The sequence below is a fragment of the Rhinopithecus roxellana genome, chromosome 21 (assembly GCF_007565055.1).
Source record: "Rhinopithecus roxellana isolate Shanxi Qingling chromosome 21, ASM756505v1, whole genome shotgun sequence".
Classification (NCBI taxonomy): domain Eukaryota; kingdom Metazoa; phylum Chordata; class Mammalia; order Primates; family Cercopithecidae; genus Rhinopithecus; species Rhinopithecus roxellana.
In genome coordinates, this window is record NC_044569.1 from 23,190,997 (window position 1) to 23,335,175 (window position 144,179).

The following is a 144,179-nucleotide window of genomic DNA, read 5'->3' on the forward strand; positions in this document are numbered from 1 at the left end:
GCCTGTAGTCCCAGCTACTCGGGAGGCTGAGGCAGGAGAATGGCGTGAACCCGGGAGGCAGAGCTTGCAGTGAGCTGAGATCCGGCCACTGCACTCCAGCCTGGGCGACAGAGCGAGACTCCGTCTCAAAAAAAATAAAAATAAAAATAAAAAAACATTCCATGCTCATGGATAGGAAGAATCAATATTGTGAAAATTGTCATACTGCCCAAAGCAATTTGTAGATTCAATGCTATTCCCATCAGACTGCCATTGACATTCTTCACAGTACTAGAAAAAACTATTTTAAAGTTCATATGAAACCAAAAAAGAGCTTGCATAGCCAAGACAATCCTAAGCAAAATGAACAAAGCTGGAGCTCATGGTACCTGACTTCAAGCTGCACTACAAGGCCACAGTAACCAAACAGCATAGTACTGGTACAAAAACAGACACATAGACCAATGGAACAAAATAGAGAACTCAGAAATAAAACTGCACATCTGCAACCATCTGATCTTCAATAAACCCAACAAAAACAAGCAATGTAGAAAAGATTCCCTGTTTAATAAATGGTACTGGGAGAACTGGTTAGCTATATGCAGAAAACTGAAACTGGATCCCTTTCTTACACCTTATACAAAAATTAACTCAAGACAGATTAAAGATTTAAATGTAAAACCCAAAACTATAAAACCCTGGAATAAAATCTAGGCAATGCTATTCAGGACATAGGCATGGGTGAAGACTTTATGATGAAATCAGCAAAAGCAATAGCAACAAAAGCAAAACGTGACAAATGGGATCTAATCAAATGAAAGAGCTTCTGCACAGCGAACAAAACAATCAGCAGAATGAACAGACAACCTGAGTGGGGAGAAGATTTTTGCCACCTGTCCATCTGACAAAGGTCTGATATCTAGAATCAATGAGGAACTTAAGCAAATTTACAAGAAAAAAACAAACAACCCCATTAAAAAGTGGGCAAAGCATATGAACAGACACTTCTCAAAAAAAAAAAAAAAAAAAAAAAAAAAAAAAAAAAAAAAGACATACATGTGGTCAGCAAACACAAAAATAGCTCAACATCAGTGATCATTAGAGAAATGCAAATCAAAATCACAATTAGAAACCATTTCACATCAGTCAGAATGGCAATTATTAAAAAGTCAGAAAACAACAGATGCTGGCAAGGTTGTGGAGAAATAGGAACGCTTTTACACTGTTGGTGTTAATGTAAATTAGTTCAACCATTGTGGAAGACAGGGTGGTGATTCCTCAAAGATTTAGAACCATAAATACTATTTGACCCAGAAATCCCATTACTGGGTATATATCCAAATGAATATAAATCATTCTATTGTGAAGATACATGCACACGTATGTTCATTGCAGCACTACTCACAATAGCAAAGACTTGGAATCAACCCAAATGCCCATCAATGATAGACTGGATAAAGAAAATGTGGTGCATATACACCATGGGATACTACGCAACCATAAAAAGGAATAAGATCATTTCCTTTTCAGGGACGTGGTTGAAGCTGGAAGCCATTATCCTCAGCAAATTAATGCAGGAACAGAAAACCAAAGACCTCATGTTTTCACTTATAAGTAGGAGCTGAACAATGAGAACACAGTAACACCGGGAGGGGAACAACACTTACTGGGGCCTGTTGGGGGAAGGCAGGAGTGGGAGAGCATTAGAGAAAAAAGCTGATGCATGTTGGGCTTAATACCTAGCTGATAGGTTGATAGGTTTAGCAAACGGTATGGCACATGTTTACCTATGTAACAAACCTGCACTTCCTGCACATATAGCTCAGAACTAAAAGCCAATAAAAAATATAAAAAATTACGTAAAAACCTAATAAAATATAAAAAACCAATAAACATAAAAAATCCATTAAAAACCAATAAAATGTCAAGAAAACAATAAAAAAAGAGATAGCCAAACTGTCTTTCAAAGTGGCAATATTATTTTGCATCCTTCCCAATAACGCCCCAATAACAAGTGAGAGTTCATGTTGCTCTGTATCCTCAGCAGCATTTGGGATTGTCAGAGCTTTGGATTTTAGCCATTCAAACAGACATAATGGTATCTCAGTGTTGTCTTAATTTGAAACTCCCTAAGGATATATAATGTTTAACACCTTTTCATATGCTTATTTTCCATTCATATGTCTTTTTTGGTGAGGTGTCTCTTCAGATGTTTTGCTTACTTTTTTTTTATTGGGTTGTTTGATTTCTTATTGTTGAATTTTGAGAGTTTCTTGCTTGTTTTGGATACAAATCCTCTATGTGATGTGTATTGTGCAAATATTTTCTCCTGGTCTGTGGCATTGTCTTTTCATTCTCTTAACAGTGTCTTTTGTAGCATAGAAGTTTGCAATTTTAATTAAGTCTAACATCAACTTTTTCTTTCTTGGATCATTCTTTGGGTATTGTATCTAAAAACTCATCAAGAAACCTAAAGTCACCTAGATGTTTTCACGGATCGTTTTCTAGAAATTTTATAGCTTTGGATTTGACATTCAAGTCCATGGTCATTTTTGAATTAATTTTTGTAAAAGGTATAAGGTTAGTGCCTAGATTGATTTTTTTTTTTTGTATGTGGTTGTCCAGTTGTTCCAGAATTATTTGTTGAAAAGACTATCCTTTCTTCAGCGAGTTTGCTCTTTGTCAACGATCGGCTGTCTATACTTGTTAAGGTCTTGTATTAGTTTGTTCTCACACTGCTGTAAAGAACTACCTGAGACTGGTAATTTATGAAGAAAAAAAGGTTTAATTGGCTCACAATCCTGTGGACTGTACAGGAAATATGATTGGGAGGCCTCAGGAAACTTCCGATCATGGTGGAAGGTGAAGGGGAAGTAAGCATGTCTTATCATGGCACAGCAGGAGCGACAGTGAGAAGTCAGAAGTGATACACACTAAAAAACAAAACAAAACAAAACAGATTTCATGAGAATTCTATCACGAGATGGTGCTAGAGGAATGGTGCTAAGCCATTAGAAAACACCCCCACGATCCAATCACCTCCCTCTAGGCTTCACTTCTAATAATGAAGGATTACAGTTCAACATGAGATTTGGGTGGGGACACAAGCCAAACCATATCAGGTCTGTTTCTGGGATTTTTTTTTTTCTATTCTATTGATCCACTTGTCCATTCCTTCACCGATAACACACGTCTTGATTAATATAGCTTTATAGTACGTTTTGAAGTCAGGTAGTATCTGCCCTCTACCAAAAAATACTTTTCTTTTTTCTATAATATTATATCGGTTAATCCGAGTTTTTTGCTCTTCTATATAAATTTTAGAATGAGCTCTCAGATATCCATGAAGCAATTTGCTGGGACTCTGAGTGGGAATATGTTGAATCTACAAACCAAGCTGGAAAGAAATGACAACGTAACATGATTGAATGTTCTTATCCATGAACATAAAACATGATTCCATTTATTTAGATCTTTGATTTCTTTGATCAAAATTTTGCGATTTTCTTCATCTAGGTCTTATACATACTTTGTTAGATTTATATCTAAGTATTTCTTTTTGGGGATACTGATATAAACAATGCTATGTTTTCAATTTCAAATTCTAATTGTACCTTGCTAGTATATAGGAAAGCAATTGACTTTTGTATATTGACAAAACATCATTCTATCATTCTAGTGTTTCAAACAGGTAAGGACACTGCACAAGGTGTAAATATTCAGAGGTTCATTGGGATCAACAAATGTAGGAGACCACCACATTGGAGAGGTAATTTATACACACAAAACTATTAAAGAACCACAAGAACCTCCTTCCATTCATTGTCTAACTGTGTGGTGCTGACCTCAGTCCTAGAAGAAATATTTTAAGTAACTTTTAGTGTGAGCAGAGGGAGACTTTGTGGATGAAATCTAAAAAGACTAGTGCCAACCTCCAAATCCTCCCTGTGCTCAGAGAGCTAAGACTTGCAAGCTTTTCCCCAGGAGCTTCTTGACTGTGTATCTTGACTTTGTTAATGTCAATATCCTGGTAGTGACTATGTACTATAGTTTTGCAGTATGTTACCATTGTGAGAAGTTGACTAAACAGTACACAGCATCTCTGTATTGATTTTCACAATGGCACCAGAGTGCATCTTCAATTTTACCTCAAAATAAAAAGCTTAATTTAAAATAAAACACCTTTCTCCATAAGATCCTCTGGAAAAAAAGGACAAAAACCCCACCATATTGACATATAATTGATTGAAATGCTCAAATCAATCAGTTCAGTCAATTTTGACACTGATACATGCATGCATGTAACCCATTCCCCTACCAGAAAATGAAATATTTCTATTGCTACAGAAAGCTTCTTCTAACCATTTCCAGTCAACCCTCCCCCAGGAGCAACTACCACCAATCTGGTTTTCATATTCATGTATTATTTTTGCTAAAAAGTGTCTACTTCTTTGTGTCCTGGCTTCTTTCACTCAGCATGATGCTTTTTATATTTGTCTATGCTGTTGTGTGTATCAGTAGTTTGGGGCTTTTTAATGTTCTGTATGTTCCATTGTATGGATGTGATGGAGTTTATTCATGCTTTTTCCTCTTGGTGGATATCCAATGTGTGGCCCTTACGTCTATCATCATTCTTGTAGAAGGCTTATTGTGGACACATGCCATTTCTCTTAGCCTGTAACTTGCTTAGTTTCTTAACTGCATCTCTTGATGAGTTTTACAGTTTTTTAAAAAATAAATAGCCCTTTTTCTTTTAGTTTGTTTCAACTAGCAGATTCCTCTTGACTTATTTGAGGAAAATTCTCCAAGTGTGTAGACGAAAGTAATGAGGGCTATGCAAGTCTTGAAGCACCCACGCTTCCTGTACTTAGAAATGTTCATCATAGTTGAAAGACTCTTTGAAGGAAATGTTAGTTCATAGGGTAGATGTATATTTCACTTTTTTAAATAATCTGGCAGTTTTCCAAAGTGGTTAAACACTGCAGTAGTATTCTCGTTGCTCCATATCTTTGTCTACATTTGGTGTAGTCAGTCTTTCTTCTTTCCTCATTCTAATTGGGGTGAAGTGGAAAGTGTGTGTGTTTTTAATTCGTACTTCTCTGCTTACTAATGATGTTGGACACATTGTTATGTGCTTATTGACTATTCACATGTATCCTTTTTTTTTTTTTTTTTTTTTTTTTGAAACGGAGTCTCGCTCTGTCGCCCAGGCTGGAGTGCAGTGGCTGGATCTCAGCTCACTGCAAGCTCCGCCTCCCGGGTTCACGCCATTCTCCTGCCTCAGCCTCCTGGGACTACAGGCGCCCACCACCTCGCCCAGCTAGTTTTTTTGTATTTTTTTTAGTAGAGACGGGGTTTCACCGTGTTAGCCAGGATGGTCTCGATCTCCTGACCTCGTGATCCGCCTGTCTCAGCCTCCCAAAGTGCTGGGATTACAGGCTTGAGCCACCGCGCCCGGCCTCACATGTATTCTTTAGTGAAGTGCCTATACAAATATTTTGCCTACTTATATTTAACTTTTCAAGTTGTAATTTTTGTGTATTCTGTATACAAATACGTTTTTTAGGCCTGCATTGTGAATATTTTCTCCCAGCCTGTGGCTTGCTTAGTTTCTTAACTGCATCTCTTGATGACTTTTATAGTTTTTTTAAAAAATAAATAGCCCTTTTTCTTTTAGTTTGTTTCAAGTAGCAGATTCCTCTTGACTTACCTGAGGAAAATTTTCCAAGTGTATAGACTAAAGTAAAGAGGCCTATGCAAGACTTGGAGCATCCACGCTTCCTGTACTTAGAATTGTTCATTGTAGTTGAAAGGCTCTCTCTCTACGTCCTGAAAAGTAAAAGAGAATCATTGTTGATGGTTTTTCTTGGGTCTGTGCTTCACGTTTTCCATTTCATTGCATATCTGGGTCTCTATCAAGAGCTAGTCTGACCAATGGAAAGTGCTCTGGGTGTTGTTTGAAAAATTCTTGGTATTCACACGACATGACTGCTTTTGGAAGAATTGCTTTATGTCTGGGAAAGTAAGAATTACGGCTTCTTATTGAAAATGCTGTGTTTTTGAAAATGTGCTGTCAGAAAATTGTGAAAGTTTTGCAAAAAATGGAAGTTGGTTGTAGCGACCACATTCCAAGGATCTGAGAATCCTGGTAGGTGGGAATGTTGCAAATCACAGCAAAATGCAGTTGCTAGCGTATCCTTCTCACTTTACATTACTGATAATGCGTGGCTCCAGCCTTTGCAGGTAGTCAGTGAGGAAGCCTTTTGTCTGTTCTTGATCAGTTCCTTTTGAATTTTCCAAATTGCCATTCTAAATCTTCATCTCTTGCCTCATTCCAACCTAAAACACAACCCCAACCTCATAAAAAGATGCTCAGTTCAGTTTAGCAAATGGCAATTGAGTGCCTACTAAATGCCAGAAACTTAGCAAAAAGCACAATACTTGTCCATGAGAAATTGATTATCCAGGCAAAACTTCGAAGTCTCCTATATAAAAATGTATTTAAATATGTATCCAAACTTCTCTACTCTTATGTTTGGAAAGAGTTATCTTTCATTTTGGGGAAAGTTGGTTCTTCCACCTGCATTGTTCTTGCTCCCTTAATCTCGTAGGGAAACTTTTCTCCATCAATTGTCCCATTTCTTACCTATAACACCAGGCACCTGTGGTCCATTTTCTTCCTTTCCGCATATAAATTTAGCATACAGCTTAATGTTGAGCTGCCTTATAGACTTTTCTTAATTCTTGTGTTTGGATCAAAGAAATGTAAGCAAATATAAGTATTTACCACAATCTCTCAAGAAAATGCCAAAGAGGTAAGGTTGTCAGATAAAATACAGAACACCCAGTTAAATTTGAATTTCAGATAAACAATGAATACTTTCTTCATATAAATATGCCCCTTATACAGTATAAATCTGTCTCATACAATATTTGGGATATATTTATAAAAATATTCATCATTTGTCTGAAATTCAAATTTAACTGCTCATCCTGTATTTTTATTTGCTAAATTTTGCAATCCTACAAAGAAGGATGACATCCATAATGCCAGTAAAAACTCCTGAAAGTCATCATTCTCTACCCTTTTCAATCTCCCACTCATAGGGCAGATGCTCCCAGAGTCTTCTTTATCCCCACTCCCACCCCAAGCTCCAAGAACAGCTAATGCTGTCTAAACAGATTTCTCTTTGTCCAATTCTATTCTTAAAAAATCTGCTATAATATCTTGATTCTACAGTAAATTTTTTTCTTTTCCCTTTTGTACGCACACCTTCCCTTTACCCATCACCCCTAATTGTATTAGTTCATTTTCACACTGCCATAAAGAATACTACCTGAGACTTGGTAATTTATAAAGGAAAGAAGTTTAATTGACTCACATTTCCACATGGCTGGGGAGACCTCAGGAAACACAATCATGGCAGAAAGGGAAGCAGGAACATCTCACATGGAGGCAGATTAGAAAGAGAGAGAGAGTGAAGCAGGAAGAGCCCCTTATAAAACCATCAGAACTCACTCACTATCGTGATAACAGCACAGGGGAAACCATCCCCGTGATCCAATCACCTCCCACCTGGTCCCTTCCTCAACATATGGGGATTATGGGGATTACAATTCGAGAGGAGAGTTGGGTGGGGACACAGTGCTAAACAATATCACTAATGAAACCACAGAGGTGGTCTTGGATCTTCAGCTCTTGTGATCTCCTTCCTCTGAGAGGGCAGGGGAAGTGGTCACACTGTGAATACACTTTGTCCATTGCTTTTCCCTGTAAGAGTAAAGTCATGCTTAACAGGATTCTTCAACTTGGCTTCCTCTAACATCATCTATGTCACGACTTTACTGGCAAACTCTGGGAAAGGGCGTGTTCTTCTGTAGTGTGTTCTGTGATGCACTGTAGTCTAGATTTTTCCCTCAGTACCCCACTAAAGCAACTTCTGCTAAGATTACTTATTCGCCCAGATTGCCTCCAGGTTCTTCCTTGAAATCCTCCTCCTCCTCTAACTTGTGACAAGGGCCATCAGTTACAGGTGATGTAAGTGTCCTACCCAAGGCAAGGTGGGTGGCTGGGGGCAGTAATTAGTCCATCCTCTGCTCTCCAGCCCATGATCACTGTCCTAGGTTATGAAGTCCCTAATTAATAACTCCCCTCACCTCACCTGAGTCCTGAACAAATGAAGATAAAATCAAATAAATCAGGCAGATAGAGAATAAAAATATATATTACATAATGATAGATTGGAGTCTGGGGATTAGGCATGAGCAAATAATAGGCTTTCTAATTCTTTGATGTACAACCTAGTCACAGGGATTACTGGAGTTTCAAAATCAGGCTTGGCCCTGGGAAAACTTAGGGCAGAAGGAACAGATGAGAATCCATACTTCCTTTGGACGCTTGGCTGCCTATAAAAACAAAACAAGACAAGACAAGACAAAACAAAACAAAACTTGAGGGCATTTCTTCTCCAAACCCACCAACACAGGTTAGATGTGTTAGATGCCTTTTGTTAGTCACTTCATGTTTTGCCACCCTACCTCTTAATCTAGCTGCTGCTGAGGCCACCACCAGTTCTGCATAGACTTTAAATAACTTTGTGCATTGCAATCTGGCAGCACTTCCTCTCACACCTTGCTTCCAGCTCCAGGGCTTTGTGATGATGCTTTGGTGTGAATGTGCATACTTGACACTCAAGTGCGATCTGAGTTAACACCCATGGGACCTTCCTTGACTAATGGGGATACAAGACTGTAGATATATGCTTCCCCTCTTCTTCCTCTGGGTGGACAGCTCTGAGGCACATTTTGTAAGATTCCTCCAAAAGTCCATGGATTCAGGTACCAGTGGCCAATTTTGTAAGAATCGTGTTAACTTTCTTTCCATCTCTGTTCCACCCCTCTGTCTCTTCTGCTTTTTATCCCTGATACCACTTCCTGAATAAACTACATGCATGCGAACCTTTATCCAGGGCTCTGCTTTCAGGGAATCCAGGCTAAAACACTGGGGAGCAGGAGGCTAAGACACTGGGGAGCAGGAGTAAATTCAACGGTAAAGAGAAGCAGAGTGTTATGCTAACGGATGTCCTTCCAACTGGAAGGAAACATCAGAAATAAGTACTTCCTCTCCGACAGGGAAAATAACAGGAATACAATCTAGATCAAAGGCATAAAAATACCTTCTTTGATTACCCCAATGCTTAGACAGAAAAAAAAAAAAAAGCTAAGAAATTCAGCTCCCTTTTTACAGAATCTAAAGAGAGATGAAAACAAAGTTGAAAGGTGGAAGATCAGCCCTCATGGTAGATATGAGGTTTTTAAGCCCTGAAAGCCCCCACCTGGAATTGATTCATGTCAGAAAACGTGCTCTGAGCAGAAAAAGACTGGACAGATTTGGGATCCCTTTTAGTTCTGTGTGATTGGTTGTGTACAGTTATTTTTATGAGAACCTTGTGGACAAAATGGGTATTAGGACTATAATTTTAGAACCATGTTTTTTGGTTCTCTTGTCTTGTAGAACGGTTTAGTCTGAAATAAGAGAAGAAATATTCTGTGCTGAAAATGAGGAGAAAATCACTGGCCATAAAGGAATTTCTTCTATCATAAGTGTGGTGCAGTCTGCCATCATTGATTGGCAGGGGTATCAACCTGGGGAGGCTGGGCTGTGGATTGCACGGTCAAGACTGGTCTTTGGGAAGCTGGGCTTTTCTCAGAATACTGATTCTGCCTACTACACACCCCAAACATGATCTGTCTCTAACTCTCATTCCTATCGCTAATCTGTAATTTTTCTTCCCCACTCCTGAATTATAATTCAGCCTCTGAATTCACTTTGGGTAGGGCTGGCTTGTTGCTCCCACCAAGCTTTTAAACTGAAACCACAGAATAACTCTTGCTTGAGTTATTACTAACTCAATAACTCTTGTGTTTTTTTATGGGACAGGAGTTACCTGTTAGTAGATTGCTGAAGCTCCACATAAAAACATATGCTCCATGCAAGAGAGCCCAGAAGATCTTAGGATGAGTCTTCCTCAGGCCAGGAAGCATCTGCCACAGCTGGGATCTTTCCTATTGAGTAGCTTTGCACCATGTGCACGGACACTGGAGATCCTTGGAATTTTGCATATGGCACTGCCAACTTGTTGGGTTGATGGCAATCTCTTTGATAGACAGCTTGTTCTTCTTGAATAGAGGCCAGGCTTGTCAATATTTTCCCTTAGTAAAACAGAAGGAGGTTAAGAACTGGGTGCAGGGTCGGGCATGGTGGTTAACGCCTGTAATCCCAGCACTTTGGGAGGTTGAGGCAGGGAGATCACGAGGTCAGGAGTTCGAGACCAGCCTGACCAACATGGTGAAACCCTGTCTCCACTATAAATACAAAAATTGCCTGGGTGTGGTGGTGCTCGCCTATAATCCTAGCTACTCAGGAGGCGGAGGTTGCTGTGAGCCAAGATAGTGCCACTGCACTCCAGCCTGTGAGACTCCATCTCAAGATAAATAAATAAATAAATAAATAGAAAAAGAACTGGGAGCTTCTCTAAAAAGCACTGGTCATCTTGGGAGTTTCTGGGGGATCTCATTAAAAATTTTATTTTTATTTTTTAATTTTTAAAATAGAGATCAGGGTCTCACTATGTTGCCCAGGCTGGCCTCAAACTCCTAGACTCAAGAAACCCTCCCACCTCAGCCTTCCAAAGTGCTGGGATTACAGGAATGAGCCACCATGCTGGGCTCTGGGGATTTAAAGAAGCTCTTGATGGACTTCCTTTTCAGGGCTGTACTTTCCAACCAGCAGGTGAAGAGCTGAATCACTAAGGACACAAATGAAAAGGGAGGGGCAAAATATGAAGGCTTTATATTTCCTTTTGAGGGACGCAGCTCCAGTCTAACTTGCCACACTGTGAACTTCACCACTGGAAAGTAACAAAGGTAAGAGAAATGTTTCTGTACTTTATTATCTCAACTGTGCTTGTTGTCAAAGGGGACAATAAATAAGAGTAAACCATAGCATTTGGACAGGTTGCATAATGAACCAAATGAAGGGGCAACTAACTTATTATTTAATTGAGTATGACTTTTGCTGATCCCTTGATAGATACATTAGCATATTTTGATGTCATTGATAGTGTGCATTTAAAAATCTTGAGGCAGGCTGACTTGATTTCAGATCTTTGTTTAGTAAAATGGAACTCCGTTGATATTTTCTACTTACTAATCTTCATTCAAAACACAAGCTAGTCATGCATGATGTGGCCTCTGTGTATTGAAACACTTCTTAGCTCCTTAGAAGATTTTTTTTTTTTTTTGAGATGGAGTCTCACTCTGTTGCCCAGGCTGGAGTGCAGTGGCGCGATCTCAGCTCACTGCAAGCTCCACCTCCCGGGTTCACGCCATTCTCCTGCCTCAGCCTCCCGAGTAGCTGGGACTGCAGGCGCCCGCCACCACGCCCGGCTAGCTTTTTTTTTTTGTATTTTTAGTAGAGACGGGGTTTCACCGTGTTAACCAGGATGGTCTCGATTGCCTGACCTCTTGATCTGCCCGCCTCGGCCTCCTAAAGTGCTGGGATTACAGGCGTGAGCCACCACCCCTGGCCAGAAGATCTTAACTTACTATGCTAGCCTTATTAATCACTATGTGTTGGAGACAATTTCTTTCTTTTCCTGCCTCTCAGTTTCCTCTTATAGCTTTAAAATTAGTCTCCTAAGTAATATGTGTATTCTGTACATGCAGGTGAAATATCATGGTTTATGTTTATGTGAACACTCTAAAATTTCTATTTTTAGGAATGAGCATATGTGAAATTCACAAAGTTGTAGGGCAGAGAGTGAGACTAAAAGAATAGCTCTGATTTAGGGAAGGAGAGGTAGGTGCTACATAAGTGGTCATAAGAGAAGAGTCTTGCCAGAGGGGAAGAATGTACCTAGGGTATGGTACAGATCGTAAGATGCTGGTGCCTCAGCCACCCTTGGAGATTATTTCCCCCAAGAGGACAGAACCAGACCCTCTGTCTGTTGCAGTCCTTTAGTGTTAGTAACCCCTTCAGATAAGATAAGATGTGTTCCCTTCCACGCATATCCCAAATAGAGTTCTCTTCTGGAAATCCCTCTTCTCAACCTTGAAGGGCTACAGCGACAGATATCCTTCTTTTCTTCATTTCTGTCATAACAACTTCCAGATGGCACACCTCATTTGCTTGAAGAAGATTTTTTTTCTTCCCAAGACACAGCCAACTTGCCCTTATCACGTGAGTGGGCTGTTTTGGGGGTCCATATAGATCTTTGATAAAATTCTGGGAGACTTGGGACTTCTGCCTTCCATGAGTTCTCCTTCCCTGAAATGGACTAGGCAACATTAATTAGACTTGAAGTTGTAAAATATCCAGAATATTGGTTTCCCTAACAAGTATTGATTCCTGGGTGAATGTGGAAGACACTGACAATTTCGCAGATGATTTTTCAATGTAATTCAATTACACTGAATAAGAATATTCAATGTAGTGAGGAAGACCAACATATTAAATGAACCAAAATCTGTCAATCCTTCCATATACACCTCTGCATGTGCAAAGACAGTCACCCAGATGTAGAGGGAATTGTCAATAAAACTAGTTAAATATATGATTAACATAGAAATTCCATTGTGAAAGATCTCTGCAAACAGCTAGAAAGGTAGAATTTTGGAAAATGAATGAGGAAAGCCCATTCACTTTGGCACTACATTAATAATACAGTTAAAACTCTGTCTTGCCAATAAACAAAGTTCATTTGATATTTAGTATGTCTATTGGCAAGACAGAGTTTTAATATTATTGATTAGAATTTGAATTATTCTAATTCAAACTATAACTAATACAAAGTTCGTTTGAATTAATTATAATTATGTATTGCCAATGATTTTTGAGAAAAACTTGAACCTGAAGTATTCCTTCTTGGTACTATGAGCTCAATGCTTGAAGAGCTGTAAGATCTAACTGTGAAGTGAGGCGAACATTATCACTCACCCTGAAAGACTCAAGATTCTGAATAATACACACGTAGTACCTGGCACATACATGAACCCTGTAAGTTAGCCATTTCCTTTACAAAGAAATTCTCACACAGCTGTGTGAGGCAGTAGATGTGCTGATGTTCATCATGGCACTGTTAGTGGTGGCATGAAGAAGGAAACCATTTGGGTATCTGTCATTGGCAAATGAATGGGCAAATGAATATGGTGGAAGCGAAAGAATGGAGCAGTTAGAAGGTATGGACTATATTCCCAGAATAACATGGATGAATCTTAAAAATATAGTACTAAGTGAAAAGTGTGTGAAAACTTGTATTTTTTTTTTTTTTTTTTTTGCTTTGTTTTGTTTTGAGACAGTGTCTTACTCTGTCTCCCAGGCTGGAGTACAGTGGTGCAATCACTGCTCATAGCAGCCTTGACTTCCTGGGCTGAAGCAATCCTCCCACCTTAGCCTCCTAAGTAGCTGGGACTGCAGGCATGTGCCACCATGACTGGCTATTTTTAAAATTTTTTGGTAGAGACGGAGTTTTTGCCACATTGCCCAGGCTGGCTTCAGACTCCTGGGCTCAAGGGATCCACCTGCCTCGGCCTCCCGAAGCTTATGTTAAGTATTATCTAACATAACTTCATTTATGAAAATTTAAAAATGCATAAGATGAGGAAATCAATGTTTTACAGAAGCACATATAAATAAAAGAATATGCTTTAAACAAATTATAAGTGGTGTCTGTGGTGGTGGAGAAGAAAGGAAATGAACTGGGTCAAAGGCCATAAGTAAAGAAGAGAATGGCCTTGTAATCCAGTGATGGCTTTTGCCAAGAACCAGAGTATGTGATGACCTCAACCTTGTGTACTTGTGGTTATAAAAGAAGGAACAAACAAATAAACAGACTAATAATAGTGTCTGCCACACAGTAAGTGGCCTATCAGCATATTCCAAACTCTTTTCTTAGGTGCTCTAGTAACTGCAGGGCTATAATAGCTATGATATGTGAATAGGCGATTTTATAACAACAACATGATATAAATTTAAGATAAATACATTTACATTACATTCCAGAATACAACTCCACTAGCTTACTTAATTCACTAAAATGCAGAACACAGTGTGAAAAGCAATTGACTTGGATATACTTCACGGTTGGAAGTGCTTTCATTATTAAAGTAACTAAACGGAGGGCTGTCAAAGACACTGTCATTACCACATGTAATCCAGAGAGCTGTATTAAAATCACCATGAAGGAAAACATTCTGCCAGAGGTACATAGTTGTATTTTAGGAAAATAATATTAGTAAAACCCTTCTGTCATATTTTTAAAAAACTGTCAAGTGCAAAGAAAAGTGTGGTCCAGGCTGGGTCCTATTACACTGTGGGTCCTATTGCAACTGCTGGCTCCTATTACACTGTGTTGGGCTGTCTGAGAACTGAAATGCACAGCATCTACTCCTTAAGGATTATTTTAGGGCAACTGGTTTTGATTACAGGATTTGTGAATTTTCCTATGTAAATATCATGGGCCATTATTTTGAAAGTCCACAAGTGACATATATTCAGTCCCTTTTAGTCTCTCTCTGCCTGATAAAGGATGAAAAGCATGATGTAAATGTCTAAATTGATGGCAAACAAGGACATATCCCAGAGAACACATCTCCAGAAACCTCAGCCCGGATATGTACTGACTGGAAATAACATCATTAGTAACTGGGATAAATACGTATTGGCCGGGAAATGTATTGGCTTTGTCATAGTGTCCTATAGCATATATGCTTAGACTTGGATTCCAAAAGAGGTCAAAGCTGTAGTCTAGAAGATGGAAGGTAAAAGAACCAAATATTTCTGTATCCCAGGTGGACTAAACAAGGGAATAATGCAACTATGCTACAGAACGGTGAATGTGGAATAAGTGGGCTAATTGGCCCTAGTGAATTAAGGTGTATAGAAAAACCCTTGAAGTGAGTTAGAATTCTTTTAGCTGCAAGTAACAGAAGACTCAACTAAAATGACTCAAACAATAAGAAAAAATTATTATTTCACATGAAAAGAAATCTCAAGCTAGGGTAGATCCAGGATTGGGTAATCCATTCACTTAATGATGTGTCATCGAGAACGCAAGTTCTGTCCATCCTTCCTCTCTGAAATCCTGGCTTATCCTCTTAAACTACCTTTCTTGTGGTCACAAAATAGCAGCTGCAGTAGTAGACACATGCAGATAACCCAACTGTGAGAGGAAGAAGAGGGATGGTTTCCTCTTGTGGATCTCTTCTTATCGGAAGTCTTTTCCAGAAGCCCTCCAGCAACCTCTCCCGTCTTGTACGAATTATGGCACCTTCTGACTCCTACACTAGAAACTTGGGACATAGAATTCCCTCAATTGGCTTAGACTAATCCAGGCTTGCTCTTGGGGCCTGAGGAAGGGTGAAGCCTCCTCTGAAGCACATGGCTGCATGAAATCTGCATCAAAGGAAGTTCTCTTAGCACAAAACAAAGGAGTGAAAGGGAAGGGCTGAATGGTGGGCAGCCAACCTGTTTTTTTTTAATATGCTGTCCAGGGAGAGAGAAGAAGAGAAGGAAAGAGATTTATAAATTGATGATCAGAAAGATGATATGAACTTCTGACTAGGTGACATAAAGACCCAACTCCATCATGAGCTATGTGGGGTGTGATCTCTGATTTCTCATCAAGGGGCATGCCAGGCTTCTAAGGCCATAGTCCTGCCTATATTTGGCCCTACTGCCCACCACTTTTGGACTCTTATTTCATGCACTTATAATATAAAATTTATCTTTCAGGTGTTTGAGTCTCTGCTTATGCTATTCCTTCTGACAGGAGTGCTCTTCTTACATGTATATACATGGGTGATGCTTATTTCATTCTTCTAGAAGCAGCAGGGATATTATCTCCTCCAGGAAGGCTAACTATAACTCTCAGTTTGGTTCTGTGTCTCTCCTCTCTACTTGATTATGTGCATACCAGCATATCACAGAGTACTTATTGGATTGAAATTCTCTTCTTCATTTCTTCCTTCTGCAAACATGTACTGGGTCACTGTTCTATGGATAGGACTTGTCTGGATGCTGGAATAAAACATAAAACCAAAACGAAGTCCTTGCTCTAATGTACTATAGAGCAAAGGGAATCAGAAAATAAATACATATGTAGTAAGCCAGGTGGTGGTATGTGCTACGGTAATGGAATGGTGGGATGTGGGCTGAGATTTCAAACAGAATGAATGGTCAGGGACAGCCTTAGTAACGAGATGCTATCTGAACAGATATGATTAAACTGCTGGAATGAACCATTCAAATATCTTCGGGAAGAACATCATGGAAGAGGAATAGAAAGTGCAAATGCCCTGAGGTTGAATGTGCTTGTTATGTTGAAGGTATGCAAGGAGGTGACATGGCAAAATTGGAGTGAGCTGGTGGAAGAGTGGTAGGAGATGAGGTCTGACAGATCACAGAGGGCCTGTTGGTCACAGTAAGGACTTTGACTTCCTCCCTGAGTAAAAGGGAAGACAGTGGAGTTTTTGAGCAGAGGAGTACCTAACTAACTGATACTTAAAAAGTACTAGTCTATCAAAGATATCATGGAGGAGGATAAAGACTGGAGTAGAAAGAAGATAGGAGATTATTTAAGTAATTCAGGAGCACCTTTATGCTGTTAAAACTGGGAAGCATGAGAAATGTGCAGATGGGGAATATTTCCAAAGATGGGGAAAACAGGATTTTTTTCACTGATTGAACAAGAATGAGAAAGTACTTAAGGATGATCCCAAGGTTTTTAGCTTGAGAAACTGGAAGAATAGAATTGCCATTTACAGAGGTAAAGAAGGCTGTGAGGGACACAGGCTGGAGAGAGGAGTTAGAAAACCAAGGATTTGCTTTTGGACATGTTCAGTTTGAGATATATATTAGACATCCAAGTGGGGATGTTGAGTAGGCAGTTGGATATATGGGCTTGGAATTCAAGGCAAGCATAAATGCAGGAGCTAATAGCATATTAGTGATATTAGGACATTCCTCCTAATTAGATTCCTAATATCTAATTAGGAGGAATGAGGTTGGATGAGATCACCTGGAGTATGAGTGTTCATAGAGAAGAGGTTCAAGATCTGAATTCTGCTTTATTGTGATGTCTAGAGGTTCAAAATTGAGAACGATTCTGCAAAAGAGACTGAGAAGGAGCAGTCAAGGAGGCAGGCTGTGGACCAAGAGAGAATGGCGACTCCGAAGTTAAAAGAAGGAAGTGTTTGATGGCAATGAGGCTCCTGAAGAATGAAGTCTCCCTGAGAGCAGAAACTATTCTTGGTCATTCTTATATCCATAGCCCTCTACAGTGAGCGATGCTCAATTAATGTTTGTGGAACTGAATAGAATGAACTCTTCTTTCCTGACATGTTTTTGTCCTGAGATAACACATATTCCAGCATCATCTTTTCTTCTCTTGGATTTTCCTTTTCCATTTCTATTTTCATAAACATGATGGCTGTGGCCTCCAGGCTGAGAGCTCTGACCACTTTCTTATGGTAAGACCTACTTGTTAGTATTGTCTTACATTCATGGAGGGATACAGGGAATGAGGTCCCACTGAGGAGATAAAAACATGCTGGAAATTCTGCAAGTGCTGTCAACTTGTTTGCACAAAAATGACTGAGATGGAGATGTTCTCCTCCTGTGACACTGCAAAAGTGGGTAGTCTAGTGGGAAAATATCCTGATTGGCTGATCGTGTGTAGCTCAAGATTTTTTTCTGCACAAATTCCAGGGTGAGGAATGTCTTAAAGCATGGAAATTCAAAATGCAAAGACCCAATTCCTTTTAATCTTTCACTCCAGAACAATTATAGATTATTTAAAAATGTACACAAATGATAGTAAGATAGATTTTAACCATTGGCTGAAGGAATAGTAAATCTTCTGTTCATTGGAATGTAAAACTAATGTGAATTCCCCTCTCTAGCATTTATGAATTTCTCAGAATTGTGATAAAGGTATGTAATTTTTCATGAAGCAGTGTGCCCTGATACTTAAACTCATGAAATGCAATAACTGAACTCCAGATACTATCTGTAACTTCAAGTGATGTTCTGAGAATTTTTTTCCTTCTGTTCTCAGGCAGTCATTGGCATAAAAATGGATTCTCTCAGCACAGCTAACGTTGAATTTTGCCTTGATGTGTTCAAAGAGCTGAACAGTAACAACATAGGAGATAACATCTTCTTTTCTCCGCTAAGTCTGCTTTATGCTCTAAGCATGGTCCTCCTTGGTGCCAGGGGAGAGAGTGCAGAGCAATTGGAGAAGGTATGGAATTCCACAGAGATTTGCCCAGGGCCCAGAAGTCTTTCATGCACCCGCTCTGGGTCAGCCAAATTAATTCTATCTTTATACCAATAAAATTGCCATCTAGAGAGAGAGAAAAAAAAACACACACACATTGAGTAAATCGTATTTCTTAAAATTTGATAATGGTTTGATTAATGGAGTATGCTGTAGTGCAAGTAATGTAATACAAGCAACACGTGGTCTCTTTTTTACTATCAGTGGTATCACAAATAAATCTCTGCAGTTTACTTTTAGGGTCTCTTCATTCAGTGATTTAAACGTGACAGAGTTACTATTATTGTCCTGTAGAAGGTTAAATTTACAATAAATGTAATGCTATTTTAGACATTACCAAGTTAAAAAAAATTTCATGATTATGTTTCAAATTCGTAACAGTTAGGAATTGTTATCCACACTTTACAGATCGAAAACCGAGACTCAGAAAGGAAAGGTGACTTTTCAGGTTATATAGGCTAACATTAGAGATTTTCCCATTACATATATTTTTAGTGCAGTGGAAAGTCTAGAACAATATCACTTAACAACTCTTAGGATACTTGCAAATCTTATTATTGTTTGTGCTGTGTACTGTCTTAGTTATTAGCCTAAGAACAGTAGGGACAGAAGGGTCTAGCGGATAAGAGATTAGTCCCTGGAGCCTGACAGTGGTCTGAGGCAAGCTGCTTGATCTCTCTTAAACTTATAGTTTCCCTAACATAAAATGAGGGTAATCGTATCTACTTATAAAGTTTTTGGGAAGGTTAAATAAGATATGTAAAGACTTAGTTCAGGATTTGGAATGCAACATTATTAAATTTAGCTATCACTATTGGTCTTGATCTAAAATAGAAAAATAGATCCTTACAACTGTCAACCTTTATAGACTGTACATTGCTTCTGATGCCAATGGATGCTTTTTTTTTCTTTTTTCTAGGTGCTTCATTTTCATCCTACTGTAGACTCATTAAAACCAGCGTTCAAGGACTCACCTAAGGTATGATAATATTGCTGAGTTGTCAAATGCTCTTTAACCTAAGAGAAGGATGAAATAATTGTCTGAGTGTTGAGTAGAAGAGCTCCTTCTTTTGTCCATGAGGGAACCAGCTATGTGTCCCCCTTTAACCTTCCTGATGGTAACTACAGCCTGTAGAGTTTAATATAATAATGATAATGATAATAACAATAGTAAAGTTTCTTAGATTTTATTACCTGATTTATTGCCATCCTTACTCAAGCTTTTTTGTTCCTTTATGGAGGGTGCCCTACGTTGAGTCTGCCAGGCCTTGTCTATGTGGTGTTAGATTTTTCTGTCTAGAGTGGGGACTGAGAAAGGACCTGATGCTTGGCCATATAATTATGTGCTGGGAAAACATGGCCTGATGTTTCTCAGTCCACACACTGTGGGACTATGGTCTCTAGTTTTTTCCAGTAGAAGGATTCATTTTGACATCACAATTATATAGAACTCCTACACGAAAATAGTTCTAGTTGATTGTGATTGGTTGAGAAAATACACAAATGCATATAGACTCACAGAACACCAACTTCACGGAACCCAGCTGACTATTAAAAGTTCAAAGTCCATAGTTTAGGAACATTTGCTTTAGGGAACGCTTTAGGGAATATAGGCATATTACCTATAATGTCCATACATTCTTAGCCATCTTTCAAATGCAACAAAGCTGCAGCTTAGCAGAATTGCTACCACTGAGAAGCAAATTAGTGTGTGAACTAAGTTCAGTGAAGGGCTGAGGTATTTGATCAACTGACCACATGAAAAATGGAGACGTAGAAAAAAGTGTGAAAGAGAAGAGAAACGATTCTGTAAGTACAAGGGCAGCAATAACACTGGAATTATTGCCCTGAATACCCCACTAGGATCTGTTTATTTATGAAAACTGCCTTTGAATTAAATCGTTAGGACCACAAGTACACATGTATTATGCAGTAACTTACAATTCTGCACACGGACTGCAACTAAAGTTACAGAGTGGTGAAATTAATGTGCTAGCGAAAATCCAAAGAAGAAAATGCTTTAAACTAATTTCCTTGTATTCACAGCCCTTTTATTCAGAGGCAAACACCTTGCTCTCTGGATAGTTATCATTCTCCAATGGCAAAAATCAAGCAATTTAATACACCATTCTTTGTTTACTAATGCTTCAGTGCAGCCAAGCCGGAAGAATTCATTCCGAGTTCGGTGTCTTATTCTCTCAAATCAACCAGCCAGACTCTAACTATACCCTCAGCATTGCCAACAGTCTCTACGGAACAAAGACAATGGCATTCCATCAGGTAAGTCCATTTGGAAGAATGGTCAACAACTTTCTTGGCATCCTCTGAATTTCATACCACAAAATTGATGAAGAGTGAGAACAGTCACATGATGTTTATCATTAAGAGATTGAATTTAAGCTGACTTACAGTTTCAGTGAAATGGATTTATTGAAACTCTCATGTAAAGTTATAAAATATTACATAAAAATGGCTTCTTCAAGATCGCTAATGCTGTCCAAGAACCAAGGTCAGGGATGAAGTACAAAACAAAGTAGGTAAGAATCATCCCTGTGGACCAGAAGAAAAACAAAACAAATTTTTCATATCATTTTCAGAGGTTCTTAATAGTGGAGTATCAAGAAGTAGTCAAAATTACATTGGACTGTGAGCCAAGAGACAGGAGTTCTGTTTCCATTTAGAATACATAACTTTGGGCAAGTCACTTCTATCTTTAAAATGAGAAGATTAGGCTTAGTTCTTTGTAGCTCCAATATTCTAACACCATTTATGCCCTTTCCCAACACCATGATCCTATGTAGTTTTATTGAGTATTTACTCTGTGCCAGTCATTCTGCTTAGCTCATTACAGGCATTATCTCCTATAATCCTCACATTGTGCTAAGATATGGGTATAAAATTTCCATTAATTCTGCAGACAGTGAAGCAGATTCTGAAAAGTCAGGCTGACAAGAGTCACAGAGATATTTGAATGGCAAAACCTGGATTTGACCCCTATCCAAATCCATCTTCCTGTTTTTAATTGCTACAACATCCTGCTGTGATTGAGGTGAAATGCAAGCTTTTGTCTGACTAGGGTTATTTAAATGCCGTCTGCGTGAAGCTGGATGAAACCATGAGTTTCTAATGTTCTTCCCTGGCCTGGTAGATCAGGTTATGTCTTGGATGTGACGAGCTTCTGATAGTCAGAATATTTGCAACTTGTGGTAGGTATTATAGACATTTAGAGGGTATTTTCTTTTACTGCCCTGAAAGCATATAAGGAATGATGTATGGAGAGTGTCTAGAGTGGCAGGGATTAATAATCATGGTCCTTCGAGTTGGGATGCCCACTCTTGTGACTTTGCCTTCTCAAAACAGTGACCCAGACATAACAGTAGATAAATGTGGATTTGGGATGATCATTATGGCATCTGTTCCTGAAGTGAGAAGGTCCTCATTAGCATCATGAAGATTGTCTTGAACTATGTCATGAGAGGGACCTTGTTATTTCAGGATTCTGGCTGGAAAAACATTCATCTCCTGGGCTATGGAGAGTTACTTAAGGTTGTTTCAACCACAATTGGATCCAGCTCAGGACAAGATTCATTCTGAGGCCCAGATTTTGCTCGTAGTTTATCAGAGGAACGTACCCCCGATAATTCAACATAGGTTCTTTTCTGTTTTCCCTAAGTGTTGAGTGGTCTGAGAAATAAAGGGAAAGAGGACAAAAGAGAGAAATTTTAAAGCTGGGTGTCTGGAGGAGACATCACATGTTGGTAGGTCTGTGAAGCCCCCAAAGCTGCAAAACCAGCAATTTTTTATTAGTGATTTTCAAAGGGGAGGGAATGTACGAGTAGGGTGTGGGTCACAGAGATCACATGCTTCACAAGGCAATAAAATATCACAAGGTAAATGAGGGCAGAGCACCGGGGCGGAATTAAAATTGCTAATGAAGTTTCAGGGACTCATTGCCGTTGACAACATCTTATCAGGAGACAGAGTTTGAGAGCAGACGACCGGTCTGACTAAAATTTACTAGGCGGGAATTTCCTCATCCTGATAGGCCTGGGAGCACTATGGGGGACTGAGGCTTATTTCATCTCTTATCTGCAACCATATAAGACAGACATTCCCAGAGCGGCCATTTCAGAGACCTCCCCCTAGGAATACATTCTCTTTCTCAGGGCTGTTCCTTGCCAAGAAAGAGAATTCAGCAATATTTCTCCTATTTGGTTTTGAAAGAAGAGAAATATGACTCTGTTCCTCCCGGCTTTCAGGCAGCCAGACCTAATGGTTATCTCCCTTGTTCCCTGAACATCGCTGTTATCCCGTTCTTTTTTCAAGGTGCCCAGATTTCATATTGTTTAAACACACACGCTTTATGAACAATTTGTGCAGTTAAATCAATCATCACAGGGTCCTGAGGCGACATACATCCTCAGCTCACGAAGATGATGGGATTAAGAGATTAAAGTAAAGACAGGCACAGGAAATCACAAGAGTATTGATCAGGGAAGTGATAAATGTCCATGAAATCTTCACAATTTATGTTCAGAGATTGCAGTAAAGACAGGCATAAGATATTATAGAAGTATTAATTTGGGGAACTAATAAATGTTCATGAAATCTTCACAATTTATGTTCTTCTGTCACAGTTTCAGCAGGTCCCTCCATTAGGGGTCCCTGCCTTCCCACAACATTAGTTAAGCTTTGTTTTTCTTCTATGCTAGGCACATCTTCCATATTTCGAAGTCTTGTATCATTCTATTCAGTTCATGTTGGGGCATCGGGTCCCACTGGGCTGTGGAGGTATGCTCCTAAGGTCTCAGGAATTGCATCATGGTAAACTCATTTGGGTCCATGTAGATATCACTGTGGTCTTGACAGAAAGACAACAGAAAGTCTCCAGTTCTATAGAAATCTAGGGCCATGGGTGGTCATCAATAGTTGCTCCAGAATGCTACATAGGAGGGGCTTGGGAGTAAGGATTTTTGGTTAAAAGAAAGGGTAAGTTCTTTATACTGAGTTTGCACACCACTTTCACTTGGATAATATGTTATAGGTGAACGAAATAATAAATTCCTTAAGATATTTTTGCTCACACTTCATATAAATTTGACAGAAATGCCAACTATTTATATCAGAGAATGTTTTTATTATTAATTATATTTATGGCAGCTTGTGAGGAGATTGATACATATCATGGGAACAACCTTCTGTTAGACCTCAGGAAAGCAAGTCCCTTAACCACTCTTCTTCTCAGTTTTCCTGTCTATAATCTGAGAGCAGTAGCTTCCATGTCTACTTTGAAGAGGAAAGAGTAGGAATAGAGTCAGAAGGTGCTCATTGTATTGCAATTTGTCATTTTGCTTCGAACACTTTAAAACTAAGACAGCCAATCATATGACAGAAGTAACAACAAAACATCTCTGAACATTCTTTGTGGAAGGGCTTCAGATTTTGTTCAATTTGTTTATCTCATTAAAAATAAGTGCATACGCATCCTGCTTCCTCTCAGACTTATTGATAGGAACTGCTTTTTTCTCTGCATTCGAATTTTAGAATACATTGAGCTATAGATTTTGTTTTCCTTACACTGCTTTTGAATTGTTGTTCAATTATCATGTCTTTTATAGCAATATTTAAGCTGTTCTGAGAAATGGTATCAAGCCAGGTTGCAAACTGTGGATTTTGAACAGTCTACAGAAGAAACGAGGAAAACAATTAATGCTTGGGTTGAAAACAAAACTAATGGTAAGGATAAGTCAATAGGTGTCTCTAAATTCTGTGTTGTATTGATAAGCAATCCGAGTCCACTTGCTAACGAGGAAGCTGGCTGAAGTCCGCACCTGACATAGGCAGATCAGTAAGAAAGGCATGGGGCCATATTTTGGAATACCCTTTACAATCAGTTGTTCTAGAATATATACAAAGTGACTCTGAATGAGCACCATTTCTATTTCATAAATGTATGGTGCATTCTGCAATTAAAATTAATTAAATTTAAATTTACTTTTCACAATTAAAAACCCATATATATTGCTAAATATTTCTTTTTTTTTTTTTTTTTTTTTTTTTTTTTTTTTTTTTTTTTTTTTTTTGAGACGGAGTCTTGCTCTGCCGCCCAGGCTGGAGTGCAGTGGCCAGCTCTCAGCTCACTGCAAGCTCCGCCTCCCGGGTTCACGCCATTCTCCTGTCTCAGCCTCCCCAGTAGCTGGGACTACAGGCGCCTGCCTCATCGCCCGGCTAGTTTTTTGTATTTTTTAGTAGAGACGGGGTTTCACCATATTAGCCAGGATGGTCTCGATCTCCTGACCTCGTGATCCGCCCGTCTCGGCCTCCCAAAGTGCTGGGATTACAGGCTTGAGCCACCGCGCCCGGCCGGATGCTAAATATTTCTTAAATGGCACATTTAATATTTGGTACCAAGGATATATTCATTTTTATTTAGAAACATTTGGTTAAAGAAAAATTTAAGGATATACAAAAGTAGAGAGAATATATAGTGAACCCTATATACCCATCACTCAATTGCAACATTTCTCACTAATGGCTGGCCTTATTCATGTAATCTTTCACCCTTTCTCCAACACGTCTTTAAGATTATATTGCAGCAAATTCTAGATATTATATCATTTTCCTACACATATTTCACTTTGGTTTTCTAAAAAAATATGGACAATTTTAATACAACCCCTACAGTATTATTACATCTGAAAAATTAAAAATAATCATTTCATGTTAAATATTCAGTGTGTTTTCATTTTTCCCCAGCTGGCTCTTTTTTTTTCTTGTTTGAATCAGGAACCAAATAACATTGACATATCACAATTAGTTAATACATCCCTTAAATCTTGATTTTAAAAATGAACTTTATGATTTAAATATACATACATATAGAAAAGTAAATTATTGTATGTGTGCTGTTTGATAAATTATCACAAAGTGAATATACTCATGATTCACTACTCAGGTCAGTAAAATAGGACATTAGTTATCAGAAAGAGGCACTGCAAGGGCCCCCTTAAATCCTCTTCTAGAAATAAGACCTTTTTCCCCCAAACGTTAAGGTTTCTCTGACTTCTGTTACCACTTATTAGTTCTGCCTGTTTTTAAATCTCATGTAATTGGAATCATAAATTATGTGGGTTTTTTAAGGCCAATATATGTTTGTGAGATTCATCCACATAGTTACACATTGCATGATTTGTTCATTTTTATTAGTATGTATTTCATTCTCAGAATATTCTAAATATACTTACCCATTTTACTGTTAGTAAATACTTAGGACATTTTTAGTTTGGATCCCTTATCAATAGTGCTGCTGTGAATATTTTTGATACATATCTCTGATACACATATGTATGCACTTTTATTGGGTGTATACCTTGGAATGGAATTGCTGGTCATAAGGCTTATATACATTCAATTGTAGTAGATGCCAAGTAACTTTCTTAAGTGATTGTGTCAATTTATTTGCCCAAACAAGAAATGAGAATTTCAATTGTTCCTCCTCCTTGCCAACACTTGGTAGTGTAAGGCTTGTTAACTTTAGCCACTGTAGTTATTTTAATTTTAATTTGCATTTCCTTTATGAATTACATGGTTGAATAATTTTTCATATGCTACATATCCTCCTTTGTGAAGTTTCTGTTTAAATCTTTTGCCCACCTGTAAGAATGGTTTGTTTGTATTTCTTTTTTTCTGATACATTTTTAGGAGTTCTTTGCACATACTGGATACCTATGTTGTAAGTAACTTCTACTATTTTGCATCTTATCTTTCCCATCTCTTAGTGATGTCTTAGATGAATGGAAGTTTCTAATTTCAAAGGAATAAAATTTATGATCTTTTCCTTTGTAGTTAGTGTCTTTGCACACATTTTTGGATGATTTTAAAGAAATCTTGTCATGAAAATATTTTCTAGTTCATGAAAATATTTTCATATGTTATTTTCTAGAAGTTTTATTGTTTTATTAAAGTCAGGATTCATTTTAAAATTAGTTTCATTCCACGTGGATGTCTAATTTATATGGCATTATTTATTGAATAAAGAATCCTTTCATTATTACACTGCAATGTAAATTTTATCATAAATTAGATGACCATATCTGTGTGAATCTATCTGCTCCTGGGTTTTCCATTCTCTTTCATTCGTCAATTTGTTTATTCTCATGATGATGCCACAATTATAGTAGCTTTATAAGTCTTGGAAGCTGGAAGTATAATCCCTCCAATGTTGATCCTCTTCTAGGGTTGCCTTGCCAAATCTTGATCCTTCGTATTTCCATATACATTTTAAAATTAGCTTGTTAACTTCCATAGAATGTATCAGTTGAAATTTTAATAGGATTTACATAGAATCTATAGATTTGGAGAGAAAATACATCTTTATTCAAACTCTAATCCATGACCATGAAATTTACCTCTACACAGGTCTTCTTTAATTTTTTCTTTTGGTAACATTTTGTATTTTCCTATGTTGAAGTTTTGTGCATTTTTTGATAAACCGATTCTAGGTGGTATTTGAGGTGTTTGGTGAATTTTAGCTGGTATCTATTATTTTGGTTTATTTGTTGTTGATGTATAAGTATATACTTTACTTTTGTATATTAACACTGCTGAATTCACTTAGTAATTCTAGTTTAGCTTTATATTATTTTAGATTTCTTTTAGCATAAAGAAAATGTTTTCTAATATATTTGTCTCCCATTATATCATTTAACAGTGATGAGCTCTCAATAGTATCTTTTTGATTGAGGAACTGACAGATGTCAAGTTTAGTAACAGGTGACCAGATTAACATATGTATCTATTCTATTATTCGTATTAAGTCAGAAAATGCTTTAAAAGGTGTATGTATTTTTTCATATCTGTCAATTTACTTAGCACAGTGGTGTAAAAATATGCCTCATCTCTTGTGCTAACTCTAATCCACTGGTAGTCGCTGCTTGGAAAATCTGTATTGAGAGTCTGAGGCTTAAACTTAGGTTACTTGAAAAAGCCCACAATTGAGGTGGTAGACACTAACTCTGTGACAGTAGAGATTTTTGTCTGTTTAGTTTTGTGTTATAGTTTGAGTTTAGTGCTACAGTGTCTAGAACAGTGCCCAGAATCTAGAAAATGCCTAAATTCTTTTGGCATGAATGAAAAGATGATTAGTGTTGTCTGCCATGGGTGTGCATTAGGGATTCACATGTTATATATTTATGTAGAATATTAATGCTATTTCATCATTTGTTTATATCTTTATTGATTGTTTCAACCAAAAATATACATTGTACACTTAAGGTTAGGTATTGCTATCACATGCTAGGATTGTGTTAGGCCTGGAAGTTCAATGAAAATTAAAACTTTCATGAAGCTTAAAGCTGATGTTCAGATATTCCTGTGTTTCATATTGTATAACAGATTACATTTCTAAAAGGTTTTATAAATTGCAATATACCAAAATGCACCAAGAGGGCTGGATGTTTAATTTTGATTAGTTTTATTTACCAAGCAATTCCTGGCATAATTTTATGAATCTTGATTTTCAGATATGTGTTTACTTCAAGTGCTTTTGTATACATATTTGTAATACACTAATTGTAGTGCATTGAATGAATAAGTATTTTAAAATACTTAACATATTTGCATGTAGTGAAGTGCTGGTAAGCATAAAGTCTTGTAAATATTAGAAGTAAGCCACAATAAATTATTACATAATATTTAAATAAGCAGTAATATATAAGAAATCACTCGATATAATGAGGCGTAAGACAAATTGATCCATCATGAATATACTGGCTACTTCCTGGATGCCGTCTTCTGGTTAAATAACAAAGCATTAAATATTCCCTGAAATAAATTTCATTTGACAAAGAAGGCTCCATGGCCAGGAGATGAAAGGAGTTCTGGTATCTCAAATTTAAAAGTAGTCTTAAAAAAAGAAATGACTCTAAATTTCTCATGACTCTTCACCTCTCTATCATCAGGAAGTTCAAATCCAAATACAATTATCTTATTTTTTATACAAGGAAAAGTCACAAATCTCTTTGGAAAGGGCACAATTGACCCTTCATCTGTAATGGTCCTGGTGAATGCCATATATTTCAAAGGACAATGGCAAAATAAATTTCAAGAAAGAGAGACAGTTAAAAGTCCTTTTCAGCTAAGTGAGGTAAGTATTTTATTTTCAGACTGATGACAAATGTTGGAGAATACAGTAATCATGTAAGGACAACTTAGAAAGATTTAGTGATTTAGTGAAAATATTGGTCTAGGTTTCTGCTGGTTCTTTTATTGTATTTTCTACACATTTTAATTTTTCCTCTATTAAGTGACAATAACTTTTATCACAGAGCACCCAACTGGAGACTTGGGATACTAAGATTCTCTGGCAGAGAAGAAAACCCATTCTTTTCTTAATGTTCTATTGGTTTATTCTTTCCATGTACACTGTGGTTATTTTCTCCAGCAGCACACTAAAGTTATCTGTGTTATTTTTTTTTTTCTAGAGAGTTTCTTGAGGAAAGATTAAAAAGAAAATGATTTAATGATGTATCCTTTTTTTTCCCACTCAAGTCATGTTAGCTAGAAATCCTGACTTTGCTTTTGGTAGACCAAGCTATCTATATATATTATTAGAACAATTCAGTCTCTAACCATGACTTATTTTACATTTAAAAAATGGATAATTTTTGCAAAGGGAAGCAATAAGGAATCTACTTTGTAGTTTCTATTTTACCCATGCCTTTAGAGTGTTCATGCAGATATTCATGTTATGCAAGGTAATCAGTATACACACATGTACGCTCACATAGGTAACTATATATACTACCTAATTATAATCCTTTTCTTCTTCACAGGATAAAAATGTAACTGTGGAAATGATGTATCAGATTGGAACATTTAAACTGGCCTTCCTAAAGGAGCCGCATATGCAAGTTCTTGAGCTGCCCTACGTTAACAACAAATTAAGCATGATCATTCTGCTTCCAGTAGGCACAGCTAATGTGAAACAGGTAAAATTATAAGAATGCTAGAATGCAGTTAAAGCATGTGTGCATGTTCACACACACACACACACACTGTATCTCATGACATTAGTGTAGTCATTGATTCACAATCTAAGCCTCAGTAGGATTGCCCCAGGGGCTGTGAAAGTAGCAGGGAGACACATGGCCTCTGCCTTTCAGGACAATGTGTTTATGGAGAACAAGCTATCCTTGCATGAGAAAGGCACATGGAGGCAGAAGTGATGTTTTGTTCAAAAACACACAAGTACTGGGTGGTTGATGGTTGGGGGACATCTTTCTACAGTAATGAAGTTATAATGCTATTTGGGCTTCTAGTGTGCAGAAATCTGATTCAGCCAGTTTACCCTCGGGGACACTATTTCTGAGCCAATTGTAATGTACTTTCATGGACTAGCCATTATTAACATCTCAGTTTTGTGGAGAAATGTACACCACACCCATTAAGAAGTGATCATGGCAGTGAAAGGAGTTTGGATCCATCCCCCTGTCCCCAGCTGCAGCCAAAGCTGCCCAGGACAGAGCAGGCTGTGCTTCTGACAGCTGAACTTCTGGGAGCTTGCAAAGCTGACACACATATGGATGATATGGCCCAACAATTAGGGGCTTCTAAGCCAGGGAGTGCTGGCTTGAGACGAAAACACTGTGGCACAGATGAGCAAGGTGTGGGTGTGTGTCGGGTGGTAGGGAAGGCTTCTGGAAAGAGCAGGGTCAGGATGTACTCATTTGGCTTCAGAAGTGAGACAGGTGCCAGTTGAGAGGGCTGCTGTAGTAACAGAAGTGCAGCTGTGGCCATGAGAACAGGTATGCTTATGGTTGTGGCCAAGTCAGAGGGAATCAGGTCCCTGAGGGCCTGTGGTTGACTGGAGTGAAAGACATTTGGAGGCATAAAGCAGTTTGGGAGCGGTTTAGACTCTGAAGAGTTTTCTGGAAGTAGACTTTGGGATTAGAATGAAGGGGTCAGAAAGGATTTCCTAGTAGAGCAATTTCAGTCTGAGCCTTGCTGGTTGAACAGGAGAATCACAGGGGCCCTGCTAAACTGAGCAGAGCAAAGAGCAGTACAAATGCCTTAGAAGAAGGGCAACGTGAGCTGTGGCATGAAGTCGTGGTCTCTTGGATACGGGCAGAAAAGGACAAAAGGAAAAGACACTTTGGAAGAAAAACCACATTTATTTTATGGTGGATTATATATTGTCATGGTAGGCAGCGGTTGTCAAAACTGTTTTAAATGATCAGATTAAAAAGATGGGATGTGACACAGCATGGTGTTTTGGAGCTGTGGACAGGGCTGGCTGGAGAGTTCAATGCCCAAGGGAGGCATTTGAAAGATTGAGAAACAAATGATGAAACTGGATGGAGAAAATGAGAAGTCAGCGTGCTGAGGCTGCTTTGGGAAACCTGAGCATTGATGTGGGAGCTGACATGCTGGGCAGAGGCACAGGTAGCCCAGAGTTCAGCTTCAGGAGCAGCTACCAGAGACAGTGACAGAGAAGGGCACGAGAAGATGAAAGCTATCAGAATTCACGGGGATCCTGGCATCAGGGATGCCAAACGAGAATCACACTCATAAAGGAGGGTGTCGTGAAATGTTTCAGATATGAGAACCAAGAAGAAATAAATGGTTGAGTCCATCCACGAAACAGGACCATGACAACTTCACAGGCGATAGTGGGAGAAGTGCAGTGAAGCATGTGTGCTGAGGGAATTGAGGGAAAAGACTGTAGGATACCTACTTGAGAAGCTTAATTATGAAATTTAGAGGAGAAAAAGATGACAGAAAAGGGAAAATGTGGCTAATGGTATAATTTTGTTCCCAGGTAAGTAGACTGTATTAAAGGTAGAAAAAGTGATGAAGTTGAAACACTCACACTGAGAATTATAAAAACATATGACATTTAACGTAGAGGTCATGTGTTTGACTCGTGGGCTTGTCTGTGTTTTGTCTCTTAGATAGAAAAGCAGCTGAATTCGAGCACATTTCATGAGTGGACCAGCTCTTCTAACATGATGGAAAGAGAGGTTGAAGTACATCTCCCCCGATTCAAACTCGAAATTAAGTATGAGCTAAATTCCCTGTTAAAATCTCTAGGGGTGACAGATCTCTTCAATCAGGTCAAAGCTGATCTTTCTGGAATGTCACCAGCCAAGGGTCTATATTTATCAAAAGCCATCCACAAGTCATACCTGGATGTCGGCGAAGAGGGCACGGAGGCAGCAGCAGCCACTGGGGACAGCATCGCTGTAAAAAGCCTACCCATGCGAGCTCAGTTCAAGGCGAACCACCCCTTCTTGTTCTTTATAAGGCACACTCATACCAATGTAATTCTATTCTGTGGCAAGCTTGCCTCTCCCTGATCAGATGGGGGTGAGCAAGTGTCAGAGTTGTAGATGAGGTGCAGAGACAATCCTGTGACTTTCCCATGGCCAAAAAGCTCACATCTCACACACCTCTGTGCCTCAGTTTGCTCATCTGCAAAACAGGTGTAGGATCTCTTCCAATAATTTCAGGAGTTGTGAAGCTAAGGCTTTGTTAATCATAGAATAAGGTGGATTTATGCAGAAAGCTTTCTGGCTTTCTTATCTGTGGTGTCTCGTTTGATTGCTGTCCAGTGACATGATCAAGTCAATGAGTAGACTTTTAAGGGATTAGATTTTCTTGACTTGTATATATTTGTGAGATCTTGAATAAGTGACCTGACATCTCTGCTTAAAGAAAACCAGCTGAAGGGCTTCAACTTTGCTTGGATTTTTAAATATTTTCCTTACATGTGTAAATAGAATGTGGTGAGTTTTAGTTCAAAATTCTGTGTTGAGAATAATAAATGCATGGAATACCTTAAAGCTCTGTGAAGACTTGTAACATATGGCAGCAATCAAATGGCTTATTAAAAGATACTTTGAACGTGGAGAAGTCTAATTCAGTCAATATTTCTGTGGAATTTTTGGCCAATTGCTTGAATTGAATTGAATTGAATTATACTACTGAATTGAACAATAGATTTTCTCCTCCTCCTTCTCCTCCTCTTCCTTCTTCCTTCTCCTCCTCCTCATCCTTTACCCTTCTTTCCCTTTTTCCCCCTCTTCCCCCTCTTCATCCTCTTCTCCCTCCTTCTCCTCCTCCTCCTTTTTCCTCTTCCTCCTCCTCCTCTTCTTCTTCTTCTTCTTCTCCCTCCTCCTCCTCTTCTTCCTCCTCCTCCTCTTCTCTCCAATCCTCCTCATCCTTCTGCTCCTCCTTCTCTCCCTCCTTTTCCTACCCACCTTCGTCTTCAGCAAGTAAAAGTTCACAACAGAAAAAGGCATAAGTCAATCAGAAGATTTTTGTTTTAAAGGAAGCCTCCTTTTATACTCAGGATAACATGGAGCAATAATCAGATAAAAAGTGTCTATAAAGCATTTACTGCCTTCTCAGTGACTTCTTGGTGAATATTTTCTCCTGGAACTTCCTCAGAAGTCTTAGTAGAGCAGGAGTCCCCTCCCACTTCTAACTTCCCTAGCCCCATCTTAGAAGAGGTGGCTGGAGGTCAGCCATTGCTTCCCTCCTAGGTGATAGGCAATATTCTTTTAGGATAGACAGTGCTGGCAGCTAATGAAATCTTTTCCCTTCTCCTTGGGGCATTGAAGAATATGGTTTACTTTAATCTTCAATATAGATATTATAAAATTGCAAACAAGCAACAATCTCAGCAAAGTGTAAGACTGAAGAATGTCTACTTATAATAGCATGCGACTTCTTTGCTGTGCTGAATGGCTGTCTTGTTGCACGTGGTTGTCCCAGTGATTGTCTACCAGGCCCATCTGTCACATGGCATAAAGACAAGAAGTTGCCTTGGCTAATGTCACAGGATAATCCAAGAGTCCACAGGCACAGTGGGTTTAACTGTGGTAACATGGAGAGACACGAAACAACAATGATGGGTGTAGGAAAAATAAGAATGGTTTTTTGGTATCTATTTTTCACCCTAAACATTGTGAGGTTGTTACCTGGAAGTGTGGGGGTCCTCTGTTTCTGTCATTTTTGAGAGAAAGAATTTGGCCAAGAGACAATTTAGCTAAGAGAGCAGAGAGTTTATTGAATGAGAGTACACGCCAAGAGAGATATGGGTTGTCCTGACTGGAAAACAGCCCATAGAGTCCTGTGTTGTGGTTTTTATTATGTTAGACTTTTTCTTAATGTTCCCACTATATATATGTTCACCACTGTCAATTATAAAACATACATATATCTATCTTTATATAATCTATCTATCTATCTAATCTATCTATCTATCTATCTATCTATCTATCTATCTATCTATCTATCTATGTCTCTCCATATATTAGGGGTGAGGGGAGAGAGAGAGAGACAGAGAGAGAGAGAGACAGATAGAGAGTTTAATTAAAGGATTTGGCTCATGCAATTGTGGAGGTTGGCAAGTGCAAAATCTGCAGGGCAAGCCTGAGACCCAGGGAAGAATTGATACTGCAGCTTGAGTCTGAAGGCAGTCTGGAGGCAGAGTGCCCTCTTCCTCATGAGACCTTGATCTATCTTCTCTTAAGGCTTTTAACTGATTGCATGAGGTCTACCCACACTATGGAGGGTAATCTGCTTTACTCAAAGTGTACTGATTTAAATGTTAATTTTATCTAAAATTGCCTTCACAGCAACATCCAGACTGGTGTTTGACCAAATACCTGTGGGCCTAGCCAAGTGGACACATGGAATTAACCATCACAGGCACCGAGGGGGCAGGGAGGTGAATTTTCACCCTTCAAAGAGCTAACAGAAACTCTGCCTCTGCCAGTATGAACAATGTGACAAACCAGCAAGACTCATGGAAATAAGCCACAAAAGCAGCCTTGTATTCCCCTCCTATATTGTCCCTGTAGAGCTGCTTAGAGGGAGATCCATCCCTAGCCCCAGCATGAAAACTCTGGCAGTCCTCATGGCTTTCTGGTTACACCTAAAATCTAGAAAATCTGTGATTGTTCCACATCACAAACATAATCAGATTCAGGAATTAAAAGATCTGGGCCCAGATAGTAATCTAAACCCTTACCATTCCTCGGGTGGTCTGGGGACCACAATACTGGTCTCATGGGAGCTTGTTAGAAATGGAAACGCAAAGTCTCTGGCTCCAACCCAAACCCACGGAAGGAATCAGAGCCTGCAGTTTAATAAGCTCCCCAGTTGATTTGTGTGCACGTGACAGTTTGAGAAGCACTGATCCTAACTACAAGCCTAATTTAATAGTATATCTTCTTCCCGCCCACCAGCTGCAACAGGTGCAGGGAGAAGCCTGGGATCCAGAAGAGAGGGGTGGCTGTTCCCTCACCCACCTGCTATTTCTGACTCCTAAGGAGAAGCAGTAAGGGAGAAATTGACAAGGGAACGAGACAGTCCTGCAGATTTGCAAGCTGGTGTCATGCTCTGGACCTGACATTTTGCCAGTAGGAGCTGTTGTGGGTTCCCTGGACAGAGGGCCCCTCTGCTTCCTCCCATGGGCAGTGCTCTTCCTGCTGGTGAGCTGCTGGCCCCAGTAACATTCCCCATGACCATAATGATTAAATTCCCTTCCCTTTTTGTCAGGATCTCTTCCTCTTGCTTGAGATTTTTTCAATTTCTTGGCATTACTGGTTAATATTTTTTATTGGATTTTAGAGTGTTCAGTCATTATTTCTTTAAATATATTCATGTGTGTGTATGTACGTATGTTTCTGCTAAAGGCAAAAACCGCAATTACTTTTGCACCAAACTAAATATATTTTTCTTTTTAAAAATATTTTACTGGCGACAGAGCCTGATCCCATGGAAGTATGGTTCTGGGGCTTTGCTACGGTGGATCTAGATTAGCTCTTATTCGAGGGCCGTGGCCAGCACACTGCAACCTGAGGGCCAAGTCCTGCCTTCCACCTAGTTTTGTATGGTTTTGAAGCTACCACTGGTTTTGTGTGGCCAGTGGTCAGCACTTGGAAGGAGTAGCACTGTGAGCTGCTAAGACACACTCTGGTGTTCCCTCCACTCTCAGTTCTCCTCTCTGCTTCCCGTCCTCAGTGCCTGCTTCCTCAGGCACCACATCAGGTGGCAGAATCTCAGTCCATGAATCAGTGACTTAGCAGAGACAGCCACACCCTCCAGGAGGAGAAAAAATCTGAGTGTTGTTGGGGCTGAGAGAGAAACTGACCCAGGTGGTCGCACCCCTTCCCACCTGCCTACCTGGCCCACCTGGTCCCTCCTCCTTGGGCAGGTCATTCTTCATTCCAAAAATGTTTCCAGCTGGTGGCAGCTAGGCACAAAGTGGGTCACCTCCCAAGATGGCCTATTGGCAAACGGGGAGGGACAAGGTAAGAGTTTATTGAAGTATGTTTTGCCTTATGACCTGCACAAGTTTTAAAGAGTCTCCTACCCAGTGTTGTTAGATCATCTACATATAGTCTAATATCTCATTTGGAAGGCAGCACCTAATTTATTTTGATGCCTCGCTTAAACTTAATTTGGCATCACGTTAGACTTGGCATTAGGTTGCATACTGCTGTTTACTTTTGTGGCAGACATATCAAAATTGTTAGTAACAATGATATCTCATGCTGATTGGAATCTCTGACCAGAAGTTATAGATATCTTTGATGAAGCAAATCTGTGAAACAAAGGCAGTTTTGTGGATAAAATATTTTAAAATATGAAAGAAAAATGATAGAAATGGGGAAAAATTAAGAAATCAGTCATGCATCTAGATGCCACTGGCCTGAGTTCATGACAAGAGAAGTGGAGGACTGAGAAAAGAGACTCCTAAATATCCTCACTTGTGTTATTGAGTTAAAGGGAAGCTGAGAAAGATTCAGAATAGCCCACACAATATTGAAGAAGAAGAAGAAAGTCAGAGGATGTCTACCACCTGATTGCAAGACTTACATAAAGCCACAGTAATCAAGACAGTGTCATATTGTTGAAAGAATAACAAATAGATCAGTGGAACAGAATAAAGAGCCCAGAAAGAGACCCACACAAATAAAATCAATTGGTGTTTGGTAAAGGTGCAAAGCCAATTCAATGGAGAAGGAATACTCTTTTCAACAAATGGTGGTAGAACAACTGGATATCCACATGACAAAAATAATCTAGAATCTGATTTTACATGCTTCACAAAAAATATCTCAAAATTGATCATTCACCTAAGTATAACATGCAAAGTTACAAAATTTCTAGAAGATGACATGGGAGAAAATCTAGGTGACCTTTGGTTTAGCAATGCCTTTTTAGATACAATACCAAAGGTATGATCCATTAAAAAATGGATAATTTGGACTTAATTAAAATTAAAAACTTCTACTCTCAAAAGACACAGGATAAAAACACAAGCCACAGAGTGGAAAAAATATTTACAAAACATATGTCTGATAAAAACAAAGCTGGTATCAAAATATACAAAGAATTCCTAAAATTCAACAATAAGAGGCCAGGCATGGTGGCTTATGCCTATAATCTCAGCACTTTGGGAGGTTAAGGCAGGCAAATTGCTGGAGCTCGGGAGTTTGAGACCATCCTGGGCAAGCAGAAAAACACTGTCTCCCATCCCCCGCCCCCCACCAAAAAAAATTAGCCACGCAGTGGTGGCACCTGCCGTTAGTCCTAGCTGCTTGGGGGACTGAGGCGGGAGGATGAGTTGAGCCCAGGAAGTAGGGGCTGCAGTGAACTAAGATCACAGCACTGCACTTCAGCCCAGAAGACAGAGAAAGACTCTGTTCACCCTAACCTCCCCCGCCCACACACACACAATTAACAATAAGAAAACAGCTAGTTAAAACTGGGCAAAATATATGCACACCATATCAGAGAAGGTACATAGATGGCAAATAAACAAATGAAAATGTGCTGTACATTATCTGTCATTAGAGAATTGCAAATTAAAACCTATTAGGATGGCTAAAATCCAAAGCACTGACAACATCAAATGCCGTTGAGGATGTGGAGCAACCGAAACTATGTCGCTCATTGCTTATGGGTATAAAAAGTGGTATTTTGGGGCAGTCTTATAAAACTAAACATTCTATTGCTATACAATCCAGCAGTTGCACTCTTTGGTATTTACCCAAATGACCTGAAAATTTATATCTATACAAAAACCTGCACACAAATGTTTATAGCAGCTTTATTCATTATTGCCAAAAACTTGGAAGCAACCAAATGTCCTTCAATGCATTAATGATTAAAAAACTGTAGTACATTTATGCAATGGAATATTATTCAGCAGTAAAAAGAAATGAACTATCCAGACATGAAAAGACATGGAGGAACTTAAATGCATATTACTAAGTAAAAGAAGCCAGTCTGAAAAGCTGCATACTATATGATCCCAATTTAGAATATTCTGGGAAGGACAAAACTATGGAAACAATATAAAGATTAGTGGTTGTCAGGGGACTGGAGAGAGGAAGGGCGGGATGAATAGGTGAAGCACAGAGGATTTCTAGGGCAGTGAAACTATTTTCTATGATACTGTAATGGAAAATGCATGCCATTGTACATTTGTTAAAACCCATAGGATATACAACAGAAAGATTGAACTCTAATGTAAACTACAGAATTTAGTCAACAATACTCTATTTAGTTAATAACTATCTAAATTAATAATAATATTAGCTCATCAATTATAACAAATGTACAACACTAATGCAAAATGTTAATAGCAGGAAATACTGGGAGGGAGGGACTAAGGGAGTATATGGGAGCCCTATATTCTCTGCTCTGTTTTTCTTTAAAACTAAAACTTCTTCAAAAAAATTAAGAATGCTAATTTTTTCTTTTCTTTTTTTTTTTTTTGAGATGGAGTCTCACTCTGTCACCCAGTCTGGAGTGCAGTGGCGTGATTCTTGGCTCACTGCAAGCTCCGCCTCCCAGGTTCAAGTGATTCTCCTGCCTCAGCCTCCAAGTAGCTGGGATCACAGGAGTGTTCCACCGTGCCTGGCTAATTTTTCTGTATTTTTAGTAGAGACACGGTTTCACCATGTTGGTCAGATTGGTCTCAAACTCCTGACCTCAAATGATCCACTCTCCTCGGCCTCCCAAAGTGCTGGGATTACAGGCGTGAGCCACCATGCCTGGCCAAGAATATTGATTTTTAAAGAAGGAAATTGGGAGTTTTGTGTGGGCAGAGCAAGATGGCAGAATAGAAGCCTATACCACTTGCTTCCCCTGCTGGAACACCACATTCTAATAACTATCTGCATATAGAAAAGCACTGTCATGGCTGGGCGTGGTGGCTCACAACTGTAATCCCAGTACTTTGGGAGGCTGAGGCAGGTGGATCACCTGAGGTCAGGAGTTCGAGACCAGCCTGGCCAGTATGGTAAAACCCCGTCTCTACTAAAAATACACAAAATTAGTTGGGTATAGTAGTGGGCACCTGTAATCCCAGCTACTCGGGAGGCTGAGGCAGGAGAATCTCTTGAATCCAGGAGGTGGAGGTTGCCGTTAGCCAAGATTGTGCCACTGCACTCCAGCCTGGGTGACATGAGTGAAACTTGGTCTAAAAAAATAAAAATAAAAAAGCACTGTCACAAGAACCAAAAATCAGGTGAGCAATCACAGGTAACTGGTTTTAACTTCATATCTTGGAAAGGGGAAATGAGGGGGGCAGGAGAGACAATCTTGAATCGCTGATGCCACGCTTTCCCCATCTCTTCCGCAGTGGCCATGCAACATGGAGAAAGAGTCTATGCCCTTAAGAGAGGGAGAGTGCAGCAACTTGGGATTTTACATTGAATTCAGTACTGCTCTATCACAGTAGAGAATAAAGTTTAGCAGAGAATAGGGCCATGCTGGGCTCAGCCAGCTCACCCTTGCACGAAGTGAGCATTTGGACCAGCCCTAGCCAGAGGGGATTCACCCATCCCAGTGGTTGGAACTAGAGTTTCTTGGCAAAACCTTGCCACCACAGGCTAAAGTGCTTTGGGGTTTTAGGTAAGCTTGAAACACAATGTGGGACACAAGGACTTCAATTCCTAGGAAATTCCTAGTGCTAGGCTGGGCTCAGAGCCAGAGGTCTAGGGTGGCATGTGACCTAGGGAGACACTTGCTTCTAAGGGAGAGCTGGTGTCACTCCTCCCCCGACCCCAGGCAGAGCAGCAACACAAGTGATTCTTTCCTTCTATTTAACAAGAGGAGAACCAAAGAGCAAAGAGGACTTTGTCTTGCATCTTGGATACCAGGTCAGCCACAGTAAGATAGGGCACCAGGCAGAGTTGTGAGGCCCCCATTCCAGGGACCTGGCTCCTGGACATTTCTAGAGACAACCTGAGCCAAAAGGAAACCTGCTACCTTGAAGAGAAGGACCCACTCCTGGCAGAATTCATCATCTGCTGACGAAGGAGCCCTTGGTTCCTGAATAACCAGCAGCAATACTCAGGTAGTACGCTGTGGGCCCTGGGCTCTGAAATGTGCTGACTTCAGGTGAGCCCAAGCACGTCCAACTGTGGTGGCTATAGTGAAAGGCTCCATCTGTTTGAGAAGCAGAGGGAAAAGTAAAGGGGGACTTTGTCTTGCACCTTAGGTACCAACCTGGCCACAGTAGAGTAGAACAACGAATAGGCTCTTGGGGTCCCTGAGTCCAGACCTAAGCTCTTGGACACTATTTCTGGATCCGCCCTAAGACAGACAGGAGCTGACTGCCCTGAAAGGTGAGTCCCAGGCTTGGCAGCATTTATCACAAGTGGACAAATGAGCCCTTGGGCTTTAAGTAAAACATCAACAGTGGCCTGGCAGAACCTGTGTGGATCAGCGTGGTGGTGACCACAGGGAGAGGCTCCTCCTCTGCCTGTGGAAAGGGGAGGGAAGAGCAAGAAAGTCTTTGTATTGTAATTTGAATGACAGCTTAGCAGCAGTAGAATATCAAGTAAGTTGGTAAGGTTTTTCACTCTAATCTCTGGCTCTAAGACAGCGTCTATGGACATGCCTGCAGCTTGGAGGAACTTGTTGCTGTGAAGGAAAGGGCCTTGGGTAATATCCAGTGCTATGTTGGCTTCAGGTGCTGACCCACCACAGTCTCAGTGGTGGTGGCCACAGGGATGCTTGCATCACCACACCCTCAGTTTAAGATGGCTCAGTACAAAGAGAGAGAAAGAGAGAGAGAGAAAGAGAGACACACAGAGAGAGACAGATAGATAGAGAAACAGAGAGAGAGAGAGACAGAGAGACACACACAGACAGAGACTCTGTTTGTTTGGGACTATGTAAGGGAAAAGAACAAAAGCCTCTGTCTGGTAATTCAGAGAATTCTTCTAGGTCTTATCCAAGACTGCCAGAGTGGTACCTCTATGAGTCTGCAAAACTGACAGCATTATGGGGCTTCAGGTCCAATCCCTTCAAGTACTCTGAAAGCCTTCTCAAGGATAGCCACAAATAAGTTCAGACTGTAAAGAATACAGTAAATACCTAGCTTTTCATTGCTTAGACACTGACAAATATCTATAAATATCAAGACCATCCAGGAAAGTATAACCTCACCAAATGAACTCAATAATGAACCAGGGACCAATGCTAGAGAAAGAGACATATGTGAACTCTCAGAGAGATAATTCAAAATAGTTGTTTTGAGGAAACTCAAAGCAATTCAAGATAGCCTACAAAATGAATTAAGAATTCTATCCAATAAATGTAACAGAGATTGAAATAATGAAAAAGAATCGAGCAGAAATTCTTAAGTTGAAAAATGCAATTGCCATCATGAAGAATGCATCAGAGCCTTTTAAGAGAATTGATCAATTTAATAGAAGAAAGAATTGGTGAGCTTGAAGAGAGGCTGCTTGAAAATACACCGTCGTAGGAGACAAAAGTAAAAAAGAATAAAAAAGAATGAAGCATGCATAGCAATCTAGAAAATAGCCTCAAACGGGCAATTCTAAGAGTTATTAACCTTAAAGAACAGGTAGAGAAAGAGATAGGGGTTTATTCAAAGGGATAATATCAGAAAACGTTCCAAATCTGTAGAAAGATATCAACATTCAAGTCCAAAGCTATAGAGCACCAAGCAGATTTAACCCAAAGGAAACTATCTCAAAGCGTTTAATAATCAAACTTCCAAATGTCAAGGATAAAGAAAGCGTCTTAAAAGCAGCAAGAGTAAAGAAACAAATAACATACAATAGAGCTCCAAAATATCTGGCAGCAGAGTTTTCAGTGGAAACATTACAGGCCAGGAGAGAGTGGCATGACATATTTAAAGTGCTGGAAGAAAAAAATCTTTTATTCTAGAATAATAGATCCAATGAAAATGTCCTTCAGGCACGAAGGAGAAATAAAGACCTACCCAGACAAACAAAAGCTGAGGGATTTCATCAAGACCCAACCTGTTCTACAAGAAATACTAAAGGGAGTTCTTCAATGTGAAAGAAATGGATGTTAATGAGCAAGAAGAAATCATCCGAAGGCACAAAACTTACTGGTGATAGTAACCACAGGGAAAAACAGAATAGTGCCCTGCATAGTGGCTCACACCTGTAATCCCAGCACTTTGGGAGGCTGAGGTGGGAGGATCATGAGGTCAGGAGATCGAGACCATCCTGGCTAACACAGTGAAACCCTGTCTCTACAAAAAATACAAAAAAATCAGCCGGGCGTGGAGGCACATACCTGTAGTCCCAGCTACTTGGTAAGCTGAGGCAAAAAAATCGCTTGAACCTGGGAGGCGGAGGTTGCAGTGAGCTGAGATTGTGCCACTGCACTCCAGCCTGGACAACAGAGCAAGACTCTGTCTCAAAAAAAAAAAAAAAAAAAAAGAGAAAAAGTAAAAACAGACTAGTAAAGCACGGTAATTGCGGTGTGTATACCACTCTTCTCTTAAGTAGAAAGATCAAATGATGAAAAAATCAAAAATAGTAACTACTTTTCAAGACATAGATGGTACAAAATAAGACATAAATAGAAACAACAAGAAGTTAAAAAGCAGGAGGACAAAGTGAAAGTATAGAGTTTTATTAGTTTTTTTTATGGGTGTTTGTTTATGCAACCAGTGTTGACTTGTCATCAATTTAAAATAATGAGTTATAAGATATTTGCAAGCCTAATGGTAACCTTAAAAAAAAACAACATCAGATACACAAAAACTAAAAATCAGGAAATTAAAGCATATCACAAGAGAAAATCATCTTCACGAAAAGAAGACAGGAAGGAAGGAAAGAAGGAAGAGAAGAGCACAAAACAACCAGAAAAGAAGTAACAAAATGGTGGGAGTTAAGTCTCTACTTATCAATAATAACATTGAATGTAAAAGAACCAAACTCTTCAATCAAAAAACATAGAGTGGATGAATGGATGAAAAACAAGACCCAATGATCTGTCACCTACAAGAAACACATTTCACCTATAAAGATACATATATACCGAAAGCAAAGGGATGGAAAAAGGTATTGCATGCCAATGAAAACCAAGAAACAGTAGCAGCTAGCTCTACTTATATCAGACAAAATAGACTTCAAGATAAAAACTGTAAGAAGAGACAAAGAAGCTTATTATAAATGGTAAAGGGGTCAATTCAGCAAGAAGATATAAAAACTATATATATATATGCATCCAACACTGGAGCACCCAGATATATAAAGCTGAAGAGAAAGATAGACTCCAATACAATAATAGCTGGAGACTTCAACACCTCACTTTCAGCGCTGGACAGACTATCAGACAGAAAATCAACAAAGAAATATCGGACTTAATCTGCACTACAGACCACATGAACCTAATAAATATTTAGAGAACACTTTTTCCAATGGCTTCAGGACATTCTTCTTCTTCTCAGCACATGGATTATTCTCAAGGACAGACCATATGTTAGGTCACAAAACAAATCTTAAAACATTCAAAAAGATTGAAATAATATTAAACATCTCCTCCGACCACAATGGAATAAAACTAGAAATCAATAATAAGAGAAATTTTGGAAACTATTCAAACACATGGAAGTTAAACAATACACTCCTATGAAACTACTACAAGAAAACATTGGGGAAATGTTCCAGGACATTTGTGTGGGCAAAAATTTCTTGAGTAATACTCCACAACTACAGGCAACCAAAGCAAAAATGGACAAATGGGATCATATCAACTTAAAACAACCACTGCACAGCAAGGGAAACAATCAACAAAGTGAAGAGATAACCGACAGAATGGGAGAAAATGTTTGCAAACTACCCGCCTGACAAGGGATTAATACCAGAATATATAAGAAGCTCCAACAGCTCTATAGGAAAAAATCTAATACTCTGATTAAAATTGGGTAAAAGAATTGAACAGATATTTCTCAAAAGAAGACATACCAATGGCAAACAGACATATGAAAAGGTGCTCAACATCCCTGATCATCAGGGAAATGCAAATCAAATCTCATTCCTGTTAAAATGGCTTTTATTAAAAATTCAGGCAATAACAAATACTGGCAAGGATATGGAGAAAAGGGAATCCTCATACATGCTGGTGGGAATGTAAGTTAGTACAACAATGGAGAGTAGTTTGGAGTTTCCTCAAAAAACTAAAAATTGAGCTACCATATGACTCAACAATTCCACTACTGGGTATTTACCCAAAAGAAAGGAGATCAATATATCTAAGAGATATCTGCACTCTCATGTTTGTTGCAGTACTGTTCACAATAGCCAAGATTTGGAAGCTACCTAAGCATTCATCAACAGATAAATGAATAAAGCAAATGTAATGCTTATACATAATGGAATACCATTCACCTATAAAAAAGAATGAGATTCTGTCACTTGCAACAAGATGAATGTAACAAGAGGTTACTATGTTAAGTGAAATAAGCCAGGCACAGAAAGACAAACACTGCATGTGGTCAATTATTTGTGGAATCTAAGAGTCAAGACAAGTGAACTTATGGAGAGAGAGAATAGAAGGATGGTGACCAGAGGTTGGGAAGGGTAGTGGGGGGTTGGGGAGGAGGTGGAATGGTTGATAGGTACAAAAATATATAGTTAGAAGAGACAGATAGGACCTAGTATTTGAAACCATGACAGGAAGACTATAGTCAATAATAATTAAATTGTATATTTTATAATAACTAAAAGAATATAACTGGATTTTTGTAAAGCATTTATCCATTATGCATTGAGGGGATAAATGCTTGAAGGAACAGATACCCAATTTTTCATGTTGTGATTTTTACACACTGCATGCTTGCACCAAAATATCACATGCACCCTATAAATACATATGCCTACTGTGTATCCACAATTCTTTTTTTAAATTTAAAACAGGAAGTTGGACAGAAAGTGGAAAGAAGTTCTCCTTGACCTGGATTTCAAAAAACAAAAGACAAGTGTTTATTTTTTTCCTCATTTGTTCATGAATAGTATTTGTTTATTATCTCTATTGTTCTCATTTCTTCTGACACCTAAAGTTTTTGAGTTTATTAATAAATTTTTTCCTTCTTACTGGACAAATACTGAGCCCCCAAATCCATGTTTGGTACCTATGATATCATAGTGACTCAGGAAAATTGCTGCATCCCTGTGACAGCACTCACACCCACACCTCTAATGGACAGGAAGCACGGTGCTCCCCCACAGGCGGTCAGTAGCATCAAACCAGATTCTTAGTCAGAGGGCACCAGTGGGGCATGGAAAGGGCATAGTGCACACGAAAGACAACTTAAAGACAACTTCAATGAGGTGTTTCTGCTCAGAGGCTCCTCCAGGGGTAACCTGATGTAAATTTAAAAGACAAAGTGAAAAGAAGTCACCATTTGGGCAGTGGCACAGTAAGTGTCTGTGTACTTACTGCTCAGTCTAGTTTTTCCTTCTACTTCTTCTAGATCTGTCATCTTTTTTTTTTTCTCAGAAATTTTCAGGAAAAGAATGGAATGGCAAAAGTGAGGACTTAATGGGGAGCACTTTCTGGGAACAAAAACCTCAGAAACTCCTGCCTTTGGAAAATCTAGTTCCTTCCCCACATGCTGTCCCTTGAAATATCTGAATTAACAGGTGAATATACACCTGGGATTCCTGCCTCGGTCTTGGTCTACTCTTGTTGTGCTGGTGTAATGATCAATAGCTTCGCTGAAATGCCAAAACTCTCAAAAGTGTCTTGATTTGGAGGATAAATGATATGGTCACCTTACCTAAATACTACTGGATATTATGCCATGGTTGGAGACTGCTGTATCTATTGGTCATTGGTTACAAAAGGCAGCAGGAAAAAGGGCTGCTAGTAAGAAGCCCTAGTTATCTTGGCAACGGCAACCCCCTGACACTCTACTAGTCACCCAATTCTGCGCCAGTGTTTATAAGGAAGCTTTATAGTAAGTTTGAAATCAGGTTGTGGCATCCTCTGACTTTGCTCTTCTTCAATATTATCTTGGCTATTCTGAATCTTTCCCAACTTCTCTTTAACTCCACAACACAAGTGAGGATATTCAGGAGTCTTTATTTTCTCAGTTCTCCACTTCATTTTGTCATAAACTCAGGCCAGTAGCATCTATACATGAGTGATTTTCTAAATTTTTTCCACTTCTATGATATTCTTCCATGTTTTGAAACATTTTATGCAGAAAACTGGTGTAGTTTTACAGATCACACTCTCTTGCCCTCTGTCTTCTTCCTGTGGTACCTTAGTTTTGCAGAGGAAGCTTCCCCTTTTATCCTCTCCACTGATGGCACTTGTTCCTTCTTTGTGTCAACAGAAAAAGCAGAGATCAATGAGGTACCCAGCTTGGCCTCAACAGGACCCAAAAAGGAACATACACCTCTAGCCAACAATCGATTTACTGACAAGAGTAAATGACCTTAAAAGATTTTCATTTTAAACATTCATTGACACCCTTATTCAATTTCATTTATTTTTTGAGACAAGATCTAACAATTTTGTTAAGGCTGGTCTTAAACTGCTGGACTCAAGCTATCCCCCTGCTTCATTCTCCCAAGTAGCTGGGATTACAGGTGTGCACCAACCTACCCAGCAGATTAATTTCTTCAACAAACATTTATGGAGCACCAATTATGGCCCAGATACCATGTTAAGTCACAGAGATATACACTGAATAACACAAAACGTCAGTCCTTGTCTTCATAAGGCAGAGCAGACAGCTTTAGGGTAGTAATGACAATTGGGTAATTGGTGTCATGAGAAGACTGTTATAAGCAGGGTCCTTTTAGTGGACCCAGTTTCAAAGAGTGAGGGCTGTCTTCCTAAGATAGGGACTTGGTGGTTTATTTTGGTTATGTGTATATAGCATCTCTGACAATTTGGGTGTCACAGTGACAGGCACCATTAGGTGCTTAACTGGGTGATGGAATTGTCCAGTAACTTGGACATGAGTCATAGTCACCCACAATAACCATGACATGAACATGCCAAGAATTTCCCAGCACAGTCTCCAAGCATCTTTGACCATCATTGTTGAAAAGTCTCTTTGTTAAGAGGTAATAAGACTGTTGGGGGGCCGGGTGCGGTGGCTCACGCCTGTAATCCCAGCACTTTGGGAGGCCGAGGCAGGCGGATCACGAGGTCCAGAGATCGAGACCATCCTGGTTAACAGGGTGAAACCCCGTCTCTACTAAAAATACAAAATATTAGCTGGGGTGGTGGTGGGTGCCTGTAGTCCCAGCTACTCGGGAGGCTGAGGCAGGAAAATGGCGTGAACCTGGGAGGCGGAGCTTGCAGTAAGCCGAGATCCTGCCACTGTACTCCAGCCTGGGCGACAGAGCGAGACTCCATCTCAAAAAAAAAAACACAAAACAAAACAAAACAAAAAACTGTTGATTGGGAATTTACCAGACTGGGATTTGGCAGGGTTTCCAGGTTTTTTCTCTGTTAAACATTTATTTTAGATCCAGGGGTTAAAAGAGTATATTGTCAATTGTTGGGGATTGGGCTCCAGTGTACCCATGACCCATATAGTGAACATTGTACCTGATAGGTAATGTTTCAATCATTGCCCTCTTACCCTCCCCCCTTTCTGGAGTCCCCAGTGTCTATTATTTCCATCTTTACATTCACGTGGACCCATTGCTTAGTTCCCATTTATAAGAGAACATGCAGTATTTAGAGACTCCAGGTTCTATATCTGAGCCAGAGATTTGTTTTTGTAAATTCTGCTTTTTGTTAATTAAATCTTTGTATCACCCTTATAGCCTGTGTCTTCCAGACAACAACAAACTAATAGTCTGGATTAAATCCCACTGATAACTGTATTCTTCTGAATCCCACTCCTCCTTCTCCTGGTTCCCCCAAACCCTCTCTGAGACTGACCCCTCTTCCCGAACTCCTCATGCTTTACTCAGTGAAAAATCTGCTCCCATGTCCTGGGCTCACAGAACAATGGTGAAGCCTATGACTTAGCTGACAGGTCCATGAATGTCAGACCCTCCTGATGTTGCCATGTCTAGAACTGCTTCTGGCCAGGTGTCCCTGAGTTCCTGGAGCTGCTGCTCCTGCCCAGAAGGCTTGAGAATTTGATGTTGTCAGGTATTTCTGGGCTCGTTGTAGAAGCTGGGGTGGGAAGACTCTCACCATCTGTTGGCTGTATTCCCATTCTGTCATTCCAACTGGGGCTGACTTGACCTCCCAGTCTTGTTCAGATGGTGCAGAAGTTCTTTGAACTGTTCCATGGTGCCTTTTCTTCCTGAGATTCAGACTGTGGTCTGGGGAGGAACTTGACCTGAGCAGAGAGAGGGCTGCTTACCTAATCACCCCTCATCTCCCAGCCTGAACCACTGTCCTTTGGTCATGGACATCCTGACTCTGACTCTTCACTTGAGCTTAAATTCTTTCCAGGATGTTTCTTGTTTCCTCATGCAAATGATCTCCATTAGGCTCCCTCACCACTTCTTCCTGTGTTCCCACGCCACCTGAATTCCTGCATAATCCCAGGGGTCCATCTGGGACCCTGGCCATGCTCCTAATTCCCACTTAGAGATATCAGGCTCTGAGCTTGAGCTTCTATCTAAATTGCAACCTCAGTACACACTCTCAATCCCTCTTTGCTGTTTTACTTTTCTCATCAGCATTTACTTCTCTCTTGATATATACTTTATTTATTTATCTTGTTTATTGGTAATCTCTCCCCACTAGAGTGTAAGTTTCATGAGGGCAGGGGTTTTACATTTTTGTGTTGTCTCAGCAACAACAATTCCAGGAGCATGGTAGATCTTTGATAAATATCAGTTGAATGAATGACAGAATTCATTCTTTAACTGTTTTGATGCTTTTAGTGCCTGCCTACTGTGTTCTAGAATTGCAAAGTGAGGAGCAATGGCCTGAATGAGATAAGCTGGGTGGGGTTAGTGCACTGAACTTGGCCCATGACAGAGCTCCACTGACAATTCTAATAAGATTGTTCTATAAGCAAGTTAAGGTGCAGTGTAGAAAAAAATGTTTTATTTCTACATACACGTTCTCTTCTTAGAAAGGAGATGAAAGAGTCTGCGTACTACATATATCAGATGGTTTAAAATACAACTTGTGTTGAGCTGGGTTCCCAGAAGATCTAAGCTACAGTTTAGAAAGGGGAAGCCCAGACTGTCTAACTGAATTCAAGGTGTTGATAACAGAGAGCTTATCATTTAGTGGTTGCTGATTTGTTAGGATACGATTCAAATCTTGTGAAATTGTTAGGGATGACTGGTCAAGCATTGTGGCTCATGCCTGTAATCTCAGCACTTTGGGAGGCCGAGGAAGGCGGATCATGAGGTCAGGAGATTGAGACCAGCCTGTCCAACATGGTGAAACCCTGTCTCTACTAAAAATACAAAAATTAGCTGGGTGTGGTGGCGAGTGCCTGTAATCCCAGCTATTCGGGAGGCTGAGGCAGGAGAATCGCTTGAACCCGGGAGGCAGAGGTTACAGTGACCTGAGATCCCACCACTGCATTCCAGCCTGGGTGACACAGCAAGACTCTGTCTCAAAAAAAAGAAAAAAAAAATTGTTAGGGATGATCAAGAATCTTCTGACATCTCTAAAATAAAGTTTCCTAATGTTAAATAAGGTAATCAGTTTTGCCAACTATTCATTGAAATTTTATTCAGCTTTTACATTAAAGTTATAATCCTTTTGTCAACCAGTGTGTATTGAGCTCCTCCTTGTGGATGAGGCAATAACACGGAATGAATAAAAGATGTAATCTGTCCTTGTGAAAGTCCATGATGACAACAGAAACAAGAGCTAACATTTATTGCAGTATTATAACTTCATGCCAGGCACCATTTTACATATATCACTAATATGGTCCCATAACTCTATGTGGCATGTATTATTGCTATTTTCAGTCCAAGATGAGAAGACGGAGACTTGGACAGTGTCATTGGTTTGCCTGGATCACAGTGTTAGTTGCAGAGCTAAGATTTGAGCCTAGCAAGTCCGGGTTTCAGAGTCAATGTCCTGTCCTCTGTGCTGTTGCTATAGTAACAGTCAGAACATTTGTGGATGGGGTTAAATTTGCAGTTTAGAGACCTGAGTTCTAATTTTGATTCTCTATAGCTTCTCTTTCAGTCCCATAACTAAGTCTTTGAGATGAACAACACTAGTTTAGTTGGAGCACTGCACTGCTCACTGCAGAAATCAGCTCCTCCCTGTGGCTAAGCTTTTTCCTAGAACCTTTGACTTTTACAAACTTTCTCACCCACCATACAGATGCATCCTCTGTTTCAGCTTTTGTGTCTGATAGTACTGCTCTAGCCTTTGTACTGGGAGGTCATCATTGACTTAGTGCTTATCTCTTTTTTTCTTTTCTCTCTCTCTCTCTCTTTTTTTTTTTTTTTTTTTTTTTTTTTTTTTTTTTTTGAGACGGAGTCTCGCTGTCACCCAGGCTGGAGTGATCTCAGGTCACTGCAATCTTTGCCTCCTGGGTTCAAGGGATTCTCGTGCCTCAGCCTCCTGAATAGCTGGGATTATAGGCACCGACCACCACACCTGGCTAATTTGTGTATTTTTAGTAGAGATGGGGTTTCACTATGTTGACCAGGCTGGTCTTGAACTCCTGACCTCAAGCGATCTGCCCATCCTGCCCTTCTAAAGTGTTGGGATTACAGGTGTGAGCCACCGTGCCCAGCCCTGATCTCCTTATTTCACAAGGCTCAAGGTTTGCGCATCCCAGCAAACATCCAGTTGCCTGGGAGATGTCAGTTTCTCCTAGTGGCAAGTACCTCCCTCTGTATGTATGTTTTTCTTTCTCTTAAATCCAGCTCCCCCGCCTATGGTATAAGGTGTGGGGAATTTATCCCCCTCTCTTTCATGTGGAGAGAGACAACATCCCTTTCCCTTTTTCCTCCAAAGAAACCCCCATTCTCTAACCTCCAGGGGAAAATCCTCAGTATGCTCTCCAGTACCTTGGATGTGAGCCTCGAGGTCAGGGTCATCAGACCAGGCCCGTGGTGTCTTGGCCTATCTTGAGTGGATGCCCTGGTAGCCCTGTTTACAGCAAGATGCATGTTTATTATCTGCTAATATTGTCTTGGACCCGCAGACAAACTCAGAAATAAGACAAGTCCCATTTAACAGTATTACATCTATATTTTATTATAAGATGAAGTTGGAATTGGAGTTTTCTGGGGTAGATCTTGGGAGGACAGCCTACAAGAAAATCAGGAATGGGATAAGGTTTAAACAGTCTCTGAGAAGGTGGGGAGCCTGTAATGTACCCCAAAACCTGTTTGCTTAGCTATAACAAGCCAAGTGGGTTAACTCCCTTTGAAGATTTTTATTTCCTCATTATGTAGACAGCTCCAGGGGAGAGCACCCCAGGAGAGAGGACAGGCAGGAACAGCACTGGCGGTGGCTTGGGTTGATGAGAACAACAGCTACACCTTAGCTTCAGGGACAGCCTTCCTCCAGGAAATTACAACTGTTCTGGCCCTTTTGTGCAGGCGGCTGCAGAGGTCGATGCCTTTGAAATAAGTTCCCCAGCAACAGGGTAGAAAAGATACAGTGAGATGCATCATACTTAAGATTCAACCGGGAGCATACCAGGGATGCTCTCTAAGGTGATCAAGGGAAGGCTGAATGAAACAAAGTGATTTATCATCTATAACTTCAAACCTATTTGTGTTTTGACATCAACTCTGTTAACATTGTGTCATAATTTTGTAGAACCTTTGATATACAAATACAATTTTATTTGTGTTTAAAATAAAAGAAAAGGTACAGTGAGGAAGTAACCGCAATTGCCAAAGACATGTGCCTGTTGCTCAGTAGGAGATCATAGCTGTGTAACTTACAGTTGTCACTTAAGCTTTTGTCCAAATAAAGCAAGGAAAACATGGGTTCTCAAATATCCTAAGGGCTACATCAGAGAATCATAAAAAATATCAATTATTAATAATAATAGTTTATATTTATTGAGGTCTTACTCTGTGCTTGGCTTGTGTTAAGTGTTTTATAGTTATTTGTCATTTGTTCTGCAACAGCAACAACAGGGTAGGTGAAACAATCAACCACATTTTCAAGTTTAGGCAATGCAGGCTCAGAGAGATTAAGCAATTTACCTGAGGACACACAGTAAGTGGAAGAACCGGAATTTAAACTCAAGTTTCGTTTCAGTTACTATTACTGCATATCAAACTACCTCAAACCTTAGTGAGAGCAACAGTCATTTCATTATCTCTATTTTTTGTGTGTGAAGGGCTTGATTAGTTGTTCTGGCTAGGGATATTTTGTATAATATTTAATATAAGTTACATATAATAGATAAAATATATTATATATTTCATATATACATAGTTCATATGTATATGAAATCTTGCAGCAGCTCCAGTTCTACAACATTCTATGGGTTATAAATAAATCCCAAACCTGCTCAGATTCAAGGGGAGGTTAATTAGACTCTAACTCTTAAGGGCAAGTGGCAGAATTCTAGAAAACCATGGATAGGAACTTTTGTTGTAAATATCTTTGAAAAATACAACTACTACAGATCTTTTGAGTCCAAAGCCTAGGTACATAACCACCAGGCTGTATCATTTTCCTGAAGGGGCATCAGGAGCCACACACTGATGTTTCCAGCTTTGATGTATCATAGTATTTTTTAATGAAGTTAAAGTAGTTGGTTAACTGTATAACCAAAAGTTGTTCTTTCTTAGCCCTTTAAAAGTTTATGTAATATTTACAAGTCAGAGTTCTTTGCAAATTCATGTTTCCTACTTTTGGGTTTAGATGATATAGTCAAGGTAAGTATATGAATTTAGATGAAAAAAGTTTTTGTCAGGAAAGGCTTTGTAGAGGGCTTAGGACTTCAGCTGGTTTTGATACATGAGTAGGATTAGGAGGTCAAACGTAGCAGGACATCATTAGGACAGGGGATGAGGGTAATGAGGGCATCGGACCCCAAATGGAGGATCTTAGGGAAGGGGTAAAAGGGCTCAGAGAGATATAGGTTTATTATACTGATGGCCATGACAGTTCTTTGAGATCATTTGGTCTAAGCGTCTTTGTTTAGACATAAATCATCTAAAACCCAACACATTTGAAAGATTTCTCCAAGATCACATAGGAAGTTAATAACTGTAATGGTGAAGAAACTCCAGACTTCCTTCTCCCTTTCTTTCTTTCTTTCTTTCTTTTTCTTTCTTTCTTTCTTTCTTTCTTTCTTTCTTTCTTTCTTTCTTTCTTTCTTTCTTTCTTTTTTCCTTTCTTTTTCTTTCTTTCTTCTTTCTTTCTTTCTCTTTTCTTTCTTCTTTCTTTCTTTCTTTCTTTCTTTCTTTCTTTCTTTCCTTTCCTTCTTTCCTTCTTTCCTTCTTTTCTTTCTTTTCTTTCTTTTCTTTCTTCTTTTCTTCTTCTTTCTTTCTTTCTTCTTTCTTTCTTTTCTTTCTTTCTTTTTTCTTCTTTCTTTCTTTCTTTCTCTTTCTTTCTTTCTTTCTTTCTTTTCTTTCTTTCTTCTTTCTTTCTTTCTTTCTTTCTTTCTTCCTTCCTTCCTTCCTTCTCTCTCTCTCTCTCTTTCTTTCTTTCTTTCTTTTTCTTTTCTCTTTCTTTCTTTCTCTCTTTCTTTCTCTCTCTCTCTCTCTCTCTCTCTCTCTCCCCCCTCTTTCTTTCTCTTTCTTTTTTTTTTTTGATGGAGTTTCACTCTTGTTGCCCAGGCTGGAGTGCAATGGCATGATCTCGGCTCATTGAGACCTCCACCTCCTGGGTTCGAGTGATTCTCCTGCCTCAGCCTCCCAAGTAGCTGGGATTACTGAAACCCACCATCACATGTGGCTAATTTTTTTGCATTTTTAGTAGAGGTGAGGTTTTACCATATTGGCCAGGCTAGTCTCGAACTCCTGACCTCAGATGATCTGCCCACCTCGGCCTCCCAAAGTGCTGGGATTATGAGCCACTGCGCCCGGCCCAGAGTTCTTATTTCTTTACACTTGATAGACAGAGACCAGATTGTGTACTCATTTGAATCCCACATCAATAAATTTGAATGTTATTTGAAAGCTGTAGAGAACACTTGACATTTCTCATTAAGGAAATGAACATATTTAATTCATACATGCTAACTGGCACGTCAAAACCCATGGAAAGATTTTGTACAGATTCTAGGGAACTGTGGATGGCAATTTACCATCCAAACACTAGATAGCAGACTCGGTTGTGGGAGGGAGAGGAGGATGTGGTAGGTATACGGTATTTAATTTGTAAATCTTATGTTGGATCCTCCTGGTAAAATAGTTTTTGGGCTATTTCACTTAGGCATTATAAATATCTGTTATTACAAATTTCTACTCATTAAATTTTCTTTCAGTATGAATGTAAGTGCTCCATTTTCCCCTTTATGTATTTATTGTGTGCCAGATCTATAAAAGGAGTATACATCGCAGAGTGGGAAATTTGGCTGCCTCACTCATGACCACATCTAGAACAGTATCTGGCTTACAGTAGGGGCTCAAAGATGTTTGAAATTTTATTTGCTTTATTTTTTCATGTTCTGAGCACATCATTTTAAAAAACCTATTTTAATTTGAAGAATCTTTGTCATATAAAAAAGCAAACATGGTACGAAGTGTGGTCTTATATCTTTCAGCCCATTAACCAAAACATTAACATCTTACATAACCATAGTACAAATATCTAGAGTAAAAAGTACTATTGGTACAACTGTATTAACGAAACTAAACACCTTATTTGAATTGTACCCATTTGTGCCTCCTACCCTCCAACTAATGGCACCTTTCTGGTTCTGGGATCTTACCCAGAATTTCCGGTTACATTTAGTTACTATTTCTTCTGAGTCTCCTCCATTTTCTGACAGTTCCTTGGTCTTTGTGTTTTGTCACCTTGACAGGTCTGAAGAGTACTGATTAGGCACTTTGTCGATTGTCCATTAGTGTTGACTTATCCAATTATAAATGAGGGTATGCATTTTTGGCAAAAACTCAGGACATAATATTGTGTCCTCAGTGCACAGCATCGAGGTATTTATAATGTTGGTGTGTCTCATTGTGGGTGATGTTTACCTAGATCACTTGGTTAGTTTGATGACTGCTCACTTCTCCAATGCCAAGTTACTTCCCCCCAACTTTGTAGTACCTTTGAGGAGATTCTCTGAGACAATGCTAATTCTGCTTCTCCTCAAACTCTTCCCCTCAAACTTCAGGATCTGTTTTTGCTCTATAATTATGCTGTGTTATTTGGCCAAATTGCTATTTTGCTGGCTTCATTTTTCATTCTTAGATGATCAAGAATATACATCTACTCTACATCTACTATCTGTTGACCAGTTTTAGTTATAGTATTTTTTTACTGATGGCTAATTATTTTCCCAGACTGAAGCTTTCTGCACCTCAGTTTTAATATTTCTAAAGTGAGAAGCTATGTTCTGAAAATACTGGGAAAAAATACCAACAATAATTAGTGGAAGAGGTTCTACACTCTTAATTTCATTGAAAATATAAAGAGGCCTATTTACAAAAATTTATACAGTGGCATAAACATGTAAAAATACAGAGAACCACAAAGAAATAGCTTATTAATAATTCTTCCCTCAACTCTAAACTTTGTTAAAATTATGCAAATATTCTTCCAGAATTTTCCTATGTGTATATTCACATATATCTACATTTGTGTTTTAGAAAGGATCATATTACATATACCATGTTAGATTTCTTTTTGTATTTAACATATTCTAAGCATATCTCTCTCAATAAGCATTCTTCATAAAATAATTATTAAGTGCTATACTGCATTTATGGGATACAGCAGGATTTATATAAAGAATTCCTTATTAATGTGTACTTATTATTTGCTTATTTTTTAAAATTGAAATGTAGGAGACAATATTTAGGAATAATATTTGAGAGTTACTTACTTCCTTGATTCTTCATATCCACCTTCTAGGCTTTCCATGTACACTGTCTTCATGAAGAAAGTATATAGGATCTGGAACAAAGACACCACTGAGGTTTCTTAATCAATTTTCTAGACTCACAGCCATGTCAATAGTCTTGGAAGTCTTGACAAAGGTCTGATATCTAGAATCTACAAGGAACTCAAACAAATTTACAAGACAATAACAACCCCATCAAAAAGTGAGCAAAGGATATGAACAAACACTTCTCAAAAGAAGACATTTTTGTATGCGGCCAACAAACAGGAAAAAATGCTTATCATCACTGGTCATTAGAGAAATGCAAATCAAAACCACAGTGAGATGCCGTCTCACACCAGTTCGAATGGCAATCATTAAAAAGTCAGGAAACAACTGACGCTGGAGAGGATGTGGAGAAATAGGAACGCTTTTACACTATAGGTGGGAGTGTAAATTAGTTCAACCATTGTGGAAGACAGTGTGGTGATTCCTCAAGGATCTAGAACCAGAAATACCATTTGACCCAGAAATCTCGTTACTGAGTATATGCCCAAAGTATTGTAAGTCATTCTACTATAAAGATGCATGCACATGTATGTTTATTGCAGCACTATTTACAATAGCAAAGACTTGGAACCAACCCAAATGCCCATCAATAATAGAATGGATAAAGAAAATGTGGCACATATACATCATGGAATACTATGCAACCATAAAAAGGAATGAGTTCATGTCCTTTGCAAGGACGTGGATGAAGCTGGAAACCATCATTCTCAGCAAACTAACACAGGAACAGAAAACCAAACACCGCCATGTTTTCACTTATAAGTGGGAGGTGAACAATGAGAACACATGGGCACAGGGAGGGGAACACCACACAGTGGGGCCTGTTGGGGGTGGGGGATAAGGGGAGGGATAACTTTAGGAGAGATACCTAATGCATGTGGGGCTTAAAACCTAGATGACAGGTTGATGGGTGCAGCAAACCACCATGGCACATGTATACCTATGTAACAAACCTACACATTCTGCACATGTACCTCAGAACTTGAAGTATAATGAAAAAAAAGAAAGTCAAGATTTTGCTTGCACATACTGAATTTTAAGGAGACTAGGTTCTTCCCATTTCTGAAATTTGACACTCAGTATACGGGGTGCAAACCATGAAATAAGCAGAATATGCAGCTAATTTGGTACGCATTTCTATTGAGAACTGAAACAGCTGGATTATAACAGAGACCTAAGGTTGGCTCTACAAGATACTTCTCAAGAGTAGTCCAAAGTAGTTGTTGTAATTCATACTTCTATCAGCAGTATATGAGAGTTGCAGTTCCTCTACATCCTCAGCAACACTTGTATTACCAGTCTACTAAAAATGCTCACTTTAATGGGTGTGCAGTGGTACCTTACTGTGGTCTTAATTTGCATTTCTCTGGTGACTAATGAGGTTGAGAATTTTTTCATAAGCTTTTGGACATTTGGATTTTCTCATTTGTGAAGTTTCTGTTCAAATTTTTTGTGAAGTTCCTGTTTGACATTTTCTACTGGGCTATCTTTACTTTTATTACTGATTTGTGGAAGTGCTTGATACATTCTGGATAGTAGATCTTTTTCAGAAATATTTATTGCAAATATTTTATTTATTTATTTATTTATTTATTGGAAGGGTCATGGAGCTTCCATGTCCTCCCTGGGCATGCCAACCTCCTGGAACCTCCACCATCTAGAAGCTATCTGGGAGTTCTACAAGTATTTTCTACCACTCTGTGGCATGTCTTTTTCTTCTCTTAAAGGAGTTTTTTTTTGATGACCAGAGGTTCTTAATTTTAATGAAGTCAGTTTATTGTTCTTTTTCTTTATAGCTAATGTTTTTTGTGATCCATTAACATTTTTGTCTAAACCAAGTTGACGAAGATATTCCCCTTTGTTATCTTCTAGAAGTCTTATTGTTTAATCATTTTCCTTTAGATCTATAAGACACCTGAAATTTATTTTTGTGACCCCTGTAAAATATGGATTAAACTTCATTTTTTGAAAAAAGTATGGATATCCAGTTGATCCAGACCATTTACTGAAAAGACTCTTTGTCCCTCTTCCTTTACTTAATGGTGACTGTTTGAAAGCAACATGAAATTGGCTGGTCTGTTTTTGGCTTCCCGCTTCTATTCTGCTGCTCTATTTGCCTATCTTTGCACCAATATCATAGTCTTAATTACTGTAGCCTTATAGTTGGCATCTGCTAATGTAAGACTCCAATTTCATTTTTAAACTTCTAGACTGTCTTCGTTATTCTTGGCCTTCTTTCTTTTGATATAAATTTTAGAATCAACCTGGCGATTTACACCAAAAAACCTGCTAAATTTTGATTGGAATAGCAAAAAAAAGTGACGGAAAATTTGGCAGAATTGACATGTTTATAATATTGAGTGTTCCATTCCATAAACATGATATATCTATCCTACTGTTTAAGTGTTCCTTCATTTCTTCCTGTTATATTCTTCAATTTTTTTTTTCTGGTCTCTCACATACTTTGATTTTTTTTTTTTTTTGATCCCTTTATAAATGTCATCAGTACTTAAACTTTACTAATTCACTGTTGTAAATGTCAGGACAGAAGAAGAGATTCAGGGTGATGGGCAAGCCTAGTTGGGAGAATTTGTTTCTGTGCAGTCACTTCACTGTTTTGATTGTTTTTCTTCTATTTTCCTTTTTTCTTGTGGTGTTGGTTGTTTTCCAAACACTTGATCTAGGTACAGAGTCCCCTGTAGCCAGGCATCCAGTTCACTTTTGACTGTAACAACCCTGCTTTATTCACTAATTTATAACAAGCCACGTTGGGAATTCATTCTTCCAAAACCTTGCCAATGATGAATTTCTTTGCACATCTGGTTTTCAAGGCCACTTTTGTCAGCCAACTACTCACTATAAAGACATATCTGGTCATCTCAGGAAATCCCTCTTCAGGGGCTTTTTGCCCTTATATCCATCTGAATTTCTAGGATCCATTGTCACTCTGCCCTCAAATCCCATCACTTTATGAGCAATAGAGATTCCATATGAAGGTATTCTTGGTTGGTCTTGCTGCCTGCACCATCTTCCCCACATGTCCACCCTGCTGTTTTCATGTTCGGGTGTGGAGGGCAGGGCTTCCATCGGCCTGCTCCCTCAAGGTCATTGCTCATTGTAATGGTGATTTGCAAGTGAACTCTGGTTATCTTTCCATGAACTTTCTGGTAATGACATTACTCCCTTATCAACAGTGATGGAGGTTTCCCTTATTACAAATTTTATGTCATTTCTAATAACATTGTATCGGGAATAGGATGAGGCGGGTGAGAATGACATTTGTGTTGCCAAACCTCATCTTCCCCCACAGGTTTGAAATGGTTTTACTAGTGAATATATGAGAGTATAGTGATTCACATTTATGTCTCCATACTCAGAAGGCCATGACTGTATTCAATATCGAAGTTAAAGTGGCAATATTTTAATGAGCTAGGTAAGATTTGTATTCTCCATACAGATGATGGAGCAGTGCAAAAAATGAAAGGTCTTTTTCTGAAAGGTAATGCAGGAACTGTTAAGCTGTTTACAATGGATATTTATCATCATGACCAACCAAAATACTACCTGTAATGCAATTAATTAAGCACCTACTTATCAAGTGCTTACCAGGTTTCTTGTAGTATGTTCAACACAACGTAGATTTTAAAACAGCATGGCTTGGTTTCTGTGCTTAGGAAAAGATTTTGTATTTAGTGACTTACAAGTGACATAAGTAGTGACTTATAAGTGACAATCTAAAATTATATAGCAGTGGAAATATTTAGTAAAATCATACAATAAAATAATATTATTAAGAAATGAAGAGCTCAATATAGGCTCATAATAATATGGAAGATGATGGAAATGGTGGAACTTTGGGTGGCCTTGAGTAATAGGCAATATATGGATAGGTGGAGTACTCATACATCCTGGATTTTCCTGTCTCAACCTATTATTATAATAATAGCTACATTTATTAAGTGCTTACTATGTGCTAAGTACTCTACATGTTACCTATAATCCTCTTAACTATGACGTTATGAAAAATTTCCCCATTTTTCAAACAAATGAAGCAAGATACAGACAGGTTGAAGAGCCTCTTGAAGGTCACATGGGTCCAAGATAGGGAGCTAGAATTGGAACCCAGGTTTGTGTGCCTCTAAGCCTTAGCTGTGACACCCCACCTCATGTATTCTGCATCTAAGGGCACAGTTTCTGGAAGGTATATCTTGAGTCTGGCTCAGAATATCTGGTCTCTGCTGTGGGCTGTCAGTGTTTCTCCAGAGCTGTATATTGCCACTTGATATTGGTAAAAACCACTGTATGTTGCAAGCTTATCATGAGATCTGTGACTTGAGTTACTTCATCGTTCAGGGAGACCATTTTAACCCTAGTCCATGACTGTCATGGAAATAGATGAAACCTAGGCATCTAACCTTGGTCGTGGGTGGAGGATTGGATTGTCCAAAGTCTGTTCTCCTGGCTCTGGCTCCCTCCTGCGTCCTTCCCTGGTTCTAACCTGCTGGCTCTGATTCCTGACTCCCAGGCTACAACTTGCCCTATGTCCAGGCACGCACATTTGGAATGGGAATGTGAAAGGAAAGTCTTTAGAATGTTTGCTTCTCTGGTTTCTTGGTCAATGGAAGGATGAGCAACACGATACCCTGGGGCACTCCTCTGTGCTTCCTGCAGAGTTGGGGGATGCCAAGTGCCTTTCTGAGCTGGACAGGAACGCCCCATGGAGTCCCTTCCTGATGTTCCCTCATGATTTTCCTCTTTGTGCAGTCTGGGATGAAGGAGGGACTTTTCATTCAGTGCTGTCACCACTGCTGCTGCTGTCATCAACCTCTCCCTTGGGAGTTGAGCCAAAGGGAAGTCTGGGGAATTTTCCCTGAACCTTGGTAGAGGTGTGCTGGGAGGAGTGAGAAGTCTTAGGAGGTAGGAAGCAGGAGGGACTGAAGCCCAGCTGTGAAGGCTGCAGACTGCAGTGAGAGGAGGTGAGTGGCGTTCTTACTTATGCTGGGTTATTCTAGGCTTCTGAGTATGCTCAGATTCCCTAGGATGGATGGACAGCCCCTAGTGCCTGAGGTGCTGCATGCCCTGAGCATTCACCTGCTGTCAAAGGAACAGCTTTACCTCTAGCATCTGGGATTCTGGAAGACACATACCCCTTTCCAGGGTAACCACAGCCAATCTCTGTTCTCCACATGGTTGTTGTAGACTACTCTTGGGGATTAGAATGACAAATGACGGCAGCATCTAAAACATTGGCCAACATATTTAATAGAGAAAGTTCAGCTTTATTCCTTACCTTATGAAAGAAGAAATGCCTACCGACTGCTGAATAGACCCCTAAGCTTGTAAAAGACAGCTCACACACCAACTATATCTACTACCTGTGTCTGGGCTTTCTATCTCTGGTATCACAGACCTACCGATTCAATATATGTGAATGAATGAATTGATATTTATAAGCTAGTTTTACTTTTTTATTAAGCAAATGATCTACAACCCAGGTGACAAGTTACATGGCAACTCCCAGGTCGATCAGAATACAACCATGATGATAATTCCCTAAGAGGTCTGCTATGTACTGGACACTCCTTGTCGATTATATATATATTTTTAATCAATGATATTTGGTAACTCGAGCAACATCTTCGAGAGGTTTGAGGTTTCAAAAAATTTTTAGTAATGTGAGGCACTTTTAGTACTTGATAGAATGATTCACAATCATAGGTTCTCCAACAAATCCCAAACGATGTACAGCTGAGCTTTAGAATATCTCCATCTTACAACTGTCTTCTACAATGACTTACAACCTTGACATCTCTGCTAATATTTTTGCCCTCGATATAGACAAACTAGAATGTGGGCTGCTCATGGGAAGGGAAAGGATCCTAAAATCTGCGGCTGTTGGAACAGAAATGGTAACAGCAGGACATCTTGTATTTAATCATAGTTGTATCTGGAAGATTTTCATCCAAAGTCTTTGGCAGGGTTTTTAATGCTAATTTATAAGCATAGTAGTTTACTTACGTTAATAAATAAAATCGCATTGATTTCTTGACAGAGTTTAAATAAATCTATTCTTTTAGATTTATTTAATCTAAATAAATAAATTTATTTAAATCTAAAAATCGGAAGATTTTTAAAGGAGTTATAAAGTCTACCATTTGTCTGAAATGTGGTTTAGAGATTGATAGAGGATAGAATTAGGAAGAAATAAATTTCACTCCAGGGGAATATGCAGTTTCATTTATGTTGAATGAATGAAGGCTGGGTTCGGGTTTGTTACAAAATGAAAACAGATTGTCTTCTTTGTTCTTGGAGAACTAATCAGATTATGTTTTCCTTTCTGAACTTGGTCTTGTTGCCATAGGTAATGCTGAGGAGAACACCAGTAAAGAGATAATCATAAGAGGCATTTAGTAGGTACGAGCCCTATAGTCTAAGGATGTTCCCTAGAGGAGCAAAGACGCTGGTCAGAGGTAACACGAGTCATTAGGGTGGTCCCGAGAGAGACTCAAGTTAGGAGGGCGGGCAGGACACGCAGGTATCAGTCGCTCCCTTGGAGCCCCGCCCTCCACCCAGAGGACCTCACTAGTCTGTCTCCTTCCTCTGCCAGATGGAGTTTCAGCATCATTTCCACTCCAAGCCTTCTGCAACTCTTCCACCTCCGCAAAGCACTTTACAAATACTTCCACCATCACTGTTCTTACATTATAGTCTGATTTTCAAATTTATTTCTAGATCATGGACTTTGGAAGGACAGGCAGGGAAAATGTCCTAACAGTTTTCTAGTGCCCAGCAATGTTTAAACTGAGGTCTTAAGTTGAGGTGGTGTTTCAGGCTATAGTTAGAGGCCTTTACTTTTATTTTTTCTTCTATTTCTTCTGAAATGGATGAAAAATACATTTTTCATGGATTCATTTCATTTCATGTCCTCCTTGTTTTCAATTTTTCTTTATGAGAAGTCAAGAGCAATTTTTGGATTGCAGGAGGCACGAATAGGGACAAAAGTCAAAGACAAAAGTGAGAATAGCTTAGTTTCTTTCTACTGGCCTTCTTGTTTCGTAACTAGCTTGTTTCAGTACCAGACACTGAAGTTTGAGGTTCAGCTGAGCAAAATTCGCTTGAAAAAGTATCATTTAAAAAGATGAATTAGCCAAGCAAGCTATGCTTAACAGATCTGCAATTTAAAGAAAGTTTTAAGTCCCTATTTAGGCCAGATTCAGTGGCTCACGCCTGTAACCACAGCACTTTGGGAGGCTGAGGTGGAAGGATTGCTTGAGCTCAGGAACTGGAGACCAGCCTGGGCAACATAGCAAGACCCTGTCTGTACAAAAAATTTTAAAAAATAGCTAGATATGGTGGTGTATACTTGCAGCCCCAGCTACTTGGAAGGCCAAGGTGTGAGAATTGCTTGAACCCAGGAGTTTGAGGCAACAATGAGCTATGATGATGCCACTGCGCCCCAGGCTGGGTGACAGAGTAAGACCCTATCTCTAAAACAAAAAAACTTCTATTCAACTATTGACATTAAATGAATCATTTCGTGACTAAAAAGTATAAAGTTCTTGTATAAGGTCTTTATAGTGAGTTAAGAAAGGCGGAAACAAATAGTAGCAATGTTCATTGATATATAAATATATATATATACACATCACTTACAGCATAACACTATATAATATGAATATTATATATAGGGTTCACACACACACTCATATACTTAATATATTTAGTGATTACACATGAACTTTTGAGGTTTAAAAGTAGGTGCTTTTCCTCAACGTACACAGGTGTTAACTAACAAGAACATGCCCTAGCAGATACACAGCCAAGGCCAGAAATGTTTTCTTCCACATGTTTTTACCTGTTTCAATCTCAAATTGTAAACGCTACCATGTACCAGATACCAGAAAATCATTAGACTGTGTGGGTGTGTAAAATGTTTGGGCAAACTGGAATGGATTTTCCTGCACATCACAGAGTAACTTGTCTTTTTGTCCATGGAACACGGAATACCAGTTTGTGAGTGGTCACGTGCAGGACTCAGCAGCGGATCAAGTGAGGACACAGCAATGCATTAATAAGCCCAAACCGGTCTCTTATTAAAGGTCTTTTAAAGCCACACAGCCATTCACTCTTATCCAACAGAGTGGGCCCAGGTCTCCACTCCATCTTGGTAGAGATCAGGGTGGAGGATAGGTGGAGGTTCCCTCCTCCTTTGAGGAGCTTGAGAAGAAGATTCTGTGAGATTAGAGGGCATTAATAAACATCTAGGATCATCTAGGATGGGAAGGCCTGGCACTTTGTTTTCCTTCCATATTTCTGTCCTGTATTTTGGATTTTGCCAGTTGTTTCCAGGGTCTTGGGGTAGCGTGTGTGTGTGTGTGTGTGTCTGTTCTGTGAGTAGAAATGAAGACCCTTATAAAGACTCTAATTTCTTTGTAATTGGCAATTAAGTGAATTAAAAGTCTTCCTTCACTCACTTCTATACCTTTTCCTATTTCAATTGCTGCCACCATTTTTGAAAGTTTCTATTCCATGTTAAGAGTTGGTAGTACATGAATGTCTTCTTTTGAGAAGTATCTCTTCATGTGCTTGCCCACTTTTTAATAGAGTTGTTTTTTTTTTTTTTTTCTTGTAAATTTGTTTAAGTCCCTCATGGATTCTGGATATTAGACCTTTGTCAGATGGATAGATTGCAAACATTTTCTCCCACTCTGAGCTTCACATTCTTTGTCTAGGAAATTCAATCAGCCACAAAATGAAAACTTAGCTTCCAGGTTTTCTGATTCATATAAAGCCAAAAAATGGTGTGTAAATCCCCTCTCATCCATTACAACATGTATAGCCTCGGAAAAGCAATTGAATAGCTTGAAATCTCAATTCTCAGCTGCAAAATGGGAATAAAAAACTAAATAGTAGTAATAATATCAATGCTTGTGAAAGTCAAGAGAGATGTAATTTGCTATTATCTGTTGCTGGGTTTAATTGGTGCAATAAATTGTAAAGTTAGTTACAGATCTGTCAAGATTTAACCATGTCGTTTGCCCAGGAATTTAGGGTAGGGGTTAGCAAACTCTGGCCCTTGGTCCAAAACTGGCTGGACACCCGATTTCATAAATAAAATTTTATCGAAACACAGCCATGTCTATTTGTTTACATATTTTCTATGTCTGCTTTAATGCCACTACTGAAAAATTGAGTTGTGATGGATAAATATATGGCCCACAAAGCCAAACATATTTACTCTTTGGCTCCTTGCAGAAAAGGTTGACCACTCTCTGCTCTAGGGAGTTCCTAATGAAACACATTCTGTAACTTTCTACAATGCATTGCTTAATCTTTCATTTAACTGTAAGTACTGGCACTATGCTCAACAAAGTAATAGCAGAGCACCCCTTCAAGTCCAGAATCTAGTTTACCTTCCTAGGTTTTGCCAAGGGTTCCTTTCTTGATTGCCTATGAATCTCTAATCTGCTCCCTCAAGTACAAGTAGCTTCATCAGGAGGATCAGAAGGGTGTGTTGTCCTTCTATTTTAATAAGCATTTCTTCATACTTTGTGTTACTGTCATATTGCCACATTCTCATGGCGCTTAGCTTCTCTGTACCTCTCTGTGTCTTTGTCTCTGTCTATCTCTCCCTCTCTCCCTCTTTCTCTCTCTAAAGTACATGCATGCATGCACAAACACACGTACTGTATCATTGCCATTGCCAACTTTGGCCTATATAGCAGATAACAAAGGCATGATCAACGTGATCTTAAAATGTTCAAAGATATAAACCCCCAGAAATATTCAGTAGCTTTGTTACCATGACTTATCCCAACAAGCAACTATGCCCAGAAGCAGACACCACCAACAGCAATGGAACAAATATCTATTTCCTCAGATACTTGTTCACTTTCTGCCTGTTAGGACTTCAATTTTATAGTGACCAAATTTTTTACTGTCTAGAAAAGATCAGGTAATATAAAGTGAAGCAAAAATTTGTCAACACTTTTCTTAAAGAAGCTCTGATTCTCTGAAGCACTGGGAAATCTACCCATGTGTAGAAACTGGTTCTAAATAAGAATAATGTGTCTGTTGTCAGCTGGTCTCAAATCCTCTGTATCTGGCCCCTGGAGAGGTAGCAGTTGACTATAGAAAGATATTTCAGGGATATTTCTTGTAATAAGAAAAGAATTCTTTAAGTCCTGCTCCCTCCAATGACCAGAAGGTCATGTTATCTGGGTCTCTGCTATAAAGCTTACAAAGGAAATCCTCATGACAATCTTGGTGACAGCATGCGATGACCCCACCTCCTTCTAGCCTTCTACCCTCTCATCAAGAAGAATGAACACTGTGAGGGTTATACTCTCTGCTTTGGCAGAAAGCCCAGCTCACCACAGGCACCCTCACAGAGTCCAAGTGTACCCAAGCGTGAAGTGCAAGAACTGTGCTGCATGGTGGGGTCCAAGAGTTTCCATATTAAGCCTTAAATGTTTAAGAAGAATTTTAAAGGGATGTCAAGCCTTAAGTGGAATGATCACTACATGTGGACCCACTTCTTGGTGAGTGGCTGTCAAGTAATTTTGATAATGACCCCCTAATAACTTTCTACTTGATCATATGCATGGGTGCATAAACACAAAACAAAACAACATTTGCTCCTGCTATGAGTAGGCTTCATGATCTATCCTATTCTATTCTACTCTTCTGATCTATCCTATCCTATCTTATATTTTAATTCATCTCATTTTTGTTTATTAAAGCTGGTGTTTAACTACTAAATGTATTGTGTTTCTCCAAGTGATTTGTAATCTGAAGTTTTTAAAAAGTGAGTAGGCAAGGGTCAGTAATGCCATTAGCTGGAGCATTGTTGTTTAAAGAATTAAAATTGTTTAAAAATTTTCCAATTAAAATTGACAATTAGAAAACAATATCTATTTTCCTTCACAGAAAAACATGACAAAGGAGCTTGACCGAGAGTACACGGGCCTCTCTGGGCATATGTAGGTTTTTTTCCTTCCAAAACCAACTTTTAAGAATCCTTCTTTTCTTTTTTATTGTAGTACCAGGCTTTCTTTTTCCATTATTATTTTTTTCTTTCTATTCATTTTCTCCCTCTCTGCCTTTTACCAGTAGCTCATCTGGAAACTGGAAGGGCTCCCATGTTTTCTCTTACCCCTGACCTGGGGTTTGACTATGTCCCCACCCAAATCTCACCTTGAATTGTATCTCCCAGAATTCCCATGTGCTGTGGGAAGACTCAGTGGGAGGTAATTGAATCAAGGGGGTTGGTCTTTCCCATGCTATTCTTGTCATAGTGAGTAAGTCTCATGAGAGCTGATGGGTTTATCAGGGGTTTCCACTTTTGCTTGTTCCTCATCTTCTCTTGTCACCACCATGTAAGAAGTGCTTTTCACCTCCTGCCATGATTCTGAGGCCTCTGCAGCCATGTGGAACTGTTAAGTCCAATGAAACCTCTTTTTCTTCCCAGTCTCATGTATGTCTTTATCAGCAGCATGAAAACAGACTAATGCAGTAAATTGATACCAGGAGTGGGGTGTTACTGAAAAGATACCCCAAAAATGTGGAAGCGACTTTGGAATGGGATAACAGGCAGAGGTTGGAACAGTTTCGAGGGCTCAGAAGACAGGAAAATGTGGAAAAGTTTGGAACTTCCTAGAGACATGATGAATGGCTTTGCCCAAAATGCTGATAGCAATATAGACAATAAAGTCCAGCCTGAGGTGGTCTCAGATGGAGATGAGGAACTTGTTGGGAACTGGAGCAGACGTGACTCTTGTTATGTTTTAGCAAAGAGACTGGTGGCATTTTGCCCCTGCCCTAGAGATTTGTGAAACTTTGAACTTGAAAATGATGATTTAGGATACCTGGTGGAAGAAATTTCCAAGGAGCAAAGCATTCGAGAGGTGACTTGGATATTGTTAAAGACATTCAGTTTTATAAGGGAAGCAGAGCATAAAAGCTTGGAAAACTTGCAACCTGACTATGTGATAGAAAAAAAAACCATTTTCTGATGAGAAATTTAAGCTGGCTACAGAAATTTGCATAAGAAGCAAGAAGCCTAATGTTAATCCCCAAGATCATAGGGAAAATGTCTCCAGGCCACGTCAGAGACCTTCATGGCGGCCCCTCCCATCGCAGGCCTGGAGGCCCAGGAGGAAAAAGTGGTTTTGTGGGCCGGGCCCAGAGTCCTTGTGCTGTGTGCAGCCTAGGGACTTGGTGCCCTGTGTCCCAGCTGCTCCAGCAGTGACTGAAAGGGGCCAATGTACAGCTCGGGTTGTGGCTTCAGAGGGTGGAAGACCCAAGTCTTGGCAGTTTCCATGTGGTGATGAGCCTGCAGGTGCACCAAAGTCAAGAATTGAGGTTTGGGAACCTCTGGCTAGATTTCAGAAGATGTATAGAAATTCCTGGATGCCCAGGCAAAAGTTTGCTGTAGGAGTGGTCCTCTCATGGAGAACCTTTGCTAGGGCAGTGCAGAAGGGAAATGTGGGATCAGAGCCCCCACACAAAGTCCTTACTGGGGCACTGCCTAGTGGGGCTGTGAGAAGAGGGCCACCATCCTCTAGACCCCAGAAAGGTAGATCCACTGACAGCTTGTACTGTGAGCCTGGAAAAGCCACAGACACTCAACAACAGGCCATGAAAGCAACTGGGAGGGAGGCTGTACCCTGCAAAGCCACAGAGGCAGAGCTGTCCAAGACCATGGAAACCCACCTCTTGCATCAGCATGACCTGGATGTGAGACCTGGAGTCAAAGGAGGTTATTTTGGAGCTTTAACATTTGACTGTGCTGCTGAATCTCAGACTTGCATGGGCCCTGTAATCCCTTTGTTTTGTCCAATTTCCCCAATTTGGAATGGCTGTATTTACCAAATTCCTGTGCCCCCATTATATCTAGGAAGTAACTAACTTGCTTTTGATTTTGCTGGCTCATAGACAGAAGGGACTTGCCTTGTCTCAGGTGAGACTTTGGACTGTGAACTTTTGGGTTAATGCTGAAACGAGTTAAGACTTTGGGGGACTGTTGGGAAGGCATGGTTGGTTTTAAAATGTGAGGACATGAGATTTGGAGGGGCCAGGGGCAGAATGACATAGTTTGACTGTGTCCCCACCCAAATCTCAACTCAAATTTTATATCCCAGAATTCCCACATGTTGTGGGAGGGGCACAGGGAGAGATAATTGAATCACAAAGGCTGGTCTTTCCTGTGCTATTCTCATGGTAGTGAATAAGTCTCACAAGATCTGATGGGTTTATCAGGGGTTTCTGCTTTGCTTCTTCCTCATTTTCTCTTGCTGCCGCCATGTAGGAAGTGCCTTTCACCTCCCGCCATGATTATGAGGCCTCCCCAGCTATGTGGAACTGTAAGTTCAATTAAACCTCTTTTTCTTTTTCTTCCCAATCTCAGGTATGTCTTTATCAGCAGTGCAAAAACAGACTCATACACCTGGCATGTCCTGCTGGGGCCACCTCTCTGTCTCCTAGGCCTGAGCCAATCCAACTTATCTTTCAGGTTTACCTTTCTGTGGAAACAGTTCCTAATTCTTCTAGGACTCAGTGACATCTATTTCCAGGTTGTCCAAACAGCATCGCTTATGGTACTTTTCATGCCACCACGTAATTGCTCGTGAGTTGTTTCCCTTAATGGACTGTGGGCCCATGGAGGGCAAGAACTGGGTCTTCTGCTCCACAGTAACCCTGCACTGCAGTGCCAGGCCCAGCACCCAGGCCTGTGATGAAAATCTGTTCAGTCAATGAGTGGACGAATGAATCTATTGATTTGAGGGGGAAAAGGCCATTGGATGAAGGATTTCAATGGGCAAATTTATTAAAATTAGTTCTACTATACTTATCTTCTTTGGCTTAGTGTGCAGGCTGCTCTCTAAAATAAGATTGTGATATTTTTCTCTTATCTCTGGAGAGATAGTCTTTGTAGGTTGATTCAGAACTCACTTGCCCAGAACATTCCACTATTATTGAGTCTGATTTACAGATTATGTGCATTGGTATGCATATCAGGTGCTTGGAGACACTGAGGCCTCCTGGATATGCTTATGAGATGAAAGGAAATGGGAAGAGATTATATGTATTGAGGATACTAGCTGCAGGCACAGTCAGGAGAACTGCATGTGCCAAGGATCTGATTTGCCTTATTTCCCCGCCATCTCTGGGGGAGTGGAGAGCAGAAAACTAACAAGAGTTAGAAGGCCTGATCTTTGTCGACACATTTGATACTCACTTGTTCTGTGGTTTTGAGCACTTTTTAATCTTTTACTTTGCATGTACAAATGTTTATGAGAAGAGTCATTTAATGTGATGATATCTTTCATGAGAGTCAGCAATACCTTCTGGATTCATTTTTATTTCTCGACCACCACTATTTGATCATAAAACAGGAGTTATATAAATATAACAAGATAATATTTTAAAGTAAACATTAAATTTAATTACCTGCATGTTCATAATATTAGCAGAAAATTGTGGATTAAGACGTAGATGACATTTGCCTTGAGGTTAGGTCATATTCCTATTTTTAGATTACATCAGTAAAAAGCCCCCCTTTTACTGTAGATGTAGCATAAAACATCTACTACTGTAGATGTAGCATAAAACATCTACTACTGTAGATGTAGCATAAAACATCTACTACTGTAGATGTAGCATAAAACATCTACTACTGTAGATGTAGCATAAAACATCTACTACTGTAGATGTAGCATAAAACATCTACTACTGTAGATGTAGCATAAAACATCTACTACTGTAGATGTAGCATAAAACATCTACTACTGTAGATGTAGCATAAAACATCTACTACTGTAGATGTAGCATAAAACATCTACAGTTTTACACTAGTACTGTAGTGTAGCGTAAAATGTATTTCTCTAACTGTGGAATTTGGGTGAATTTGGGTTAGACTATAAGGTAGATGAAAATCCTGCTCTGAACTGAGAATGGGCACCATTGCTAATAACATATGAGCCTCTGCTTTTCGTAATCAAAATGCTGACATAATTTTTCTGGGTATTACAGGAAATTGTTGAAAATTCTATGTCTCTACCATGTTCTGTGCTTCAACTTTCCTGCTACTATTTTTTTTTAACAAGAAGAAATAGTATGCTAACAAATGGAAACAACTAATACATCGTCCAGAAAGTAATTTAGTCACTAGAATAAACTGTTCTTAGAATTTCTGCTGGTATTATGTAAGTATTTAATCATTTTCAATCTAAAATGGTTTTGTATTGGAGCTGGTCTAAATATTGTAACATTAAAAAATTGGTAAGTAATCCACTTTTCATTTATGAGAGGATCTAAAAATAGGTTTGTCTTCTTTTAAAATCATTCTGATGAAGTCATAGCCAGAAACTAAATTTGGCAGTGGTCAAATTCATCACGTGCTGCCTAAAGGATGATACTAATCCAACAATTGAGTATCTGATGTTAAAGTTTTATAGAAATATGAAGGACTTACAAAGACTACCTTAAATAATAAAAAGTCAGAGAAGGAAGTTAAGGGCTAAAGAATGAGTTGCAGCTTTCATTGATGCCTTTGACTTGGGTTTAATGAGGCAGAAATTATTGGCCATTGGGTAAAGAATATTGTAGCTACTTTTCTTTTTTTTTTTTTTTTTTTGAGGCGGAGTCTCGCTCTGTCGCCCGGACTGGAGTGCAGTGGCCAGATCTCAGCTCACTGCAAGCTCCGCCTCCCGGGTTTACGCCATTCTCCTGCCTCAGCCTCCCGAGTAGCTGGGACTACAGGCGCCCACCACCTCGCCCGGCTAGTTTTTGTATTTTTAGTAGAGACGGGGTTTCACCGTGTTAGCCAGGGTGGTCTCGATCTCCTGACCTCGTGATCCACCCGTCTCGGCCTCCCAAAGTGCTGGGATTACAGGCTTGAGCCACCGCGCCCGGCCAGCTACTTTTCTTTATTACAGATCGTGTCCTGTGAACATGCAGTAATTACTTTATTAAATCAAGGACATTTCTAATGTCTTAAATCCTAATATTTCACCATGCTATTCTTTGAGAATTCCATGACTTGGGAATGCATTTCAGGCCAATGAACCCAGAAAAGAACAAGTTTGACCTGTGTTACTAAATGGGTCACCGTAGAGAATTGCATTACAATACAATTGTGTAGTATTTCCCAAGTTATGAAAACAGAAACTCTGCATGCCATTTCTATGGTATTAACTAAATTAGAGGCAGGCCCTAGAGTGAAGCTTACTCAACCTTTAGGGAAAAGAAACAAATTTTCCCAAGAGCTGAATTCTTATGAGTGATTATTAACCTGATAGACTTGGATGAATTTTTCTCAATCACTTACAGCAATGGTTCCTAATATCTCGGGTAAAATAATGTGAGGGCAGTGGGATTTGGTTTACTAAACTAAGAAGGTGTTACCACTCTACTGTTCTGTGGGCCTTAGCCCAATTACTGTGTCTGGGGATTTCAAAAACAAATTGTATTCTGACTAATTCATATTCAGATAAACATATGAGTGCCAAAGTGGTTTTGAGCTCTGGCTGTCCCTATCCATGTGACTGCTAAGTGGAGAGTCAAGAGGAAACTTCTCACTCATCTCTCAGGAGGGGCTGTTGCCGAGCACCAAGGCTATTCTTAAGTAACATGTGACTCGATGTGCTTTTAAAATCATAGAAATTAATAATTCCACTAAACTCACTATATTCTCTAGTCAGATATTTCTCTCAAAAAATAAATTTAAAATTCCTTTGGAAAAATTAAATGAGTAGAAATGGTAAAACTGTTTTGAAAATGATGAGCAATTATACAGGACTTTTCCTACTAAACACTGAAACATACTCTTATTAAACAATTTTAATTGGCAAAAAAAAAAAATCGACAGATGAATGGAGCAGAGTGTAGCTCAGAAATAGACTGTTAGATAGTTACAACAGCTTGTGATGAATGGGTATCACACGTCTTTTGGGAAAAGAGAACTTAAATAAATAACAGCGGTATATTTGATTAACCACTATTATTATTACTACATATGTATGTCATCACCTCATATCTAAAAATTACAGAAGGCAAGAAAATAAAACAAAATAAACTACCAGAAGAGGTGAGGAATTAGGCATTGGATCACAAAGTAGGAAAGGAGTTGCTAAACATAAATCACAGAAAAAATGATATATTTTTCACTATGTAAACATATAAATTACATCTATGTAAAAATTACCAGCAGAAATGTAAAAGGTCATCAACAAATTGCATAATTTATTTACGACAAATAAAATCTTCTGAGCTCTCTGTGATTCCTCTATTCTTTCCTTCATAGTCACCTCCCACAACCGTAGATTCAATTATATGTGAATAGCCAATAAGCACCTCAAACTTAAGTCCCCAAATCTCATTCTCTGCAATATTCCATCTCTTAGAAAAATGTTACAAACTCTTGTTCAATTTCCAAAGCCAAAAGTCCAGATGTTATCTTGTTTTTTTTTAATTTTCTTCCCTTTCCTTATAAAATCCATCAATGTAGCCTGAAGATTCTACCTCCTAAATTTATCTGGAGTACATTTTCTCCATCTCTGATGGCACTCCCTGGTCCATATCCCTATTATTTCTGGCCTGGTCTGTTCAAATAACCTGTCTTTAGTTTGTTTGGTTTCCACTCTTGTCCATCTCTGATTTGTTTTCTAGAGCAGTTAGAGTGTTATTTTTAAAAAAGTAAAATAAAAACAAGCCATCTCTTGCTTAAAATCTTTTACTTGCTTCCCTTCCCTTTTAGGAGAAAATTCAAATTCTTTCTGACGGCCTATAGCCTCTACACAGTCCCTGGTTTTCCTCATCCTATGCCACTCTTCTTGTTGTTCTTTCTTTCTAGAATGCTCTCTCCCTTCCTCTCCTGCTCATACACTCCAGCTCCATTCTTATATTTTAGATCCTGACTTAGATTTATTTCCTTAGAAATACCTCCATTGACATTACAATCTAAATAAGTGATTACCATCCCATTATTCTCTTTCTAGAAACTGATTTTTTTCCTTCATAGCATTTATTATTTATAGCATGTGTTTAATATATTAGGATTAATTCGACAGATTTCATGCAGCTGAAAAACAGCATTTTCTCATGTGATTAGAAGTTTAGAGTTAGAAAAGTGGTTGCTGGTCTTGCTGTTAGTGGCTCAAGGCTATCAGGACAGATGTCTCTGTAATTCCTTTGTTCTTTCCTTCAGTGTCGCCGCCCCCCATCACAAGGATGCTGCTCTACCTCCTGCATCCTACATTCCAGGGAAGAGCAGTGAAGAGCATAGGATAAAATGGGCACCTAACAACTGTGTAACTCCTCTCTTGGAAAAGTTTCCTGGAAGCCACAGACAGAAGCTTCTACTTGCATGACTATTGGTCAGAATCTAGACACGTGTTCCTCCCCCATCTGCAAGGGAGGAGGGAATTTTTTAGTTTGTTTTTAAACTGGGCACAATGGCTTCTCCCATTTCCCATTAGTTTTCTTTCAACTAAAAAAAAAATTGGTTTGTTTTAAAAGTAAAAGAGGGGGAATGAATCTTGGGTATTAACATTCTTGGCTACAGTGTGTATGTTTGTTTACCAAATTCCCGTTTTCCCTAACTTTTAAAAGAAGGCATCATATTTTATTTTTTCCAAAAATGTATACACCCATGGCCTACATTTGGGTAAGCATTCAATAAATTGTTGAACAAATAAAACTTACTGAGAATCATGGCATAGCACTTCCTGGACTTTCCAGGTCAGGGATGCTACGTTGAGGTGGCTCAGTTTGCACTGAAGGCTAAACTTTTGCTCATGCCCTTGGAGATCATGTATAGCCCACCTTTTGCAGGAATGTTCTTCTGAAATTATCTTTCTTTTTCTCCTTCACCATCTATTATTCTTCCACCAGATGATTCTCAAAGCAAACAAGATGACTTATCATCTCCCAACTTAAAAAGATATATCTATATGCTGACTGCTACCTTCCCAACCCCAGCCCTGACCTCTTTCCTGAACTGGATAAAACTATCTGTCTGACATTACCATCTACAGGCTGCTCAAACGTAACATTATCAAAACAACTTTCAATTCCCTCTAGTCATCTGCATTTTGGTAAAAAGCAAAGCATCTACTTAGTTATATAAACCAAAGAAACTTGAAGTGATTATTCTACTTCTTTCATTACCTTCCACATCCAATCAGCGAGTTCTGCTAAATACACTTCCGACTTTGTGTAAATCCATTACTTTTCTCCATCTCCATTTCTATATCTTGTTCACAGCATGGTTAGCCTTCTCCTGTCCTATGCTGAAAAGAGTAGAGACTCTCGTTCCAGGCCATTCTTGCTGGATAACCATGGACCTACACAGGTTCAGTTGGGGACTGTGATGTGAAAGAATAGAGGCAATGGAGAGAAAAAAAGTATGCAGAGATTTTCCCCACATTCACTGAACTTTTTAGAGCTCTCTTTTCTGCTACTGAAGCCAGAACAAGAGGGCTTATCTTGGATTTCACTCTGTCTGCTTCACAATACTCAATTCAGAGTTCTGGGGTGGGCTGAGTTAAATAAATAAATGTTATTTGTTCAGGATGGGAATAATAGAGGGGAAAACTCACCATTGTCTTGTTTGTATATAGAATTCTGTTCTTCCCAGATCAGTCTGTTGATATTTACTTTTTAGGGTTTTCAAATATCCATCTACACATTCTGTCCAGGTCTTATAGCTGAGTCTGGGGGAAATAAAAGAAAGACTGTGTTTCCTCCCTCGTCTTTTCCTTGGAGTGTTAATGGATTATACTAACAGGCTTTCTAATATTGAACTGGCCTTGCATTACTAACATAAATCCTTCTTGGTTGTGATGTGTTATAATTCCTTCTTGGTTGTGATGTGTTATAATTGTCTTAATTTAATTTACTGTAACTTAATTTAGGAGAGCTAAATAATTAAACATGAGGCCAAAGTACATAAGAAAGCGGCAGCCCTTTATTGCAAATATGCACACACTCTCTGGCGAGGTTCCCCGGTCCTCAGGTATGGGGGCCAGGGAAGTCCCGCTGGCGCTCTCGGGTGAGGTTCCCCAGCCCACGAATGGGGGGGGCCAAAGAAGTCACGGCGGCTCCTGCCGGCAGCGGACTTTTATGCATTGGTACTGGAAGGGGGAGGGCAGTGGGCGGGATAAGGGCGTGTGATAGGGGCGTCTCCATAGGGGTGGCCGGGTAAGTTTCGATCTCTTCGGATTGACGTCACCTGGCGCATGCTCGGTTGATCTGGGTCTTCTCTGGCACGGGCTGCATTTTCCTGTGGGCGGGAAAGTTGGTGAGGAAGAACCCCGAAGCAACATGGATTGTGCCTTTTTGCTCACCTTCCTCCATCTTGTCCTTTCTCCCTCACCCAAACAATAATTTTTATGTATTGCTGGGTTTGATTTACTAATGTTTTATTGAGGATTTTTCCTTTACATTCATCAGGGATATTTTTCTCTAGTTTTCATTTTGTGTTCTGATTATAGTGTTAAGGTAATGCTGGCCTCATAAATGAGTTGGAAAGTGTTATCTCTCATTTTCTGGAAGAGATTGTTTAATATCAGTGTTATTTCTTCTCTGAATATTTGGTAGAATTCTCTAAGAAAATCATCTGGGACTTGAGATTTCTATTTTTGGAAGGTTTAAAACTGCACATTTAATTTTTAATAGGTATAGAACTATTTAGGTTATTTGTTTAATCTTGGGTGAGTTTTGGTAGTTTGAAGTTTTTCACAGCTTTGTTCTAGCCCTTCTAAGTTGTTAAATTTATGTGCATAAAGTTATTCTTAATGTTTTTTAAAAAATTCTTTTAATATCTGTGGTGTCTGTGGAGTCTGTAGGTCTCTTTCCTTCCCGATATTGAGAATGTATATGTTCTCTTTCTTTTTTTTTGACAGTCTTGTTAGGGGTTAAATCTTACTGATTAATTTAGGAAATTATCTTTTGGATAGATTTTCTGTATTGTTTTTATTGATTACTGCTCTTTTCTTTATGATTTTCTTGTTTCCGTGTGCTTTGGGTTTATTTTGCTCTTGTTCTAGTTTCTTGAAGTGAAAGTATAGATTATTGGTTTGAGACTGTTCTTCATTTTTTTAATTACATAGATCATTCTACCCTTCTTTTCTTGCTTTTCTATAACCTTCCGCTCCAACAGTGAGAAAATTTGACTTGCACCATCTTTCATCCATTTATTTAATCTTTCCATTCCACTATAATGATATCAGAATTATTTACCTGTGCTCCCGTGAGAAACACCTTTATTAACCGGGCCACAGTGCTTACGTGCAGTTTCTTTTGCCTTTAGTCTTACAAACTCCACCCATTTCCAAAATCACTTAGGTTCACTCCTTTTCCCTTTCAGTGAGTTCGTTTCATACATTTGCAATATAATTAGATCTTTTCTTTACATTTTGCATGTCTTTCTTCCTACTAAGGTTTTGAAAAGTCAGCTTTGTTGAACTACAGTTATGTATAACAAATTGTGTCGATTTAAAATGTAATTCAATGAACTCTAACAAATGCAAAAACCCATTGCCACACTCACGAAAGCACTGCCACCATCAATTCGTAGAATGCTTCTATCACCCCCAAAACTCCTCCAGGTCCCTTTGCCATCTGTCCTCCCTCCATGGCTGGCCCCAGTCTACTGCTAAGCTGTTTGTTACCATAGATCAGATTATGGCTTTGTTTTAGTGATTTTGAGATTCATTCACGGTTTTGAGTGTTATCAATAATTTGCTCTTTTAAAAAAATGGACTAGTATTCCATTGTTTGGATATACTACAATTTATCTTTATTTTATTTAACCACCTGTTGAGGAATATTTGATTTGTTTCAAGTTTTTAGCTATCGTGAATGAATGAAGTTACTGTAACGCTTATGTACAAGCACTTTTGTGCAAATAATCTTTCTTTTCTCTTGGGTAAATAACTTGGAGTTAGACTTCAATGACACCATGTTAGATGTTTTATTTTTGTCTCACAAGCCCTTGAAGAGAGATGAATAGAAAATTTGAAATTCAATGAAAAAGAAAAATTGATTGAAAAATTTCTGTTGATCTCTCTAAAAGTTAATTTTTTTCCATCATTTTCATTAGTACATTTTGATTTTTATTATTATATTTCTTATTCTAAAATTTCTATTTGCTACTATTATCTATTTTCTATTTTCCCACTTATTATAAAAGTGTCTGAAACCACTTGTTAGAGCCTTTTTATAACAGCTGCTTTAAAATCCTTGTCAGATAATTCTAAAATCTGTCTCATCTTGGTGTTGACATCTGCTGATTATCTTTTGCTGTATGAATTGAGATTTTCCTGGTTTTTGGTTTGACAAGTATTTTGTATCATGTCCTGGACATTTTGAGTATTATATAATGAAACTCTGACTCCTGTTTAAATCTACTTTTTAAATAGACAGCAATGGTTTTAATGGCAATCGGTGAGTTCTGGTTTTAATGGCAATTTAATTGTCAAAATCTTTGTAGTACTATTCTCATCTGCCCTTTTTTGCACTACCCAGCAGTCAATCTGAAACTATCTCATAGTTTAGTCAACAAAGCTTTTGCTCTATTGATTCTGTTCATTTTCACAGATTAATGGAACAGTGGTGAACTCAAGACTTCATATACAAATTTAAATCTTTCTTTTCTCCATCTCCCACGTTGTGATTGTCCTCAAACCCCCTACCTGGGAGGGGAAGGGGTACTACACTTTTGCTAGTGTCTACTTTCTTCAAGGTGGTAGTTGACAGGATCCCACCTCACGACTTTGTGCACACAGTGTGAGTAGAGGGGAAGGGCTCTATTATCTGTGTGTCCGATCACCATCAAAGGGTGGAGGCAGGACACTGCTGCTTCTGCTTGTGTTTACTTAGTGTAGAGTGGGATTGTCATTATGGTTCTACCCTACAGTTTTTACAGCAACCAGGTCAGTGAGGAAGATAGAGGGTGTTACTTCTCTTGTGGCATCTGCTTGTAGTGGAGTGATTATCATCCAAAGGATTCTTCTTCTTCCTGGACCTTTGGTTAGATTTTCTCCCTGCCCCTGTTAGTATTTTAGCAGCAGGGTGTGGTTTGCAATAGCACCTAGGCTGGAATGTAAAGGAAAACAACAACAACAACAACAACAACAACAACAACAACAACACAAATGTAACACTAGGTGGCCCCTCAAGTCCTGAGATTCCTAGCCAGTCTTCCTTCCTTTCTTCCCCTTTTAGAGTTTTCTCATAGTCTATGAGAAACTTACAAACCTTACCTTATTTTATTTCCAGTCTGTACATGCACACACACACACACACACTCACACAGAGAGATTCCATAAAATTTTATTCATCTTCATTGGAACAAAGGGGGCTGATAGTCTGAGAAGACGTTGCCAGAGTGGGAGAAAAACTGAACTTCCAAAGATGTGCTTGCATTTTGCATGGTGGAGTGGGGTGGGTGGGTCATATGTCACTGGGTGCTGTAGGAATGGGGATAGTATGAACATGTACAAGAAAGTAAGAGACAAAAGGGAAAGGGAGGCATAATTGTGGTGAGGAAACAGTGCATTTGAAGAGAGATAAAAGGACATTTAGTTGCTGATGTGAGTGAAAGTTTGGGGATGGGAAGAAATACTTTAAAAGAATGTAGGAAGTACTTTTGATGTTGGCATGCTTTGTGAAATCCTTAGGGAGGTCTCCTTAAGGAAGCCTAAGTAAATGACATGGGATTTGTGTTTTCTTTGAATATGGTTTCCTGCACAGACTGGATCCTGGTGGTTCCCAGTTTTTATTCTTAGTTTTACTTTTATTTTATGTTTTATTTATAATGAAATTGATAGAATTGTAAATGAAACGACCACAATAAGATAAACTCTTAATAGTTTCCTAATCTTATTAGACTTCCCTTTAGTTTATACTTATTTCATGTGTTCTTGTGTGTTTCACATACACAGAACATATTGTTTTTTTCTTAAAGACACAATTGATACATGCTATTGCAACTTTTGCCCATAAATGAAAGGCATCCTTCTAAGGGTTCGCATAAGTTGGAAATTTATTACTCCAAAAATAATAAGGAAACTACTCTGAGTTGAAAGGGTTTACTTTTGTTTTTGATAAGGTTATATATGGAATTCTCTGTTTCTTATAGACCTTTATGAGAACAGATGGACTGTGATTTTTTAAGCAGATTTTGTGGGGATATTTATGAATAAGTCAAGATAGTAGCCGTATTGTCTTCTGACTTCTAAGGATAAGTTTAAAAGGATGTAGTGGGAGGCAAGCCCAGAAATGATCAGGAAGGCTTCATGGTTCAAAAAGAAAAAAAAAATCATAGGCACCCTAGGATCTATTTCAACTGCTTTTTTTTTTAACTTTTATTTTAAGTTCAGGAGTACATGTGAAGGTTTGTTATACAGGTAAACTGCATGTTGGCGGGGACGCTGTGTAGAGATTATTTCCTCTCTCAGGTAATAAGCGTATACTTGAGGGTGGAGGGCGGGAGAAGGGAGAGGATCAACTGCTTCTTTTTTGAGAAAGACACAAGCTTTCTGAGCCCAACTTTTCTCATGTTGTAAAATGGGAGACTTTGACTTAAATAATGTCTAACGTTTCCTTTAGCTTACTATCTATCTATCTATTAATAAAGGAAAAATTATATATATATATTTACTTTCAAGGCTGCTGAATTCACATATTTAATTAAAATTAAAGTGAGGACTTAAGCATCACTCTGCAAATGGAAGAATATAGGTAGATGTTTTAAAGCTCCCATTTACAAACAGAACAATAATGTTAAAGGATAAGAAAATAGAGGCTTGTAGGAAAATTAAACACATTGTTTATATTGAACTTTACCACTGAAACTGGTCAAGGTAAAACTTAATAAATTTAAAGATTTAGAACATTTACTTTTTCATGACAAATAATGACATTCAAAATGTGGTGATAAAATAATTTAGGAGATGAAATGGGACCAATTATTGCATTTCTTTGGGAAGTTGAAATCCTGAGGTAGAAAGTGAACTTTAATTTGCTTCTAAAATTAGATTTGGATTTTGTTTAGGAAAGCTCCCTGTGTTTGTTCATGAATCTCATAGAACTAAAAAATTCAAATAGAAAAGGTAGCACTGATAACAATAGTGATTCTTCAAGACTTGATTCTTCAAGAATGTACCATTTATTATTCTGTTGTTTGGGGCCATGACAACGTGATGAAATGATGTAGCACAAATAAGTGGAAACCAGCAAGGCCTCCTGCAGTTGGAATTCTGATCAGAGAGATTATAGGAAGTTCCATTGACTGCATTCAGTTTAAATGCATGAGGAGAATACTATATCATGTTATTTATTGCCAAGTGAAAGCTGAGATTATTCATTTCAAAAGTAAAAGAGAAACAGAAGAAGGTGGAGGAACTAAAGCAAGAAGAGAAGAGAGGGTAACTATTTACATGTAAACAAGAGGTGTAGAGTAATTGAATTCCTTTATGTCCTGCCCACAGTAAAACAACAGAGAATACATCAAGAAGTAAAAATAGACCTAACATGCAATCACTTAGAATGAATTCACATGATAGAATGTGCAATTAAGCCATAGAGCTTGCTACTACAAGATTTTATTCAAATAAACAGATAGATTAGAAAGATTAGAGTTGGTAAACACAGTTTATATAAAAATTTCAATGTCTGGAATTTGGAACCAACAACAACAAAAAAAAATCAAGCAAACAAACAAAACACAAATGGCATCAGCTTCCAGGGAATAGGCTTATATATTTAAGGACGTGCAAAGAATATCCCTTAATTTGGAACATGAATTATACCCAGGTCATTTCCATTTTCTGGGCACTACACTAAATCTAGCACCCCTTACCATGCCCTTGCCATTAGTATTTGGTCACCAAAGAGTTCTTAAATCTTCAGCCTAAATACAGAGCTCTATGTAACCAGAGTTCACAGCCTCCTCTACTGACACCTCATGTAATCCTGAATTAATCCCTAGTAGTTTCCTTAAACCCCTCTCATGTGGAAGGTGTTCATTTCTCATGTGCACCTTAATTTAGGCCAAGAAGAGAAAAAGACTTTTCTTCTGGCTCTTTGCCATCATTTTTAAGTCATTTTTTTGTTGTTTTCTTTTACTATTCTTCCTCCTTTGAAGCCCTACACATCTACATCTGCTCCTTCTTTCCAAGCTTGGTCATGACTACCTGCCAAGCTCCAAGCTCTTCCTTCAGAACCCTCGAGGATTTTGACATCTGTACCTCAGTTTTTTCTTCCAGCTTGTCCCTGGCCTGAATGTCCACACTGGATACCATCTACTGTCTAGCCATTTAACCAGTTCAGCACTCCATTTTGTTGGGCACCCCTGGACATTGTTATCTTTTGGAAATGGTTCACTTTTGAAATTCTGAGCTCTTTACCTGCAATCACAGCCTTTGTGTACTCCACCCTCCCATTAAACATGCTTAATAACGCCTTGTGTTCAGGTGTAATGATGTCTATAATCTTAAAGTCGAGCAAGCCTTCTTAGTTTCTTTTATATTCAGCCTATAAAGGCTCACTATGTTCACCAGTTACAAGAGTTTGGGGGTGGGAATCTGATGTGTTGATGTCCATGGTCCTGAAACAATCTCTGGAAGATCATGAGGAGGGTCACGCCCACCTCTTTACTATGCACTGTCCAGGCTGGTCTTCATGGTCTACTATTTCAACTGCACTCTCATTAACGCTAAATTCTAGTCCACCACATCTGCATTCATAATTCGCAATCTAACCATTGATTTTTCTCTACCTTGCTCTTGGACTTTCAATTATGACTGTAGAAAGTCACGTAACCTTGCTACTTAGCTCCTCTACAAATATTGAATTTCTGGCCACAGCCGGTTGTCTGGCCTTTCCAAGTCTCTATAGAAGTCTGGATTATTGTTATGCCTATCCTTTGAGTGTGGGAATTTCCCAAGGGATCTTCCCAGTGTTTTTCCTTTTTTTGCTTTGGACTCTATCTGGAAGTCACATCAAGGTTTTAGCGGCCATCTAGATGTCAGAGACTCCAAACAAGCATCTTTATCACCAGCCACTTCTTTTGCATACAGGCTTAAATATTCAACTACTTTTTCCAAATGAATGTTCTATGGACATTTCAATTTCAATGTATTCAAAGCCAAACTCGTTATTTCCTCTTTCCCCATCGTTCATCGTCTTCCTGCTGAATTCTCTGTCTCTTAATGATATCATCATCAGACAGTCAAGCCTGCAGTGTCCTCACCACTCCACACCAGATTATTAGGTATTTGCTAACTATTCTCAGAACACATCACGTACACTAATTCCATGGGCGTTTGCTCATGCTGTTCTCTCTCCTCTGGGATGCTTCTCATCTTCATTTTCCCTGATCCAGATCAAATGCTAGCTTATTTGTGAGGCCTACTTAAGACTCCCACTTTCAATTATTTCATCCTGAGCACTTCCATTTGCTTGCCTTTCTGTCCTATCACTTGTTTCGTTTTACCCTGGCACATTTCATTAATTCAATAACATTTATTAAGCCCCAAGTATCTTAACAGACACTGTAATACACAAGGGGAAAGAAATAGGAATAAGTTTTGGTTGTTGGACTGAAGGAGTTTATATCTCCTGGTATCTAGAATATAGCCTTGTAATTGTGGGCACCCATGTATTGAATTTGAGTTAATTTAAGAAACAAATCGGCCAGGCGCGGTGGCTCAAGCCTGTAATCCCAGCACTTTGGGAGGCCGAGACGGGCGGATCACGAGGTCAGGAGATCGAGACCATCCTGGCTAACACGGTGAAACCCCGTCTCTACTAAAAAATACAAAAAACTAGCTGGGCGAGGTGGCGGGCGCCTGTAGTCCCAGCTACTCGGGAGGCTGAGGCAGGAGAATGGCGCAAACCCAGGAGGCGGAGCTTGCAGTGAGCTGAGATCCAGCCACTGCACTCCAGCCTGGGCGACAGAGCGAGACTCCGTCTCAAAAAAAAAAAAAAAAAAAAAAAAAAAAAAAAGAAACAAATCTTGAAAAAATGGTAAAAGTTGTTTAGGTAGCTGGAATATTATCATGAATAAACCTTTTTTGAGATTGGCAGTTGTGATATGATATCTATGTGGAAAAACATCACGTTTCTTTTAGATTTAGCATGAGAATGACTTGTGAAAAGGCAGTGCTTTCCCCTAATTATAATAATTATTTATTATTTTTAGAGAGATGGGGTCTGGCTATGTTGCTCAGGTTGGTCATCCCCTAATTACTTAAAAATCACTCCCTAGTTTTATAGGACACCCAAGTTTTGGAGAAGAGAATAACTTTGGCTGCAGATAAGACCACTTTGCTTTACTTTCAAGGCTTTTGATGGGAAAGGTGGACATTTTAAATTTATTTTATATTATGCCTTTAGAGAGAAGGTATGGCTAGTGGTTCATTTGGGGAAAAGGGGAGAAATACTTTAGACAAAGCCTTCATATAAAACTTTACAGATAGAGTATTTAGTGGTAATAGTAGAAAGGATTGAAAAGTAGTTGGGTGATATGATGGTTTGGAAGTCTCACAAAGTGTCTCCTTACACTCGTTTATTTTAATTGAGTCAAGGAACCTACAAAAAGAATGCATGAGTAATGATTGATAAGGTGGGTGAATGAGGAAACACAAGAGTCTCTGTTATTCAACTGGTCCCAAGGATAAGCATCTGCCACTGGAATAGATGAGATGCCAAGCAATAGAAGATGCAGGGACAATTAGCCTCCCTGCTGGGTGCCTGGTATCAAAAGAGTGAGGAAGGGCTCTTCTTCTCAGTTCTTCATTGGACCAAGCGATGATGCCAACCCTGTGGCTTAGTGTCTATGAGAGCATGGGGAAATAGTATTCTTGGCAGAGACACTGGTGCTCTCTGAAGACTGAGAACATTGATGAGGGCCCAGAGCAGGAGAAGAGAAGCACAGAAGACCCGTGTGGTGGCTGCAGCTGATGAACAAATCTGTTTCCTTGGGAACCCTTAAACTTCTTAGCAAGCTTCATCCCTGGGTAAGTGAGGACAAGAGACAGTAAAATGTAGGTTATTGCAATTCATGTTTCCTCATCTATATGCATGAACTGGCAAGGCCAATGGAAATTTCGATTATCGTTGTATGGCAAGGGAGAATAATTAATGTAAGACACCAATCCACATGACTCCTTTCTTCTCAGACTTATGTCACTTTGGGATTGGTTAATTGTAAATCAACTATTGCAAATACAGTAGTGGGAGGGGTGTCTGAGTTAACGTGAAGAAGAAAACAATGGTGAGTAGAGCCTTAATTATGGATGACTCTTGGTACTTCCAAGAAGATTATCCAGGGTGTGTGTCACTTGGGTCACTTGCTTTTTACCTATTGACCATTTCACCACTTTAAAGTACTTTATGTCCTCAGTAGGTAAGAAATCGAAAGGATGTGGGATTCAAAATATTCAGCCTATGAACATAGCAATTAGAATATGGAGAACAGGGAATCCATTTGTAGGCTCATTTTTTTTTTCGTATTAATAACAACCTTCTCCTTCAGAAAGTTCATCACAACTGCTAAATCAAAATTAAATTTCAGGGATTATCTGCATACTTTTCTCTATGATTATACTACTCATAAACAATCATGGAGGTGAGCAATAACTACTCTATTCAATTTTGGACAAGTTAACAGGATCCCCTCCTGGGAAAGAGGCAAAACTCCACAAAATTGAGAGGCGAGCAAGTGGAAGATGATGGTACCTTCTAATTGCAATAGCTTTTTACAATAGAGAACCCAGTTACTTGGATAAATGTTGGCTGTTTTGAAAACACTCAGGCAGAAGGACCAGGCTTGTAGTCACTTCCGTGCATAGTAGGTGAAGGTAGGTGCAACATACAGCTCAACCTCATGATGCTAGAGCCAGAAACCGAAATGTATTGCTGCCCCTCTGTGGTGTGTTCTGATGGCAAAGGTGTAGGCAACCAACTGGGCCCAACATACCTTTCCCTACACCTGGCCAATTTTCAAAGCGCAAACCCACTTTAACAAACTCTAGCCTCTATTATAGGAGGAAGGATCTGGGTGGTACAGACATGGCTTTCCATTGCCAGATCAGAAGGGTGGAGGAGAGGCTGGCAGGATGACAAGAATGAATGAACACACCAAGTTTCAGCTCCTATCTGAAGCTGCTCAGTTCAGGTAAGCGTTTAGAGAAGTCAGGTGCAATAACTAACAGGGCAAATGTTTCTCTGGAAAATTCCAAGCCAGAGAAAATTGGGAAAAAGAGGGAAGGATGGAAAGCAGTACAGAGAAGCCAGCTAAAAAGGTTAGAGGTCAAGATGAAAATATGAGATTCGAGAATGATAAAAAACATTGTGTGAGATTCTATTTTAGGTCATTATGCCAGGGAAATTTACACAGGATAGGGTTGAAAGAAATTAGGCTATAAGATGAGTGGCAAGTTGCAATAAAATGGCACCCTAAACTCACCAAGTCACTGTTGTCACTGCTATCGTGCCTTAGTTGATTTGATGTCTAGTTAGTCTATTTGTGCATTTTTCACAGAAGAGTATGTTTTGACCCAGGCTGACAAATACTGTTGATTCTGAAATTTGTTTTTTTTGGTTATGTTAAAACCATTGTCATTATAAGAAACAGAGATGGGAATATTGCCTCCTCAAATCTGATTCACATACAAACTGAATGAACCACATAACAACCACCTTAGTCAGATACTATTTTGAAACATGGTCCAAAACCTAAATGCTTATACGATTCTTGAGGGACAGTGCTGTGCTCTGAGTCATAGGGAAGCCATCCCAGAAGCCAAGTCTACCTATCAATAAGCAGCTGCCTGTGCAGGGTGCAGGCTGCACCTTTGGACAGTCTTTAAAACTGAATTCTCAGAATTTTAGAACACATTTTTGTCTAGAAATGCTGACTTTGGTTCATTAGGTAGTGGTAAAACAGGTTCCCTTCAAAGCTCTCCTTCATTACCTTCCTAAGTGCATGGGGAAAAACACCTAGGGCTGAACAGTCTTGAGAAGTGTGGAAACATTTTCTTTGTGAGTGAGAACCGATCACCTAGAGAAAGGAGATCAGATTGCCATCACTGCTTCTGGGTATCAGATGCTAGCGTGAGTACATTGTTGAGTTGCTTATCCAATTATTGATTTGCATTATTGCTCTTATCTTCTGTTGTAGGTGAGAGGTAAGTTCACTAATGAATCTCAAAGAAGATGTAAATGGCCAATGACCATGCTCAGAGGTCTGAAATCTCTCCAGGTCGCCTCCTTGGAGGGGTGCTTTTCTGGTGGCGCAGCTTGTACCACCATACACAAATGTGCTTGGGTTTGGATTCTGCTGGAGAGAACACTGTGACACTTGGTCTCTTCCTTGGGCCATGTCAGTCAGTCTTGGACTTATTTTGCATTCCATTCTTTACTTCACTGACGCCTGTGTATCCTTGGCTTGGAGTCCCATCCCTTTGTCCATCAAAACCTGCTATCAGGAATAGATCAATTATCAGTTATACACAGTGTGCCATGACCCTATCTCAGAAGCATTTGGTCATTTGGCTTCATGGTTTTTTGTTCTTGCTGTTGTTGTTGTTGTTGTTGAGTTTTAAAATAATGAAATATAATGTGGCTACATAAAGGTGCATTCAATAGATGCATACAACTTAATAATGGAACATCGCCAGAACCTCTAAAACCTTCCTCCCCATTCTTTTACCAACAAAACCTCCCGTCCCACTAGGGGTAACTAAAGCAGTTATATCCTTGGCTTAGTCTATCCACCCACGTAAGCATCCTTAAAAGAACAGTTTGTCTGGTTTGATCTTTTCATGAAGGACATCTTACTGTGTGTATTCTTTCGTGCCTGATTTATTTGCCTTCTAAACCTTAACTTCTATCAGTGGTGTGGGAACTGATGGCTACTGCAATGGTGATTTCAGACAGTCTTAAGAAGATGAGGGTAGAGTTTTGTGGTCAGAAACTTTCTTGTGTGCCTTAAGATAGTGCAAACTGAAAGACCATGTGCCGGTGTGAAGCATAGTTTTTGGGTATACTAGATAAACCAAGGTCTGTGAGAAGCTCGGGTAGACAAAGGGAAGAAGTGGGTCCCAGTGGACTTCCAATGAGGACTGGGGGGGTTTAAATCAGTTACGACTATGATAACTTTATCCACAGTTGATCTATAAAGTGTACTATGATATACTTTTCACAATGTAAGCTTTCTCTGGAGTTAATAATTATCAAATTTACTCATTTTTGGATATTTGTTTGGTTTCTAAGTTCCTATCACTAATGTATTTATTTTCTGTTGGTAGATATCCCTCTCCATGTGCTCAATATAATCTAATGCATCTCTGTCTCTGATAGCATCTTCACCTTAGAGAGCTTCAAACAGTCAGCGTACTCAATTTTAGCATTAACCATACAATGAAAATAAAGGCAGTATGGGCAAACACTTGTGGGAAATAATGTGTAAGATAAAGTCAGAAACACTAAGTACAACCCTACTTCTCCTGAGAGGGACAGCTCACTTACCTCCCTTAAATACAATGTTCCCCAAATACAGCATAACTACATGCTGGTGATTATACACATAAATAGCAACACACACATATATATGTGTGTGTGTACTAACGAAAATGTAATTGGTGTGAATTTTTATTTTATGGATGAGAAAAGGCCCACTCTATTCTATAGCACTTTGCTTTCTTCACCTCTCTGGGACGGCAGTGCTACTCCTCTATGATAGTTGAATTTATAGATGTCAGAATATGAATTATTCCAGGTGGGGCTCAGTCGTGTTCATCAAACACCAAAATCGGAGCAGGGAGGAATCAAATAAGCAACAAAAATCAGTAATTGAATTTCCACATGTAGGAAGTGCCAGTTGTGCCTTAATGTAGGGATATGTAAATTTACTACATAAAAATACTATGTGATATTAAATATCAAATGAAATAACATTTCATGCTAAAATTTGATTCATTAAAAAATATATTTGACTACTTTGAATTAGAGCTGTAGCTAATATTCTACAGACTTCTTTTAAATTGCTCTATAAAGCACCTCAACATATTCATTTTAATGACATTATTTAAAACTATCATGGCCATCATAAAAAAAAAAAAAGTAGGGAGTGTCTGAGTCAGAGGCTTTATATTTCAGAGTAATGCAAGGAACTCTTTCAGACTCACCCAACCAGCGGCCAACTTCCTCTATGAAGACAGTAAGGTAAATATTTCTGAAGTTCATAATTTAAAGTCTGGCCAGATCCTTCGAAAAAAGACACACACACACACAGACACACACACACACACAAACACACACACACACACAGAGAGAGAGAGAGAGAGAGAGAGAGAGAGAGAGAGAGAGAGAGAGAGAATCTTGGTTACTTTGTGTCTGAGACATTAAACTCATAAACAATATCCAGATTGGATACTGGTCTTCTTGTCTGCTTCTCCACCTTACAGCTTGTCTATGACTGATTTAAGCGGTGTTGTGGGAGAATGCCATGGGAATCGGATGACAGTTGAAAAATTTATGTTCCATCTTTGAAGAGATAAGTGGGGATTATGTGCAAATCTAGATTCTATATTTCCTGTGTTCTTATTTAAGGCATTATAGGTTGGAATATACTAAATTTTGAGATTAAAATTGAACTCTTTTAAGTGCATAATATACTAATTTGATTAGAGGTTTATCAAAATTTGAAACTATGTTTTTAAAAGAAATACAAAGATTTTAAAATATTTCTCCCAGTAGTATCTGTATAGCATCGTATTTGACTTATTGACAAGAATAAAAATTTATCACATTCAAGTGATTATTCATTTCTTTCCTATATATAATCCTAATTCAGTAAATGTAAAACTTTTTAAAAAAATAATGTATCATGAACTATAATTAATTTTCTATGTATCATAAGACTAGATAATATTTTTATCAAGCATTTAAGGCACATAATTTATCAGTTAGGTGTAATAAGTTTAGGTCCATAAAATAGTATCATAATTTCATGTTTCATTGAATGTGTTTTGTGCCTGAATTTTCTTATGCATTATTTAAAAACTACCATTTGATTTTTATTAAACTTTAAAAAGAAGCTTTAGTGAGAAAATATCTATTTTTATTGTTGTTTTGACACACATAATATATTGACTACAGGATGAAAGGGATAAAAATGTTCTCAGATTAAAATAGACCATAAGGAATCAAATAGGCTTCAGGCTGCCGTGGACTTTTAGACCCTCAAGTCTGAAGTTTGGGATGTAAAAACATCCATTAGTACTTGCTAATTTGTGTTAACTTTAAAATTATAAATTAATTGCTTGCTTGTTTGTTAAGCTAAAATATTTATGCAAGACACAGAGGAATATAGTATATTTTTAGCAAAATGAAAAGTTAGACTGTAAAGCCAAGTTCTTTTATAATTTGAAAAGAACTTTCCTGCATTGCCACGTCCAGACAATGAAACACTGGGTAGTGTCACACTGACATCTTCCTTAGGTAGATTTAATGCAATTTGTTTTCCTTTTTGATTTCCTTAGTTATTTAACTGGGACTCAAGTCAATTGGTAGCTGTTGGTGGCTTGCCTGAACTTAGTTTATTTTTTGTTAATGTTTTATCTATTTAAGTTGCTGTGAAAGTATTTATAGGTGAAAGGAAAAATCACAGTTTTGATCTCATGCTAATTTTTATTTATGTGTCACCTGATGAAAACTTTGGTGTGTAAAATCATCAGTTCAGCCTTAAATATAATTGTTTATTTGCCAATGAGAATCAGACTTTACATTAGATGAGGAGAAACAAATCTTACTTTTATTCCTGGAACTTAAACAGTGCACCTGCATAGAGAAAGATAATAAAAATAATTATGTGAAATGGAACACACTTTTTGGTATTTATTTTAAACATACATGAACATGTCTCTACAAGAGTGTTCAAGTATATACTACGTAGTATCATCTATCATTTTAAGAGTTATGACTTGAGAATTTATAATTATCTAGGAATGTCTTGGCTCATGTTTCTCTCTCATGATTTTTTTTTTTGGAAGATTTCTCTGCCATAAAACTTACCTAAGCTAAACATTTATGTACTCTGTATCCTGAATGAGCACATTTTTGTGTAGCTTCTCTTTTCTTTAATAAGATTATAGTTTCATTAATAATTTAGCATGGAAATAGGATGCCTGAAAGTTTAGAATGTGAAAATTTGTGATTGGTGCTTAGAAAGTGATTAAAGAATACTATTCAAAAGTATAAAATTTTTTTTGCCCCAAAGGTTAAAATAGTAAGGCATAATTTGTAAAACAACAAGAAGAATTGGAACTTCAACAAAGAGAAATGTACCTTAAAGTGTATTTTTGCACTTTGGGACATGATAGCTTCCAGACACCCATTGGCCCGTGCAAGCAGGTTTCTAAACAGGGTCATTTAAAAATCTTTCAGGTCTTATTTTAAAAGCTCTAGCTCACATTTTATCAAAGCACTACAATACACCCAATCTTCTACTAAATATAATTTTCACTGTAAATACTTTGAAAGGATTAATGACTTTGCTTTCGAAGTTACTTTCCTAAGAACAATTGATTTCATGTACTACTGTCTGATTATCAGCAACCAGCATGAAGCCTTGGAAATCCTTTAGGATGGAGAGAATCCAGCACACAATTTTCTTCTAAAATTAATGAAATTCTTACGAATACTAAATTAAATAGAAACATCAGCATAGATTTCGTTTTCAGATATTTAATTGTAAACTTGTTAATTTTGATCTTTTTTTCATGTTTTAGAAGGAATACTTATTTTTAGGTCTAAAATATGATTTGATATACCTGATGTAAATGACGAGTTGATGGGTGCTGACAAGTTGATGGGTGCTGACGAGTGTGCAGCACACCAACATGGCACAAGTATACATATGTAACAAACCTGCACGTTATGCACATGTACCCTAGAACTTAAAGTATAATAATAATAATAATAATAATAATAATAATAACAGTACTATAAAAAATAAATAAAATAAAATATGATTTGAATCCCTTAAAAGTTTGAGGGCCTTTGGCACTGCTAATATCACTCACTGTATAAAGCTGTCCTTTTCCTGCCAACTCCCATCCTGTGTACCCAGCCCTAACTGGAATTGTTTCTCATCTCCTTTGTTGCAAAGAGTTTCTCCTGTAGCTTTAATCACAATTGCCACAGCTTTTTACCCTGGATTACTTGGATTAGATATAAAATCAACATACTTTTTTTCTGGGTGACTTTTGAAAGAACATAGGTGTTCTTTCTTACAGATATGTAGGGTGTGAATGATTTTCTCACCTTATGTGCCTGGGTGTAACTGAGGAGTATGACTTATAACGAATTCTACATTTGTTAAAACGAATGCTAAATTTGACCCTGGAAAACAGCATCATGTAGGGCATCATGCCTCGGTGGTGTTCTCTGTGCTTGGAATTCCACAGTGCAGAGTATGGGTCCCTCAGGGACATTCTTTCTGGAAATGTTTGCTGTCTTTTAGGATAGGACAGACTACTACCACTTCACAGAAAATAGTAAATACAGCAGTTTCAATCCATTGAATGTCTACTCTGGATCACGCATTGTACTAGAAAAGTGTTTTTTATTTTTTAACTCAAACTCCCATTTGACATAATAAAAGTTAAAAAACTTATTTTAATTTCATTCACAATTTAAAAGGCCTTAAGTATTTGCGACTGCGACAAAGCCAACACAATGGCAATTTTAGAATATTCTTCTTTCAGACTGCATGGCTTTCCCTCCTTGTGACCCCCTTCCTCACCCACAGCATGCCAGTCCCCAGATGCCTATGTGTGCTCTTCTTATGGGACAAAAGGTACAAGGAGGTATGATTTTCTGTTGAGAATCACTATGCTAGATCCTGTACATAGATCATTTCACTGAACAAGATGAAACTTAGAAGTTCAGAGAAATTAAAGACTTGACCCAGTTCACACAACTACTAGCAATAGTAGCAACAGCGTTGAGACTTGGATGAAGTCCCCTACGGGTTTGTGACTCCTGGCATCTGCAACACCCGGCACCTGCCACACCATCAGATGTAATATTATTGGACATTCATGAGGAATAATTTGGAGAATTCATGTAAGTACATTTAGTCTGAGACAACCCCAACTGTGATTTTGAGATCAATTTGAGTTGTGGAGAAATTCTGCAAAAAAAATTACCCAAGTGGATCCCTGAAGAATTCCATGGTGGTGGTAGCCCTCTGTATTTCAGAAACAACATTGTGAATTTGAAGACAATCTCCAATTTGTTACTGCGCCCTGGGTTCTCTAGCAAGAAATAGGCCTATGTGTTGAAAAGTCTTGTACATGTTCTTGATCCATACTCTGATAATCACATTTTGCATTCCAAAAAAATCAGAAAATGGTTTTAAACAAATTAATACACTTATGGGACCAATGATGCATAACAATTAAAATTAGGACAGTTTTGAAAGAAAAAAAAGTAGAATGTATGATTGTTCTAAGAATTTACAGAGGCCATATGGAGAGAATGGATTAAAAATGATGTGTTAAACCTCAAAAATTTAACATTGCATTGAATTACAGGTGGTTTAGAAAGCAAAGGCTGTAGTGCCTCAAATAGACTGTCTAACATTGTAATATTTACTTTTGCTCTCTTTCAGTTCAGAAATCTGGGGTGATTTGAGAAATAGTGAGCCCCATGAATGTGTCTGCTTGGGAGTTGGAAACAGGCCACTCACAGGCCACTGAGGATAGAAATGTCCACCAACGAGAAGAGATAGTTTTAGGGTATTAGTGACAAGGATACTGGGCCAAGGGAACTTTTCCCTTTTTGTTAGAGTTATGTGATGATTACCTCCAAGGCTGAAAAAATGAAGTTTTAATTATAAAAAATAAATAAATCTAAAAATATAATATTCCTAGAAAATGTACCAGGAACTAATATCATTTTCTCATTGTCCTCTAGGCTGCAGTCCATTTCACAATGGCCTCCCTTGCTGCAGCAAATGCAGAGTTTTGCTTCAACCTGTTCAGAGAGATGGATGATAATCAAGGAAATGGAAATGTGTTCTTTTCTTCTCTGAGCCTCTTCGCTGCCCTGGCCCTGGTCCGCTTGGGTGCTCGAGGTGACTGTGTCTCTCAGATTGATAAGGTCAGTCTCAGCTTTTGCAGTTCATCATTGGGACAAATTATTTTTCCCACGAGAACATTTCGTTGCAGTGGTCCCCATGTTAATGGAGGTCATCGTGAGGGCACAAGGTGTCACATCTTCACACATCTCCATGAGGTGTCTCATCATGAGGGCACAAGGTGTCACATCTTCACACATCTCCATGAGGCCCTCTTTGGGTGTGAAGAAAGCACACAGCTTGCAGCACTTGTTTGTGAGCCAAGAGGCAGCAGAAATATTCCAAGCACTGCAACTTTGATGTTTTCCCTTAGTGCAGTGGTTCTCAAAGTGTGTTTCCCAGACCAGGATCATCAGCACCGCCTGGAGAACTCGTTAGAAATGCAAAAGCTTGGGCTCTAACCCAGAAGTACTGAATCAGAAACTATGGGTGTGGGTCCCAGCACTCTGGGTTTTAATGAGCTCTCCAGGTGCACCTGAAAGTTTGAGAACCACTGCCTGCGTAGATATGGTTGAGATAGGAGAGTTAGAAGGAGATTCCAATGACGTCCCAGATTCAGGACTCGTTACCTGGGCACAAATAACATCATAGTACATTCCAGATAATAGCAGTCTACCTGAATAGTCCTCACATTGTCATCATCACCACCTTCACCACCACCTTCAGGGAGTGCTTATTAACACACCCTTGCACACAGCTCTGGGTGCACTTTACAGGGAAGTAGAATGGTCAAGGTTTCCCTCCCTTCTCAGAAAGTTGCCACTGAAACTCAGTAGCTCAACAGCAGGTGAGATGCCTGGTCCAGGCTGCATGCAGAGGCCTTGATGTCATCCCTTTCTGCCCCCACCTCCCCCTGCCCACTCCTTGCTGCACTATTCCTCCCACTATTTTAGTTCAGAAAGGCTTGCCAGAGGAATCTGGTGCCTGTTGTAACCTGTCATACCTCAGTTCATATGGAAAATCATTTGTGTAGATAATTTAAGCTAGAATAATTCCTTCCTTTATCTAGATAGCTCAGTAAATATTAATTGCTAGAGAACAACTACAGAGTCTTAGACTGCCGTTTTTTCAAGCGCTAGAGTGGTTTACGACCTAGTACATAGGATACTACACTTCAATGACGTGATAGTAACAACTGTCTGCTGAGAACTTTATCAATGTTCAGGATCCGGGATAAGCCCTAAGAATATGATATTATTTGATATTCATGTTCACACACTGAAGTGGGAATATTATCCTGATTTTGTGGAGGGGTGACCATACTGCGTGCTGGTAGATGGCGGACCTGAGATTCAAACTTAGGACGATCTTCTACAACTGGTCTTCTCACCTTTGGCACTACTGACACTTTGGGCTGGATACATCTTTGTTGTGAGGGGCTGTCCTATGCAACGTTTAGCAGCATCCCTGGCCTCTCATCAATAAATACCAGCAGCATACCCCTCCCTCAGCATGACCACCAAAAACATTTCCAGGTATTTCCAAAGAATACTCTCAAAAGCAAAATCAGTCTCCAGTTGAGAACTGCTCTGAAGCCACCAAACTGAAATTATAGCTCAAAGTACATCATTGTGAAGCTTCAGTATTTTCAAGTCAGTATTTTGATAAATAAATATAAAGCCCTTGAAAAACATTCAACAAATAAAAATGTATTCATTCATAAAAATGCATAATGTTTCAGAACCAAGTGAGATGACTTGGTATCGTGGAAACAGCCTTGGTCCGGGAGTTCGAAGATTGGGTCCAAGTTCTGACCCTGGGAAAATCATTTCATCTCTGTGGGCACTAGGGTCCTCACCTGTGCACAGAGGATGTTGATTTGATGATATAACGAATAAAGACAAAAACCTTACCGTTGTCACTGTTCAGTGTGTTAGACAATGATGTGCAGACGTCTTGTCTATGACTGAAGCTTGATTTTAACGCCACAGAAGACACTGCTTTTACTTCCTGTGTGCTTTCATGTCAGGGGCAATCTTTCAGATCCTGTCTGGTATACCTTCTGAGGTCTCCTTGCCCTGCACCTCGTGCCTGGTGGGCCAGGGTCAACAGCTCATGAGTCACGGTGAACTGAGAGATCTACTGTTCTGCTGGAGTTTGCTCTGTACCCTTTGCTGCCTCATCAATTACTCTCATGTGTGACTTTTTATAACTCTTACTATTATGATCTTGCATGAAAAAATATGTAAGAGGAGAAAAGGCAACTAGAGACACAAAAGCATTCATCTCATTTATCTGTGCACACTTTTAATCCTCTGTAAATGTCTTCTAGGAAATTAATTTTCAGCTTCTCCCCTGCCTCAGTTTGTTTCTCATTGCAACACTCGACCCTCGTCACCATGAATCACACATTTCTATTTTAGATGAATCCAGGCTCAAATTATGGCTTCCAACTGTGTGTCTCTTTTAAGCATCCCCATGGATCTGTGTTTCTTTTTCTTTTTGATGCTCAAAGTGTCATAGCTGGGCCAGTAGATATCTCTTTAACCCAATCTTTTTAAACAATCCTTCCCAGTAACTTTACAATATTTTTGCTTTCTGACAAGACATTCTGGGCTTATCTTGAGTTATCTTGGCTCCAAAAGGAGCTCAGCTATTCCTTATGAAACTCTGGCTCATTTATGCTATTAAATATATATTATAGAGTAAATATATATGTTTACTCGATTAAAGTCAAGAATCAGTGTGCTTGAGGTTCAATGCAGTTGAAGTGCCATGAAGGCTGCTCACCATTTGAGTGAAAGAGCTGGAAAAGCGTATTTACTGACCAAGTCATGGGTTCAGACTGACCCTTTTTTTTTTTCTTTTTTAGCTCTAATAATGCTGTTCTTTCTTATAATGTTTGAATATAAAAGTTTTAAAAAGTGATTTTCCTATTTCGTAAGCTACTCGCTCCTCTCTTCTCTCACATTTCCATTGAAATTCTTTATACATATACATGTATATATATATATATACACACACACCCACACCCACACTTTTCCATTGAAATGCATTATTTTATATATTTTATATAGTTTAGATTACACATGTTTGGATTACATATGTATGAGAGTCATATGTTTGGACTTTCTTCTCTCTCACAAGACTTTCCATTGAAATACATTATGAAATATATATACACACATACATATGTGTTTTTCTGAAGTCATATGTTTGGATTATAATCTTATTTAAAAGTTTACAAATTTGAATTTTCTAAAATGCAACCGAGTTTTACAAAAAGCATTTTAAAATAATCATTTATATATTACTTATTCGACCACTCTGTAAGAAGAACTAATAATTTTATAATTTGGCATGAATATACAGGTAGAAGCCCAAGGATGATTCATAGTATCCTTTTTTGTAAAAATCCTTAATCCAAATGTCCTGAAATTGCTTACACTGTATAGACCCATGATTTTCCTGATTGCCGTCATCTGAATTCATTAACCACTTATCAGAAACAAAAATTCTGATTTCCCTACATAAGCACATGAGGGAACATGAAAGTGTAGCACACTTTGTATTTCAGATAGAAACACCAAAAAATTAGATAAGAAAAGTAAGGAGAGGAAGAATTGTGATAAACAAGCCCTTTGAAGTTTTATCTAATATTTATCACACACAAATATTTACTGCAGGTTGACTATCCCTTATCTAAAATGCCTGGGACCAAGTGTTTTGGATTTTGGAATTTTTCCCTTTTGGGATTTTTTTTTTTAGATTTCAGCATATTTGTTTATACATGAGATGGGATAGGACCCAGGTATAAACATGAAATTTATTTATGTTTCGTATACAACCTATACATATAGCATGAAGGTAATTTTATACAACATTTTAAGTCTTTATTTTTAATGAAACAAAGTTTTGACCGTGACGCATCACATGAGGGCACGTGTGGAATTTTCCACTTGTGTCATGTTGATGCTCAAAAATTTCAGAATTTGGAGCATTTTGGATTTTGGATTAGGATGCTCCACCTGTAGCATCATTATGCATCTTTAGTCATGGTAGTTTTACTGTTGAATCTATAGTTTCTTGAATTTTTGTAAAGATAAAAACAGACATGTATCATTTCAGTATTTGACCTTTCCAGTTTACTAACATTCAATTAGGAATATCAGAAAATCAACCAAATTCATATCAAAAGAGAGTAATACTAGTAATGATCAAAGAATAATGTTAAATATTTAAACTTATTAAAACTTTATTCAAAAAGTTAAGGAGAATGACTTCCGGATAGTCATATAATTTTAAAATTATTGCCTGGGTGCCACAAGCATTATCTCAGAAAATATGTTAGTATGTTTGAATCACTTTAACATGGTTTTTTATATTTTTGTTCCATGCGCATATTCCTAAATAATTCTTTCCAATGGTAGCTTTAGGACTATTTAAAAAAATAAAATAAAATCCGAAAAGAACTGCAGGGAGGTTTTAAAAAGTTACAGTCTGTCTTAAGATAAATTTTGGCCAATGAGAAGGGGAGATTCCTTTCTCTGCAAGGCTTCACATAAATTACTAGGTTCTTTTTACAAGGTAGAGTCACAGGCCATATAATGACATTTTGGTCTATGATGGACCACATGTATGAGGGCAGTACGGTAAAATTAAAATGAAACTGAGATATTACTATTGTCTAGTGATGTTGCAGCCATCATAATATCATAGCAAAATGCATTACTCCCGTGTCTGCAGTGATGCTGGCATAAGCCAACCCATTAGACTGCTAGTTGTATAAAAGCCTAACACATGCAATGACGTACAGCACATAATGCTTGAAAATGGTAAGTGACTATTACTGATTTATGCATTTACAATACTATACTTTTAGTAGTTATTTTAAAGTGTACTCCTTCTACATATGAAAAATAAAAGTTAGCTGTGAAACAGCCTCAGACAGACCCTTCAGGAGTGATTCCAGAAGGAGGCATTGTTGTCATAGGAGATGACGGTGCCATGCGTGTTAATGCTCCAAAGACCTTTCAGTGGGACAAGATGCGAAGGAAAAAGACAGTGACATTGACAATCCTGACTCTGTGTAGGCCTAGGCTAAAGTGTTTATGTCTTATTTATTCACAAAAAAGTTTAAAAAGTTAAAAAATTAAATAAATACAGCTCATAGGATAAGAATATAAAGAAAAATATAATTGTACAGTTGTACAATGTCTTTGTGTTTGAAGCCTAGTGTTGTTACAAAAGAATCAAAATGTTTTTAAAAAATAAGAAGTTTATAAAGTAAAAAAGTTAAAGTAAGCTAAAGTTAACTTATTATTGAAGACAAAATTATTCTTCATAAATGTAGTGTAGCCTAAGTGTCCAGTGCATGTGAAGTCTACAGCGATATACAGTAACATCCTAGGCCTTCACATTCACTCATTACTCACTCGCTGACTCACCCAGAGCCATTTCGGTCTTGCAAGTGCCATTCACGGTAAGTGCCTATACTGTTTTGCAGTTTTCATCTTTTATACAGGTTTTTACTATACCTTTTCTATTCTTGGATGTATTTACATACACAGATATTTACCATTGTGTTACAGCTGCCTACAGTATTCAGTACAGTAACATGCAATACAGGTTTATATTTGGGGAGCAATAGGCCATACCATGTAGCCAAGTTGTGTAGTAGGCCATACCATCTGGGTTTGCGTAAGTACACACTGTAACATTCGCACAATCACAAAATCACCTAATGATACATTTCTCAGAAAGAATCTGCGTAGTTAAGTGATGCGTGATTGTAATGAGTAGAAGGTTTAAAACTTTGAAGAGCAGATACCAGGCAAATTATATTTTATAACATATTTATATAAATTTACATAGCCATGTATATTTTGCTCAAGACATTATGTCATAATCAAATATGACTTCCAATATGTTCTCAGCCTTTACTGGTTAAACTTTCCTCCTTGAACTGTTTCAAAGATTAACGAGCTGGTCCCATCAACTCCTGACCCCTCATTTTAGGAAAGAAGGATACAAAAGGACCACCTAAGTTCCAGCCGGTCACTGCTTATCTCTCTCTTCATCTTATACGGAGACGATGGACAGTGATGACTTTCAATTGAAACTTTTCATTCGAAACTTTTCATTCTGGGAGCCCTTAGAGACAAACTGCATCTATTTTCTGACATAGGATGAAACAATTATAATGATACAGTCCAAAGTATAAAGACACATGCTTTTATTTCCTTTCTTGTAGTAGCCCAAATAAATAATTCCATGGAGTGGAAGGTCCCTGCTGAACCTTACTTTCCTAGTGACAAGTGACCAACTCCACTGTTCACCACTGTTCGCCAATGATGTCGCAGCCACAATAAAATTGACTAAAAAAACTGAGGCAGGATTGTTTGAGGATACAGAGTACTCAGCATATTCTCTCTCTGAATTCTTTCAATTGGGAAGAGATAACTGCCATATTTTTAAAGGCATTGAAAATCTACATTGGCCAAGAGCTTATTCTATTTTCAAGTAGAGTTGTTGCAAAGATGCAAGATTCTCAAAATATAGTGAAAGGTTGAAGACTAAAAGACTTCTTATGTTTTCATCGTCTTTTTATCATAACATGCATAGATGTTCTTGTAGACTGATGTGACAGGTCCTTCAGTACCATCGGCTCACAGTGACAGTTTATCAAATCTACAGATCTAAAGACTAAGAAAGCTCTTCTATAAATCAAATGCTGATGTTCCCATGGGCTGTTGAACCGGAGTTGTTCAAGGGTCTCTGTTACACAGTCGCTGCAGGTCCTAGTTCAAAATTTTGAATTTTGAATTCTTCCATAGGTGAAAACATGCCATGCATAGTCACTATTGAAATAAAAATCACTTGTAAATAATTAGGTGATGCAAACTACAACTTAATAACTGCAATGACTTCTTGAACTTTATTGTAAGTATGGACATTTCTAAACTGAAAAATATTAAGCATTCCAGTTTTATTATATTAGGAATTTAACAAACTTTTCTTTAAACCCACTTAATATAAAAATCCCCAAATTCAACACATTTTAAATTTTATAAACCTCCATAAAATAATTTTGAATTAAAGGAACAGAGGGGGCAAGTGCTGAAAAGTTCTCTTCTTTTGTCAGAAGCTACCACGGTGAGGTTGATACGTGCAATGATGATGGGATGAGAAACAGTCAGCTTTGGGGAGGAAGCATTTAATAACTGTTATTCTGTATATACATTGCTGTGAGAAAATCCTCTATCAGACTAATATGGTCAAAATTGTGCCTGATAGACAAAATACAGTTTTTAAATTTGGTCAGTACAAATGACTACCTTAACTAAATTTGTACAGTGTGGCCTTTGTGTGAGACAATGTGTAGTTATAAACAACAAGACAGAAATATAAGGCATACTATCGAATATTAGAGAAGGAACAAATTCTAATTATGAGTTTGTACTCTCAATAAGCTGAAAGTTAGCGGAAGCTCTACATGTTGAAAACTCCGTAGTACATGGGGTAGGGAGGGAAGGGGAGAAAGAAAGACTTTTAAGTGTTCATATGGATTTGACCCAGCAATCCCATTACTGGATATGTACCCAAAGGATTATAAATCATTCTGCTATAAAGACACATACACACCTATGTTTATTGCAGCACTATTCACAATAGCAAAGATGTGGAACCAACCCAAATGCCCAGCAATGATAGACTGGATAAGGAAAATGTGGCACATATACACTATGGAATCCTATGCAGCTGTAAAAAAGGATGAGTTCACATCCTTTGCAGGGACATGGATGAAGCTGGAAACCATCATTCTCAGCAAACTAACACAGGAACAGAAAACCAAACACTGCATATTCTAACTCATAAGTGGGAGTTGAACAATGAGAACACATGGACACAGGGAGGGAAACATCATACACTCGGGCCTGTCAGGTTGAGGGGACTACGGGAGGGATAGCATTAGGAGAAATACCTAATGTAGATGATGGGTTGATGGGTGTAGCAAACCACCATGGCACGTGTATACCTATGTAAAAAACCTGCACATTCTGTACATGTATCCCAGAACTTAAAGTATAATAAAAATAAATAAATATTTTTTAAAATGATGATGACATAGAGTTTTAGAGCCTATTTAAGTAAAACAGTGCTTTTTTACGTAAAATGACATTTCAAGAAATGTAAGAATAATCATTGGTAGGAAATGTTGATAGGTTCCATGATTCCAAAATTACAAAAAATAAGAGGAAAATCTGGTAGGCAAAACTTAATAAATATTAAATTAACACATGAATTGATGACCTAATTTGTATTGGCCCAAATGTTAAAATTACAGCTGCCCGGTCACTTCAGAAAGAGGCTTATTCATTCCATAAATCACAAAACTCTGTCGCCCAGGCTGGAGTGCAGTGGCTCTCTCTCGGCTCACTGCAAGCTCCGCCTCCCGGGTTCCCGCCATTCTCCTGCCTCAGTCTCCCGAGTAGCTGGGACTACAGGCGCCCGCCACCACGCCCAGCTAATTTTTAGTAGAGACGGGGTTTCACCGTGTTAGCCAGGATGGTCTCGATCTCCTAACCTCATGATCTGCCCGCCTTGGCCTCCCAAAGTGCTGGGATTACATGCGTGAGCCACCGCGCCCAGCCAGTCCACAGGTATTCTGAGTTACACCATTGTATAGTGAAGATGGTGGTCACATTTCACTGACTATATTGAAAACTGTAGAGTTCCGCTGCTGAAATATGCTTTTCATTCAGAGTCAAACTGGGAGAGCTGTGCACTGAGGCATTAACATCCGTGTGTGGACTGACTACCGGACAAGCATGATTTATTCGGAAGCGATGTCACTATAGCATTTATGTAAATTGGCACAGATTCCAAAATCCTGGTAAACCTAAGAGAAAATCAAGTTATGGTAAAGAAAGAAAAGGCAATAAAAATTAAAACCAAGTATGCCTGTTGATGTGCATTCAGAGTCATGGGGAGAATCAGCTCTAAGACGCTAATGAACTTGGAATGGCAATTAGACACATTTATTGGGAAATAATATTTTTATTTTTAAAACCTCTTGCAAACTGTTCTCGTAACCCCTGATTCTAATGATTGCTTTCTTTGTGCCCTGTTTACAGGTGCTTCACGTTAACACTGCTTCAGGATATGGAAACTCTTCTAATAGTCAGGTAAAGACAATACGTTCTTTTAGAAAAAGAGATGGTGAGCCAGGTGCAGGGGCTCACGCCTGTAATACCAGAATTTTGGGAGGCTGAGGCGGGTGGATCACTGGAGCCCCAGAGTTCGAGACCAGCCTGGGCAACATGGCAAAACCCTATCTGTGCAAAATATACAAAAATTAGTTTATAGTCCCAGCTACTTGGGGGGCTATGGTGGGAGGTTAGCTTGAGCCCAAGAGATGGAGGTTGGAGAATGTGGAACTATCCTTTCAAAGCTAAGAAACATGCTTTATTCAGATTTCCAGATTGTGGATTTTTCAAGTAGAATTTTTGATAATTTACTTGTTATTTATTAATTTACTAATATTTTATTTACATATTGGCCATATTTTGGCAAGAAAGGATGAAGTTAAATGTTTTGCCTTTTTCTTTGTATATTCATAGACAACTTACATTGGTAAAATTAATTATTTAATATATATATAAGCAAAATCATTATCTTCTGTTAACACTTTTATTTTAAGGCCAAGTATTTAGTAAATTATTTCATTTGATCACAGACACTATTTTGAGAAAGGGTAAGACATAGACGTATGTGGCCTTGTTTGCTGTTTTTAAAGTATTTTAAAAAATTCTTTTATGGTGTAATATGCATGTTTTATTTTGTGTGTAAATGAGATTATGCATATCTTTGTAGGCAAAAATTAAATTTTTATACATCTTTTTAAATAACAGCCAGGGCTCCAGTCTCAACTGAAAAGAGTTCTTTCTGATATAAATGCATCCCACAAGGATTATGAGCTCAGCATTGTGAATGGTCTTTTTGGGGAAAAAGTGTATGGCTTTCATAAGGTAGGTGAAACTGCCTCTGTTAGAAGGACCTGAATCTCCTTAAATCCATTATCTGAACAAAGGCTTGTGTCTTTTTACTGAGTCATACAAAGATGGTTTTGTTTCTCGTTGCTACTTATTATGTTCTCAGATGTCTTGAAAAAATCACCATTTCCGAAGTTCAACTTTTTACCCAATTAATCCACATATTCAGGTTCACTAGACTGACAGGCTTCAAAACAGAAGAGAATGTGTCCATTGGTAGGGATGTCGAGCTGTAAATGGAATGGAGGAGCAGTCAGCCCATTTAGGGGTGTCCATGGCAGGAAACACATTCTGGGCTCAAGCAGTAATCCCATCTCAGCTTCCTGAGTAGCTGCAACCACAGGTGTGTGCTACTATGCCCAGCTAATGTTTTTGTTGTTGAGAAAGGTTCTCTCTACTTTGCCCAGGTTGGTCTTGAACTCCTGGGCTCAAGTGATCCTCTTGCTTCAGCCTCCCAAATTGCTGGAACTACAGGCATGAGCCATCTTGCCTGGTCAAATTTTATTTTTTATGTCACTTAAGTTTTATGTATTTTTTAAGGACATAGACAAGTCTTAGAAGGAGATCAACATGACATACTAGTTGGACTTTTTAAAAGTATAAATGCTTAGTGGCTTCTAGCTCTTCTAGACTTCCTCTCTCTCTCTCTCTCTCTCTCTCTCTCTCTCTCTCTCTCTCTCTCTCTCTCTCTCTCTTAGAGTCTGGCACTGTTGCCTGGGTTGGAGTGCATTGGTGTAATATTGGCTCACTATAGCCTCTGCATCTCGGGTTCAAGCAATTCTCCTGCCTCAGCCTCCCAAGTAGCTGGAATTACAGGCATGTGCCACCACGTCCTGCTATTTTTTTTTTTTTTTTTTTTGTATTTTTAGTAAAGACAGGGTTTTGCCATGTTGGCCAGGCTGGTCTCGAACTCTTGACCTCAGGGTATCTGCCCACATCAGCCGCCCAAAGTGCTGGGATTGCAGGCATGAGCCCCTGTGTCTGGTCTGAGTTTCTTGGAAGTGGTAGAGAATAGCAACATCTACGTAACTATCCTGTCTTTCTGGGCCATGGACTACTTAAAACTACTCTTTGTGTCAAAGTGGATGGATGAATGGATGTGTGGACAGAAGAATGAATTAATCAGTAGATGAAAAGAGCTGTATCCAAGGAAATCACACACAAAGCTTGCATTAGAGAGCTAGTCTTACCCTGTGGATAGACAAAGGACAACTAGTGAATCTTCATTATTAGGATGAAAATCCTATAAACTTTAATAGGAAATCCACTAACAACACCTGGTTCGTAATACATCTTTTTCTTCTAATTCTGAACATCTTTCCACAAAGATATATATGTGTATATTTGTTGAATTACTAATGTATTGATAAATTATATCATTATGATTTTTTAAAAATTAAAAACAGCAAGTATTTCTTAGGCAACTATTATGTCCAAGGCAATGTGCTAGGTACTGGGAATAAAATCATAAGCAAGGCATATATAGTCTTGACTTCACAGAATTTGCTGTTTTGTGAAGGACTCGGACAATCTCAAAGCTAAAAAGGATGTATTATGATAACAGCTGTTAAGAAAAACATCAAGGTAAACAGACTGTTAGAAAATGTAAGTGGGACCGGGCGTGGTAGCTCATGCCTATAATCCCAGCACGTCGGGAGGCTGAGGCGGGCAGATCACCTGACATCAGGAATTCAAAACCAGCTTGACCAACATGGTGAAACCCCATCTCTAAAAATACAAAAATCAGCCGGATATGGTGGCAGGCACCTATAATCCCAGCTACTTGGGAAGCTGAGGCAGGAGAATCGCTTGAACCCAGGAGGCAGAGGTTGCAGTGAGCCGAGATTGTGCCATTGCACTTCAGCCTGCAAGGGGACAAGAGTGAGACATCATCTCAAAAAAAGAAAAAAAAGAAAAAAAAGAAAATGTACGTGGAACCTAGAGAAAATATCTGTCAAGGAGAGACAGCCATACTTGGAACTAGAAAATGGGTAAGACACAATTATGAGGTATATGGGCCATTTCGGGCAGAAGGAATGTTGTTCAAACACCTCTAGTGAGAGATGACACATGGCATTTTTGAGAAACTGTCAGGAATGTGGTATGGTGGGAGAGCAGAGTAAGGAGAAAGTGGCTGTGACGTAACCAGGGTGGGGATCAGCAGAGCCTTGTCGGCAAGGTTCAAGGGCTTGGGCTTTGTCTTGAGTGCAATAATGTAGCCTTGAAAAATTTGCAGCAGGAAGGGATGACACAGGCAAAGGAGACTAGTTAGGAGGCTATTGAGTTATTTAATATGAGAAAGCAGTGGTAAAAGTGTGGACGTTATCTATTCTCTATTAGCCTCCTCAAATCCATTTCAGATAAACTTAAGTTTAAACAGAGTATTTGCTGTGCAAATTCAACTTCAAATTCACCAGATCCCCTTCCAGCCCAATTTCCATATATCCCTATATTTACATACTTATCTTTGAGGCAGAGTTGAACCTTTGAATAAAGCAGTGAAAATAAAAAGTTCAAAAATACATTTCTTATATACTTAGTTGGTGATGATTTGTAAATACAAGACCTGTATTCTTCTTTGCAGGACTACATTGAGTGTGCTGAAAAATTATACGATGCCAAAGTGGAGCGAGTTGACTTTACAAATCATTTAGAAGACACTAGACATAAAATTAATAAGTGGGTTGAAAGTGAAACACATGGTGAGTATTGAAATACCCTATTTTTTTTGGCCGGGCGCGGTGGCTCAAGCCTGCAATCCCAGCACTTTGGGAGGCTGAGACGGGCGGATCACGAGGTCAGGAGATTGAGACCATCCTGGCTAAAACGATGAAACCCCGTCTCTACTAAAAAATACAAAAACTAGCCGGGCGAGGTGGCAGGTGCCTGTAATCCCAGCTACTCGGGAGGCTGAGGCAGGAGAATGGTGTGAACCCGGGAGGTGGAGCTTGCAGTGAGCTGAGATCTGGCCACTGCACTCCAGCCTGGGCGACAGAGCCAGACTCTGTCTCAAAAAAACAAAAAAAAGAAATACCCTATTTTTCTACAAGATTTGTCAATTATATGTTAATACTGAGAACAAAAGCTGGGAGTCTTTTGTACATACATGGAAGAGCTTCTAGTTCAAAGTAATGATTGCTGCTACTTAAAATTGCTTTAGTATTTGTCTGCAATGTGGTTTTGAATAATTTTAATAATTTGAATGCTTTGTACTTTTCAGAAGTTCAGTCTTTTATATTATCTCATTTCATTGGTAAAACCTTCAGGACAAACATATTATTGTGACCATTTCATAAATTAATAACAAGCTGAGTTAATTTGATAAATTAACCTCAATATCTCACCCTAGTTAGTGAACAAAAACTAAGTTATTATTTTATTGACATTACTTTCAATGACCACATTATTATTTTCAATGACAACAGCATAGCATTTCATTTAATAATCAACCTATTTTTTAAAGATAGGGTTGATTTTCATACTTTATTATTCCTTTATGGACTGAATCTTATTAAAGTTATAACATTCTACTGTCAAAGAAATGTATTTTCATGACATTGCTTTTTCCAAGGATGTATAGTATATCTCTCATTTTAAAATGTTCTTTAATTACCAAAATAATTTATGTAACAAAGGTAGTACCTTCCAGAAAAAGTACAGCTCTTTATTGGTAAGTCTCTGTCACAACTAAAAACTGAATTCCAGCTAATGTTCTGGTTTAGTGCAAAGCAAATAAAGAAATTTATTAATCCTTGCTTTGTTCATCAACCAATTCCAAAGCTACTAGTTGTTTCATTACCTAAGGGTTGGTCTTGATTTGTAATCTAATCATTGTACCTGCATTTACTGAGCCTAGCTATGCCTCAGAAATAGGAGATAAATATATCTTGCACTTTAAATGCAAACTTTGAGCAGCATACACTTAGTCCTGGGACTAAGAATGCAGTGTATAAATTTTCTTTTTATTCATTCATTCCTCATTATATTCAGAGTGGGTTACTTTGATGTTTAGTCATTACATGTTTCAAATATAACACTTATAAATCAAGAGAAACTATGTAATTATTACTTTTCTAAAAGCTAGGTGAGATTCTATTTAGTATTTAATATAAGGGTATCAGATCGCTAACAACTTTTTCTATTTAGAGTATTTATTTCTCTGTCTTCCTTTCTCATGCAAATCTATGCATAATTACTCTAATTTTTCATAAGCATATGTACTCAATATTTATTTGAGGAAACCCTTTAAAATGTTGCCAATATTCTAAACAACCCTACCCAGGTCTTGAAGCCCACATCCTCTACACAATACCAGAACCATCCTTTTGAAAGGCAAATCAGATCCATCATGACCATGACCTTTCTTGTCTTTCAATGAATCCTGAGCAATTATTTTCCATCACCTTCAAAATAATACAAAATTCTTACCAGACATTCAAGCCTCTTCATTATCAGGCCCTTGCTTCCAATCTTGCTAACTTATTCTCCCCGACAAATACACTTTGCTCTTCCAGGCTTCTGTGCCTTTGAATAAATAGTCTCTGCTTTATGGAAGCTCTCCCTGCTCCCCACTGTCCTTCAGCTAAAGCAGATAACCACAGAAAAAGTTGGGTGCCTTTAATCTGTGCTCTCACAGTGCACTGAGATCAGACCTCTATGTTACTGGTGGGTTACAACTGCTCTTCGGATGTTGACTCTTCTGTGCTGGACTGCGAGCTCAATGATGGCACAGGCTATGTCTTTCACATTTGTAATTCAAACATGCAGAATAGTGCATAGCATCCAGCAAAAATTTCGTTACTGTAGAATGAAGGAGGGCATTACCCTTTCAATGGATTGAAGTACTGTAGTAGCAAAAGGTGGCCTAGTCAATGCAGTAAAGGCACTTTGGTAACTATGAGCAGGGACACTGGGGTTGTCTTCCTGGGTTGGAATCCTATTGCTATCATTTTCTTGCTGTGTGTCTTAATCTCTTTGTGCCTTAACTTCATCAACAGGAAATGGAAGCAATAATAGTGCCTACCTCACAGGGATTATGTGAGGATTGAACCAAAGATTGCATCTAAAGGGCTTAGAAAGTGCTGGACACATTAATTGCTCATAGGTTATTCTTAATATTCTTATTGGTGTTATTATGTGATAAGAAAAAAAACTTCATATCAATTAATGGTCTTTTAAATCATTTTAAAAATTATATTAAAATAAACCTTTCTCCCCTCAATTTTTTTTTTCAAAAGGCAAAATCAAGAACGTGATTGGTGACGGTGGCATCAGCTCATCTGCTGTCATGGTGCTGGTGAACGCTGTGTACTTCAAAGGCAAGTGGCAATCAGCCTTCACCAAGAGTGAAACCACAAATTGCCGTTTCAAATCTCCCAAGGTATGTTGTCAATCTCCTGCTTAATTTAGAATTTTTCCTCAATAGTATTCCTTTGCAGGACTGTGATAGTTACATAGTAAACTCTGGATTCACCGTTTTTGACTCGTTTCTTCTTTTGCATTACCAATATTGTATGGTCAGTTGCTTTACAAAGCAAACTTTCTATTTTCCCTGTCATGCAGGCTATGAAACATTACCAAAGGTGTCTTGTAAATTGGTATTCTTTAAAATACATTCAAAATTGAAAGAAGTGACATGAATGTATCTTAAGATATTATCATTGGAGGCCTATAAGAAAACATATGACAAAAGTGTATTTTTCTTTTTTCATTATTTTAACCATGGGGTCTGCACTTAAAATCATTTACCATCAGTGATTTTCCTGAGTCGCCGTAGAGAATGTGTTTTCTTTTACAAGGGGAAAAGTTATGTTTAGTAAAGGTATGCATTTCCAAGTATAAGCCATATGTATTTCTTCACTTAGTTCTGTTTTTGGTCTAAAACATCTTACTACCAACCTTTATAAAACATATATTCTTGGGTTTTAAAATCAATTTGTACACAGTAATCTTTGTACAGCAGAAACAACAAAGCTCTTGCAGTCAGGAATATCGTGTTGAGGCTCCTGCCTTGCTTCACAGAAGCTGCATTCCTGTTTCCTGTGTTATTCTTTTCTCCTATATTTCTTTTTTTTTAAAAAGCATTACTATACAATAACATTGTTTTAAACACTCTTCCTGCTGGTCCGCACACCCTATGTAATGTAGCTGTAACAGACAGCTTGTAACGTAACACACTATGGAATCTGGATCTCTGATGTCAATGTTTGTTCTATCATATTAAAAATTGGTAACATAATCTCTCCAGCATAACCCAGATATGTGATTCTTCCCCTGCCCCAGTGAGACATCCTGTCTGTCACATCCCAGTCCCCATGTGTATCAGGCTCAATTCTGCGGACCTGTCTCACTAAGCAGATAGATTTCATGTATGTTCTGTCTGAGGATTGGACTCTAAGTCAAAAAAGGCAACCTTTCCAGAGAGAGAAGGACCTTCGGTTCAAGGACATGGGTCGTCCCCATGTAGGATGTTTTTTCTTAAAAGGGGATATTACAGAAATATTGACAAGTTTGCAGATTATAACCTCACTAGGAGAAAGTTTATTGTACCTCAATGGTGTCTCTAAATCTATCAATGATATTCTCAAGAAAAGAGCTACTTTTTTTTTTTTTTTCTTTTGCTCTGGTGAATTTGAGGGACATTATCAAATACCTTGCAGGAGTTTTTATTTTTCCAAGACCTCATGCTTAAACTGTGTTTTGTTGTTGTTGTTGTTGTTTGTTTTTTGAGACAGGGTCTCACTGTGTTGCCCAGGCTGGAGTGCAGTGGTGGAATCACTGCTCACTCTAGCCTGGACCTCTTGGGCTCAGGTGATCCTCCCACCTCAGCCTCCCAAGTAGCTGGGACTACAGGCATGTTCCACCACACCCAGCTATTTCTTTTTATTTTTGGTTTTTAGTGGAGATGCGGTCTCGCCATGTTGCTTAGGCTGGTCTTGAGCTCCCAGCCTCAGGTGGTTGGCCCGGACCTCCCAAAGTGCTGGGATTACAGGCATGAGCCACAGCACCTGGTCTTAAATTGTGTAATTTTGTTAGTACTAGTCTGTATTTTACTTCTGAGAAGAGAGAAAAAAACCTATAGCATTCATTTTTCACTTTAATGTTATTTAGTACATTTTCATTACTTATTATAGAGACTTTTCAGTTAAAAGACTAAGAGCAAGGCAATGTTCCAAGTGCTAAATATATTAATTCACATAATCCTCACAACAATCCTGTATAGCAGGGATTATAGTCACTCCCATTCTATAAATGAGGAAATGGAGGCACAGAGAGGCACAGTAACTCACCCAAGGTCACACAGGTAGGACATTTTAAACTCAAGGAATCAAACTTGAAGTCTTGGCTTTACCACTAAGATTTGCACCAATGCAACCACTGTTGGTAACTTGTCAGGAAAAAATCTGCAGGATCAACTGAGCAATAATTTATTGACCAAGTACAATATTCTTGTATGTATTTGGTTAATAAGTACAATCAAGTGGGATTATAAATAATTTTTTGTGACTTGACTTTCAGTGCTCTGGGAAGGCAGTGGCCATGATGCACCAGGAGCGAAAGTTCAATTTATCTGTTATTGAGGACCCGTCAATGAAGGTTCTTGAGCTCAGATACAATGGTGGCATAAACATGTACGTTCTGCTGCCTGAGAATGACCTCTCTGAAGTAAGTTACGACTGTCATTTTCACTACTGGGAAATAAGACTTTTAGGATACTGCTGATTCAGTTTTCATGGATAAACTGCAAGATTTCAGGGTATTGAGATATTACAGACTTACCTGCTTGTTAATTTATTTGACAGATATTTAAGGAGTACCTAGTACGAGCCAGACACCATTATAGTTGCTGAGATTGACTTAACTCAGTTTAGCATAATTTTAGTTGAATACTGATCAAGTTAGAACCCTCTCAAATGTCAGTTATGGAATTAAAAATACAGGAGTTTAGGTATTTTTGGTGTTCAGTCATGAATACAGTCTTTTATGTGTTATTGAAATTTTGCTAGACTGAGCATCTTTAGGCAGGTATGATATGATAGAGACCTGAGCCTTTGAGAATTAAAATGTATGGTCTCACTGTAATTGCACAAGAGGGTCTCCCTGCCTGCTGCACAGGAAAAATCAAGTCACTGAGGGCACAGCATTGTAGTAAAGAGAGTTTAATTGATGCAAAGCCGACCACGCCACCTGGGAGATGAGATCACTACTACTCAAATCACTCTCCCTGAAGGTTTGGAGGTTAGGAGTTTTCAAGGATAGTTTGGCGGGCAGGGGTCTAGGGAATAAGTGCTGTTGATTGGGTGGGGATGCAATCACAAGCGTGTGTAAAACTGTTCTCATGCACTGAGTTCACCTCTGGACTCTGTGGGGGCCACAGGACCGGTTGAGTCATGAGTCATGAGTCCAAGTGGAGTTAGTGTCAGAAATGTAAAAGTCTGAAAAGACATCTCAAAAGGCCAGTATTAGGTTCTACAATAGTAATATTATCTACAAGAGTCATTGGTGGAGTTACAAATTTTATGGCCCCCATAACAATGATTGGTTAATGCTTACTATGCCTACATCGTGGCGGAATTCAGGCCTCTCTCATAATCATAACCGTGCGGTCTTTCATTAGTTTTACAAAGGTGGTTTAGTTTTGGGAAGGGCTATTATGATTCTTGCTTTACATTTAAACCATAAACTAAATTTCTTCCAAAGTTAGCTTAGCCTATGCCAAAGAATGACCACCAACTGGGAGGTTAGCAGCAAGATGGAGTCAACTATGTCAGATTTCCTACTGTTGTAATTTTGCAAAGGCAGTTTCATCACTCCATGCTGCTGTGTCTCAAGTGAAAAGCAGAGTTTAGGGACTGCCCTGTGACTGATGTGGCAGGAGAAATGGACCAACACAGTGCAATGGGAAGATGGTGGGGGCCATGCAAGCCAGACACCACCACTGTATCTCAGAGCCTGATCTTTTTTCAGTCCTTTTTCTGCTTTTCCTCCTCCTGAACTTGGCTCTTTGAGTTTGATCTGCAGTCTCAGAGGCCTGGACTCATCTCTCTTCTCTATTCTCTCATTTAAAAGGAATAATAGGTGCCATTTATTTAGCACCTACTACACCCCAGGTCATGTGCTCTGAGCTTCATTTACATTATCTTATTTGATGTTTACAGCAAGCATGGGAGATAGGGAAGGGAGGTTGACAGAATTTAGTCAATTTTTCTGATAGATGCATATGTGTAGATATGCATATTTGTGTGTATATATGTGCACACACATATGTGTATGTCACCTACACTGAAAAGTTACAACTACACTTAAAAGTACTCGTTTTGTTTTGACTTGGAAAATAATGAATATTTGCTGTGGAATAACAGGACAGTGGAATGAATATAAAGAAATAGACATGCGTACCATCCAAGGGACATTACTATGATTTAAAAACATGACTTTAAAGCTTTGGAATGGCACTTTCTACATAGACAAAGATTACTAAATTTTAGCAATAACTTTCTTTCATTACATTTTCATCTAAATTGTTTTGACATGAGAAGCAAGAGAAATGTCATAAAATTGGTACTATTAAATCTAAAGTATGACCATATAAAATATTGGTCCTCATATTAAATTTATTATTCACTTGATCATCTTCATAATAATCAGATTTTAGCATACAGCAATTAGTTTAACTTGAAATAATCTGCAACAGAAAAAGTAGCCAAGACAAATAAGCTAATAATATAGTTTTGTTATTGCACTTACTGTCTGAATTTTCCTTTTCTGTGATAGTTTACCTAATAATTTTTGAATCTGACTCTTATAAACCTACATACTATGCAATCTTAAATACCTGCATAATCCTTCATAACCAGATAATGATGAGGAAGTTGGATCTCAGTGCACTAAATGAAAAAAAATTCCAACAGGGTAAAATTATATTACAGATTAAGCACAAAACTGGATAATTAACACAAAAAATTCAAATTAGACTAAATTTGATTATATAAATTTAGGTCCTTGATAAGAATACAAGTTAAATTTAATATCAGTAAAAAGTTGTTTAAGATTGAAGTTGAGCCTGAATTTGAGAAGAAATGTCCTTATGTAAGATTTCTAAACAATGTTTATGAAAAATCTTCTTATTATAAATTGAGAATTTATGATCAATTCTCAGTATTCAAGAGCCGGTGAATTGGCTTTGTGAATTGTTTGTAGGCAGCGATGCTGCTGGAGAGAGAGATAAGGACTCTTCTAGCTGTGTAACTAAGGTTGCTTGCTTTGCCTTCAGGCATATTGAACTACAGCCTCCTGCACTTCAGTTGCCTCATCTGTTGAGAACAAGAAATTGATTTGAATTCAAGCCTCCCAGACAGTATGGGTAACTGTACTGGGAGATATTGATCACCCAAATCTTTGAGGCTGGAGCTCTGGGCTCCTTGCCTCAGGCCACATGGGGTCCCTTTGGTTTACTCCACTAAGCTCTGCAAACATTACTTTATCTGTCTTTCATGATGAGGAGATGGCTAGGAAACATTAATTTAAATGACCACTGGGCTCCTTTCTCCCTCTAATGGTCTCAAATTCTCAGGTTCCTTCACCTGTCTTTTGCTCCACTTTAGTTGTATCTGCTCATGGGTGAACAGAGAGTGGAATTGCCCTAAAGTGCAAATAAATCATGCCTTCTCCTAGTAGAGCAAATTAAACTTTGGATTTGTTAAAAAGTACTTGAACTATTCATTTTAATCATATTCTGTTTCAAAACTTCCAAGGACCCATTCATGTACTTGAACACAAATATCCAGGAAGGGATAAATTATAGAAAACTATGTATCTTTGTAGCTATTGTTTCATCTATCACTTAACCATATGATTCTAAATTATCTTTGAATTATTTTTACAGATTGAAAACAAACTGACCTTTCAGAATCTAATGGAATGGACCAATCCAAGGCGAATGACCTCTAAGTATGTTGAGGTATTTTTTCCTCAGTTCAAGATAGAGAAGAATTATGAAATGAAACAATATTTGAGACTCCTAGGGCTGAAAGATATCTTTGATGAATCCAAAGCAGATCTCTCCGGGATTGCTTCAGGGGGTCGTCTGTATATATCAAGACTGATGCACAAATCTTACATAGAGGTCAATGAGGAGGGCACCGAGGCTACTGCTGCCACAGAAAGTAATATTGTAGAAAAGCAACTCCCTGAGTCCACGCTGTTTAGAGCCGACCGCCCATTCCTATTTGTCATCAGGAAGGATGACATCATCTTATTCAGTGGAAAAGTTTCTTGCCCTTGAAAATCCACTTGGTTTCTATTACAGCAGTCCCCACAACATCAAAGAACTACCACAAGTCAATAGATTTGAGTTTAATTGGAAAAATGTGGTGTTTCCTTTGAGTTTATTTCTTCCTACCATTGGTCAGCAGATGACACTGGTGACTTGTCCCTTCCTCGACACCTGGTTGATTGTCCTGATCCCTGCTCTTAGCATTCCACCACCATGTGCCTCGCCCATTTCTAATTTCATTGTCTTTCTTCCCACACTCGTTTCTATCGTTCTTCCCCATGACCCATCTGGAAATTATGGAGAGTGCTCAACTGGGAAGGAGAACGTAGAAGTAGCCCTAGGGATCCTTTTTGAAACTCTACAGTTATTGCAGATATTCTAGCTTCATTGTAAACAATCTAGGAAATAAGCCCAGCTGCTTTCTAGAAATAAGTGTGAAGGATAAATTTTCGTTGTTGACCTATGAAGATATTAGAGTTTACCTTCATACATTTGATTTTAAATCAATATATAATCTAGATGGTAAAAAATATGGAATTGGGATTGAGGACCAACCAAAATATTTCATTAATGCTTTCAATTGACAAATTTTGGCCTTTCTTTGACAAGACTTAATATGTACATAGTTTTTTCAAATATTAAAGATCTTTTAACTGTTGGCAGTTGTGATTTACAGAATCATATTTCATATGCTGTGTAGTTTATAAGTTTTTTCTCTATTTATCAGAATAAAGAAATGCAACATACCTGTACAGTGTGATTGTTTTCCTCTGACCAATTGTAGGACAACTAGGGCTTTCTTTGTTTTCTAGGCAAAGCAAGCAGCAAACAAGCGAGAATTCTTTTATAATATGCTTGATTTGATTCAATGTGGCTCATTTATTACACATAAAATTGCTTATACAGATACATAGATTGATGAACTAATTTTAAATAGTAGGATTTAAATTCATGAGGGAAAATGATTTGTGTATATGAATATTTATAATAAGCCATCTGTAATTTTATAAACAGAAGAAAAATAAATTTGAGAATCAGTGGATCATGCTGAACTTACTTATGAATTTATAAACAATGAGAGTCCACTGAATTATATTTTCATCAAAAAAGACCTTTACATGAATAGGAACCGTATAAATCAATGATAGCCTATTGCATGGCTCTGCAGTGCTTAATATCAGACCTGGCAGATACCTAATTTTCAACAAATATTGTGGAATCTAAAAATATGATATAAATGAGTAAATTTGACATGACTTGAAATATGTAGAAAATCTCTTGACCAAAATAATTTAACCACTAACCTGCAGCACCCGAACTATTACGCCTTTCAGGGACATTTATGGAGAGTGAATTTAAGTGGCATGTTTTGAGACAGGAATTGGTTTTTCTGATTATCGTTCCCATCTACTACCAGTTCAAAGCATGACCTTAGGAAACAGGTGATGGGAACATGTATTCAGATGGTGGCCATATTGTGTTGGGCATTAGGTATCAACACAGGGACTTGGGGAGATCACAAACGTTCACACCATAGCACTATAGACAAACTAAATACAAACTTTCCTTGCAATTTTCATTGGTTGGTCCTGCCCATATGTCCACCTCATGTTTAAGGCTCCTAACTTATTCAGAGAATGGCTATATTGTGTAGTCATGATCTAGGCTTTAGATCATGAAAGTGGAACTTTCATAAGCTTGAAACAGCTTCTGAAACTGTGGTGCCTGTGGAATCATCGACCTTTTCTGTTAAATGTTGTCAAACATCAGGTTCAATGGTAGCAAATGTAACATCTGTTCAGCTCCTCTCTTGCCATTGAAATTTGTGCTTCTTGGGACAGGATTCATGTCTGACTTGTTTTTTATCCTCACAGTCCCAGAGCAATACTTGATATATGGTAGGCGCTCAGTGTATTTTTAGAGTAAATATAGTCATTAGTTTCAGAAACATGATTTGAGATGGAAAGACCACTTTAGTATAAGGCCATGTCACTGACCTTGTAATGGATTCCTTTCTATACAAAGATGACTTTTCATCTTTCAGGGTCATAATTATTTAATCTGTTTATTAACCACAGGTATTTGTAGGGTTCTTCTCCTTTTTCAAAATTCCTTCTATATATAATTCCATGCAGTCACGTGGCTTCAATAGTTGCTGATGACAACTACCTATATGCTTAACTTCATCCTCATTCACAATTGCCTCCTGGTAAATCCACCTGAATGTCCTAGAGTGAAACTAAGCATATCTAAGAGGAAATACTCATTTCCTTGAATTTGTTAGATGGTCTTTGGTGCTCATTTTGGTCCATTGTTTAAAACTCAAGCATGAAACATCAAGATGATCCTTGTATCTTCCTTCTTTTTCACAATGGAACTGTTTATTGGTATTACCATGAAAATTACTCTTGAATATATCCCCTTTTCTTCTTTTTCATCAACACTGACCTTGTTGAGGCTGCATGTCTTCTCTAGATTGGTCTTGTATCTGATCTACCTGTCTCTTGTGACTCTTAGTTTTCTCTGACTTTTCAACTTAAAGTTGTGAGGATATTCTATGTTTTCATCTATAAATGCCAATTTTCTACCTAAAACACAGATCAGATTAAGTTCATATTCTTATAAAACACTGACAGCCCTTCACCCTCTCAGGATAGAGTCTAAACTTCCTAGTACGATATTCAAAGCCTTCCACAATGTTACACTATCTTCCTTTTCCTATTTGTTTTTGCCACCCCCTGCCAAAGACTCTAACCTGAAGGTACCTTGTACTATTTGGAAACCAAATCCACTATTCTCACATTGCTTAGCTTGCCCCATCTGACTGGGATGCTCTCTCTATCTTTGTTTGATAAGACTCGTTTAGTTGTTCAAGAAACTGGCCATGTTCATGTTCTCCGTATAGCTTTCCACTTGGCTGGACTCAAAGAACACATTGTGCATCCTTGCATGAGATTTCTTGCCATGTCCTGTTTGTGTGTGTGCATGTTTATATGTGTATGTGTGTGCATGTGTGTGGGGTGGTATCTCACTAGATAATAAACTCTTTAAGGACAGAAAATGGCATGTGGTAGGTATCCCTTTCTCATTTTAAATGAAAAAATTCCCTTAGAGTCTTAAGAAAGGAACAAAATCAGAGTACAAGTGCAGACTGTATCCAGCCCTATCTCCCACTTCCACCACCAGAGGCTCCTGAGAACTTTCTATGTTCTGCTAATCACATGCCAAAGCCCATATGAAGGCATAATCTGGATTTCTGAGGTGAGAGAAGAAGCACTACTGGATCTTCAGTTATTAGAGGGGTAGGAAGAAGTGTGTTTCATTCCTCTCTCAATGCCCAGGCAAAGTATTACTGTCATCATCTTCACCATCATTTTCTTCATTGCCATTCCTGCTTCATCACTTATAAAACACTTTCCCAGGCTTCATCCCAATTGTCAGTATACTTGTGTAAGGTGGGAGTGACTATGATTATTATTGTTATTCCTATTTCATAAGAAAAATAATGTTCAGAGAGGCAAGGCAATTTCCCAGGATCATGTGTGCTGTTTCCATCATAACATGCTCACTTGTGCCTCAGCTGTGCTCAGAGTCCTCTCATCTCATGCCCCAGATGTCACATGGCTCACTTCTTCCCTGGCATTCCTACTTGGTCATCAAGCATCACTGATGACCTCAGATTTTCCTGGAACACCACACCTCTTACAAACTTGGAGAAGTCCATAATGGTTATGTGTTCTTATGTTTGGGTCGCTTAGACATTTAGGTGATTTCCCTTGGCTTGATATTACTTATAATAATCTTCCTGAGAGGTTATATAACAAGAATAATATTGCAAACTCTCCAAATAATAAACTCTTAAGTATAAACTCACTGAGAGAAGAGACAGCTTCTGCTCCCTTTGTTATCTCTGGCACATTGTAGATAACTTCACTGACTGATTGATGCTAGTTATCCAGGGAAAGGCAGTATATGTATCTTTAACCATTTGGACATTTCTTGACACTAATGTTTTATTTCTATTCCTGCAGACAACCCTAGAATGTGTGAAAACCCATGGCTAGAATAGTATTTATAAACATAAACCTCCTCTTAGATATCAGCAGCACCTTCAAAAGAGAAAGCCACAGAAGTCTTACCTAATAAAACAGGTAACAGCCTGGCTAAAAAACGTAATTGCGTAGTTGGACATTCCGTGATACTCTTTGTTCCTTGCCTATAGCATTGTGAACCAAAACAAGAATACTATTGTCCTTGAAATATAAGAATACTTTAGTGAAACTAAAGTGACTAATAGTTTGAGTCTAATGAATGATGTATAATTTAAACAAAGCAAAATAACCTAACTCTATATTATTAGTTCTTTGAGAAGAAAGAAAAAGTGACCAGAATGGAAAGGGAAATGTGGATGGAACAGAAATTCTTTCTAGACATTTTAAAAGCAATCTATTTTACATTATACCATTCTCCCACCCCGTGGTTGTGCCTCTTCAAACCATACTCTTCAGTGTGACTAAGAGTCTTAGTCTCAGGCTAGAAGGAGCAGTCACAATTTCCACAGGTATAGCAGGGAGATAAATGTGATGAGTAAGGGCAGATGAGCTATGGACGTGTGAAGCAAGGATTTCTACACCAGTCCTGAAGTTTGGGAAGACTTCCTGGAGGAAGGGATGCTGTGGCTCAGATGTGGAACAATGAGTAGAAGTAGGAGGAATGGGAGGAGAAGGAGAGAGGGTTCCAGTGGATGCAACAGCATGATTCAGGGCCCACAGCAAGAGACCACAGGCTCCTCGGACTCTGCAAGGATGTAGAGGGCATAAGCACAGTGAAAGGTGGGCTGGGGAGGGGCAGCAAGCAGGCCACAGAGGGCCTTGGACAGCAGGATGAAGAGTTTGCTGTGGTTCTAAGATGACTGCAAAGGCATTGAAGGGCTCTAAGGAGAGGAGTGAACCTGTCTGGTTTGAATTTCTGAAGGCGTGTGTTTGCTGATTTCTGGGTATGGGGCTAGAGTGTTACGAGACTTGACAGGGAGAACTGGACAATGGTCCAGGTGAGAAGTGATGGTGGCCTAACCCAGAAGATGGGTCTTGGGAATGCACATAGTGAATGACGGTGACAGATTTGGGAGGCAGCCTGACTGGTCAGAACTTTGTGAATGACTGAATGAATGTGGCACTAAAAGAGGAGGACTTCTTGAGTTTCAACTTCACAATCTTTAAACAACCGTAACATCACCAGCCAGAGCAGAGGGGAGGGGATGACAGAAGAAGGGGAGAAGCTGGATGGCAGGGGCATCCCGCAAGGCCACTGGAGCTGTTATTGTAACTCTTATTTACTTTTGAACTAAGCACTTCTTTTGAAAATCAGATTTAGGGGTATCCAAAAATGCACACAGAAAGAATTTATGTATATAATTTTAAGAAGTTCAAAGAGTTCCTGAATCCCATTCATAGCTTCCCTAGGTTACAAATCCCTGTCACTTATACCTAAATTAGGGCATACCGGATGGGAGCCATCCATTGTAGCACAAGTGTAAGAACCATGGACCACTAGATAGATGCAGTTTCCATGGGACTAGGGCTCTAGGGGTGACCATGTCCGGTGATCTGTGCCTTTAAACATCCTGTACAATAGGAAGAGATGTACCACCTCACTCCTAACTATTAATTAGAGTCCTTTATAGATAATAGACTTTATAGGCAAGAGAAACCTGTAAATGTTTCATTAAAGATAATAGCATAGATGTCATTGACCACACCCAGCCACCTCTTTGCAAATAACCTCTGGTTCTGTGACTAGACATTTAGTGAATATTAACTTTTTAAAAAGTGTCTCTTCCTTGGGCCTATCAGTGAACAGTGTCTCTGGATGCATCAGGGTCTCTGAGAAGTTGATAGCATTTATTCTTTCATTATGAATTCCTTTTTTTTCCCTCCTCCTCCTTGAATCCAAATCCTCCTTAAGACTGTAGATGAGAGAGAAGTCAGGTTCTTCAAACTACTGGACAACCTGATTCAAGGTGTGTTTCTTTGAGCCTAGAGAAGATTTTAATATTCATTTTATAGTTCACCTCTCTCCAGAGCAAGATGAATACTGTCCCCTTCTCTCACTCAAGTGTTTCCACACAAGTCCTTAGCTCCTCAATGAGTGATCCCACGTCTCCTGTCTCTGTTTCAAATGGTTCCTTTGAGTGAGGTGATTTGGCTCTCGGAAAGAGCTAGGTCTTCTTGAGAATATAGACCATGCATCCTGGATGTCTCTCACTAATGTCATAAATGATTAGGTTGTTTCATATTTTTCCCTTCACCTTTTGAAAATTTCAGAAACAAGAAGAACCATCAGGCATTTTTCTACTGGCTTCTGTGCCGTTTCTTTTCACACTCCTTAGGGTAAATTCAAACACTGCTTGATTGTCTGAGAGGGAAGGCATTTGTCAGTTCTGTTTTCTGAAAACCGTAACTTAAGCTTTTACTCTTGTGTGTACAATAATTTTGTAATATTTACTATCAAGTGACATAAAGTTTTATAAAGGAAACTATTGGGTTAGTTTCCTTTGTAACTATATTTGGTGCCTATTTTTACATTATTTATACAAATCAGGCTCTTTTTGTGAAAATACAAAGGATCTAAATCTTGCCTTTTCTCTTTATTTTTTACTTCCATGAATCTTTTTATTCCATTAATTAACCTCTTCTTCCTCTGTAGATGTCCATAGTTTGGACTCCCTTTTTAAAAAGTAGAAGCTTTTCTTTCCATATATGTTTATACATACACAATTTGATTAAAAGGAGTTAATCTGAGTGCCTGGCTTTGATTTTAATTACACCCAATTAGTGTTAGCTAATAATTTGTTGGGGATATTTTTTACGAGAAAGTCAAAAATATGTCTCTTTAATTTTAGAGAAAAATACGTTCAGGATATAGTTGTTTAATTTGCATGGGTCAAATGAAAGACAAAACTTCTTAAGGCATACAGATGCAATGAAACAATCAAGATGCCTAATATCAATATACAGACGGGATCTTCTGTTGGTTAATTGGACACAAACACACAAAATTATCCCTTATAGAAGTTACTGCTATGCACTGAACAATTTGAGAAGACTAATCTTTTCTTTTTTGTGTTTTTTATTAAGACAGAGTCTTGCTCTGTCATCCAGGCTGGAGTGCAGTGGCACTATGTCAGCTCACTGCAACCTCCACCTCTCTGGTTCAAGTGATTCTCCTGCCTCAGCTGGGATTACAGGCCTGTGCCAGCACACCTGGCTAATTTTTGTATTTTTATTAGAGATGGGGTTTCACTATGCTGGCCAGGCTGGTCTTGAACTCCTGACCTCAGGTGATCCAGCTGCTCTCAGAGTGCTGGGATTACAGGTGTGAGCCACCGCACCAGGCCGTCCTTTCTATCTATGCACTGTGTTAAAGGACTTACCTAGTGCTTAATTCTTCTTTTGAAAAATGAGGTTAGTCATGGTGTCTCATAATCTCAGCACTTTGGGAAGCCAAGCAGGAGGATTGCTTGAGGCCAGGAGTTGGAGACTAGCCTGGGAAACATAGAGAGACCTCGTCTTGACAAAAAAAAAAATTTAAAAAGTACTCTGAGTATGGTGGCATATGTCTGTAGTCCCAGCTACACAGGAGGCTGAGGAGGGAGGATTGCTTTCAGGAGCTCAAGGCTGCAGTGAGCTATGATCATGCCACTGTACTCCAGCCTGGGTGACAGAGCAAGATACCATCTCTAAATAAATAATAATAATAAGCAAAATACATGAGGTAATTGGGCCATATCAGTGTTCTGTAATGTTGGGATGGAACCTATCTGTAGGTTGTAAAAACAATTTAGTGAATTGCCACCCGTGTTTTAAAAATATAAAGGAATACAGTTGAAAAGGAAATATCGGAATGCATTATTAGTAGTAGTTAGCGGAAGTTTTTTGTGAAACACTTGAATATGTATTCTGAACCACAGTTGGAATTTCTTAGTTGGAATAGCAAATCCCTGAGGAGATACTTTCTAAGGCCTTTAGTTCTAATATTCTAAGATACAGTATTGCCTTCTGTGTTGGGGCTACAGCTGATTTGTAGTTTGCTTTAAGTGGGAATCCTGCCTACATTAGTTGTGAGATATGTTTGAAACCCTTACGCAACAAAGATTTCAGGGAAAGAAATTTGTTACCAGTTCCCAAGACAAAGTGCTTCCTCTCTGGCTTTTAAACACCGGTAATTTATTGTCATAGGCAGAGGTTGTACATAATGTAATATGTATGTATCTGCATGTGTGTATCACATTAAATTTTTAACACCAAATATATTTTATAATTATAAAATAACATTTGATTTATTGTATAAAATGCATGACATTAGATGTTTCATTTATATTCTTCTACGCTTTTGGGCCACTGTTTTGACCCAGGGAAACTGTGTGCCTCACAATGTATGCGCTAGCTAGCTCGTGCTCTACCCTGTTGTATAAATACTTTAAATCGCTTCACAATGCAAGGAAAAAAGACTTGTGGAACCAAATTCTAAGAAGACAAGGGAGGAGCCGGCTGAGTGCTGGTGTAGCTGTGTATTTCAGACTCAACTCTGGGCTCACCAAGCAGAACTTGGGCCAACGTGAAGATGAAGTAAAAATGCAGACACTAAATTGTACTTTCTTTGAGGTGATTTTTGTAACTGGTGATGATTTTATACAGAATAAAATATTTAGTCGTAACCAAAAGAAAAGGGCAATGTGAGGCACCTGGTGTGGGGGGCTACAGGTGTGGAGAGGGAGACACAAATATATAAGAATGCTGTGCAGTTCACTTTCAAGCTACTGAATGAGCTTGTTGATGTCATGGTTTCCAATATTGTAGAGAGCTGTTCCTGTTGCCAATCTTCATTTTCAAATTAAGGTGAGGATTTAAAGGGTGATAGAATTAAGACTGAATGAGCAATTTTGTAAATGCCTACAAATACCCAAAGGAGAAATTGTGCCATGCAGTACCAAAATTTAGATTCTCTTTTTTGTCTCTTCAAGCTTTATTTTAGATTCAGAGGGTATGTGTACAGGTTTGTCACATGGAAATACTGCATGATGCTGAGGTTTGGGGTATGGATCCCATCACTCAGGTAGTGAGCATAGTACTCAATAGGTCATTTCTCAACTCATTCTCCCCTTCTCCCCACTACCCCCAGAAGTCCCCAATGTCTGTTGTTCCCATCTATATCCATGTGTACTCAACGTTTAGTGCCCACTTATAAGTGAGGACATATGGCATTTATTTTTCTGTTTCTGGGTTAACTTACTTAGGATAATGGCCTCCAGCTGAATCCATGTTGCTGCAAAGGACATGATTTTTTTTTTTTTTTTTTTTCTGTGGCTGTGTAGGATTCCATGGTGTATATGTACCATGTTTTCTTTATCCAGTCCTCTGTTGCTGGTCATCTAGGTTGGTTCCACGTCTTTGCTTTTGTGAATAGCACTGTGATGGACATTTGAGTGCATATGTCTTTTTCGTAGAACAATTTATTTTCCTTTGAGTATATATCCAATAATGGGATGGCTGTGTAACGGTAGCTCTGTTTTAAACTCTTTGAGAAATCTCCAACATGCTTTCTACAGTAGCTGAACTAATTTACATTCCCACCAACAGTGTATAAGTGTTTCATTTTCTCTGCAGCCTCATCAGCACCTGTTATTTTTAATAATAGCCATTCTGACTGGTGTGAGATGGTATCTCATTGTGGTTTTGATTTGCATTTCTCTGATGATTTGTGATGATTAACATTTTTTCCTGTGTTTGTTAGCCATTTGTCTTCTTTTGTGAACTGTTTGTTCATGTCTTTTGCCCACTTTTAATAGATTTATCTGTTTTTTCTGTAATTCTGTTTATGTGATGAAGCATATTTATTGATCTGTGTATGCTGAACCAGCCTTGCATCCCAGGAATCCCTACTTGATTGTGGTGTATTAACTTCTTGATGTGTTGCTGGATTTGGGTTGCTAATGTTTCATTGAGGATTTTTGTGTCTATGCTCATCAGAGATATTAAACTGAAGTTTTCTTTTTTCATTGTGTCTCTGCCAGGTTTTCTCTCAGGGTGATGCTATCTTCATAGGATGAGTTATGGAGAAGCCCCTCCTTCTCAATTTTTGGGAATAGTTTCAGTAAAATTGGTACCAGTTATTCTTTGTACATCTAGTAGAATTTGGTTGTGAATCTATCTGGTCCAGGGCTATTTTTAGTGGGTAGTTTTTATTACTGATTCAATTTCAGAACTTGTTATTGGTCTGTTTAAGTTTTCACTTTCTTCCTGATTCACTCTTGAAAGCTTGTGTGTTTCCAGGAATTTATTGGTCTCCTCTAGATTTTCTAATTTGTGTGCATAGACTCATTTACAATAGCCCCTGAGGATCTTTTGTATTTCTGTAGGATCCGTCATCTTTGTCATCTTTGTCATTTCTGGTTGTACTTACTTCAGTCTTCATTGTGTTAATCTGGCTAGTTGTCTAGCAATCTTATTTATTCTTTCAAAAAACCAACTCTTGGTTTTATTCATCTTCTGTATTCATCTTGGATTCTTGCATCTCAATTTCATTCAGTTCCTCTATAATTTTAGATACTTCTTTTCTTTGGCTAGCTTTAGGTTTTTTTTTCTTTTTCTTCCTCTTTGTCCTCTAGGTGCAATTTTAGTTTGCTAGTTTGAGATCTTTCTAACTTCTTGATGTAGGCATTTTAGTGCTATAAAGTTTCCTGTTAACACTGCTTTAGCTGCATTCCAAGGATGTTGGTAAGTCATGCCTCTATTTTCATTATTTTCAAGCAATTTTTTTTATTTCTGCCTTAAAAGAGTTATTCAGAAGCAAGTTGTTTAATTTTTGTGTATATGTGTATGTTTGAAAGATATTGATTTCTATTTTTAATGCACTGTGGTCTGAGATTGTGCTTGTTATAATTTCAGTTTTTTGAATTTATTGAGACTTGCTTTATGACCGAGCATGTAATTGATCTTAGAATATGTTCTATGTGCAGATGAGAAGAATGTGTAGTCTGTGGTTGATTGGTGGAGCATTCTGTGCATGTCTATTAGGTCCAATTGGTTGGGTGTCGAGTTCAAATACAGAATTTTATTGTTAGTTTTCTGTGTCAATGATTGGTCTAACAGAGTCACTGGGGTGTTGAAGTCTCCCAGCATTATCGTGTGACTGTCTAAATCTTTTCATAGGTCATGAAGGACTTGTTATGGATCTGGGTGCTTCAATGTTGGGTGAATATATATTTAGGATAGCTAAGTCTTCTTTTTGACTTCAACCCTTTATCATTATATAACACCCTTCTTTGTCCTTCCTGAATGTTGTTGATTTAAAATCTGTTTTATCTGATATAAGAGCAGTGACTCCTGTTCCTTTTTTTGTTTTCTGTTTGCATGGTAGATCTTTCTCCATCCCCTTACTCTGAGCCTTTGGAAGACAACAGACAGTTTGGTATTGCCTTTTTATCCAGTTACCATTCTATGCCTTTTAAGTGCAGCATTTAGACCATTTATATTCAGGGTTAATATTGATTTGTGAGAGTTTTATTTTGTTATTGTGTTTATACCAGGTTGTTTTGTAGGCTTGATTGTGTAGTTGCTTTATAGTGTCTCTGGGCTGTGTGTTTAAGTGTAGTTTTATGGTAGCAGGTGTCATTTTTTCATTTCCATGTTCAGCACTCTCTTAGGACCTCTTGTAAGGCTGGTCTAGTTGTAATGAATTCCCTCAGCATTTGCTTGTCTGAAAAGGATTCTATTTCTCCTTCACTTAGGAAGTTTAGTTTGGCGGGATATGAAATTATTGGTTGGAATTTCTTTCCTTTAGGAATGTTGAAAATAGGCCTCCAATCTCTTCTGACTTGTTAAGGTTTCTGCTAAGAGTTCTGCTGCTAGCCTGATGGGGTTCTTTTTGTACATGACCTGCCCCTTCTCTCTAACTGCCTTTAAGATTTTTTTTTCTTTCATGTTTTCCTTGGTGAATCTGATGACTATGTGCCTCAGAGACGGTGGTCTTGTATAGTATTTCACCAAGGTTCTCTGTGTTTCTTGAATTTGTATGTCAACCTAACAAGATTGGGGAAATTTTTGTGGACTATATGTTCAAATATGTTTTCCAAGTTGCTTACCCTCATCCCTCTTTCAGGAATGCCAATGAGTCTTAAATTCTATCTCTTTACAAAATCCCATATTTCTTGGAGGTTTGATTCATTTTTTTAAATTACTTTTCTTTATTTTTGTCAGGCTGCATTGATTCGAAGAACTGGCACTTGAGCTCTGAAATTCTTTTCTTGGCTTGGTCTATTCTACTGTGCTGTTAACACTTCTAATTATATTATGAAATTTTTGTAGTGAATTGCCCAGTTCTAGAAGTTCAGTTTGGTTCTTTCTTAAAATGTCTATTTTGTCTTTCAGCTCTTGGATTGTTTTACTGGGTTCTCTGGATTCCTTGGTTTGGGTTTCAACTTTTTCATGAAGCTCAATGAACTGCCTTGCCAGCCATATTCTGAATTTGATGTCTGTCATTTCAGTCATTTTAATCTGCTTAAGAACCACTGCTGGGAAGCTAGTGGAATCATTTGTAGATAAGGGGATACTTTGCATTTTTGAGTTGTAGAGATCTTCGGCTGATTCTTTTTCATCTGAAAGGGCTGGTGTTTCTTTAACTATGGCATAAGTTGAGTATAGTCAATTGGCTTTATTTCTGATGCTTTCAGAGGGCTAAGTCTCTGTACAAGATCTTTATTTGTGGTTGGATTCTTGCCCTGAGTGTCATGGGAACGTCTATTGGAAGAATAATTTTTGATGTGATTTGGGCTGTGATCCAGTGGATGTTGCTTAAGAGTGATGGCTAGCAGATAGGCCCTTACTCAGTTGCATGGCTATTTTGTGTTTCCACATGTTTGTAGCCATGCTCTGTGGTGGGGATGCAGAGAGATGACCCCCTCACTAGGTTCACTCCTGGGCCTCAGGAGAGACCCCTCCAAACACTGGTCCTGTATCTGTGTTTGTTTATTGGGTTAACAGGGCTGTGGGGCTCCCTCAGGCCGATGCCATGGCTAGGAGACAGGCCACACTCTTCCTGGTCTGGTCTTATGTAGGGAGGCATATCCTGTTCCCATGCCAGCCTGCAAACCCATGAGTCTCACCCCTCTCAGTATTATGAGAGTGGGGGTGGGGTGTCCTTCTCCAACTGAGTGTTAGCCATAGATCACTGCAGCCCTGGAGTGCCAGGACTGGCCTGAAGCTCTGTCTTCTGGACCCTTGGAGTCAGGCAACAGATGTGAAGTGCTCCTTGGCCACAGACAAGTACTCAGGTGGAGCCACTGGTAAAACACTCATACTAAGTAGTTGAGGCTGTATTGTGCACCTGCTTCTGTGGGAGTGGCCAGGCAGCGTCCCTGGGAAGGCCTGTCAGGCATGAGAGCCTGCAGAACAGAAGTACCCCAGTCCTGTTGGGAAACCGGCCCCACTCTCTCTTGGCCCTGCAGTCAGCTGGGGCTAGAGCTACTCAGAGGGAGATGGGGTCCCCTTGGGGATTGGCACCTCTGACATCTTGCTGCTGCAGCTGCAACATGTGCAAAAGTCCCTGGACTCTGCCCAGGTTGGAGCTGGGTTTCTGCCTATTCTCCAGGGAGCTCCTCCTGCCAGCTCAAATGTTTATAAGGGGCATGAGATCTCTTGTAGCTAAGATCCCAGAGGTCTGTGGCAAGAGGGGGATGCCCCTCCATCCCTACACTCACCCCTTCCCTAGAAACTGCTCAGGCCTAGAAATTAGCCCTAGCATTGAGCAACTCCATGCAGGGTTCCTAGCTTCCTCCTCTTCAGGCTTGGTGTCTGCATCTTTTCTCTATCAACTGTTGGTGTTGCTACTCCAGAGATCTCCTCAAAGTATGTCAGTTTACTGAATATTTTGTTCTCTCTTCGTGGGGGCAATGCTTACTGGCTGTGTTTAGCTGGCCATTTTGTCTCTATCTGTCAAATTAGAGGGAAAGGTGCTGGAAAATTAGAGGAAAATTGGCTCTGAGAATTCTGAATTTGGTGTTTTCTAGATGTGTGGACATGAGCAAGTCAGGTAGCCCTCCTAAGCTCCCTTCAGTTTCTCCATTTGTAGGATTTGGGGGCAGATCCTTTTCTTTTCAAATCCATGACTCCTCTTTGGGTTAAATCTATATTTCTTAGAAGGGCAAAAGAAGATAACATTATTGAGTGACTTTTCTCTTTGGAGGCTGTCTATTCATTGTCACATTTAACAAACACTGTAGAAGTGTAAGGTATCTTCTATTATCCCTAGTTTATGTATACAGGTGCAGAAAAGTTAAGTAAGTTGCTACATACATAGCAAAAGACAGGTTTTGTATTGGAACTCAAATTTGTCTGATTTAAGCTTTCCATTATAAGGACCCAAGACTGCGCATTTCAACTGATTGTCCCTACAGCACAGCAAACATGCTTCTGGGATTCTGTGGGTCTAATTAGAATGATCCATATGAGTTAGCAAGGGACAGGCTTCTCAAACAGTTGAGTGAAGAGGAAAAACTAATAAGTCGGTATCTTGCAAGCTCTTAGAAACATGGCCATGCCTTTACCTTTATTTCTATTTTCTTGTGACTTGAACCCTATCTGACCCCCACTTTTCCTCCTCTCCCATTTCTTCCCAGTTGCGAGACCTTCTATTCCTGGGACAACTAGGCAATAGAGACACATGGTGTCTTAGAGGCTTTTATTTCTGTGTTGATGTGACCAGAGTGCTAGCTTTCCAAACAAGTGGTAAAATTTCTGGTCTCTGTGAAATGTCAACCACCCAGCCAGTCAAAGTATTTAAGCTGACTCTTGTCCGTGTAGTAATTCTTAAGGCAGTTTTATTGGAACCACATCGCTACGCTGAGAGAGTTGCTGCAGGGCCTCTGGATATTGGCAAGACACAACGTAAATTAAATCTTTCAGAAGAAAGGATTATGACTTTCCCATTAATATTCTCACCCAAACCCAGCAACCACAAGTTTTCCTTTTCATGTTTTTTTTTTAAAGGAATCTTTCATAATGAGTGTCTTCCCCCTTTTAAAACCTGCAGTATGAACAAGGCATTTTCCTGTTTTCCTCAGACTTTTTGACTTTGCTTGACTGAGGTGCTCCATTTGCATCAACAGCAGAGGGCAGAAACACTTTAATTCTGATACTTTAGGAGCTCTCTGGAGCTGTGATGTGATGTAAGACAGAAATACAGCCACCAAAAGACTTGCTCCCTGCTGTATCCAAAGACCTGACCAGGTGTCTCAAGCAGGGCCAGGAATAGGGTGAGGCAAAGGAGGCTGCTAAGGTGCAATCCTTAAGGAGACACTGACTCTCAGGTACCAGCCCTGTACTCTATGACCTTGAGTGTTAGTGCCTCCTTAAATGTTATACAAAGTGTGACTCATTCTTAAAGAGAAGCTCACTCTTGGCATCTCAGGGCCCTGCAAGGACAGAATCCACACAGTACAGCAGGGACTCCCTAGGGTCTCCCCTCATCTTAGTCCCAGCACTAATCCCCAGGGGCCATAGACCCCACCATGGTTCTTTAACAGGACAGCCGCAGGCAAGGAAGGGAGATGCAGAACACAGTACATGGGCTCCCATTGCCTGATTCCATCTGCAACTGACTTCAGTGCAGGCGCCAGGCAGCAGCAGCAATGTTGAACTTCCCGAGTTGTTATCTAGCCTTATTCCTCCAGACAGTGCCCAGTGCAAGGGAGGATTCAGTGAATGGAGGAAGGCAGGAATGAAGGAATGTTCTTCCTGGAATTCTCTCACATGGCTTTGTGTTAGCTCTTTGAAGAGACTCAGAGTTCCAAAACCCTAGTTTGTCTGTGAGCAACCACTTCAGAAAGGCATTAAGCCCAGGTGTGCTCTGCCAGTTCCAAAAACCTTAGACCAGGAAACTCTGTCTCTCAGTAAATATTTGAAGATGACTCCAAAGAAGAAAGTAGAATATTCATTCTATAGGATAGTAATATGCTTAGTTATATTTTCCCCACCTTAAAAATATAGATAAAATAGTATACTCCTTTATTTATGTTGATGGCACTGCCAACCCACTGTGAAAGGATGTGCACTTTTAGATGTTTTTCCAATGGGAAATGAGGATGGGAATTGGCTTTGGCTGGTGCATACTTACCCTCTCTTTCAGCCCCTTTTGTGTACTTCTGCAAGATGCAGTGAGGTCATGTGTCTATTGGAATCAAAATTATAACATTGTCTTTTTTGTTACTACTCTGACAAAGGGAAATAAACTAAGCTGACAATAACAACAGCAATAGTAACAAAATGGCCATACTTGACCACCATTTGCAGGTACTGTCCTGAGAACCCCGTAAACATCACGTGATTTCATCATTGCACTAATCCTACAAGGAAGCTGTTATTTAAGCACTTTTCCAGAAAAGGAAATAAAGGCCAAAAGATCTTAGGTAACTGGCCATAAAATTAGAATATGGCAGAGTTGGAAAATGCATTTGGTTATAAAATCTGCGTTATTTTTGTTTCCCCAGAGTCCCTCTCTGAGCACTTATGTTGACAAAATAAAAGTAAGTCTTGCCCTGATTTGAAATAAACTGTTAAATAGTGGTGTTTCAATTTATATTTTTGTTGTTGTTGTTGATGTTTGCCTTTGTATTCCAGATGCAGGTAGAGAAAGAGGCTCTTTCAGTGCAGCAAATGCACAATTCTGCTTTGATGTCTTTAAAGAAATGAGTTATGGCCACACAACTGAGAATCTCTTCTTTTGTCCCTTGACTGTCCTGTCTCTCCTGGCTGTGGGGCTCTTTGGAGCCAGAGGCAGCAGTGTATCTCACACGGAGAAGGTGCATCGCAACACACTTTCAGTCATGTCTAGAAGACAATCAGGTTACAATTTCAAACATTGTCATGGTATGGAGATTGCATGGATGCTGGGCTCTGTAAACACAGGAGAAGGTCCACTCTCACCTAAAGTTTCCTAGGAAATTGCCTCCTTCGAAAAAGGGTGTAAAAGGTAAGAGTGTCCCTAGCTTTCTTCTGTGGAGCAGTTGAAGAAGGGATAGCCAAGGCTGGAAGGAGGAGACACACTCAATGAGGCCAACCTGGCCCATGGAAAATTGGGAGTCCCCAGCTCCATCCCTTCCTGTACATTCTTAGCTCCCAAGTGCCATCCAGCTGTGAGTCAGCAGCCCAAAATGCTTCCCAAAATTCAGGCCCTTTTAACTTCCTCTCTTCTACTTCCTCTTATGTGTTCCGTTTTCTCAAAACACAATCTGGGTGCCAGGTGGACTGAAATTAATGTGTTTTAAGACACAAGTGGATAGCCCAAGTCAGATGATAAGTATACAATGTTCAGGATTGTGCAAAATTGTGCTCTGTGCATAGTAAATGACCAATGCCTCTAGTACCCAGCACTAAGAAGCCTTTAAAAAACTATTTTTGCCTATTGACTAAATAATTGCTGGATGAATAAACAAATGGCTACAGATCACATAAAGAATATTTCACAAAGCTTCTGTCCCCAAGAGGCTTATAATCTAATGAAAGAATTTACAATCCACACAATTACACTTCTAAGAGTAAATAGTGCTGCAATGCAACTCAATTGAGAATTTCAGGTGAGTGAAGATATTTCTTAGTAGGGATCTTTCAATTTGCCTTAATTATCTCTCTACTTTATTTTAGAGGGAATAATTAACTAGTGGAACAAGGCTTCTCCCAATTTGGGTTTTAAACTGGAAGTTAATTGAGAAGCTGTAATCGAATACGGCATTTAACGTTATTTTTAAAAACAAGAAAAATTGGCCAGGGGTGGTGGTTCACGCCTGTAATCCCAGCACTTTGGGAGGCTGAGATCAGGAGTTCAAGACAAGCCTGGCCAACATGGTGAAACCCCGTGTCTACCAAAAATACAAAAATTAGCCAGGCAAGGTAGCAGGCACCTGTAATCCCAGCTATTCGGGAGGCTGAGGCAAGAGAATCACTTGAACCCAGGAGGCAGAGGTTGCAGTGAGCCGAGATTGCACCATCACACTCCAGCCTGGGGGACAAGAGCGAGACTTCGTCTCAAAAAAAAAAAGAAAAAGAAAAATTAAATGTAAAAGCTGTTGTGTGTTCCATTTGTTTCTCTTTCTGTGCATTCGAATAGCTCCTGAGTGACTCACCCATAATATGTGTTTGGTAAGTATATATTTGTGGAGATAGAGACATAGTTGAGAATGAGGAAGCTGTGGGAATCTTTGCAATCATCTTGGGATGTGGACGCATAGGGTAGAATCCCTCTGTCCTCACCCCCTTTCTTCATCATGAGAGACTGGCTGGAAGCCTTGGCTGCACTTGAGCTGCCTCAGGTTTTGCAACCAGAGATATGGTGTGGCCTGCAGTGCTGCGGGCACAAGTCAGGCAGAGTCTGGAGTGGAAATAATTCTTTGTCTCTGACAGCCAAGCCGACTGGGTAAGAACAGAAGCAAATAACATAAACTTTTCCTTCTCTTCTTCCCATGCAAAATGAAGAAAAATTCTCGTATTTTTCTTCTTAATGATTCTTCCCCAAAACATTCAAAGATTGAGCCAAATGCTTAAAATTGCAGGCTTCATTATTGTACTTTTCTTTTGATGGTGGCGGTGATGGAGCTGATGAAGAAGAAGATGAAGATGATGATGATGATGATGGAAGCAACAGCAGGGAGCGCCATTCATGCATTCCCTAGATTATGGAGCAGTGTTGTGTCTTCTAACACTTAGGAGCCTTTCAACAACATTCAGACAGATCTAAAGGTTACAAAGCTGTTCCTCACATTGAGCTAGTGTCTACCTCTCTATAACTATTGCTCCATTATAATTTTCTTGTTCTTCAAAGACACATGCACACCAAGCTCTCTTTCCTGTTTGTTTTAATATCAGTTATTATATCTGTTCTGTATCTGCTGCCTGTGTATTTCATTTCTACTCTTAAGAACTACACAGAACATGATAAAAGCACTCAGTGTTTAAATATTTGAAGAGATCTGCAGGTTTTTGATTTAGCTGTTCTCTGATAGAGACCGTAGGAAATTATGCTTATACCTCAAGTAAGCCAAGTAGTTGTGTATTAGTCCATTCTCGCACTGCTGTAAAGAAATATCTGAGACCAGGCCAGGCATGGTGGCTCACGCCTGTAATCCTAGCACTTTGGGATGCCGAGGCTGGTGGATCACCTGAGGAGTTTGAGACCAGCATGGTCCAACGTGGTGAAACCTTGTCTCTACTAAAAATACAAAACTTAGCCTGGCATGGTGACGGGCACTTGTAATCCCAGGTACTCAGGAGGCTGAGGCAGGAGAATTGCTTGAACCTGGGAATTGGAGGTTGCAGTGAGCCGAGACCGCGCACTGCACTCCAGTCTGGGTGACAGAGCAAGATTCCATTTCCAAAAAAAATTACCTGAGACTGGGCAATTTATTTATTTATTTATTTATTTTTTGAGACGGAGTCTGGCTCTGTCGCCCAGGCTGGAGTGCTGTGGCCAGATCTCAGCTCACTGCAAGCTCCGCCTCCCGGGTTGACGCCATTCTCCTGCCTCAGCCTCCCGAGTAGCTGGGACTACAGGCGCCTGCCACCTCGCCGGCTAGTTTTTTGTATTTTTTAGTAGAGACGGGGTTTCACCATATTAGCCAGGATGGTCTCGATCTCCTGACGTTGTGATCCGCCCGTCTCGGCCTCCCAAAGTGCTGGGATTACAGGCTTGAGCCACCGCGCCCGGCCTATTTATTTTTTTAAAAAAAGGTTTAATTGGCTTACAGTTCTGCAGGCTGTACAGGAAGCCTGGCAGCATTTGCGTGGCTTCAATTATGGTGGGAGGCGAAGGGGAAGCCAGCACTTCGCATGGCCAGAACAGGAGGAAGAGAGGGTGAAGGGGAAGCGGCCACGCACTTTTAAACAACCAGATCTCCTGAGAACTCTATCACAAGAACAAAACCAAAGGGGAAAATCCACCCCCATGATCGATCCAATCACCTCTCACCAGGCCCTATCTCCAACACTGGGGATTACAATTTGATGTGAGATCTGGGTGGCGACAGAGATCCAAACCATATCAAGTTGCCTTGTGACTACAGTACTACAGGAAACATGTTAATAGCAGTGAAGAAAAATCATATCAACTTCTGGAGTCTCAAAGAGATACTGTGCACAGCAAATCAGATAATATTTGTGAAGGTAACCTGAAAATAATTACTGATTATGTGAATTCAAGACTCTGTGTATGGTCAGGGAATAATAAGTAATATTAACTGCCTGCAAATGACATTAAAATGCATTCATTTATCCATTCAATATTTATTCATCCTTCATTCATCAAATATTTATGAGGTTCCTACTACGTTTTACAACTAGCAAAGCACAGATGAACAAATTTAAGTGAAACACAAATAAGCAACCCTGAATTGGTTTTAAAACATGTTTTTAAACCTTCAGTTTGCTTTTTCTATACCATCATAAATTGGGTTGCCTATTCTAAAATTTCAAATAAATGGAATAATATAGCAAGTACTTTTTCTTCTGTCCTGTTTTTTTATACCCAGCATATAATTTTGAGGTCAATGTGAAATACAATTAAGCAAGCCTGAATTTATTTTAAAACCTTTTTAAACCTTCAGTTTGCTTTCTCACACAAGGGTTATAATGGTGACTATACATATATATGAGTTAATGCCTACCTCCCATTCTTAACTTTCCAACACTCAGAACACTGCCTAAGAGCACTTGAAGGATTTTGTTTTCAAACTCACCTTTCTTCTTTAAAATAATATGATTTTTTTAAAATGAGGAACAAAAGTAAGAAACAGAAAAAAGACAAGTGGAATGAATAACAGAAAATTCATAAAAATGTAAAAAGTGTATCATTTATGGCAAGAAAATGGCCTGCTATGTCACTATCTGGTCTTTTGGCATAACATTTGCAAAGCCTTTGAAAATGGTTCTTTGTTTTCTATTGCAGGTGCTCCACTTGGATGAATTAACAAGAACTTCAAGTTCTTCAAATGAGGAGGTAGATCTTGTTTCTGCTTTCATTTTTACTTCGATTACAACAGTCCATCTTCAATCCATGAGGATTAAATGTTTATGGAAATAAACAATATTTCTTCTAGTATTTGTCCTTTGTGTCTAGAATGTAGATATATACACAAACTCCTACTCTGCTTCTTTAAAAGGATTCATCATGTTGAGATTTGGAAATAAGAGGTGACAAAGTAAAACACTCAAATAGTTAAGCTGGACACAATGTGCCTTGAAGAAAAGAGCTATTCTCTCCCATAAGCGGTAAGTGCAAAAGGGAGATTATTCTCACAGACATTTCATAATGCAATCCCAAAAGCCACCCAGAAGGTGGAATTGCTTCAAACAGTCCCTGATGATAGTGAGTGTTCGACAAATACAAGGATCAAAACATATAGATGAATATGGGAATGCTAGCCACAAAGAGACAAATATATCATATTTTGAAATTGTAACTATATAAAGATGGTTTGACTTTATGAGTTTTATTGATATATGTTAATTTCTGGGGAAAATGTATAATATACACCTTCATTTGTCTATAGCCATCTGTCACTTCATAAAAGATGTGGGCTTCCCCAGTAGCATCCATGGTGGGGGCTGATAAGACCAAATTTTATGGCTCGTAATTCTTATTAAAACACACAGCAAGTACATATTCCTGATGTCAACGGTACTAAAATTAATATGTCAGTATTGTTTGCTCTGGGCTAGCTGGTGGGGAAGATAGGATGAATTCTGTCTAAGGCAGGGATGTGCCAAGTCGCCCTTTACTTCTCTGTGATTGTAACATGTTGCTCTGACGCCTGCTCTCCACGCTTATTCAGATGGTCAGGCTGCACATTTTGGTGAAAAGCAAGAATTTAAGTTACTTATTGCAAACTGGAAATAAAGTCAGGTAATGAGAAATAATGACAATGGACAACATAGAGAGGAGCTGGCAGGCAGGTCACCTGTAAAATGATTATTATCTCTTTCAGAAGCGAAGCAGAACTGGTCAATGAAATTCACAGCATGAACAAAACCCTCTAGGGTTACTACCCTTCTATCACCCTCAGCCTTCCCAACCTCTATTTCTAGTGCCCAGAAAGTGTCCTAAATAACAGACCACAGCCAAAATAAGACATGCTACTTAATACGAAAGAATGGATCTGTATGTAATAACTAAGTCACTGTGCTATCAAGTATGTTCATTCTAGCTCACCAAGAAATGCTTGAAATTATAGGTAAATTTAAAATGTGTTCTTGTCAAGTGTAAAATTAGAGTTTCTATTTCTGAATAAATACTTTTCATATAAAATAAGTATGTACAAATAGTGGAATTAATAGTATTTGATTATTATTTTGTCAACTTCAGTTAATACTAAAGTACTAGATACCACAATTCCCATTTTCAAGCATTTTCTAACTCTATCTTATGTGATCAAGATACAAGAGTCTATTCATATATTCAAGCATTCCTGTCTGAAATCAGTAAGTCCAGCTGCAATCAAGTCCACATGGTAAGTGGAATTTTTGCAGAAGCAGCTCATCCACTGCTCTTGGTAAGTTACAATAAAACACGTTTCCATAAATAAAGTGGAAACCTTTTCTTTCTGTCTTTATTTAATCTACTCTAGAATTGTCTGTGCTATCAAAACTGTGGCAGAATAAAAAAAGATATTACAGATAGATAAATGCATGCAAAACTGTGGGAAAACAAAAAAGATATTACAGATAGATAAATACATGCTAATATAGAATATAAAATATATTTTATACATGCATTTTGTTTCATAGAAAATACAAAAGAGTTTAGGATTCTAACTTTCAGGTGCTAGTTTGTAACAATTTCAATTGTATTTTAGGCAGACCCAACTGAAGCATGAATTTTTCATAGTATATGATATAGTTTTGATCTGTGTCTCCACCAAATCTCACGTAGACTTGTAATCCCCAGCGTTGGAGGTGCAGCCTGGTGGGAGGTGATTGGATCATGGAGGCAGTTTCTCATGAATGGTTTAGCACCATCCCCTTGGTGCTATTCTCACGATAGTGAGTTCTCATGAGATCTGATTGTTTAAATGTGATTAGCACTTCCCCCATCTCTCTCTCGCTCCTGCTCCTGCCATGTGGGACGCCTCACTCCCGCTTCGTCTTGTGCCATGATTGGAAGATTCCTGAGGCCTCCCTAGAAGCAGAAGCCACTGTGCTTCCTGTATAGCCTTCAGAACTGTGAGCTTGTAGTCTTGCAGCTTAATTCATTTATCTCTTACAAGTAATCCTCAAAATTTTTGTCCTTAAGAATTGCTAAATTATTTCTGGCCTTAGGGAGGCAAATTAATTTCCAAGTGGCTATCCTAGCTACATACGCAATAAAAAGTAGATTTTGATTTATAAAATATTTATTTTGTTGTTGAATCTTTCTTTAAAAATTTCCACTGTCGGCCGGGCGCGGTGGCTCAAGCCTGTAATCCCAGCACTTTGGGAGGCCGAGACGGGCGGATCACGAGGTCAGGAGATCGAGACCATCCTGGCTAACACGGTGAAACCCCGTCTCTACTAAAAATACAAAAACTAGCTGGGCGAGGTGGCGGGCGCCTGTAGTCCCAGCTACTCGGGAGGCTGAGGCAGGAGAATGGCATAAACCCGGGAGGCGGAGCTTGCAGTGAGCTGAGATCTGGCCACTGCACTCCAGTCCGGGCGACAGAGCGAGACTCCGCCTCAAAAAAAAAAAAAAAAAAAAAAAAAAAAAAAAAAAAAAAATTTCCACTGTCTTTTACCCTGTATAAAAATAGAAATTATATTTTAGCAATACAGTTGTACAATTAAAAAATGATATGAAATATAGAACTTGAAAGTATTTAAAATAAGCCTTGGTTAAGACTGCTTAAACTACTATCAAGCCACTTACTTCTTGCTAACTGGAAATAAGGTCAGGCAATAGGAAATAACAAGAGACAACTGAGGAAGTAACAGGCAGGTCACTTTTTAAATTATACTTTAAGTTCTGGGATACATGTGCAGAACGTGCAGGTTTGCTACCTAGGTATACATGTGCCATGGTGGTTTGCTGCACCAGGCAGGTCACTTCTAAAATGAGTATGATCTCCTTACAAAGCCAAGCTGAACTGGTGAACAAAATGCACAGTCAAGGTGGAAGGTTCCAGGCTCCCTGCTCTTCTACTTAGCACCCTCAGGTTTCCCAACTTTTCTGAGTGTCCAAAAATGTCCCAAATATCAGGCCACAACCAAAATAAGACATGTTATTTAACAAGAAAGAATGGATCTGCATGTAATGACTAAGCCACTGTGCTATCAAACGCATTTATTCCAGCCCACCAAGGAATGCTTGAAATTACAGGTAAATTTAACATTTGTTCTTGTCAACTGTAAGAATAGCCTTTCTATTTCTGAATAAATACTTTTCATATAAAATAAATAGCCAATTACTTTAAGGAGAAACATAAACCTCTAGCCAAACACATGAGTCCTATCTGGACATATGTAGTAATGCCCTTACCAATAATATTACTATCACATTCACATTTTGAGGTTATAAAATGAACAATAAATTAGATAGATGTCATGGCTGTGATTTTTGAAAATGCAGATTCTAGGGCCACCTTCCTGGGGATTCTGATTTGTAAGATGAGCTTCAGTATACATATTTTTGAAGAGCCCCTTCAGGTCCTTCCAAGTATCAGCCTGGTTGGGGAATCATAGTGTGTAGAAAATGGGGTATTTTAGCAGGATTCATAAAGAGATGCTGAAAGGGGTCAGCATACCCCACAGCAAATAGATTTGCTAGAGAAAGCAGCTAACAAAACAGAATATTTTATTTCACAGAAAAATCTCATCCATTTGGCTTATATACACAATGCAGGTGTATATACCTGTTAACCAGCATTTCAAAGAGAAAAACAAAGGATCATTATGGTCATAACAAAATTTCCCTAAAGTAGTCCAATTATGAGAACTCACCTAGTGCATTGTCACATTCTTAGCTATTTAGTAACTCCAGAAATTATCAGAATCAGCTCAATGTTGCAGACTGGTTAAGATGAGTCAGATTTTACTTGAGCTGGAGAGACTTCTAAATTATGTTCTTGAACGGACGGATTTGTCCTTTAAAAATGATTATCCTGATAAGATCTTATGGTGTGGGTATTTCCCAGCCCTTTGAAGTGAATTAACTGCACCCGGAAGTCAAAAAAGTACACTCGAATGAAATTAATATATAAGGGAACTTGAATACTTTGGACTTTAGTAGCAGCTTTGTTTAGGTTCCTCCCCTCTTTAGGTCATCACAATAACATTCAATCACAGATATTTCTAAAGATGGATGGATGGTTTTGTTTTGCCGCCAACTGTAGGCAATTTTGGAGGATGACTATAAACATAAATTTTCTGTGTCCTAAATGGCAAAAGAAAAAGAGATTGGCTTTATTATTTCACTGTTTTTACTTTTGTAGTCTCAGAGCAAACCTGTGGAGATGATACATGCTCCATTTAACTTTAAAAGGAGGCTCCATTAAGGACCTTCCTGTAAAAGTCCTCGAGATGCCCAGCATGGAGGATCACCTGAATGTGGTCACTGTCTTACTCAGCAAGGACATCCACCTGGAACAGATAAACCACTGAGCTTCCACAGCTGTAGTTACAAGAGAAAGGCTCTGTGCTTGAGAATGACACATGCAGAAAGCTTGAGGTTAAAGTAACTGCGTGCACTCCTACTTCCTGTGGTGGTCTGTCCATTTAAAAAAATAAGCAGAACCCCCAAATAAAGTAAATACCCACATATTAGAATTTGTTGCTTTTTAAAGCTTAGGTGTTCCAAACATAGTCAGGTGCTTTTCTCCTTTGGTCCTCACAGGTTTTGTTGTTGTTCTACATGCATTTTTGACATATTACATATTGGCATCTCCTTCGGACCTGTTGCCAACCAACTGAATCTATTTCCATCAACACTCAAGGCTGCAACGTGCAGATGCAATGCTCATCTTTGCCCCTTTCTTGCTTCTCCGACACTTTCCTCTGAGTCTCATGTAGCCCCAGCTGTGCCACATTGTGTGTTCTTGCACTGGGAAGTGGTGATCTAGACCAACCTAAGCATTCCTCAGCAGCTTTCTTTAAATCCCTGCCTTCCTTTCATTTATTCTGCTTTTTGTGCTTCTCTTGGGTTCTTCATTGTTCACACCTGTTTCTCTCCTGCTGGGAACATCTCATCCTCCCCTCCACCCTGTCTCCATCTTTGGTCACAGGATCCTCACTGAGCCTGTGAGGCAGGCTGGGCCAGCACTACTAGCTCATTTGGCAGAGAAAGAAACCTGGAGACCAGGCGACTCTATGATTTGCTTAAGTTTTCATAACAAGTTAGTGTCTGTGACATCCTAGAGGCCTGTTTCTGGCTTCTCAGCCCCCTCCAGGCTTGCTATTAAAACGTCTGCTCAGACTCACTAAGACCATGGCTACAAAATCAAAATCTCAACTCTTACATGTAAATAAACATATTTATATATGAGCAAATAAACAGTTGTAGAAATAATATGATTGCTATATGTTATGAAAATAAAAGATGGACATGGGATAGTGACAGGGTTGGAAAGCATTTATTTTACGTAGGATGATCAGGGAAAACCTCTTTTACAAAGTGATATTTGAGTTATTATTGGTAATTAATGATGATTAATGTTAGATGTATTATTACTATTGAAAGCTTCTTTCCCATAGTTATTATAGGAACACTAAATTTGTTGGTGGCACAATTGGAATCTAAGCACAATTTTGCCACAAACTCATATTACCTACATAATTACATTCTCAACACTCTGGGTGCACTTTGATACCCTTGGGTTGAGTCCTGAAAATGGAACACTTTAGAACAATGTTAAGATCTCGGAAAAGTAGGTAAATTCTCAAGTGTGAGCACAGTTTGATACAATGATCTTAAAGAGTGAAGAGTAGGGTGGAGAGATGAGTATAGGTCTTTATGGCCAATGAATTTTTTCCTGTTAGAGTGCCTAACATTGATTCACCACTCTGAGTGAAGACAGTCATCCCTGGTTTCTGAAATGATTATGAGTTGCAGTTGGTTACTCACTGGTATATGGTGAATGTAAATTCCATGCAAATAGTTTTTTATTTCTTGATGCTGCTTTGGTTAATGTCTAAATGCCTCTCTCCCAGTAAATTCCATCCCCAAAAAGGTCTAAATGAGTCACTGCAAACATGAACCTCCTTCCAGTAAGGACAAGCAGAATGAAGAAAAGCCAGAAAAGATAACATGTGGAGAGTGGACGAGAAACAGGGCAGTCTCCTTCCCAAGTGGCTGGTGCCACAGGCGTGCTACCACACCTGGATATTTTTGTATTTTTTCAGAGACGATGATTTGCCATGTTGCCCAGACAGGTCTCAAACCCCTGGGCTCAAGCAATCCTCTGGCCTCGGCCTCCCAAAGTGCTTGGATTACAGGCATGAGCCACCACACTCAGTCTAAACTGTGCTTCTCAGCAGTGTTTTTCTTTCAACTGTCTCATGTAGGTAGCCCTCCCATTTTTCTTTGGTTCGTTTTCCAGGGATTAAAATTAGAGCATGCTATTAATTGCATTTATTTAAAAATTAAGATCAACACAATTTCTTAGGCAGTTTATAACTTACTCAAAACCTCATTTATAGGTTGTCAAAATTCAGAATGACTTTTCCAATAAAACAATATTATTGTGTGATTAGATTACCAAGTTCGTTCACAAAAACTTGTTTACCTAAGCTAGCCCTCACCGGGTGTATTGTGTCTACCAGGCACTCTGCAAAGGATGTCACAGAAATGACCCGATTTAATTCTCACCCAAACCCTGAGAGGCACTATTTTTTTTTTTTTTTTCATTTTAAAGATAGGAAACAGAGACTTAGGTTTATAATTTAATACACAAGTGGAAAGGGTCAGATTGAATTGTCAAACTCAGAAGTCTGGATGAAAGACCTCCACTCGTGACCACAATCCTGTCCTGTTCTATTCACCAGTTCCCCCATCTTCATTTCGAGGCCCAGAGCCAGGGCTCCTATGGCAGAAGATGAAGCAGAAAAAAAGGCAGGGGAGTGGTTGCCCTCGTTTTCCTCATATAAGACTGGACATCATTTACAAATACATTTGTGAAACATTGTCAAGTTTACAAAGAAGTTCCATACTTGAAATCACTTAAGGGGCAAAATGTGTTTTTATTTTATGCTCATTCTTTTTTTGCTTGTGCTCTTCTTCTCACTTCCTACCTTCTTATCATCCAGCTCTGTTTACCTTTGCCTCCAGGTATTTGTGGTTCCCCTCAGGGGATTCCCACTGAAAACATGATGGGAAAAGCGCTGGATTTAGTGTCAGCAGATCCAAGTTGAAATTCTGAATCAGTGCATTTAGTAACTGACAAATTTGGGCAAGGCAGTGACCTCCCAGAGGTGAATTTCCTCCTCTGCAAAATAGACGTTCAACATTGCCTCCTTCACAAGGTGGTTAGGAGAATCAAAAGTTTCTTTCTCATAAAAGAAAACGCTAAGTTGTTAACATTATAATACGCAGCCAAAATGTGCACCTGTCTAGGAGCCCTGGGCAAGGAGTCCAAAGAATCTTCTTTGGGTCATCCCTTCGTTTGCTGTGTCTCTCCTCTTTTTCGTCTTTGCTTTCTATCTGTACGGGAAGAATTTTATTCCTGCGTCATGTTGTCTGCAGGCTTAATTATCTAACGACAATTACTTACTTACCCTTGCGATATCATCTTGCTTCATTCTGCATTTCTGATTTTATCAGATGGGAATGATTCAGAGAAACAGTTTTGAGTATTTGCCCCAGATTTTAAAAATCTGAATTATATCTCTCCTTTTAAGTGAGTTGCGGCAGCAGGGGCAGTCACAGTTCAACTCACAACTAGTTCAATCTCTGCTCCTATCAGAACTTTAAAGAAACTTTTTTTTACCATTCGGCTTTAAATTTACTGCTACAATAAATTTAATGTTAACCACTTCCTTTAATCCATTTCATTGGTCACTTTGGTCAGGTGAATCATTCCAGTGATGCCTGCGCAATGCAATGAGATTGT

General features: G+C 38.8%; 2 protein-coding genes across 4 annotated transcripts; both read left to right on the top strand.

Moving 5' to 3' along the window:
- Positions 1-10,749: 10,749 nt before the first annotated feature.
- On the top strand, positions 10,750-32,223 carry SERPINB11 (serpin family B member 11). Of its 2 annotated transcripts, none has more exons than XM_010388795.1 (8): positions 10,750-10,905; positions 18,096-18,281; positions 19,237-19,296; positions 20,469-20,597; positions 23,936-24,053; positions 28,319-28,461; positions 29,150-29,305; positions 31,268-32,223. In XM_010388795.1, exons 2-8 carry the CDS (start codon positions 18,114-18,116, stop codon positions 31,670-31,672), a joined length of 1,179 nt encoding a protein of 392 aa, XP_010387097.1. In that variant the 5' UTR covers positions 10,750-10,905; positions 18,096-18,113; the 3' UTR covers positions 31,673-32,223. The 2 variants fall into 2 exon arrangements, with proteins under 2 accessions (XP_010387097.1, XP_010387096.1); XM_010388794.2 differs by lacking the exon at positions 10,750-10,905 and adding an exon at positions 17,450-17,508.
- A 28,308-nt stretch (positions 32,224-60,531) lies between these two features.
- Positions 60,532-115,812, top strand: SERPINB7 (serpin family B member 7). 2 transcript variants are annotated; one of them, XM_010388793.2, is made up of 8 exons: positions 60,532-60,614; positions 93,634-93,819; positions 102,874-102,924; positions 103,651-103,767; positions 106,376-106,493; positions 109,029-109,171; positions 111,310-111,456; positions 114,677-115,812. In XM_010388793.2, the coding sequence occupies exons 2-8, from the start codon at positions 93,652-93,654 to the stop codon at positions 115,073-115,075; spliced, it is 1,143 nt and encodes a 380-aa protein (XP_010387095.1). In that variant the 5' UTR covers positions 60,532-60,614; positions 93,634-93,651; the 3' UTR covers positions 115,076-115,812. The 2 variants fall into 2 exon arrangements, with proteins under 2 accessions (XP_010387095.1, XP_010387094.1); XM_010388792.2 differs by lacking the exon at positions 60,532-60,614 and adding an exon at positions 88,833-88,875.
- The last annotated feature ends 28,367 nt before the right edge of the window (positions 115,813-144,179 follow it).

Excerpts from the sequence above, each read along its gene's own strand:
- SERPINB7 (XM_010388793.2), top strand. The coding sequence starts at position 93,652 with ATGGCCTCCCTTGCTGCAGCAAATGCAGAGTTTTGCTTCAACCTGTTC. Across the intron at positions 93,820-102,873 it reads GTGTCTCTCAGATTGATAAG|GTGCTTCACGTTAACACTGC; the intron begins GTCAGTCTCAGC and ends CCCTGTTTACAG. Across the intron at positions 106,494-109,028 it reads GGTTGAAAGTGAAACACATG|GCAAAATCAAGAACGTGATT; the intron begins GTGAGTATTGAA and ends TTTTTTCAAAAG.
- SERPINB11 (XM_010388794.2), top strand. Across the intron at positions 18,282-19,236 it reads GTGCAGAGCAATTGGAGAAG|GTGCTTCATTTTCATCCTAC; the intron begins GTATGGAATTCC and ends TCTTTTTTCTAG. Across the intron at positions 29,306-31,267 it reads GCACAGCTAATGTGAAACAG|ATAGAAAAGCAGCTGAATTC; the intron begins GTAAAATTATAA and ends TTTGTCTCTTAG.